Source organism: Mustela erminea, chromosome 1, assembly GCF_009829155.1.
Source record: "Mustela erminea isolate mMusErm1 chromosome 1, mMusErm1.Pri, whole genome shotgun sequence".
Lineage (NCBI taxonomy): Eukaryota > Metazoa > Chordata > Mammalia > Carnivora > Mustelidae > Mustela > Mustela erminea.
In genome coordinates this window covers 90,448,318-90,564,491 of record NC_045614.1, presented here as the reverse complement: position 1 = coordinate 90,564,491, position 116,174 = coordinate 90,448,318, and the positions used below count along the sequence as shown (strand labels likewise).

The 116,174-nt window shown below is 37.2% G+C and overlaps 3 protein-coding genes across 5 annotated transcripts; 1 reads left to right on the top strand and 2 right to left on the bottom strand.

Moving 5' to 3' along the window:
• Nucleotides 1-8,537: 8,537 nt before the first annotated feature.
• UBA5 (ubiquitin like modifier activating enzyme 5) lies at nucleotides 8,538-21,753 on the bottom strand. 2 transcript variants are annotated; one of them, XM_032333250.1, is made up of 12 exons: nucleotides 21,393-21,753; nucleotides 19,870-19,915; nucleotides 19,667-19,756; nucleotides 16,287-16,396; nucleotides 14,984-15,070; nucleotides 14,261-14,345; nucleotides 13,414-13,518; nucleotides 13,107-13,234; nucleotides 11,077-11,212; nucleotides 10,712-10,787; nucleotides 10,478-10,584; nucleotides 8,538-9,812 (listed from the first exon to the last, which is right to left on the bottom strand). In XM_032333250.1, the coding sequence occupies exons 1-12, from the start codon at nucleotides 21,551-21,553 to the stop codon at nucleotides 9,729-9,731; spliced, it is 1,215 nt and encodes a 404-aa protein (XP_032189141.1). In that variant the 5' UTR covers nucleotides 21,554-21,753; the 3' UTR covers nucleotides 8,538-9,728. The 2 variants fall into 2 exon arrangements, with proteins under 2 accessions (XP_032189141.1, XP_032189150.1); XM_032333259.1 differs by lacking the exons at nucleotides 19,870-19,915; nucleotides 21,393-21,753 and having other exon boundaries at nucleotides 19,672-19,752.
• A 241-nt stretch (nucleotides 21,754-21,994) lies between these two features.
• Nucleotides 21,995-114,070, top strand: ACAD11 (acyl-CoA dehydrogenase family member 11). Its single transcript, XM_032333236.1, has 20 exons — nucleotides 21,995-22,509; nucleotides 27,541-27,640; nucleotides 30,134-30,259; nucleotides 30,867-31,028; nucleotides 32,777-32,941; nucleotides 47,687-47,828; nucleotides 48,389-48,510; nucleotides 50,372-50,478; nucleotides 51,496-51,622; nucleotides 63,639-63,716; nucleotides 64,396-64,534; nucleotides 70,216-70,323; nucleotides 71,736-71,834; nucleotides 96,461-96,527; nucleotides 97,808-97,893; nucleotides 99,935-100,006; nucleotides 101,157-101,311; nucleotides 111,853-111,969; nucleotides 112,833-112,942; nucleotides 113,827-114,070. Exons 1-20 carry the CDS (start codon nucleotides 22,361-22,363, stop codon nucleotides 113,939-113,941), a joined length of 2,346 nt encoding a protein of 781 aa, XP_032189127.1. The 5' UTR covers nucleotides 21,995-22,360; the 3' UTR covers nucleotides 113,942-114,070.
• Nucleotides 67,547-77,689, bottom strand: ACKR4 (atypical chemokine receptor 4). Of its 2 annotated transcripts, none has more exons than XM_032333266.1 (3): nucleotides 77,588-77,689; nucleotides 73,470-74,533; nucleotides 67,547-67,652 (listed from the first exon to the last, which is right to left on the bottom strand). In XM_032333266.1, exon 2 carries the CDS (start codon nucleotides 74,522-74,524, stop codon nucleotides 73,472-73,474), a length of 1,053 nt encoding a protein of 350 aa, XP_032189157.1. In that variant the 5' UTR covers nucleotides 74,525-74,533; nucleotides 77,588-77,689; the 3' UTR covers nucleotides 67,547-67,652; nucleotides 73,470-73,471. The 2 variants fall into 2 exon arrangements, with proteins under 2 accessions (XP_032189157.1, XP_032189166.1); XM_032333275.1 differs by lacking the exon at nucleotides 67,547-67,652 and adding an exon at nucleotides 71,856-71,872.
• Nucleotides 114,071-116,174: the final 2,104 nt, after the last annotated feature.

The window sequence follows — 116,174 nt, the reverse complement described above, 5'->3', positions numbered from 1 at the left end:
GTGGCTGCACCAGCTTGCATTCCCACCAACAGTGTAGGAGGGTTCCCCTTTCTCCGCATCCTCGCCAGCATCTGTCATTTCCTGACTTGTTGATTTTAGCCATTCTGACTGGTGTGAGGTGATATCTCATTGTGGTTTTGATTTGTATTTCCCTGATGCCGAGTGATATGGAGCACTTTTTCATGTGTCTGTTGGCCATCTGGATGTCTTCTTTGCAGAAATGTCTGTTCATGTCCTCTGCCCATTTCTTGATTGGATTATTTGTTCTTTGGGTGTTGAGTTTGCTAAGTTCTTTATAGATTCTGGACACTAGTCCTTTATCTGATATGTCATTTGCAAATATCTTCTCCCATTCTGTCAGTTGTCTTTTGATTTTGTTAACTGTTTCCTTTGCTGTGCAAAAGCTTTTGATCTTGATGAAATCCCAATAGTTCATTTTTGCCCTTGCTTCCCTTGCCTTTTGCGTTGTTCCTAGGAAGATGTTGCTGCGGTTGAGGTCAAAGAGGTTGCTGCCTGTGTTCTCCTCAAGGATTTTGATGGATTCCTTTCGCACATTGAGGTCCTTCATCCATTTTGAGTCTATTTTTGTGTGTGGTGTAAGGAAATGGTCCAATTTCATTTTTCTACATGTGGCTGTCCAATTTTCCCAGCACCATTTATTGAAGAGGCTGTCTTTTTGCCATTGGACATTCTTTCCTGCTTTGTCGAAGATTAGTTGACCATAGAGTTGAGGGTCTATTTCTGGGCTCTCTATTCTGTTCCATTGATCTATGTGTCTGTTTTTGTGCCAGTACCATGCTGTCTTGATGACGACAGCTTTGTAATAGAGCTTGAAGTCCGGAATTGTGATGCCACCAACGTTGGCTTTCTTTTTCAATATCCCTTTGGCTATTCGAGGTCTTTTCTGGTTCCATATAAATTTTAGCATTATTTGTTCCATTTCTTTGAAAAAGATGGATGGTACTTTGATAGGAATTGCATTAAATGTGTAGATTGCTTTAGGTAGCATAGACATTTTCACAATATTTATTCTTCCAATCCAGGAGCATGGAACATTTTTCCATTTCTTTGTGTCTTCCTCAATTTCTTTCATGAGTACTTTATAGTTTTCTGAGTATAGATTCTGTGTCTCTTTGGTTAGGTTTATTCCTAGGTATCTTATGGTTTTGGGTGCAATTGTAAATGGGATTGACTCCTTAATTTCTCTTTCTTCTGTCTTGCTGTTGGTGTAGAGAAATGCAACTGATTTCTGTGCATTGATTTTATATCCTGACACTTTACTGAATTCCTGTATAAGTTCTAGCAGTTTTGGAGTAGAGTCTTTTGGGTTTTCCACATATAGTATCATATCATCTGCGAAGAGTGATAATTTGACTTCTTCTTTGCCGATTTGGATGCCTTTAATTTCCTTTTGTTGTCTGATTGCTGAGGCTAGGACCTCTAGTACTATGTTGAATAGCAGTGGTGATAATGGACATCCCTGCCGTGTTCCTGACCTTAGCGGAAAAGCTTTCAGTTTTTCTCCATTGAGAATGATATTTGCGGTGGGTTTTTCATAGATGGCTTTGATGATATTGAGGTATGTGCCCTCTATCCCTACACTTTGAAGAGTTTTGATCAGGAAGGGATGCTGTACTTTGTCAAATGCTTTTTCAGCATCTATTGAGAGTATCATATGGTTCTTGTTCTTTCTTTTATTGATGTGTTGTATCACATTGACTGATTTGCGGATGTTGAACCAACCTTGCAGCCCTGGAATAAATCCCACTTGGTCGTGGTGAATAATCTTTTTAATGTACTGTTGAATCCTATTGGCTAGTATTTTGTTGAGTATTTTCGCATCTGTGTTCATCAAGGATATCGGTCTATAGCTCTCTTTTTTGGTGGGATCCTTGTCTGGTTTTAGGATCAAGGTGATGCTGGCCTCATAAAATGAGTTTGGAAGTTTTCCTTCCATTTCTATTTTTTGGAACAGTTTCAGGAGAATAGGAATTAGTTCTTCTTTAAATGTTTGGTAGAATTCCCCCGGGAAGCCGTCTGGCCCTGGGCTTTTGTTTGTTTGGAGATTTTTAATGACTGTTTCAATCTCCTTACTGGTTATGGGTCTGTTCAGGCTTTCTATTTCTTCCTGGTTCAGTTGTGGTAGTTTATATGTTTCTAGGAATGCATCCATTTCTTCCAGATTGTCAAATTTATTGGCGTAGAGTTGCTCATAGTATGTTCTTATAATAGTTTGTATTTCTTTGGTGTTAGTTGTGATCTCTCCTCTTTCATTCATGATTTTATTTATTTGGGTCCTTTCTCTTTTCTTTTTGATAAGTCGGGCCAGGGGTTTATCAATTTTATTAATTCTTTCAAAGAACCAGCTCCTAGTTTCGTTGATTTGTTCTATTGTTTTTTTGGTTTCTATTTCATTGATTTCTGCTCTGATCTTTATGATTTCTCTTCTCCTGCTGGGCTTAGGGTTTCTTTCTTGTTCTTTCTCCAGCTCCTTTAGGTGTAGGGTTAGGTTGTGTACCTGAGACCTTTCTTGTTTCTTGAGAAAGGCTTGTACCGCTATATATTTTCCTCTCAGGACTGCCTTTGTTGTGTCCCACAGATTTTGAACCGTTGTATTTTCATTATCATTTGTTTCCATGATTTTTTTCAATTCTTCTTTAATTTCCCGGTTGACCCATTCATTCTTTAGAAGGATGCTGTTTAGTCTCCATGTATTTGGGTTCTTTCCAAACTTCCTTTCGTGGTTGAGTTCTAGCTTTAGAGCATTGTGGTCTGAAAATATGCAGGGAATGATCCCAATCTTTTGATACCGGTTGAGTCCTGATTTAGGACCGAGGATGTGATCTATTCTGGAGAATGTTCCATGTGCACTAGAGAAGAATGTGTATTCTGTTGCTTTGGGATGAAATATTCTGAATATATCTGTGATGTCCATCTGGTCCAGTGTATCGTTTAAGGCCTTTATTTCCTTGCTGATCTTTTGCTTGGATGATCTGTCCATTTCAGTGAGGGGAGTGTTAAAGTCCCCTACTATTATTGTATTATTGTTGATGTGTTTCTTTGATTTTGTTATTAATTGGTTTATATAGTTGGCTGCTCCCACGTTGGGGGCATAGATATTTAAAATTGTTAAATCTTCTTGTTGGACAGACCCTTTGAGTATGATATAGTGTCCTTCCTCATCTCTTATTATAGTCTTTGGCTTAAAATCTAATTGATCTGATATAAGGATTGCCACTCCTGCTTTCTTCTGATGTCCATTAGCATGGTAAATTCTTTTCCACCCCCTCACTTTAAATCTGGAGGTGTCTTCGGGCTTAAAATGAGTTTCTTGGAGGCAACATATAGATGGGTTTTGTTTTTTTATCCATTCTGATACCCTGTGTCTTTTGACAGGGGCATTTAGCCCATTAACATTCAGGGTAACTATTGAGAGATGTGAATTTAGTGCCATTGTATTGCCTGTAAGTTGACTGTTACTGTATATGGTCTCTATTCCTTTCTGATCTACCATTTGTAGGCTCTCTCTTTGCTTAGAGGACCCCTTTCAATATTTCCTGTAGAGCTGGTTTGGTATTTGCAAATTCTTTCAGTTTTTGTTTGTCCTGGAAGCTTTTAATCTCTCCTTCTATTTTCAATGATAGCCTAGCTGGATATAGTATTCTTGGCTGCATGTTTTTCTCGTTTAGTGCTCTGAAAATATCATGCCAGCTCTTTCTGGCCTGCCAGGTCTCTGTGGATAAGTCAGCTGCCAATCTAATATTTTTACCATTGTATGTTACAGACCTCTTTTCCCGGGCTGCTTTCAGGATTTTCTCTTTGTCACTGAGACTTGTAAATTTTACTATTAGGTGACGGGGTGTGGGCCTATTCCTATTGATTTTGAGGGGCGTTCTCTGAACCTCCTGAATTTTGATGCTCGTTCCCTTTGCCATATTGGGGAAATTCTCCCCAATAATTCTCTCCAGTATACCTTCTGCTCCCCTCTCTCTTTCTTCTTCTTCTGGAATCCCAATTATTCTAATGTTGTTTCTTCTTATGGTGTCACTTATCTCTCGAATTCTCCCCTCGTGGTCCAGTAGCTGTTTGTCCCTCTTTTGCTCAGCTTCTTTATTCTCTGTCATTTGGTCTTCTATATCACTAATTCTTTCTTCTGCCTCATTTACCCTAGCAGTGAGAGCCTCCATTTTTGATTGCACTTCATTAATAGCTTTTTTTATTTCAACTTGGTTAGATTTTAGTTCTTTTATTTCTCCAGAAAGGGCTTTTATATCTCTCGAGAGGGTTTCTCTGATATCTTCCATGCCTTTTTCGAGCCCGGCTAGAACCTTGAGAATTGTCATTCTGAACTCTAGATCTGACATATAACCAATGTCTGTATTGATTAGGTCCCTAGCCTTTGGTACTGCCTCTTGTTCTTTTTTTTGTGTTGAATTTTTCCGTCTTGTCATTTTGTCCAGATAAGAGTATATGAAGGGGCAAGTAAAATACTAAAAGGGTGGCAACAACCCCAGGAAAAAATGCTTTAACCAAATTAGAAGAGATCCAAAATCGTGAGGGGGGAGAAAGGGGATAAAAAGAGGTTCAAAAAGGAAGAAAGAAAAGAAAAGAAAAAAGAAAAAAAAAAAAAAAAAAGAAAAAAGAAAAGAAAAGAATTAAAAAAAAAAAAAGGAAAACACCTAAGAAAAATGTAAAAAAGAAAAAATATATATATTAGATAAACTAGTAAAAAATCGTTAAAAAAGAAAAAGGTAACAGTTAAAAAAAAAAAAAATTTTACCCGAAGGCGAGAAAGAAAAAAAAAAAACAAAAAATGAAAAAGAAAAAAATTAAATTAACTGCAAGACTAAAAAAAAAATCACAGGGAAAAAGCCATGAGTTCCGTGCTTGACTTTCTCCTCCTCTGGAATTCTGCTGCTCTCCTTGGTATTGAAACCGCACTCCTTGGTAGGTGAACTTGGTCTCGGCTGGATTTCTTGTTGATCTTCTGGGGGAGGGGCCTGTTGTAGTGATTCTCAAGTGTCTTTGCCCCAGGCGGAATTAGACGGCCCTTACCCGGGGCCGGGGTGAGTAATCCGCTCGGGTTTGCTTTCAGGAGCTTTTGTTCCCTGAGCGCTTTCCGTAGAGTTCCGGAGGACGGGAATACAGATGGCGGCCTCCTGGTCTCCGGCCCGGAGAAGCCGAGAGCCCAGGGCCCCACTCCTCAGTGCGCCCTCAGAGAACAGCGCCCAGTTACTCCCGTCTGCCTGACCTCCGGCCGCGCTCCGAGCTCTCCGAGCCTGCGACCAGTTCAAGGTAACACCGAGCTGTGAGCTTACTGTCGGCTCTGTGTAGCCGGCTTTCCCGTTCCAATACCCGCAAGCTCTGCGACACTCAGACACCCCTGATCCTTCTGTGACCCTGCGGGACCTGAGGCCACGCTGACCCCGCGTGGGCTTCGCCCCGGTTTAGCCTCTGGAGCGATGTCCCTCAGCGGAACAGACTTTTAAAAGTCCTGATTTTGTGCGCTGTTGCTCCGCCGCTTGCCGGGAGCCGGCCCCTCCCCCCGGGGTCTATCTTCCCGTCGCTTTGGATTCACTTCTCCGCCGGTCCTACCTTTCAGAAAGTGGTTGTTTTTCTGTTTCCAGAATTGCTGTTCTTCTTCTCTTCGATCTGCCGATGGATTTGCAGGTGTTTGCAATCTTTAGATAAGCTATCTAGCTGATCTCCGGCTAGCTGAAGCAGTCTCAGCCTGCTACTTCTCCACCATCTTGACTCCTCCCCCCGTCTCCTTTCCTTTCTTAAATGCCCTAAATCTCTTCATTTATCTCAAATTCAGATTAGTCTATTTTATATGAAAATGAAATGTTTTACAAATATTGCCACTTTTGGTTTTGCACCCTTTATGTATTTATATGTAATAAAATCTTCAATTCTAATACCTGTAAGATTCCAACATATTAATTATAAATGTGAAAGATAAAATAACCATACCTGGCCATTTTAAAATAAAAGTGCAATTTCAAGGTTTTTCCCCACTTCAGTTTATACAAGAGAGATGTAGTTAGAGAATTAATAAATACTTGAAACACTACAAAAAATACTTGCATGTTGTCCATACTCAGAGTAGTTTGATCAAATTAAGTTTTGGTGACTTTATAGGGTTTTGGTTAATGTTATGTAAGCCTTGGCTACACAGAGGGTGGTCCATGAACCAGAATCATCAGTACCACCTGGGAGCTTATGAAAAATTAAGACTCTAGAGCCTCTCCTCAGACCTACTAAATCAGAATCTGCAATTTGGCTGGATCCCCAGGTGATTCACATGCACCTAAGTTTGAGAAGCAATGGTCTGATTTTAAGGCACTACAGTGGTGACTTAGAAGAAATTTGGCAGGAGCTTATAAAATGAGCGTCGTCTTCCCCTTTTGAGAGAAGTTCAAAAGGAAAAAAGATTAAACATGACCATAGTACATTTTTCTGGGTTTCCCAGCTATGAAAGGCACAAAGTAATTAAGCTCAGAAATTACCATACAATGGTTTCAGAATTAAGCTACTAAAGTTTAAAATTTTATTATCTGGTAGTATAGTAATTTAATACATTATAAGTAGTCTACTAAGTTTAATGCCTTTAGAAACTGCTTTAGGAAATAATCTGAGATTAATATTCTAGAAGAACCCTGAAAAGGGAAAAACCAGCAAAAGAATAACAGGCATTTATTCTTTGTTCCCAAAAATCTGGACTTGAAAAAACGTAAGTGTAAACCTAACTAACAGTATTCAAAGTGATTTATGGTAAAAATTCATTAATTACTGTTGGGACTTGAGGACTCATATATTTCACAAAATTTATACTTTTGATAGCTATATTCTGATCTTACTACTTAATGTACTACCAACTCAAATGTTTTCATGTTAAATGTCTACTTAAAAAGCTAAAAATAGCGGCACCTGGGTGGCTCAGTGGGTTCAAGCCTCTGCCTTCCGCTCAGGTTATTATCTCAGGGTCCTGGGATCCAGCCCCACATCGGGCTCTCTTCTCAGCAGGGAGCCTGCTTCCCCCTCTCTCTCTGCCTACTTGTGATCTCTGTCAAATAAATAAAATCTTTAAAGGAAAAAAAAAAGGCTAAAAATAGGGGCACCTGGATGGCTCAGCTGGTTAAGCATCTGCCTTCAGCTCAGGTCATGATTCTAGAGTCCTGGGATCCAGCCCTGGCTCCCTGCAGTCCACTTCTCCCTCTTCTCCTCACCCGGCTCATGTTCTCTAACAAAATCTTGGAGGAAAAAAAAAAATCTGGGACACACATCTCTTTGTATTTGAGTTCTCAAATAGAAGTATGTTCATATTGATTCACACCTTCGTGATGAAAAAGGAGCTTTCAGACAACTCAGTTACATCTGAATTGGTAGAAACCAAATAATGTTAGTTATGGTTAATTTTCATTAATACCTTACAGAAAGAGAAGTATGGGAAAAAACAATTGGAGGGTTAAAGCTTCCTTAATATTCTTAAATGGTTATTATCTTTTTTTTTTTTTTTGGTTATTATCTGTTGATCAATGTGTTTGTAGGTATTCAAGGAGTGTTTCTATGTGAGAAAACCTAGGATACATTTTTTTCACTACATAAAACATTTAAGTGGTACATAAATTAACTTCCCATTCACAATGGGGAAAGGGTTAAACCTGAACATACTGTTTTACTGTAATTTAGAGCCTTTGTGCTATGGCAATTTGGGGAGTGTGTTTCCTTCTTTCACTTTAGATAGTGTTTAAAAATATGGTCAAGCACTAGAGGTTTATTTAGTAATGTAAAACTTGGTGATAATTAATTTCCCAAAATCGGCCACAGTGTGTGTGTGTGTGTGTGTGTGTGTGTGTGTGTGTGTATACAGTTTATTTTAAGTATATATATATATATATATATATATTATTATTATTTTTTTTTTTTCATGGCATACAGACTGCCAAGAGAGCACTCCAGGTAGCCAAAGATACCTGTTACCAGATTTTTTCCCTGGTAAATCATCCAACTATTTTGTAATGGAAGACATTAGACAAATTAGATAACTAAGGTAAAAATAGTTGGTCCAGTGTTAAGACACCAACAGTGTACAATGCCATGTTGAGCAGAACAAGGGTGAGTTCTGGCTATTATACTTTATCAAACTATACAATCTTTAAATTATAAGCAAAGCATAGTTGTGAGTTGAAGCCCCGTGTTGGGCTCCATGCTAGGTATGGAGCTTACTTAAAAAAAAAAAAAAAAAAAAAATTGTAAGCAAAGCCTGACTGAATCACTATACTAGATGTTCCAAAGGAATGGTATTATTTTTATAAAGACTACATTTCTTTTCTGAAGTTTAAAATATCTCCCGTAACTAGGAAAAAACTGTTTTACAGATGAATTCACTAATTTTTTTAATGGCAAATGACCTATCAAGGCAACATAAGTTTCAAGGCTACCACTCCTAAACTTATTCTAAATAGAAGAATCACTATATGATTCTACAATCTCAAAGCAAATATACTGAACATATTTGATATTTGGGACTTTCCGAAACCAGACTTTAAAAATTTACTTTATTAAGTGGAAATTGCATTTTTCATTTTGTACTAACATTTCTTCCCTAGAGATACAATTTAATCATTCATATCTTCAAGTAAAAAAATCAAAGTAGATTAGCATAGTATGATAACATCCTACTGACAATGGTTACACATGCATATTTTTCATTGGTCTCCAAACCACTGGAAATTTAACTAAGGCTCTCTAAGCTTTCATTATTTGTATTTCATTTAGAGAAAACCAATTTATCAATTTATAATTTAGTGGCCATGATCAGGGTAAATGATACTCTTCCAGTGAATAAATACATGTCAGTCATTATAGAGGTAATTTAGGTCTCTTTTATGCCAATACCGGACAACTATCTAATTATCTAGAGAATCAAATTTAAATGAAGTACTCAGAAGGTAGCCCATATGACAGGTATAATCTAGATAATCTTAAACTACATGTACTCCTTGCTCCTCAATAAAGTGCAGTGACTCCAGATAGATGTTCTACTCATGCAAGGAGTTCTGTTCCTTGGTTAGTGCAGAAACATAATGATTTTTACTCCCTGAAAGTACCATGAAGAAAGCTTGCTTTTATTTGCCTTTGTCTTGTTCTGAATTCACAGATTTACAGACTTTTCTGATGACTACATTTTAGCTTGTATTTAGGTTAACATTTGAGAGGATATTTTTTATTTTATTAATTAACTATTTTAAATTCATTGTTGGTAACAGTGGACAGTTTTCTTATAGAGAGGGATTCTACATAAAATGAGTAGATATCTGCTAGCTCTAATCAACTGATTGTACCTCCTGTCCTTTCCCTGTATTTGAGAACCACCTATTACTTTATTATCCATGGTCTTGGGCAACAGACCACAAAGGATTACTGGAAGGAGAACAAATAGAGTATCATATTGATCCTTTCTTCCCACCCCTCCCAAAAGGGCAAAGCATTTCAGTGGCTGGGTTTTCAAGTTTTAGCTAGATTGAAACATGAGTTTTAGGAGTTACGGATTTAGTTAAAGAGAAAAAGGGACAAACAACATTATTTCAAAAAGTGTAACAATTCTATGAAGATTATATATCAAGTAATATTGCCCTAAGCTTTGTCAGTTTTTAAATTTTTTTTTTTTTAATTGCAAGGGTATAGGCTTAACTCAGGAAATAAAATATAGGTCAGTCCATTATTTACATATTCTTCATCTTGGCCATAAGGTCCTCCAAGCTTTCACCAGAATCTTCCACAGTTACTTCAGCTACAGAATCTTCTTGCTATCAACAAATGAGGTAAACATAGTGAAAAAATAACCATATAAAATTTGTGATGCTTAGGAATACATAATCACTAAGTTTTAACCATGTTCAAGTAGTTTACAAAGTAAACCTTAAGAAAGATGCCTTCTAATTTTTAGGACAGACAAAATCCTTTACATTCCCCACCAATCTTCTGATTTACAAGGCCATAATTTCAATATTCTTGAGATCTCTACTGCAGCGGTATTTTTAAAATGGTATCACAGCTAAAATGCTCAAAATACAAAAATATTATCTTCATTTAATCAAAATCTACTGTATCTGATCCATTCATGAGTCAGGAACACTATTTTAGGTCTGTGTTTCAAACAGTTTAAAAGGCCATGTGCCCGTTGGGCTCACTGCTCAGCACTTCTCCATCTCCCACTCCCCCTGCTGTGTTCCCTCTCTCACTGTGTCTCTCTCTGTCAAATATATAAATAAATACCTTTAAAAAAGGCACTGTGCTTATTTCCACATTAACACATAAACCTTCTCTTACACATCTTAATGCCCATAGTGTAAAATATCTAAAATAGTAAATATTGCATTGGCATTACAAAATAGGATGAGGATGAAAGAAGATAAGTAAAAATTTTCTCTTATGTAACATATACTTATGATAAACCAGATTTTGAGCATACCTTTTTGGGAATTGTGTATGCCACTGTAATTCCTTCAGGTAAGTCAGGAACTGGACCTGAAGAATTTTTCAGTTCCTCTTCTGAAACCTCGGATACCAACTCAATACCTATAGAGTTAAATATGGTAACAGTTTTCAAGCAACTTAAGCAATAATTAAATCTGTGTAATTAAAATTATATCTCCTCCCACAAGAGATTTGACACTGCCATTTCAATTCATGAAAGAATTCCTACCCCATTCATTATCTTCATGTATAATCTCTTCCTCTTCTGGAGCAGCCTCATGTTTGGGCAGTGCTGCTACCTTTTTCTGTAGAAATCAAATAGTATCAAAGTGTTCATACTCTCAGGCCTTTGAAGCATTGAGCAAGAATTCAGACAGGCTTTTTACTTTACCAAAAACAAGAACGAACTTCAGAGAGATTTTTCACTTTTGAAACATAGTGAACTTTTTACTAACATTTCTAACTTAGAGATACAATAAATAAAACCTTCAAAATCCAGAATCCATTTATCTTATATTCCAAATCTAAGTAACTGTTTTCAGTTATTATCCAAATAATATAACCTCTCATATATTCTGATAGATAGATGTATACCTTATATTCTTCCTGCTGCTTCCTGCAATTTCTGTCATCACACTGAGGATTTGGTTTCATGGACATGGTAGGAAAAAAGTCCTGCATTGCATTATATCCAAGGTAAAAACTAACAGTACCAAAATTTAACAGAAACCTAGAAAAACAAATCAAAGCACACTTAAATAAACCATAGAAGTATTAGAAATAACTGAATTTTTAAGAAACAGTATTGAAGTACTTAATGATTTTTGTAACAAAATGGTACTTTTAAGTACTGATGTCAAAGTGAAGAATTCCTGAGATATGGTACTAAATCTAACTACTTTTTAGAAGTTTTTATACACAATTTAAAGTTTACAATCTTAAATGTACAACTCATTGAAATTTTCCAAGTCTTCACCCATGTAATCACTACCAGATCAAAGACAGAACATTTCCAGTGTGCCCTTGTGCTCCCTACTAGTCAAATCTAATTCCTTTTAGAAGCTTATATGAAGGGGGGGGGGGAATCATGTACAAAATAATTACAAAAGGAAAAATATTTGCAATGAATGTTAATATATAACAAGATAAAAAACTGGGCACCTCAGTGGCTCAGACATTAAGCATCTGCCTTTGGCTCAGGTTATGATCTCAGGGTCCTAGGACCGAGCCCCGCATCAGACTCCTCAGTGAGGAGCCTGCTTTTCCCCTCCCATTCCCCTGCTTGTATTCCCTTGTCTCTATCAAATAAATAAAAAAAATTTTAAAAGACAGAAAACTGGCCAAATGATATGAAGCAGACAATTCACAGAAAAATATAAGTGCTTACCCCTTTCCATAAACAACTGAAAATTAAAATGAGATACCCTTTTCACCCATCATATTAAGAAAGATTAAGAAGTCTAATGATACCAAATGTTATCATCTGGTGTGGGTGAACCAGGTATTCCTACACTGTGATAGAAATGTGTATTTTTGAAGGAGAAATTTAATACTGTCAAATACTGCATAAACTCAGAAATTCCACCTCTAAATATATGTATCTATAAAAATCTACTATACAAAAATATATGTAAGATGTTGTTTGCAGCACTGTTAACAGAAGCAAAAAAATCCGTAAATAACTTTCATGTCCATCAATAAGGGACTGACTAAATATGACATATCCTTAAGAGAATAGTTTATAACCGTGATTCCCTCCCCCCCCCCCCCCCCGCTTTTTGTAGCATACTGTAAAACGTTTTTAGATAGGGCCTACTGAAGTTTATACAGTTTGCACAATTGTGAAGTCTACTTCTATGAACTAGTCCTAGACAGCTGCCTGGAGAGTTCTCATGAATGCTTTTTACAATATTTTTGTTGGTAGCTGATGGTTCTGGTATCAGGGTACCTCTCTATATCATGCTGCAATTTGTTCTTATTACACTTGAGGGTTAGGAAACATAAAAAAGCTTTCTAAAGCTGTAAGGTGAGGGAAAAAATGGCCTGAGATAGAGAACCTTTAAAGGGCTTCTGCTTTTTATAAAGTGTGAGTTGGTTCAAAAACCTTTTGAAATTAATTTGAGCTGCAAAGAATCTTTGCCCTCCTTTGTTACTATAGTTTAGATGGTGTGGTTGCTGGGTATCAGTTTTTGGCTAGCAGAGATATTATCCTTATTAATATTTAATCACATTCATATTATTTTTAGTAAGAATTAAGTAAGGAAGTGTGTTTATGCCCTTTGGTCAAAACCACAGAGATTTAAATCATTTGGTTAATACTTCATATATAAATACACCAGTTCCACTGTACCATTTAACATGAACTATTCCAAATACATTGTGACACATGTGTATTAATATGTATGCTTATATTTAAATTAGATATACTAGGATATGTATGTAAATTTAAAGTACATATGTATTATACATATATTTATTCTCCATATATTTAAAAACTTACATATATTTGAAACTAGATTTAAAAAAAAATACTTAGCTGGTAACTCCAATATTTGATGTGCTTTCTGAAATATATTTTTATCAAAAACAAACAAGACTATTCAGAAAAATTAGCCCTCACTCACTTTAACACATTTTGTACTAAGATCCCAGCAACCACTCCCATTGTGGTAGGAAGACTGGCTGCACAAACACCTTCTCGTTTCAGAGTCTTTTCATCAATATTTGCAGCAACTACAAGTGGTGGAGCACACTACATGAAAAAGAATGAAAGAAAATATATTTCAAAACAAAAGGAGAAAAGTGTAACATGCTCAAAATAGTATTCCATCGCATTCAAAGTTTATTTTTTCTCTGAATACATTTTTGAATACCCCTTGGAACTCTAGTACTTAATAGTGAAAAAAATAAGCCAAAATGAATCAAACCTACCGCAAAACAAGCAGATTCTCCAGGAATTATGAGCTGTATATGTCCTGAAACTGCATTTTCACTGACCCCAGACTCCATCCACGTTTGCCCAAGTTCATTACAAGCCTTGGCAGAAACAGATGAAAACATAAGAACATAAAAAGAAGTAATTTACTGTAAGTTTTTTTCATCAAAAATTGGGATTTAATTAAATGGATTACCAAGGGTTTTTTTAATTTTTCAAAAGAGGAAAGTTATAAATATTGGAATTCCTTGGCAAATGCCACTTTATTTAAAAAGTAAAGAGATAGCATTTAAATAAATACCCAATAAATATTTATTTAACTATATACAACTATTAGGCTTATTATCTAACACATCCTTCTTATTAAAGTAAAAAATTCATTTTTCGAAAATAATTTCAGCAACAAAAACTGCAAAATACCTTTTGAAAAACTGAAAACATGGTATTTCAAAGAATTTTACCTCTGAGAAACCAGGTCTGTAGGCAGTTTATACATATTTCTGTCTTTACTTAAAGTAACAAAAGTTAAAACCAATGCTAACATAGAGACATCTTAAGATTGTCATTTATTTTAAAAATTATGTATCAGAAGTATCTACAATTTTATAGCTGCCTCTACTGGCATAAGAGAGAATAGGATACTGAAACAGAAGCCATACCAGCAAGGCTAGACAGATCCCAGAGTTATCCGAATTTCAAAAGTAGGGTAAAAAATAATTAAAAGTTAACAACATATTACATGAAGGCTTAAATGCAGAACTATTCTTAAATGCAGAACTATACCAAAAAAAAAAAAAATGATAAGGCCATGAGTGTAACTTCTTATACAATAGGGATACTTACTGTATTTATTGTCATCCGGGCTTCAAAATTGTCCACACAGCTAAGAACTAGGTCAACAGGTTTTCCCTCTTCTAATCCACCATTACTAGGTCAAGATAATAAATTTTATTTGGAAAAAAAAAAAAATCAGGACACAAAATACACTCTAGTTAGACTATATCTTCAGGCACACACTTATTCTTTCAGTAAATGTTTGAGTATAATTAAGACATAGTATTTAATATTAAAGATCTAGTATGTACTGAATGACTAATATGAGTATCAATGATATTACAGTACTTTGCCTGGCACAAAAAAGTATAAAGTCTATTCACAGAAGTTACAATTGCCTAATCAGCTTTAGGCTTTATTCATGTTTCACTCCAAATGTAAATGTAATAAAAACTGAATATAATTCAGTATCTCAGTAGTGTTAAAACAGTCTGCAGAAAACCACTTTCACAAAGAAATATAATCTAGAACACTGAACTTATAGTTGAAGATCCTTTTTCTATCATTATAACAGGGTTTGGTTTTTTTATTGTTACTACTATTGTTTTTTGGACAATATTTTACTTTTTACCAAGCTCCTAATACATAAAGGTCACACAAAAATAACTATTTTAAAAACAGAAACATGTGTCAAATCTACCAACTCACTGAGTTACACACATCAGTAGATTTTCTAATGATACTTGTTTAACTGAGCTGGACATTGCAAAATACTCATAAATAAAATTTTACCTTATTCTATCCATGAAATGTTGAAAGTTTTCTACTGTGGTTATATTATAGTTGTGTATTTCAAAAAGAACATCAGGATTAATGTTTCTAAGAAGGAAAAAGGAGTAATTATTAAACTACCAGTGGGAATACTAAGTGAAAGCAAGAAAAAGAGCTGAAAAAGATCATTTAACAGAGGTTAGAAAAATGGAATTCAAGCGATTCAAAGAAAACCCATATCCCTCTTCTATTTCCTTTGACCCACTTCAAGGACTACATTCAAAATGTGTCAACTGCAGGATTACAGAAATTACATGTTCCCACCATGTATGTGCTCAGAATTAAGCCTTTAGCACCTCTGTGAGCTACAGCCTACCTAGCCTGACAAAAGAGCTTCTTTGTTCCTTATTTAATTCAGTGCAAGTATGTTTGAGGCCACAAAGAAACTTCTTAGAGTAAGGGTTGCAAAGTATAGCCCTTGGGCAAATCTTACCTACCACCTGTTTTTATGAAGTCCACAAACTACAGATGATTTTTCCTTTTTCACATGGTGGCAGAACAGGACAGTATTTCATAACACGCTAAAATTACATGGAATTTAAAATTCAGAGTCCATGGGGGTGCCTGGGTGGCTCAGAGGGTTAAGCCTCTGCCTTCAGCGCAGGTCATGATCTCAGGGTCCTGGGATCGAGCCCCGCATCGGGCTCTCTGCTTAGTGAGAGCCTGCTTCCTCCTCTCTCTCTCTGCCTGCCTCTCTGCCTACTTGTGATCTCTGTCTGTCAAATAAATAAATAAAATCTTTAAAAAAAATAAAAAAATAAAATAAAATAAAATTCAGAGTCCATAAACAAAGTTTTATTGGAGCATAGCCATGCTCATTCGTATTTCTACTGTCTACAGCTGTTAGTACATTACCACTACATAGCTGGGCAGTTTCACAGTTGGCCCTCAAAGCCTAAAACATTTACTATCTAGACCTATACAGAAAAATAGTGCCAACCCTGTTCCAAGAGGTAAGACAACTTGTAGAAGTAAAACCTGAACTTTTATGGAGAAAAATCTATGCATTAACTTTTTTTTAAGATTTTATTTGAGCAAAAGCGAGAGAGAGCACAAGAGGGGAAAGGCTCAGAGGGAGCAGCAGACTCCCTGCTGAGCAGGGAGCCCAATGTGGGACTTGATTCTGGGATTCCAGTATCATGACCTGAGCCAAAGACAGTCACTAAACCAACTGAGCCACCCAAACATCCCAAATTTATGCATTAACTTATACAAATTCACAAACTAAGACTTCACTATAGTCCTTAACTGTTAATCCATTTACCTCAAAGTATATTCTGCTGCTTGAACTTTACTTAATCCTGCTTGATGAGGCTGGAAGAAAAGTCTATTCATATTGGCCAGTTCCACCTTGTCATAGTCAAAGAGTAGCAACTAAAATGAAAATAGCGGTATTCTGATGAAAAACATACCAAAATATAAACAATAACAAAGTATAAATTAGTGGACTTCACATTTGGTGGGTTTAACAGTTTGACAGTAATAATACAAACTAACTCAAAAACACTAGGTATCCTATATTAATTCATTTAGTGCTCATATAGGTATAAATGAGACAACTATGACACACACCCCAAAGCCATTCAACTAATATACATGACAATGGGATTCAAATTCAGGCATTCTCAACCCAGCATCTGCACCTGAACCATAACACTTACTGTCTGCCTAAATGATACACTGAGAAATTCCATTTCATTTTAACAGTTTACTAAAAGCCAAGAACATAGTAGATAAATGAAATTTTAAAATAACAAATGTCATAACTTAAAATTATAGTATAACATGACTCCTTTTGTGACTAGGACACCATTCTTAGCCCTGGCTAAAATATCACCCCAATATCAGTAAGTTAATTGTTGTTTCCTTCTCTATATATTTAGGCACAACAGCATTTCTCACACTCAACACTCATACATAACACCTTTTAAAGATCCCATTTCTTATCAGTAAGAAATTATGAGGTTGCACTCAAATATTCCCAAGGTCCCTTCCTTCATCTAAAATTCTGTGACTTTTTAACACAATTTTCAGCATTCTAGATTTAAAAAAAAAAGAGGAAAAGGCCAGGCAGGACAAGCACAGAGGCAAAGTCTACAACAGCGGTTAAGGGGGCTGTGGCTTGTGGTGCACTGTCCTGCACACACTAAAATTACAAAAAGGAATAAAAAAGAAGCAGGGGATCTTATTAACAACAGTAACAAAATTAATCCAACCGACAACTCAGGTAACCCTTATTATCTTGCTAGAAAATACATCACCCCTGTCTGCCCTCTATGATAATTTTCTGACTCAACTTAAAACAAAATATAGTTGATTTCAGCTCAGTAGACAGTATTTATTAGGTCAGGCCAAGTATGAAATTTGAGTCTTCAGTCTGATAGTTGGTTTATAAGTTAAGGAAATCTCAAATTTGGGGATAGGAGGTATGAGTTGTAGCTCTGTCACTCACTTTTTAGGCCTGTATCTTCATCTGTAAAATAAAGCAGCTAATCTGGATCTGGTGATCCAGGACACCACAGAAGGGGTAAAAGGTGGGCTCTGAGTCTCCAATCCTCCACTTCCCTATTTAACCATAAATTAGCTTCTTCTTTATCTGTTTTACATAATGAAAAGAGTTCTGAAACTTACCTATGCAGATCCTTAACTTATAAACTTGAATGCACACTGGATCACTAGGAGAGTTTTTAAAAAATACTGATGTCTGGGTCCCATCCACAAAGATTGATTCTATTCCATTCTGGATTATCAAACTTTATTGAACTTCCCAGGTGATTCTAATTACAGCAATATTTAATAACCACCGTTCTACAGCCTTGCTACTCAAAACGTGGCCTGGACTAGCACCATCAGTATCATTGGGAGCTTGTTGGAAATATAGGGGCACTGCCCTAACTTTGATATGCATATGAATCATCTGGAGTTTTGTTAAAATTCTTAATTTGGTATACCTGGGGTAGGGCGTGGGAGTATTTATTTCTAACAAGCTCCCATATAATGCTGATGCTACTACTCTGGGCATCAGACTGAGTGGCAAGGATCCAGCAGTTCTTAAAAAAAACCCCAGAACATCAGAATCACCTGGGGATTTAATACAAATTCAAATTCTTAGGTCCACTCAAAAACTAAAGAATCAAAATCACTGGGGTAGGGTTGGCAATCAGGTTTTAAAAAGCCATCTAAGTGATTCTAAAGCACACTCAACCCTGAGACCCATAATCTTCATGATCTCTGCTATGCCAGGTCAATCAGCCACAGTCCTTATATCAACTATAAGTAATTTTGACTGGCTTTTATAAGCTTCTTGAAAGACTATAAATGTTAATAAACATTTTTAGTTATTTTTGTGTTGCCTTTTCTATATTGAAGGCCAACTTTAAAACCACTACTTTTAAGAATTTGGAGCATGGAGGCACCTGAGGGGCTCAGTTGGTTAAGAGTCCGAATCTTGATTTCAGCTCAGGTCATGATCCCAGGATCCTGGGATCCAGCCCCGCAGCAGCCTCTCTGCTCAGCAGGGAGCCTGCTTCCTCCTCTCTTGTGGGGAAAAATGCTTGCTTTGTCAAAATGACAAATTAAACAGGTGGAAATCAATTGTGGAAAGCTTTGTCATTCAACCATTAGGAATCGAACATCACAGACTTCAGCTTTGTAAATCTGAGACTGGTATAAGGTTATCTGTCCTTCCTACCCATAACCTAATTAATTTTAGAAAAAAGTGAAAAAAAAAAAGTATGGGTTAAAAAAAAATCTAGAGTATTCTCCATTTCAATTTTAAGAGTAAGAAGGGTATTTACTTTCTAACTACAAGTTTTATCTCTTAATCCTCTTCACTTATCTCACCCATCTTCCCACCTACCTCCCCTCTAGCAACCAGTTTTCTGCACTTAACAGTCTGTTTTTTGTTTGTTCATTTATTTTGTTTTTTAGATCCCACATATAAGTGAAATCATGCAGTATTTGTCTTTCTCTTACTTCACTTAGCATAATATCCTCTGGACCATCCATGTTGTCATGAATGGCAAGATTTTCTTCTTTTATAAGGCTGAGCACAGCCTTTTAGGAAATATAGTCAGTAACGCTGTTATAATGTTGTATGGTGACAGGTGGTGACTGTACTTATAAGCACTGAGTAATGCATAGAACTGCTGAAATCACTCACTGTGTTGCAGACTTGAAACTAATACTCTATGTCAGCTACAATAAATTTTTTAAAATACTTCTAAATAAGTTAATAAAGGGCCACCATGAAAAAAAAAAAGGTACATGCTTTCTAGTTCATCTTGTACAAAGCATGTTTAGAAAACATTTGTTAGATGCCTGTGTTTCACACACTATCAATTTAACAGCCTTGTCTCCTAAGCTTCTATATCTAAAATATTTAAGCCCAAACTGTAATATATATCATCCCAAATACAAAATCTCTGAACAAAATTTTGAATATTCCTTGTTTTATCAGCCTTAGTATCAGTTTCCATTTGGGTGGTATTGTGTCTTAATTCCTGTAGGTAGAAAGTATAATATGAAAAAAGACAGCACAAATCAATAAACCATTAGTTAATGAGAAAAATTCCTAATTTATACCTGATTCACTCCAGAAATGAGTAGCTTCCCTATGTGATAGGCAAAGAGAAATGTTTTTACCTTACCAATGCCACATCTTGTCAGCATTTCAGCAGTCACACTACCAACTCCACCAACACCTACTATTGCTACAGCAAAGCTTCGGATTTTCTGTAAAATGCAATATTATATTATTTGTTGGTTAACTTTTCATCCAAAATGTCATCAGAAATTACTTTCATTTACTGAAATCATCTTCAAAAACTTGGAAAGATTTACCATACCTCATAGTCGCTTACAATTCCCATTCGTTTCAATGCCATCAGGCGGCTTAAAACAAAGAAAAAAATGAATGTTTTAAAGTTTACAATCTTTTAATTGTGATATAGGAAAACACACATCATCACAGAAAAACACAAACTCAATCACTACTAATGCTTTAAGAGAAATCTTTCAGCTGGCTTTTACCAGATGAAATTAAGTCATTTGGGCAGCTTTAAAAAAACACTGAATATCCTTCCAGGTGTAGCCTGTGCAACAAGATTTTTTTTTTTTTTTTTAATGCTCCTCAGATACTCTAATGTGCAGCCAAGATGGAAGCAACTGACTTAAATGTTACATGTCCAGATGAGATAAGTCAAAGAGAAATTTCAACATTTTTCTGTGCTTTCTTAGCATATGCAAATAATGTTTAATGTTTAACATCAGCTGTCTCTGCCAGTAATGGATATGGATGATGTCTGCTTTTAGTAAGCATCAACCGCAGCCAAGTACTCTTAAGAGGTACTTTACCTGGTTATTGATATTAGTCTGTTTCATATATATGAACAGAATAATATGTTTCATATATATAAAACAGACTAATATATGTACAGATGATATATATATGTACATGATATATATGTGTACATGATATATATGTACTAATATATATATTATGTATATAATGATATATATGTGAAAGAGACATATATATATGATTAACTCTGTGTACATATATATAAACTTCCCATTCATTTACACTTTAAAGAGTCAAATAGTTCTACCAGGCTTGCTAGGAAATTCTGCAGGCTTCTGATCCCGACTCCCCTATTCCTCTCCTTCCTCATTTTCAACTGTTACTAACAAATTTCTAAATAGCTTGCCAGCGTTGTTACTTCTGGATTTTCAGTTTCAGGTATTACCTGAAGATTTCACTGATACCACTGGTCCCTACTATACACAGAAATATTTTCCATGGCTGCTCAGCTACTAAGGGCTGGGATTTGAATCCGATCGCTCTCGCTCTAGAGTCCTTCCTTTTATAACCACTGCACTCCATTCAGCCCGCTGAAAGGACAGGACCCGACAGGGCTGGTCAAGTCGAACAGCTTTAAAAAAGCTAATCCTGCTCTCCCCACCACGTCCCCAATTGTGAAATACTGAGAAGCCTTTATGAAACTCGAAGTTTACTAGTGAGTGGGTTTTACATTCAATGTCATCTTCTGAAAGTTAATTACTATCAGTTTTATGCAGAATGAGGCAGACGAACAGGGGCATTAGGAAATCGGTCGCGTACCCGTAGCAGGCCCAAGAGCAGCACCATATGGCTGACTGTTTCGGGGGTGGGTGGGTGTGTTTTAAGACGAAGACTACCTTTCCACCACTACTGAGACTTGCCCCTGCGCGTTTGGGAGCAGGACCCAGCGCAAGAAGAAGGAGGTGGAAGGCCGTGTATGCAGGGAAGGGAGGGAGCGCGCCTCGCTCCTGACCACTCGCACACCTTGACCTCACGCCCTCGCCCGCCTCCCACCCGTAACGCAAATACCTGTAGGGGTTGGAGTCCACAACCTCCGGGCTCATCTTCTCGATGCGGACCCGGCCGCCTCCTCCGTCGCCGCCCCCCACGGCCCGCCGACTCCTCTCCTGTGCCAGCTCCCGCTCCAGCTCCTCCACCCGCCGCTGCAGCCGCTCCACGGACTCGGCCATGGCTGGGACCCCGGCCGCCAACGCTCCCAGCCCAGGCCGTCGCCGCCGCCGCCGCCCCACGCTGCCAGGCCCGCTGGTCCCGCCAAGGATGGGTGAGGAGACACGCAGCCGCCGCCTTCCTAGCCCAGAACCCTGGGGAAGTGCTTCCAGCGCCGCACAGGCGACACGTCGCCGCCGCTCCCGCGGGCCTCCCTCGGTACCGCTTCCGGTACGTTGCAGTCATCGCTCCCCCTCAGGAAGAACAAAACAAACCAAAACGCCCCTCTTAGCTTCCTTCTTCGCCTGGTCCTAAGAGACAGGGCCCCAGCAGGGCCGGGGGTCCTTAGCGTCCAAAGCCCACGGCCTGCGATACTGCCTTTCCAGCCCGGCGGCTAGAGGAAACACCGGGATCTTTTATTCCTGGGCTCACGGGCCTGACGGACCCTTTTCAGAGACGGACCCGTAGGTCTTGCGGCTGCCGGTACAGTAAATTTGGGATGGGACAAGGCCTTTCCGTTCCTAATTGCCCTAATTGTTCCTAATTGTGGTGACTAACAGGTGTTTGCCGTCTTGAAGACTGCGGCCTCCGACTGTGAGATAGAATATTTGTTAAATGCGAGAACGCGGAGGTTCTCTGGCACGGCCCAGTAGCGCCTAAGTCACCAGACCGTGGGGCAGTGGGATTGGCTGGAGCGGCTGGGTCATCTCCGCCCGGTCGCCTCCGGGCCTCGCCCCCTGGCCGTGGAGTAGGACTCTACCCCCGAGGGTTCTGAGCGCCCAGAACCTGTGGAATCTTGGTCTCTGCGGCCGGCAGCGACAGCCGCAGCCATGGAACCCGACGCTTCCCCCGAGCCCGACACGGCCGAAGTGTTGCCCCAGCACAAGTTCGACAGCGGGTCCCTAGAGGCGTATCTGAACCAGCACTTGCCAGGCTTTGGGGCCGAGCCCGAGGCTAAGCTGACCGTTACCCAGTACAGGTATCGACGCCGGTCTTCTCCAGCAGAAACCAATCTGTGCATTGGGCTTTCCTTTCTTTGGCCCTGGGTGGGGTCGCAATTTCCCTCATCCCGGCTTCTTTTCCTGCAATGACGCACTCTGCTGGTGGAATGTGCCGTCAGCGGTCCCCTGCATTTCATTTTGGGTATTTCCAGTTCGAGGACAATAATGGAACCACCACAACATTCACGATTCCAACTATGAGAAGGAATCTTTCTTAAAGGATGCAGTTATGGGGCGCCTGGGTGGCTCAGTGGGTTAAGCCTCTGCCTTCGGCTCAGGTCATGATCTCAGGGTCCTGAGATTGAGCCCCGCATCGCATTGGGCTCTCTGCTCAGTGGGGAGCCTGCTTCCCCCTCTCTCTCTGCCTGCCTCTCCGCCTACTTGTGATCTCTGTCTGTCAAATAAATAAATAAAATCTTAAAAAAAAAAAAGGATGCAATTATGTACTTGGAGGATCCACTTGAGGCAATTAAGATTGGAAACTCTGTGGACTATGAAGAGGTCTTCTTTCAACTTTTGTTCAATAACCATTCGATTTTTTTTTTTCCACTGAGAAGCAGATGTAATTCCGTTTAATTGGCCCTATTCTCAGAGGTTGAGTTAATGGCAATAGCTGGGAGAATCTGAATTCTAATCCTAGGTCTTCCACTTAGTAAATCACACCACCACTTTGGGCTTTAGTTCTTTTTGAAGTGAGGGAATGGAACTGAATGACGATCCTGAGAGGACTGTTGCTCACTATGAATCTAGCTCTAGTCTGTTTTATAATAGAAAACAAATTTTAAAGAACTTATTCAAAAAATAGTGTTTTGCTGAATACAGCTATAGAAGCAATCTTGGCTTTCAAGAAATTCTGTCTGTCATTCAATGACTGGGAACTTAAATGTTGCATAAACTCCCTGAGAACTAGTTTCCTAATCTGTAATAAGAACTTGCTCCTTTTGATAATTAATGATGCAGTAATAGGTGAAAGATCTTAAACATTGTTTACAACACAAGGCTTTTAGGTTAGAAACTTAAGCTGTTTTTAATTCTACTTCCTTCAACTTCCACTATCTATTGGGGCAAGGTGCCTTTTTTTTTTTTTTAAGATTTTATTTATTTATCAGAGAGAGAGAGGGGGAGAGAGCGAGCACAGGCAGACAGAATGGCAGGTGGTGCCTTTTAATTCTATACCACAAAACTCTCTGATCAATCTCCTTTACCCCTGTTTTTATTTTCACATAAACCAGTAGTCAAGGAATACAAATGTTGGTGATAAATGCCACTGGCCTATAGTACTTTTACAATGTTTCTTTCTCCAGCTACATTTAGCTATGTGAGTGCAGGTAAAAAGTTGGATTTAAACCAGACTGGAGGAAGCCCCGCAAATAAGAAGAGTGGGCAAGTGTATTAAAGATGCATTCAAGAGGGTAGTTACATAATTGGCCATCAAAATTAAGCGAGTTTGGAAAGGATGTGGTGGGGGAAAGAGAGGCTAAAGGATGATAAACAATAATATGATCAGTGGATGGTAGATCCCTGGACTGAAGGATTGTTGGAATCCATGTACCAGTGGGAGTGGGTGGAAAGATAGATTATGCTTAACAAGGAGGGTTATGTAGTGCTTGGGTTGTTAATATTTAATATGAGTCCTCCAGAGTGAGTGACTGAAGTACTATAGTGGAAACTATCACTGGAGTAGAAGAATTCAAGGGACTGACAGACCTGCGTGTTAGAACAAACATCTGAGTGGATTTTGAAACTATGAGAATAGGAATAGTGTAAATAAGAGCAGTAGGTCAATAGGCAATGAGGGAGAGTGAATACAACACAGAGAATAGTTGACTGCAACAGGAAAGGGTGGAATGGGGTAGTCTCATAACTTGAGATTCAAAGCTGGATGCAGGTTTCAGGCAGGAGGGAAGAATGGGGTAGTCTCATAACTTGAGATTCAAAGCTGGGTGCAGGTTTCAGGCAGGAGGGAAGGCCAAGAGTTCACAAGTGGCAATGAGTATCAGGAGGAACATAGACTCCATCTCCAGGCCCACTAGATGAGTGATGGGGGGTGGGGGAGGAATCTACCATTTTAGAGGCCTACAAGGGAAACATGGTCCTCCGGGAACATTCAAGTTTTAGTTAGAGCAAGGAGATGAAGGGTCCATTCAGAGAAGAGTGAAGATGTATGTGATTATGCTGAAAGACATTAAGTTCCAGGGGACAAAGGAAAGCCATCTCCAGCTCTTTATGTTCATGTAATCTCAGTGATCTGATTCTTCACCAGCCATTTGATGATTTCATTGAACCTGCCAAGAATCTTGTCTGGCATCATCTTTATTTCTGCTTTGACGGGTCTCATCTTCCACCATGGCCTTACTATTGAATACATAGGATCAGAGCATTTTTGTAGGGGATATTTTGCCTCTCTACTTCTCATTTCTAGCTTTATACTTTTAAGCCTCTTGGACCATATACCCAATATTTTCCATGCTCAAATACCATGACATTGCTCTTTCAATCTCTTTTCTTGATCTCTTATCTAGCGCAAATATATCTGAGATGCTGTTATCAGTATCAAAAGTTACTTCAACTTGTACAAATCTAAAGAGTACAGGAGGGATGTCTGTGAGTTCAAACTGGCCAAACTGGTTGTGATCTTTCATCTTTGCTCAGTTTCATAGCGTACATAGCAAAGGTCTAAGTTCATTTGGAATGAACTGTTTATTGCAGTTAACCAGAATAGTCATGACTTCACCAATGTTTTCAGTGCAAGTGGTGATTTCAGTATTACTAGGAAAAGGGATAAAACCAAAGAGCAGTGAATCCTGAATATTTTCAGTTTTATCTCGACTAGGGACAAGATGGCTGCCTACCTAGCTGCGAACATAAGTAACGCCCTTATCAGGATTGAAGCTTTTTTCCAATTTCTTGCTGTTGAAAAGGAGAATCCTGTAGGAATTTCTAAGTTTCTGAAATTTGGAGATGCAGCTAAAACCACCCACCAGGATGACCTCACGGGTCTGAGATGTCTCTAGTAAGATGTGAAGAAAGGGTTAAAAAAACCTTTTCTATGGACAAATCAAGTTAACTTTCTAGCTCAGTTACTCTGATAACTTGGTAAAGGTGGCATGTCAACTGTGTTTCCAGGCAACATTACTTCTGGTCGAAATAATATCTAATTGATAGACTGTATCTGAACTGGAGGGCCTGGAAATAAACTGTAAGTATCTGGTGGGATACTTTAAGCTTCCCTAAGTGTAGCAAGTTCCTGCTCATGTCCGTTGTTAGGATGCTGGGAGCCGTGTCCAGAGGATTGTTACTAGAGGCAGCGGCTCCTTCTAAACCAGGTTGACAGCCATCCTCCCCTATGTGGCCTCATTTCTTAGAACCTGAGCTGTCAATCAAAGGTGCCACCTCTTTGGTTATAGATCAACCTATTTCTTTAAGCACGACCTATCTTGTCTGAGTCCTAAACAATAGTGATAGCTATTGGCTTATTGATGATTCTTACAGTATTGATACCATCTGTGGTTTCTAGACTATATGGTGGCCTGATGCTTACAGTGGTTAAATGTAGCCATTACTATGTGTACACAGTGTTGGTGATAATCTTCCCAAGATGGGCTTCTGCATTTTGGGGGGGTCTTTTGTAGAAACATCATAGATATGTATATAGGGGAAAAGCTTTCAGTTTGGTGAGGTTTTTTTTTTTTTTTTCCCAAGAGAAATACGTATTTTTTAAATTTATTTTTCTATTTAAGTATGGCAACATTGGGATTTTTTTTTAAGTTAAGATTTATCTTACATAAAATTTAAAATTTGAATTATTTTAAAGTGTACAGTTTAGGGGTGCCTGGGTTGCTCAGTTGGTTAAGTGTCTGCCTTTGTCTCTGGTCATGATCCTGGGGCCCTAAGATCAAGCCCCATGGTGGGCTTTCTGCTCAACCTGCTTCTCCCTCTCCTGCTGCTCCCTCAGCCTGCTGCTCCACCTGCTTGTGTGTGCTCTCTCTCAAATGAATAAGTAAAAATCTTTAATAAATAAAAATTTTAAAAAGGTTGCAGTTTAGTGGGTTTTCATATATTCACAATGTTGTGCAACCAGCACCACTATCTAGTGCCAGAACTTTTCTGTCACCCCCCAAAAAACCCTTACTTCCCAATTTTCCCCTCCTCCCATCCCTTAGCAGCCATTAATCTACTTTCTGTCGCTATGGATTTACATTACTCTGAACATTTCATAGAAGTGGAATTATATAATATGTGGCTTTTGTGGCTGGCCTTTTTCACTTAGCATCAGGTTTTCAAAGTCCATCCACATTACAGCACATATCAGGTATTGATTCTTTTCATTATTTAGTTAAATCCTCCTTCTCATGCTGTTGGAGTCTTCAAAAGCTGGGTAATTCTAAACTGGCCATATTGGAAATGAAGGCGTAAGTTGAATAGTTTTGGTATCTGGAGTTTATTTTTAGTTCATGTGAGAATTTCTGCTCACCTGGCAGGGAACGCCGGTGCCCTGGTATGTGTGAGTTACCTGGAGCACTGTTGTACTTCCCTGGCCCAGGTGTCCACCCTGAGGCCTCGCTTGCCACAGTTCCCATTGTGGAGAGCTACACCTGTGTACAACCTTGGTAAAGCATCTGCAGATGAGGGGACATGAACCCTATCCCACCATTCTTTAATTAATTTTAATTAATTTTCTTTCCTAGCCTTTCTTTACTTAGATCTCAGCATTATTCTAGGGATACTTATAAAATTCATGATTTGCAGGCAGGGAGTGAGGTCTTCTCTTCTACCTGTGTGGGTTACAGATTGTCCACCTGCCACTGTGCTGCCATCTGCTTTATATCATCCAAAAGCTAATGTTTTGAGCACTGGTAGCACCCCTCTTGGTTTCCCAGCACTGAAATTGATTTATTTTTATTTTGTGTTTGTTTTGACATTTTGGTAGGATTGGGGGAAGAAGGAATATATATTTAAAAAAAAAAAAAAGGAAAATATCTTTGTAAATGATGTTTACTCTTATCTAGATCAGGACAATCCAATCCAACCTTTTATCTCCGGAAGGGCTTTCGAGCATATGTACTCAGAAAAAAACCACCTGGTTCACTTCTTCCTAAAGCACATAAGGTATGGTATACAAGTACAATAATTCTTTGTTGACAAATAAGTGCTTATTATGTATAGAAAAATAATTTAAATTGCTTTTAAAATTCATCTCATGACTATTAAATAATAGATAATTTATTTTATTTCTTAGATAAAAATTTCACTTGAGTTGTATCCCTTGTTATTTTTAAAAAGGACTTGAGGTTGAAATCTGAGGCTGTTTTTAGGTCATTAATCTTGAGCAATACCCAGTCTTCTTGTGGATTTGATTCCTTCCTCACAATTGGCTAGATATGCAGTCATCTAGTGAATATTTTCAGTGCTGCTCATTTGACATGTTCTTTGGTTACATATTTTAATTATGTTTTAAAAATTATATCTTATAACAATATCTACTCACTGAAGTATCTTAATATATTTGCTCTGACAATTCACTGATCTTTTGCCAAAAAAATTTTTTGAATATCATTTTATAGTATTCTCTAAATATTAGGCTTCATGATAATTTAAAAAGATTTGTTAAAAATTTAATCTGTTTTCAGAAACTAGCTATTATCTGTAGAATTTTATAGTTGAAAACAGGTGAGCACAGAAATCCAAGTCCTAGGAATGCCTGGGTGGCTCACTGGGTTAAGCCTCTGCCTTTGGCTCAGGTCATGATCTCAGGATCCTGGGATTAAGCCCCACATTGGACTCTGCTCAGCGGGGAGCATGCTTTCCCCTCTGTCTCTCTCAGCCTGACTCTCTGCCTACTTGTGATCTCTATCTGAAGTAAATAAAGAAAAGAAAGAAAAGAAAATTCCTAGAGAACATTAAAAGCACTGTGCATATATAGGTTATTATTGTAACCATGTGTAATAGGTATTTCCTAGGCCCAGCTGACTGGGTTAGGAGCATTGGAGGATAGGCTAAAGATTACATTAATGGAAAAATGCATATTCTGGCTTTCTTGGTTCCGTATCCAAGAAATTTGAAGTAACTTGGATGCTTAAGATTATAAAAAAGTTGGGTAACTTTTATTAAGTCTCAACTTGGTAAGGCTGAAGGAAAATCCCTACCTATGCCCAGAAATTTATGCCCCCATAAACAGCTCTCTTTGTCTTTCTTCTTGATAACATTCTACCAGAAGACAGAGAATAACGTAATGCTTTCAGCCCAAAGATCTGACTTAGTTGGCTTCAACTCCCTTTGTTTTTTTCTAAGTCTGCGCTGAAAAAAACAATATTCTCACACTGCCATCCACTTTATGACTCCCTAACCTTTTTGTCTTTATACCCAGCACCAGGGTGATTACAAATATTTCTTTCATAACCTTTGGTTCCACTGACTTCTCTCACCTTGGTCACAGATTAGTCATGGCCTTCCTCTAGTTAATCTTTATTAACTGCTGCTTTATCCCTGCTGTCAAAGTCAGCTTCATGGTTTCTCCTCCTTAGAAGTGATTAGTTACCACGACGCCTGGGTGGTGCGCAGTCAGTTGAGCATTGGACTCATGGTTTCAGCTCAGGTTGTGAGTTCAAGCTCAGAGATGAGTCCCATGTCAGATTCTGCCCTCTGAGCTTAGCAAGGAGTCTGCTTAAGAATCTCCCTCTCCCCCCGCCTATCTAAAATAAATAAATTAAAAAAAAAAAAGAAAGAAAGAAAGGAGGGTGTTAGTCTGGAACAGATGAGTTAGCATCACAGCTCTGCTATGAGCTGTGTCCTCAGGCCCTGAATGATAGGCCCATATATCTCTCCTGGTTGAGGAGGCCCTTCTATCTTATTTGGGTTCCTGCTTCAGTACTAGTTTGCATCCCATTGCCTCCTTTCCCCCGGTTATCCTGAGTTCCATGGTAGCCTTGGGTACCAGGAAGGATTCTCCTCCCACTGCTTTAAAAACAAGTACCTTTCTTGATCTTCAGGAGCTAGCGGTTTTTCCCTTCTACCAGCACTCACTGCCCTCCCATAGCACCCTATAGCTGACTGTGCCAGAGCATCACAATAGAGACTTGCTGAGTCCCCTTGGAAGATGCAAGAAAGAAAGGGAGAGAAAGAGTGAGCAAGAGTAAGCCAATGAGCAAGTAGGGAACTGCTGAAAATGAAGGATTATTTTTATGATACTCTGTGAAATACTGTGATCAGGAACTGTCGCCTTCATATTAACAGAGCCAAGATTAAGCCCCATGCATGTTTCTGTCCTTTAACCTAATTATCAGGGTTTTTTTAACATGCTGGCCTCATTTATAATTGTAATAATTGCACTAAGACTACTTTTAAGGAAATCTTTATTCTCTAGGTCATTTGTTGATACTGTTTAAAACTTGATTTCTAGCCTTAATGTAAGCTTGCGAATAGTTATTATACATCTGTGTTTCTGGGGCATGTGGCCAGCTCAGTTGGAAGAACACACAACTATTGATCTTGGGGTCATGAGTTTGAGCCTCATGGTGGGTATAGAGATTACTAAAAAATAACTAAATTTTTAAAAAACTTAATTTCTGTTTCTGATTTTTAATAACCCATCATCCTGTTTAGATTGATAGAGAATTTAAAGTCCAGAAAGCTTTGTTTTCAGTTGGATTCCCCGTTCCGAAGCCTTTATTATACTGCAGTGATCCTTCTGTCATTGGAACAGAATTTTATGTGATGGACCATGTGCAGGTAAATTAACACTTAATCTTACATTATTTTTACTTTTTTTTTTGATTATGAAATTAGATGTTAATAAATTATAGTTTATTAATTAACATTTAGGTAATTAGTAGTAAGGGCCTAAACGTTTGTTTTGATTTAAACACAGGCAATGTGGGTGGGGTGAAATAGACCAGGAACAAATTTAGTTGCTAGAGTGTGTTAACTTATTCTTTAATTTTCCTCTAGATGGCAATAAAGAGCTATATGTAATGGCAATAACCAAACTCTCCAGATGGTTGGAGGGAAGAAAAGGACAAATAGGAAATCAATCCACTACGAACAATAAATGCAAAGTGTTTAAAAAATTTTTTCTTTGCAAAATGTAACTTGAGAATAGTTTTTGTCCTTTAAGTTCAACTTGGAATGTCCTTGTACTTTTCCTTTGGCAGATATATTCTACTGAACATGTTTCCCAAAGGAATGCTTTTCTAGCATATTCTACAAATAATTGCTTTAGGTTGCAAACTGTTATCCTGATTTTTTTTCATAGGCAATGCGGAATTATGACACAGCAAATAATTGGTAGGAAAAAATTTATTTTGTCTTAAATTATTTGTTGTAATGGTTTCCATAGGGTCGAATCTTTCGTGATTTTACAATTCCTGGAGTTAGCCCAGCAGAACGCTCAGCCATATATGTGGCCATGATAGAAACCTTGGCTCACTTACATTCCTTAAATGTACAGTCATTGCAGCTGGAAGGATATGGTAGAGGTGCTGGATACTGCAAAAGACAGGTAATACATCCATATAAAGTGCTCCTTTTAGGGGCACCTGAGTGGCTCAGATGGCATCTGCTTTTGGCTCAGGTCATGACCCCAGGGTCCTGGGATCCAGTCCCACATGGGGCTCCCTGCTCAGCGCTCTGCTCTCCCTCTGCCTGCTGCTCCCCCTGCTTGTGCTCTTCACTCTCTCTCTCTCTCAAATAAATAAATAAAATATATAAATGTTTATTAAAAAAAGAGCTCCTTCTGTCAAGTTCTTGGAAACAATATTTATTATTAGTCAAAATAAAAACCTATTTTATACTTTCTTGAAACTTGGATGTAACTTCAGCCTTTATATTGGCTTATTGTTAGCAAAAAATAATTTTATATTTTTAGATCACCTTTTTTTCAGCCTAAGCCTCTATAACTAACAAATTTGTACATGAATGCAAATTTGAAGCTTTTCAGCCTCTTCATTTAATTTATCAATATATTTTCCATACAGTTTCCCTTTTAAGTTAAGATATCTATTAAGCACAACCATGTGTTTAATACTTGCTGAGTACCATGTTAAATGTCAAGAAAACAGAAATAAGTTCTTCCCCTAAAGGAACTTTCGGTCATATTTTGAGAGACCTGTACATGAATCTCATTTACATGAAACTTGAAAATAGAATAAAGGAGTATATGATCTAGTAGTAAGTGATTTGGTGCTGATGATAAGAGCTGTTCCATTCAGAGGGTAGATGTCAGTGCATCTTTTCTTAGGTGGAGAAAGCTTTGTGGGAGAGATATCTCTTGCATTTTGTGTATAAGGAGATAGAAAATCTAGAGTGATAGGGGAAAGATGGTGAACATTTAAAACCAAAGGGACAGCTAGACCAGATATGTATAGGACTATTTCCCATTTTTTTATATATGTCTCTTCTGACTGAAGAGAGCCGGAAACCAAGATTTATAGAGTACTCACTGTATGCCAGGTCCCATGGTAGGTGAGTTACTGATCTACTCTTTTTAAATCTTTGTAGCAACCCTAAGACACAAGTATTATAACCCCCATTTTGTAGATGAGGAATCTGAGGCTAATAGATATCAAATAATATATGAATAAGTGGCTTAGACATAATTTATGTCCATGTCTATATGATTCCAGAGATGAAGGTCTTTACTGCACTAAGTTGAATAGAGAATCCTTGGGGAATGTGGAGAGAACTCTTAAGCTGATAAATAATATGGTCTCAGTTGATGGCAGATTTTGAGAATAGTTTGATTTGTTTCCATGTAATTCTAAGAATAATGAAAAGTCTTCACATTCCTTATCCCCAAAATACATTTAGAAGATTCTGTGGGTAATAAGAAAAGGTATTAAAATGAAAAGCAAAAACCTCTATTCTTCTAGCCCCCATATTTCCTTTTTCAGTGATTACTTGTTTCTTGTGACCTTTCCAGAAATCTCCTATGCCTATTTATTTGTGTGTATGTGTTTGTGTGCATTCTTTTTTTCTTCCACAAAATAATTGCAGAATAAAGACTAGAACCCACTTTTTTTGATTCCTATGCCAGTATTTTTTTTCCTGATAAAAATCTAGATTGGTAAAATGAACTAGACAGAAGAAAGATTTAGATGTTCTGGGCTCATGTGAATGTCACTTATAGGCATCTGTCTTGAGCATTTAAGAATAAGACCAAATTTGACAAAATCAAATTTTATTTTAATTTTAGAATTGCTGGATCTTCTACTTTCAGCTCTTTAATTTTTCTTATTTGTATATCTTTAGGTATCAACCTGGACAGAGCAATATCGAGCTGCAGCTCATCAGGACATCCCTGCCATGAACCAACTATCTGATTGGCTAATGAAAAACTTGCCAGATAATGACAATGAAGAAAATTTGATTCATGGAGATTATAAACTAGATAACATAGTTTTTCACCCTACAGAGGTATTGTAAGCCATATTTATAATAAACTAAATAGGTCTTAGCACTTCTGATTTAGGGCACAAGTACTAGGTCGATGTTCCCCTCAGAGCTCTGAAGGAGCCCAAACCAACCTCATGGTTCTCTTACCTTCGGGACTCTTCACCACTCAAAATTTTTAGGAAGAGTCCTGCAGATTTTTGGGCATAGGTAGCTGCCCACCTTTAAGGCCAAGTCTAACCCTCAGGATATCTGATTTACTACTTAAACAGGATTTGGTAATTTACATGTATGTCACTGATTTCTTCAGAGAAGTCTTTCATCTACAAAAAATACTTATCTAGGTTCTTGCTCTTTTGTTTGATTTTCATTCCTTTCCTTATCTCATGAAGAATTTTTAATTTGGTTAATTAATTGTAAGCTCAGAGGGGTGCCTGGGTGTCTTAGTTGGTTAAGCGTCTGCCTTCGGCTCAGATCCTGATCCCAGCCAGGGTCCTAGGATCGAGCCCCACATCAGGCTTCCTGCTCAGCGGGGAGCCTGCATCTCCCTCTCTGCTGCTCCCCCTGCTTGTGTTCCTCTGTCAAATAAATAAGTAAAATCATTAAATATACATGTATATGTATAAGCTCAGAGATGACAGAATTCCAAAAATCTCTTCTGAAGTTTTGAAAGAATTATGAGATTAATGTGACCTTACTCTGTGTAAATGTACACAGTGTAGTTTTTATAAAGGGTACAAACAATTCAAAACTGTAACCCTCCTTCACAGAACACAGACAGTGAGACCTGGGATTGGAGGAGTATGATGGGTTGCCATTGGACAAGATGCTTGGCCCTTAGAATTATGAGATTAATGTGAAAGATTTATAGTTCCTTGAATCCTACTCCTTAAAAGAGGTTTTTCTGGGTTCATTAATTTTCTCAGAATGCTAAGACGTTTTAGGGCAGGAAGAGCTGCTCTGAATTCATGTGCTGAGCTGGGTTTCATGTTCTTTCCCTATAGGAAGAGGACAGGAGAAAAATAGCATTATAAATTACATTGCTGCCATAATTCAAAGTAGTTTTATATCAAATCAAAGTTCAAACATAACATAAAGACAGGAACACATTCACCAGCAAGACAGAAAACTTTTTATAAGGAAGTCAATTTGGGTATTAAAATTATGTATATGTAATTATATATGTATGTGGGTAAACTTTTGTTAATGGTACTGATGAATTCTGAAATAACTTTGTTAAATATGGATTAGGAAGATTAAAGAATGCTAACTAATAAACTGGAAAAATTTTAAAAGCTTATAGTTTAAAACCTAGCAGGATCAGGCCTATATTTGATCTGCATCATTTGAGTCATTAATATTTAGGAGCCTCCCTTTAAGTAAGTAAGAGTTTTCTATGTGTTCTATGTACTTTTCTACTTGTTGATTAAACAAGAAAGGAAAAATTCAGACCTAGATCTCTTGAATTTTGTGTCATCAGGCAAAATGTTTAAATTTAAGATTAGTCATAATATGCTGAAAGTAATTAGAAAACCATTTCTTAGGGTGTCTGGGTGGCTCAGTGGGTTAAGCTTCTGCCTTCGGCTCAGGTCATGGTCCCAGGGTCCTGGGATCAAGCCCTGCATTGGGCTCCCTGCTCAGCAGGGAGCCTGCTTCCTCCTCTCTCTCTCTCTCTCTCTCTCTCTGCCTGCCTCTCTGCCTACTTGTGATCTCTGTCAAATAAATAAATAAATAACCTTAAAAAAAAAAAAAAGAAAAAGAAAACCATTTCTTATAGAAGTAAAGTTGTCAAACAGGTGTCATCTTCCTTTAGAAAAGCAAAATATTCAATAGTTGGAAGAGCCGTTTTTTAAAAAAGAAACTGGTAGAGGCAGATCGTGAAGCTATTTAGCTGTAGTACTAATTTGTGACATACAGCATTATCTTTTAATGTATTAGGGTTATATGGTATCTGGTAAAATGTCTTCTACTTTCTATCCAATAAACCCATAATTGATGGTTAAATTTAATCAATTTCTGCCTCCTATAAATATTGTAGCTAATTTTTATGGAAATAACATATGATTGGCAGAGTACAAGTCAACCAGCATTGATTCATTACCAGCTATTTGCTTTGAAAGATAGGGTTGGAAAGGAACTACAGCTCTTAATGAGCTCAAAATACAAATGGAGAGAAAAAAGTAATTAGCTAACAGCAAAAAAATAATGTATACCTGAGTGCTAAAGTACGTCATACAAAGTAAACTACACGAGCAGTCAGAGGAAAGATACACTGTGGACTGGCATCAAAAGCTGTGAGATGTTAAATTTAGTTTTAGTTAGTAGTTTACCTTTTCTACCTCACTTTTAATTTTTATTTATTTATTTATTTATTTATTTATTTATTTTTTTAAATGCCCCCTTTATTTTCTTAAGTAAACTCTATGTTCAATGTGGGGCTCGAACTCATGACCCCAAGATCAAGAGTTACATGCTCTACCAACTGACCCAACCAGGTGCCTCCCACCTCATTTTTTAGATCTCATAAGTAAATGGGAAATTTAGAGTATGTTTCTTTTTTGTGAAGGCACTCCACAAATTGGAAAATCAGTCCTTGGACTATAGCGAGCTGAATGTGTATATGTATGTGCTCACCTGTTTATATATATTCCTAGAGATAGGATTGGAAGCTTTTAAGCTTTTTATTTTTTCTTTGAGAATAAGGATTATGTTTTTTTTTTTACCTTTGCCTCTAGATTCTGTATAGTAGATGCTTGATAAGTGGAGATCTGCTAGACTATGACTTCCTTTAAAGCAGTGACTGTAGCGTTTACGTAGCAGGTGGTTACATGTTTCTGAATAGAATCTAAGTTGAAAGAATTGATTTTTATTAATCACTATTTCTGCGTCATATATTTGTGCTTAATTTTTATTCTCTAACAGTGTGACCTTAAAGCAGATACTTTAACCTCTGTGCCTCAGTTTTTATTTTAATTTGTTTTTATTGATATGTAATTGACATTGTAACATATTTAGGTGTACAATACAATGATTTGATACCTCCACACATTGTGAAACAATCACCACAATAAGGATTGTTTACCCCTTCGCCCTATGAAGTTACATAATATGCAGTATAATGTTACTGACTCTGGTCACCATGGTGTACATTGTATCCCCATGACTTATTTATTTTATGGTTGGAAGTTTGTACTTCTTGACCCCCTTCTTCCATTTCACTCACATCACATACCCCCTTACCTCTGGCAACCACTAGCGTGCTCTTTTCGTGTATGAGTTTAATCATATTTGTTTTGTTTGTTCTTTTTTGTTTTGTTTTGTTCTTTTCACATATAAGTGAAATCATATGGTATTTGTCTTCCTCTGTCTCACTTAGTACACTTAGCGTTATAGCATCAAGGTCCATTCATGTTGTCACAAATGGCAAGATTTCATTCTTTTATAGGGCCAAATAGTATTCCACTGTATATATGCCACATTTTATCCATTCATCCACCCATCCACCCATCCATGGATGCCTTTTAGCATCTTGGCTATTGTGAACAATACTGTAGTGAACATAGGAGTGCACATATCTTTTCTGATTAATGTTTTAATTTGCTTCACATAAATATGTGGAAGTAGAATTGCTGGATCATATGGTAGTTCTCTTTCTGGTTTCTTGAGGAAACTCCATAGTTTCCTCCATACCCTCATAGTGCCTGCAGTGATCTACATTCCCACCAATAATGCCCAGAAGTTCCCTTTTCTCTGTATCCTCACCAGCACTTGTTCTTTTCTGTCTTCTTGAAAATAGCCATTACGACAGGTTTGAGATGATACCTTATTGTGGTTTTGATTTGTATTTCTCTGATAATAAATGATGTTGATCATTTTTTTCATGTGACTTTTGGCCATCTGTATGTCTTCTTTGGAAAAATTTCTATTTAGAACTTATACCTATTTTTTTATTGACTGTACTTTTGTATTGAGTTATAGGAGTTCTTTATCCATTTTGGCTATTAACTCCTTACTCAATATATGATTTGCAGATACATTGTCCCATTTAGGAGGTTGCCTTTTTATTTTATGGATGGTTTCCTTTGCTGTGCAGAAGGTTTTTAGTTTGATGTAGTCCCTTTTGTTTATATTTGCTTTTGTTCCCATTGCCTTGGGAATCAGTTACCAAAAAAAAAAAAAAAAAAAAAAGTACTGCCAAGAAGAATGTCAATGAGCCTACCACCCATGTTTTCTTCTAGGAATTCTGTGGTTTCTGGTCTTGTATTCAAGTCTTTAATTCAGTTTGAGTTAATTTATGTATGGCATAAGACAATGGTACAGTTTCATTTTTTTTTTGCTTGTGGCTGTCCAGTTTTCCCAATACCATTTATTAAAGAAACCGTCTTTTCCCCATTGTATATTCTTGCTTCCTTTGTCATAAATTAATCAGCCATATACATGTGGGGTTTTTTCCTGGGCTCTTTATTCTGTTCCATTTATCCTTATGTCTGTTTTTGTGCCATTGTTTTGATAATTATAACATTATATAATTTGAAATCAGGAAGTGTGATGCTTCCAACTTTATTCTTTCCCAAGATTGCTTTAGCTCTTTGGGATCTTATGTGGTTCCATAAAATTTTAGGATTCTTTGCTCTATTTCTGTGAAAAATGTCATTGGAATTTTGATAGGAATTCCATTGAATCTATAGATTGCTTTGAATAATATGGATATCTTAACAATATTAATTCTTCAAATCCATGAGCATGGAATATCTTTTCCATTTGTGTGTTCTTCAGTTTAGTTCATTGGTGTCTTACAGCTTTCATACAGTTCTTTTACCTGCTTGGTGAAATTTATTCCTAGGTATTTTATTCTTTTTGGTGCAATCATAAATGTAATTTTCTAAATTTCTCTTTCTGATAGTTTGTTGTTACAGTATTAAAAACATAATATTATATGTTGATTTTGTATCCTGTAACTTTACTGAGTTTGTTTATTCTAATAGGTTTTTTTTTGTAAAGTCTTACAGCATTTTCTATATAAAAAGTCCTGTTGTCCACAAATAATGACACTTTCACTTCTTCCTTTCCAGTTTAGATGCTTTTTAATTTCTTTTTCTTGCCTAATTGCTCTAGACTTCTGATACTGTGTTGAATAAAAGGGGCAAGAGTGGGCATCCTTGTCTTGTTCCTAATTGTTAAAGGAGGTTTTCAGCATTTTACCATTGAGTATGTTTGCTGTGGGCTTGTTACATATAGGCCTTTATTTTGAGGTACATTCACTATAATGACTTTTTTGAGAGTTTTTATTATAAATGGATGTTGAATTTTTTCAAATGTTTTTTCTGCATCTATTTAGATGATTAAATGTTCATTTTCTTGATGTGGCGTATAACATTGGTTTATTTGCAAGTGTCAAACCATCCTTGCATCCCTGGATTAAATCCTCCTCAATCATAATATCTGACCTTTTTAATGTAGTGTTGAATTTAATTTACTAATATTTTGTGGAGGATTTTTGCATCTGTTTTCATCAGGGATATTGGTCTGTAATTTTCCTTTTTGTATGTGTGGTGTCTTTGTCTGTTTTTGGTATTAGAGTAATGCTGGCTTTATAAAATGAGTATGGGGGATACCTACCTGGCTGAGTTGGAAGAGCATGAGATGATCTTGGAATCCTGAGTTTGAGCCCCGCATTGGGTGTACTGATAGCTTTAATTTAAAAAAAATAATAATAAGTAAATAAATAGGATTTGAAAGTATCCCCTCCTCTTCAGTTTTTTTGGAAGAGTTTTGAAGGACAGATATTTAAATCTTATTTGAATGTTTGATAGAATTCACCAGCAAAACTGTCTGGTCCTGGGCTCCTATGTCTGCAATTCTGTTTCCTTCCCTAATTTTTGGTCATTATTTCTTCAAATAAGTTTTCTATCCCTATTTCTCTTTTCTCCTTCTGGGACCACTGTAATACAACTGTCATTCCACTTGATGTTGTTTCGTAGGTCCCTTAAGATATCGTCACTTTTAAAAAACCATTTTTTCTGTTTTGTTTTGGGCTTCTATTTTATTTTGCACTTCACTATCCCATCTTCTAGGTCACTGATCTTTTCTTCTGCTTCATCTAATTTGTTGTTGAACCTGTCTTGTGCATTTTTTCAGTTCATTTATTGCATTCTTCAGCTTTGTGACTTCTGTTCAGTACTTCCTTATATTTTCCCTCTTTGTTGACATTCTTACTGTGTTCACCCATTCTTCTTAGATCAGTGAGCATCTTTAATGGCCATTACTTTGAACTCTTTATCAGGTAAATTAATTAATGGAATTTTATCTTGTTTTCTTACTTGGAACATACTCCTTTTTCATTATTTTCCTTCATTCTCTGTCTTTGTTTCATCTTCTTTTAAAGATTTGTTTATTTACTTGAGAGGGGGGAAGGGAGAGGGAAAGATAGCATCTCAAGCAGGCTCCCTGCTGAGCATGGAGCCCAACACAGGGCTCAGTCTCACAACCCAGAAATCATGACCTAAGCAGAAATCAAGAGTCAGAGGTTTAACTGACTGAGACACTCAGGCACCACTGTCTTTGTTTCTGTGTATTAAGCATAACTTCTATCCCTCCCAGTCTTAAAGGAGTGGTCACAGGAACATGGGATGTGTTTCACTTCGCTGTCTGTGCAGTGTCCTGGGGGCAGTAGCCTAGCCATGACTGCCTCTCTCATTATTTTAGCCCCATGGGGCCGAGAAATGCAAGCCCCCTGGCCACCAGAGCCAACATTCAAAGGGTGTCGCTTGTGTGAACAGCTTTGGCAGGGCCATAAAGGAGGGATGGACCAGGATAATACTATCCACTGGATATACTGGGATGAAGCTTTAAGGGAATACCTTGCTGGATAGCCCACTTGCTGAGTTCAGTGAAGCAGGGCCATGTGGTAGCACAAGGTCAGAGCATGCCTGTCTGCTGGGTTTAGCAATGTAGGGCCACAGGGCAAGCAGCACTAGTAAGGTAGAGGGAGAGGGCAAAAATGGCACCTGCCAGCATCTCCATCCCCAGAGAGTTCAAATAAATCCCAGCCACTCCAGCAGACGCTTTAAGATTGGCCAATGAATTTCCTTCATATAAGGTCTAAGTTCTTTCAACCTGCTGCTTTTGATGGGTCCCAAGATGGGTAAATCTATCCATGAGCCCTTTAAGAGTGGAGTCTGTTTTCTAGATCCTTTTGGTTCTCCTGGATGTGAATCCTTTTGGTTTTCAAAGCCAGACATTTTCGGGGCTCATCTCTCTGGTGCAGATCCCAAGGATGGGAGTACCTGATATGGGGCTTAAACCCCTTGCTTCTCTGGGATATAGTCCATATTTATGTAATTCCCTCCTGCTTGTGGGTTGCCACACTGGAGGGTAGGATTTTTGGTGACACTTCATCTCTACCTCTCTTACCCATCTTGCTGTAACCTGTTTTTGTTTTGTTTTGTTTGTTTTAAGATTTTATTTTATTTTATCTTATTAAGATTTTATTTATTTTGACAGGGAGAGACACAGCGAGAGAGGGAGCACAAGCAGAGGGAGGGGGAAAAGTAGGCTTCACGCTGAGCCAGGAGCCCGATGCAGGGCTTGAACCCAGGCCTTAGGATCATGACCTGAGCCGAAGGCAGGTGCTTAGCGACTAAGCCACCCAGACACCCTTTAAGATTTTATTTTTAAGTAATCTATACACCCAGTGTGGGGCTTGAACTCACAACCCCATGATCAAGAGTTGCATTCTCTGTTGACTGAGCTAGCCAGTTGCCCTTGATATAGCCTTTCTGTCCTTCATTGTGGAGGAGCTGTTCAGGTCCTTTTCAGATCATTTTCAGAGAAAGTTGTTCTATATGGAGCTGAAGATTTGGTGTATCTGTGGAAGTAGATGAGTTCAGTGTCTTCCTGTGCTACCATGTGAACCACTTATTTTAACTTTTTATTTTAAAATAGTTACATACTTGTAAGAAGTTGTTAAAAAAAAAAAAAAAGTACAAAGGGTCTTGTATACCTATCATCCTAATTCCCTAAATGGATCTCACACAACTATAGTACATTATCAAAGCCAGGAAACTGACGTTGTGTGCCTTTTAAGTTGGATAGAGAAATACCAAAATTTCAGGGTTGTGAGGAAGCTAAAATGAAGTAATCAATATGGACCAAGTAGCTGGTACCTGGCATAGCTGTGCTGAACTTGTTTCAGTTTTCTTCTTCTTTTTCTTTATTTTCTCCTCTGTTTTTCTATTTTACTTTTTTTGAAGATTGCCTATCAAGCTCTGTTTTTCATAAAACTATTAAGGTAGAAGTAAATATTTCATAATATGTACTAAGACTTAAACAGTGGTTGTAAGGGATCAAATTATAGGAGACTTTTAAGTTGTACATTTTTGTAACAAGTAAGGTTTGAGGTCTTATTATTTTGTGGGGTTTTTTTTCAAAGAATAGCATGTTTTATTTTTATCATCAGAAAACACAAGAAAGAAGACAAAAACAAACTTAAATGACAAACCTTCCAGGAATGTGTGTGGTAAGCCAGTAAAGGATTACTAAAGGGTATGGCAGAAGGAGAGCACATTACTCAGTTTTGTAATCCGTATTTTCCAGTTACTTGTACATAAAGTATTTGAAGTATGTTTGAGTATTTCCATAATACAACATGCTTACTGCAATGTTTAAAAGAAATCCAGCCTTCCTGAAAAATATTGTTAATTTTCTTTTTTGTTTTCCAAATATTTTGTTTATTTGACAGAGAGAGATCACAAGTAGGAAGAGAGGCAGGCAAAGAGAGAGAGAGAGAGAGAGTGAAGCAGGCTCCCTGCTGAGCAGAGAGTCCGATGTAGGACTCGATCTGAGGACCCTGAGATCACGACTTGAGCCGAAGGCAGCGGTTTAACCCACTGAGCCACCAGGCGCCCCAGTATTGTTAATTTTCTAAACATAAATCTTACCCATCTGGCAGAGAAATGTTTAAAAGTTTAATGTGCATTTCAACTTGAAAAACAAATTTATTTCATTAGAAACAGATAAACCTAGAGATAATTCATCTGCATTCATTAATTAGTAGTCAGATGTATGTAAGATAATAAATACATGTAATCTGGTTATTCTAAAGTCATCTATCTTGCAGCCTTTTATACATTAACTTGTGAAGAAAAAAGATTTGATATGCAAACAAAACTTGTATTTTTAATGGCTCTTCTTTTTTATTTCCCTCATTATCTCTTAAATGTTAGTGTAGGTGGGCAGAAGCATAGTTATGAAATTTAATTTTATTGCTAGGAAAGGTGTAGCAGTTTGGTTTGTTTTTTGTTTTTTTTTTCAGAGACAGAAGGGTAGTGGCAGGGGGAGAAAGTGAGAGAAAATCTTAAGCAGGCTCCACATCCAACAGGGAGCCTGATGTGGGGCTTGAACTCATGGTCCTGAGATCATGACCTGAGCTAAAATCAAGAGTCAGACACTAGACCAACTGAACCGCCCAGGCCTCCCTACATTACAGATATTTTTTAAAATACTTTTTAGTAGAGGCATCTGGATGGCTCAGTCACTTAAGTGTCTGCCTTCAGCTTAGGTCATGATCCCAGGATTCTAGATCTCTGAGTTGGGCTCCCTACTCAGCAGGGAGCCTGCTTCTCCCTGTCCCTTTCCCCTCACTCATGCTTGCTCTCCCTCTCTCTCTTTCAAATAAAATAAGGAGGGAAGGCAAGATGGTGGAAGAGTAGGGGAGCTCGTTTCATTTGGTCCCTTGAATTTAACTAAAGAACTATCAAAAAATTCTGAACACCTGTGAATTCAACCTAAGATGAAAAAAGAAATGCTGGAATTCTACAAATAGAAAAGTGACCACTTTTTGCAAGGTAGGAGGTATGGAGAAGTGAATCTGAGGGGATATATTGGAAGATAAATGGCAGGGGGAGGGAGCCTCTGCAAGCCAGTTATAGGAAAGTGATACAGCCCCTGAGAGCAAAATTAGAACCTTTAGAAATCTGCTCCAGTGAGAGATGTCCCTGCCTGAAAGATGCTCAAGTGGTGAAGTGGGACAGAATCCTAGGTGGGACAGTGTGACCTCAGGATATCTCTGGAGTCACAGAAAGAATGGGGGTGCCCGAGCTGGCAGCGTTCCCAAGCATTGCAGCAGGGAAGCTGGTTAGGGACAGTGAGCTCGTGAGGGGGCTTTCAGCTTGGTTTGCTATAAGCCATGAATGGTGGCACACTTGGGCAACAGCTCTCCATGCAGGAGCCCTGCAAAGGGCAGAAAGGCCGTGACACTCTACCTTTCCCTAGGAAGACCAGAGTGGGTGCATACCACAGGAGTCTGCAGAGTTTGACACACACAGAAGTGAAGACCACTCATCCCTGAGTTTACTGAAGAGAGGTGACTGTGATCTTTCAGCTCCAGGGCTGGTGATCCAGGCATGGCCTTTTTTATTTTCGTCCCCCAGAGAGGCACAGAAAGCCTTCAGGAAACAAAACCCATTTAGAGCAACCAGAAGTGGCTTACGCTGAAACTGGCTCCCTGGCAAAGCGTGGTGCAGCTCTACTCAGGCAAAGACACCTGATAATCAGCACAGGAGGCTCTTCCCCAAGAAGACCAGCTGGAAAAGCAGGCGAACACCAAGTGTATGGAACACACAGGACTGCAAAACTGCAGCACTAGGGGAAAATAGTATCTAGAATTCAAGGTTTTTGGTTTTTTTTTTTCTCATTATAACTTTATCTTTCAGGTTAAAGTTTTCCTTTTCCTTTTCAATAAGTTTCTTATTTTATCAGATCTTTAAGTCTTTTTTTAACTTTCATTTTTTTTTTTTACGTTTAATAGATACATTCTTCATTTTTGGCTTCCTTTTACTGTATTCAATATATATATATATATACACATATATATATATGTATGTATGTATATATATGTATGTATATATATATGTGTATATATATATATATATATATATTTTTTTTTTTTTTTTTTGCTTTCTTTACAATATTGGGATTTAGTATCTTCTAACAAACAGACCAAAATACACCCAGGACCAAGTGGATCACCCTGTTTTGTCTACCTGGGAGAATATAGTCTCTCTGAAAACCCCCCCCTTCTTTTTTTCTTTTCCTCTTTGCCTTCTGACTGCTTCAGATTTGTCTGGTGCATATTTCATTTGGGTCTGGTTGATAATTTTTATTTTATCTCATTCATCCATTCTTCTCTGGGCAAAATGACTAGAAAGAGAAATTCACAAAAAAGAACCAGAGGTAATACTTCATGCCACACATCTAATCAATATGGATATAAGTAAAAAGACACACCTGGAATTCAGGATAATGATACTAAAGTTACTAGGTGGGCTTGAAAAAAGGATGAAAGACACAAGAGAATCTGTTAGTGCAGAAATGAAATCTAGGTATGCTGAAATTTAAAATGCTTTAACTGAGATGTATTCTAAATTGGATGCTGTAACACCTAGGGTAAATGGGGCAGAAGAGGAAGGAAGTGACCTAGAAGATGAGTGGAGGGAAAGGAAGGTAGCTGAGGCAAAGAGAGAAAAACAACTAATGGACTATGAGAGGATGCTTTGAGAAATCAGCGATACCATGAAGCAAAATAATATTAGAATTATTGGCATCCCTGAGGAAAGAGAAAGAAAGAGAGAGGGACATAAGGTATATTTGAACAAATCATAGCTGGGAATGTCCCTAATCTGGGAAAGAAAACAGGCATTCAAGTCCAAGAGATAGAGAGTACCCTTCTCAAAATCAATAAAAATAGATCAACACCCAACATATAATAGTGAAGCTTGCAAATTTCAGAGATAAAGAGAAAATCCTGAAAGGAGCTTGAGACAAGAGGTTCTTAACCAACGGGGGTAGAAACATTAGGCTGGCAGCAGACCAAGCCATAATGACCTGGCAGGCCAGAACGTGCTGGCATGATACATTTAAGGAACTAAATGAGAAAAACATGCAGCCAAGAATACCTTCCAGCAAGGCTGTCATTCAGAATGGAAGGAGACATTAAGAGCTTCCAGGGTAAACAAAAACTAAAAGAATCTGTGACCACTAAACCAGCCCTGCAAAAAATACTAAAGGGGAAACTGTAAGCAGAAAGAGAGCCCCAGTGTAACAGACCAGAAAGGAACAGAGACAGTCTACAGAAAGAGGGACTTTATAAGTAATACAGTGACACTAAATTCATCTCTTTCAGTAGTTCTTCTGAATCTAAATGGGCTAAATGATCCAATCAAAAGACACAGGGTATCAGATTGGCTGGCAAGACACATCCATATGCTGTCTACAGCAGACTCTTCTTAGACCCAAAGACACCTCCAGATTGAAGCTCAGGGCTTGCAAAACCATGTATCATGGTAATGGACATCAAAAGAAAGCTGGGGTAACAATCATTATATCAGAAAAATTAGATTTAAACCAAAGAATGTAGGGGCACCTGGTGGCTCAGTGGGTTAAAGCCTTTGCCTTCGGCTCAGGTCATGATCCCAGCATCTTGGGATGGAGCCCCTCATCAGGCTCTCTGCTCAGCAGGGAGCCTGCTTCCTCTTCTCTCTCTCTGCCTACCTCTCTGCCTACTTGTGATCTCTATCTGTCATATAAATAAATAAGATCTTTAAAAAAAAAAACAAACTAAAGTATGTAATAAGAGATGAGGAAGGATACTATGTCATGCTTAAAGGGCCTATCCAACAAGAAGATCTAATAATTGCAAACATTTTTGCCCCTAAAGTGGAAGCAGCCAATTAGATAAGCCAATTAATAGCAAAATTAAAGAAACACATGGATAATAATACTTTATAGTGGGGGGACTTCAATACTCCACTCACAACAATGGACAGATCATCTAAGCAGAAGATGAACAAGGAAACAAGGACTTCGAATGACACGCTGGACCAGATGGACTTCACAGATACATACAGAACATTCCATCCTAAAGCAACAGATTACATATTCTTCTCAAGTGCACATGGAACATTCTCCAGAGTGGATCACATACTTGGTCACAAATCAGGTCTCAACTGATACCAAAAGATTGGGATCATCCCCTGCATATTTTCAGACCACAATGCTTTGAGACTTGACCTCAATCACAAAAGGAAATCGGGAAGGAACTCAAACACTTGGAGGTTGAAGAGCATCCTACTGAGGAATGAAAGGGTCAGCCAGGAAGTTATAGAAGAATTTTTAAAAATTATGGAAACAAATGAAAATGAAAACACAACTGTTCAAAACCTTTGTGATACAGCAAAGGCAGTCCTAAGAGGGAAGTACATAGCAATACAAGCCTTTCTCAAAAACTTAGAAAAGTCTCAAATACACAAGCTAAAGTTACACTGTAAGGAGCTGGAGAAAGAACAAGAGCTCTTGCCCTGCGAAACGAAGTAGGAGAAGAGAATTAATAAAGATTAGAGCAGAAACCAATGAAGTAGAAACTAAAAGAACAGTAAAACAGATCAATGAAACTGGAAGCTGGTTCTTCAAAAGAGTTAATAAGATCAACAAACCCTTGGCCAGAATTATCAAGAAGAAAATAAATCATAAATTAATTAAATATATAAATAATTTTAAAATCCTGAATGAAAGAGGAGAGATCACAGTCAACACCAAGGAAATACAAATAATCTTGAGAACATATTATGAGCAGAAGCTTTTTATCTTGATGAAGTCCCAGAAATTCATTTTTGCTTTTGTTTCCCTTGCCTTTGGAGATGTGTCTTGAAAGAAGTTGCTGTGGCCAATGTCAAAGAGGTTACTACCTCTGTTCTCCTCTAGAATTTTTTTTTAAAGATTTTATTTATTTATTTGACAGAGAGAGATCACAAGTAGACAGAGAGGCAGGCAGAGAGAGAGAGGGAAGCAGGCTCCCCGCTGAGCAGAGAGCCCGACGCGGGACTCGATCCCAGGACCCTGAGATCATAACCTGAGCCGAAGGCAGCGGCTTAACCCACTGAGCCACCCAGGCGCCCCTCTCCTCTAGAATTTTGATGGATTTCTGTCTCACATTGAGACATTGAGGTCTTCCATTTAGAGTTTATCTTTGTGTATGATATAAGAGAATGGTCAAGTTTCATTCTTCTGTATATAGCTGTCCAATTTTCCCAGTACTGTTTATTGAAGAGACTGTCTTTTTCCCATTGGATATTTTTTCCTACTTTGTTGAAGATTAGTTGACCATAGAGTTGAGGTTCCATATCTGGGCTTTCTGTTTTGTTCCATTGATCTATCTGTCTGTTTTTGTGCCAGTAGCATCCTGTCTTGGTGATCACAGCTTTATAGTATAGCTTGAAATCAGGCAAGTAGTTAGGGCCACTTTGGAAAACAGTGTGGAGATTCCTCAAAAAGTTAAAAATAGAGTTACCCTATGACCCAACAATTGTAGATGCTTAAGCAACTGAGCCACCCAGGTGTTCTGAGAGCAAACTTTAAACTGTGCATGACATGACATAGATGCTTAAATTATAAGTAATTATTAGAATTTCTTCTTTACCACAGTTAACCCTCAGTTGAGCAGTTTCAGCTGCTTTTGTTTCCTCTCATTAGCAGAGATACTAGTGGTATGTAAAGTAAAATGCAGGATAACTGATGGCCAATGATGGAGCCAGCAGACTTGGCTCTACATATTCCAGACTAATTAGTTATTTGGTAAATGAGATGTGCCATTGCAGGTAAAAACTATAAACTATGTAAACTAAGATTTGCTTTTGATAGAGAATAGGATTCCACTTATTTCCCTGTTTTCGTTTTATATTAAATATGTTAAAACCTTTTTATTTTTAATTGCAGTCTCGAGTTATAGCTATACTGGATTGGGAGCTTTCAACTATTGGTCATCCTTTGTCAGACTTAGCTCATCTCTCCCTATTCTACTTTTGGCCAAGGACTGTTCCAATGATAAATCAAAATTCTTACTTTCAAGAAAATATAGGTATGAAATCGTAATGTTGCCTAAATTGCTATTAATATAAAATTATATTTATTCTTCATAATTAAAAGGTAAGATTTATATTGCCATTTTAGATACATAGCTTTTATTTGTTTCTTGAAATGTTTCTTTTTTTTTTTTTAAGACTTTATTTATTTGAGAGAGAGAGAAAGAATGCATGTGCACAAGCAGGGGGAGGGACAGAGGGAGAAGGAGCAACAGGGCTCCTGCTAAGCAAAGAGACCAACTCAGGACTCGATCCCAGGACCCTGGGATCATTACCTGAGCTGAAGGCAGATGGTTAACTGACTGAGCCACCCAGGCACTCCTCTGAAATGTTTCTAATTCATTGTATTCTTGATTTTTCTGAACAACAGATTTTACTTTTTGTAATTATGATAAAATGTAGCCCTTTATATATATATATATCATTCATTTGGAAAACAACATTCAGAACATGTTTGTTATGTGTATCAGTTTTATGTACACATGTAGTATTATTACATTTGAAACATTCACCATGATATCTTTATTAAATTTTATAGTATGTGCTGTTTTTATAGGGATACCATCAATCGAAGAACTGATTTCAATATATTGCCGCTGCAGGGGAATTGATTCTATTCTCCCTAACTGGAATTTCTTTCTTGCCCTTGCATATTTTAAAATGGCTGGAATAGCACAGGTAATTGATTGGTCTCAACTTATGTTTCTCCATTATTTATTAATGTACTATTCATGATATTTTCTGGTCTTCAGGAGTTTTATGTTCTTTTTCCTTAGATCATTTTGCTTTGGATAATGACAAATACCAGGACTGGGTGAATATGAATCCAGACTTTACAGAATAGGAATTTGGCAAAAGCAAAAAATTGAGTAGCAAAATGTGTTATCATTTTTTGGTATGACAAACTTAATAGTGGAAGGAAGAAAGAAATAAAGATAGAAAGAAAAAAGCATATGAAGATTCATTTTTTCCTGAATATCCAATTTAAGAAAGAGCTAAAATCTTTTAATAATGTCTGCTCCAAACTATAAAACCATTTATTAACCAGTACTGATGATGAGGAAAGAAATACTTTTGCATGTCCCAAAGTCTAGCACTGTACCTAGATTATAGTAGCCTCTTAATATATATTTTTGAGAGAATAGATGAGTAAAATTTTCTGTTTTCTAATAATGTTAGAATCACACAAATTACGTGTCTGATTTTAAGAGGAAATTGAGCATAAATTCAGTTTTTTAAAATCTAAAGTGTATTTTTTTTTTTTTAGCAGGGGAGGGGCAGAGGGAGAGGGAGAGAAAGCATCTTAGGCAGGCTCTACTCTCAACACAGAGCCTGCCATAGGGCTCAATCTCACAACCCTAACTAAGATCATGGTGAGCCAAAATCAAAATTCCAGTGCTTAACCATCTGAGCCACCCAGGTGCCCCTAAAGTGTATTCTTCTTTATACTGATTTAGTTTACATGTGCTTTGAACCTCAGGAGTTTATTTAAGAAATTGAGATGCTTCATCATTGACAAAGGGCTAGGGCTTGGAAGAATAAGTCAGTAAGAGATTTTAGAAACAAAAAAGAATGTAAAAAGGATTAAGGTGTTTTTTCCTTGTCTTCTGAGTCCATGCTATCCATGACCAACTGAAATATTTTCTGGATATAGTTGTATTACATCTCATCCTGTATTTTAGAATCACGTTAATCGTGTTGGTTGGATGGGTTCCTCAAAAGAGGGTTCATGGTATGTTTTTTATATTTGTCAGTTTCCACAAATCAGATACCAAATGGGCTTTGAACTTAAAATGGATTTTCATTTCAAACAAAAGTTTTACTTGCATTATGCATTATGTATGTGGTAGACTATATGGTAACAGGGATGATCATAAACATTGCATTCTAACTACAAATATGAAATTGGAATGATGGAAGGAGTGTTAGAGTGTCTTATTGCATAAAGAAGTACACGAAGAAATAAAACTAATGAAATTCAGTGGATTGTGTTAGGGTGAGACAAGCAAGGGAGAGGAGAGTGTTATGTTGAAAGCACAGAACACAAAGAAAGAAAAACTAATTAGCATTCAACTAACCCTGTTCAAGGAGACAGTTAACTAAATTCGGACTCCAAAATAATGAGAGAAAATATTCTTAGAGATCATCTCTGTGTCTTCTCTTCCATTTTATAGTTTTTAATTTTCTTTTGGTTTATTTAGATTTTCCCCCACTAAAACAGGAGAACAGTGATCTTTAAAGGTGGTATAAGGTGATGCCAGTTTGACATCTTTGTTAACTCCTGAGTTCATTTTCAAGTTTGATTTGATTTACAGTTAAAGTTAGGATGAGAGTGTGTTAAGCAAATAATGCATGTCTAACTCTTTAATTTAGGGTGGTATAATTATCCCTATATGTAAATAAATAGAATTGATGGTCTGATTTATATCTTGATACCTTGTGAGGTTAGTTACTCACATAGCTGGGAAACTGGAGAGACTGGATAGCTGAAGAACGGTTTTCAGTCAATCTTAATTGCTCTATGTTAATTTATTTATAGGGAGTATATAGTAGATATCTTCTAGGAAACAATGCATCTGAGAGTAGCTTTCTGTTTGCCAAGATTGTGCAGCCTCTGGCAGAAACTGGATTACAACTTTCGAAAAGGTAAGCAAAATCGATTCCTTGGCTAATTCAAATTAGAGCCTTTATTAGGTATATGAAGGTTGTAAACTTCGGGGGGATAGGGATTGTTTCTGTTGCTTTTACCAGGATTATTGCTGCCAGTCACATCAGTTTTTTGGTAACATCTTATATGCCTGAAAATAAAATAACCTAGATTCATGATTAAAAGTATTTTTTTGCCAACTTGAGCATATAAACTTTCAAGGAAATAGATAAAACTCTCAAATGCTTCTTTCTAACATTTACATTACTTACATATTCCTATTCAAAATTATACCCTATAAAAGATTTATTAACTTTAGAAGTATTGCTCTCTTCCATCATATTTCATGAAATTTTATTCAGTCACTCCATAAATGTCTTTAAAATCCATATCTCAATCAGTGGAGCACTTTTTGAGGCATCTAGTTCTCTTCCCAACTACACACTTTCATCTAAGTGATGTGATATAATAGCACTTACTGAATCCATTGATGATGCTGTCCCTGGAAATTCTGTCCGGGCACAAGTACCCAGGACTTAACGTTAGGACAGTTATGTTTTATAATTCATCTTTTAGGTGATGTTTGTGTTCTCTCAACATAACTACTGACAGTGTTGCTCTTCATAACGATCTTTATAATGACAGCCAGTAGTTTGTTTGTGAGGAATATACTAAGAATAATTACTACATTTGTGTTCAGTTTCTTCACCTTCTTTTTGAGAGATTTTGATAATTGACTTTAATAAAGATTCAAAACTACCATCGATTGAGATTGTGCCAGGCTTATGTTTTACCTACATCGTGCTTTCAGCATTAAAGTTTCCTGTTCAAAGTAAAGTGATTGTACATTTATTGCATAAATGAAAAACTTAAGAAATTCCAAAATATGCCAACTCCTGAGGGATATTTTGAAGGAGTTGGAAAGACCTCACATTATATTCAGAAATATATAATAATGATTTGGGACACCTTTGTAACTCTTTTTTTCCTTTCTTTCTTTTCTTTTTTTAATAAAGAACTTTCAGTACTACATCACCACAGATTGATACTTCCCAACAATTGTTTGTACAGAGTAAGACTGGCCAGGAAGTTCTTGCTAGGGTGAAGCATTTCATGAAACGACACATCCTTCCAGCTGAAAAGGTGAGTACTGTATAAACAAATAGAATGTATTTGTGCTCAAGGACTATTGGTGAATTATGTCTGTTATCTCTCCTTCTAGGAGTATCATGGTATCCTATCTTTGTAGTCAGTCCTTACCCATTCCCCTCCTTACATTAGCACTGAGCTGCTGCAGAAGCTGATGAGCTCCTAAAAGATGCCAAGGGAATGCCACAGATGAATCCTTGAAATTAAAATTCAAAGGGGATTAACTGTTGTAAAGTTGGAGCTGTAAATATATTAGAGTAAAACATTATTTTAGGGCCATTTAAAAAGAAAAGATTTTATTTATTTATTAGAGAGCACATTTATTTGGGGGGAGGAGCAGAGGGAAAGGAGTAAGCAGACTGCGCTGAGTAGGGAGCTCTATGCTGGGCCCAACAGCACAGCCCTGAGGTCATGACCTGAGCCAAAATCAGGAGTCAGATGCCCAGCTGACTGAGCCAGCCAGGTACTCCAGGGCCTTTTCATAAGGCAGTGACTTTTAGCTTTTGTGTGTGTGTGTGGCTCCCTATGAAAATTAAGAAAACTGTAGACTAAACAAAATGGACATAACCAAGAAATGTTGCATATCATTTCAGTCTATTCACAGATACTACTATCTCTCTCCATCCAGGCTACTACTTTAAGGTGTTAAGTTTCTGTAACTTCACTGAGGGTAGTGAAACATGGTGCATTCATTCATTCATTCAGTTAACATGTAGTTATTAGGTACCTAATAATGGGTTAGGCATCTGGAGAGCCATCAAAAGTAAAAGAATAAGACAGAGCTAATGCTTCCACAGAGCCTACACTTTAGCACAAAAGAAAGACATTCAATAAGAGACGATAATGCTGTGAAGAAAAGGTAAAAGCTATTATGAAAATACATAAGGCAGGTGGGGCCAGGTATATGTGTGAGTTGAACACTGGTGTAGAAATTGTAAGGGTTTAATTTTAGTCCATTCCTGTCACAAGTTAGGTGGTTGTGAACAAATAACTCTAACTCTCAGTGCCTTAGTCTTTTCATCTGTGATGTGCATAGGTATGAGTAGATATACAGTAAATTCTCATTTCAATTTTCTGTGATTCTGAGAGCTCTAGAGCTAGACCTACAAAATCAAATAGGAAATTGAAAAAGGCCAAAATTCTTTAAGCAAAAATGTTCAGAGTTGATATGTGTTTATAGGGCAGTTACTGTTGTTGCTTGAACTAGATAAATAATTATCATATTTTTAAAATCTATTTTTATTTTTTAAAAGATCTTATTTATTTATTTGACAGATAGAGATCACAAGTAGGCAGAGAGGCAGGCAGAGAGAGAGGGGGGAAGCAGGTTCCCTGCTAAGCAAAGAGCACGATGTGGGGCTCTAGCCCAGGACTCTGGGATCATGACCTGAGCCAAAGATAGAGACTTTAAACCACTGAGCCACCCAGATGCCCTAATTATCATATTTTTAATAAAGAATTGTCATGAGATGAATTTTGCTGACAGTGGGGTATAGCTTTTTTAGGAAAATACTACTAAAATATTGGGAAATTCGTTCTAAAATAGCCTCCTTTTAACAGGGACATGACTTTTTAAGTAATAGAGTGGCACTAAATTCATTGTAACTCAATAGTTGCTCTGAATCTAAATGGGCTAAATGCCCCAGTCAAAAGACACAAGGTATCATATTGGATTAAAAAGCAAAATGCATCCATGTGCTGTCTGCAGCAAATTCTTCTTAGACTCAAAGACACCTCAGATTAAAAGGGAGGGCATGGAAAACAATGTATCTTGGTAATGGACATCAAAAGAAAACTGGGGTAACAATTACCGTATCAGAAAAATTAGATTTCAACCAAAGAATGTAGGGGCACCTGGTGGCTCAGTGGCTTAAAGCCTCTGCCTTCGGCTCAGGTCATGATCCCAGCATCCTGGGATGGAGCCCCTCATCAGGCTCTCTGCTCAGCAGGGAGCCTGCTTCCTCTTCTCTCTCTCTGCCTGCCTCTCTGCCTACTTGTGATCTCTATCTGTCAGATAAATAAATAAAATCTTAAAAAAAAAAAAAAAAACAAAGAATGTAATAAGAGATGAGGAAGGATACTATGTCATACTTAAAGGGCCTATCCAACAAGAAGATCTAATAATTGCAAACATTTTGCCCCTAAAGTGGAAGCAGCCAATTAGATAAGCCAATTAATAGCAAAATTAAAGAAACACATGGATAATAATACTTTATAGTGGGGGGACTTCAATACCCCACTCACAACAATGGACAGATCATCTAAGCAGAAGATGAACAAGGAAACAAGGACTTCGAATGACACGCTGGACCAGATGGACTTCACAGATACATACAGAACATTCCATCCTAAAGCAACAGATTACATATTCTTCTCAAGTGCACATGGAACATTCTCCAGAGTGGATCACATACTTGGTCACAAATCAGGTCTCAACTGATACCAAAAGATTGGGATCATCCCCTGCATATTTTCAGACCACAATGCTTTGAGACTTGACCTCAATCACAAAAGGAAATCGGGAAGGAACTCAAACACTTGGAGGTTGAAGAGCATCCTACTGAGGAATGAAAGGGTCAGCCAGGAAGTTATAGAAGAATTTTTAAAAATTATGGAAACAAATGAAAATGAAAACACAACAGTTCAAAACCTTTGTGATACGGCAAAGGCAGTCCTAAGAGGGAAGTACATAGCAACACAAGCCTTTCTCAAAAACTTAGAAAAGTCTCAAATACACAAGCTAAAGTTACACTGTAAGGAGCTGGAGAAAGAACAAGAGCTCTTCCCCTGCGAAACGAAGTAGGAGAAGAGAATTAATAAAGATTAGAGCAGAAACCAATGAAGTAGAAACTAAAAGAACAGTAAAACAGATCAGTGAAACTGGAAGCTGGTTCTTCAAAAGAGTTAATAAGATCAATAAATTCCTGGCCAGACTTATCAAAAAGAAAAGAGAAAGGATTCAAACAAAATCATGGATGAAAGAGGAGAGATCACAGTCAATACCAAGGAAATACAAACAATTTTAAGGACATGTTATGAGCAACTCTTTGCCAACAAATTAGGCAATCTGGAAGAAATGTATGCATTCCTGGAAACTTATATACTACCAAAAGTGAAACAGGAAGAAATGGAAAACCTGAACAGACCCATAACCAGCAAAGAAATTGAAGCAGTAATCAAAAATCTCCCAGCAAAAAAGCCAGATGGCTTCCCAGGAGAATTCTACCAAACATTTAAAGAAGTACTAAAACCTATTCTTCTGGGGTGCCTGGGTGGCTCAGTGGATTAAGCCTCTGCCTTCGGCTCAGGTCATGATCTCAGGGTCCTGGGATCAAGCCCTGCATTGGGCTTTCTGCTCAGAGGGGGGCCTGCTTCACCCTCCCCCTCTGCCTGCCTCTCTGCCTACTTGTGATCTCTGTCTGTCAAATAAATAAACAAAATCTTAAAAAAAAAAAAAAAAACCCACCATTCTTCTGAAGCTATTTCACAAAATCGAAATGGAAGGAAAACTCTCTCTATGAGGCCAGGATTACCTTGATCCCCAAACCAGACAAAGACCCCACCAAAAAAGAGAATTGCAGAACACTATCCCTAATGAACATAGATGCCAAAATTCTTACCAAGATACTAGCCAACGGAACCCAATAGTACATTAAAAGGAGTATTCACCACAACCAAGTGGGATTTAGTCCTGGGCTGCAAGGGTGGTTCAACATCTGCAAATCAATCAACATGATATACAGTGTTACTAAGAGAAAGGACAAGAACCATATGATCCTCTCAGTAAATGCAGAAAAAGCAATTTTGACAAAGTACAGCATCCTTTCATGATTAAAACTCTCCACAGTGTAGAGATTGAAGGAGTATACTTCAAGATCATAAAAGCCATCAGTGAAAAGCCCACAGTGAATATCATTCTTAATGGGGAGAAACTGAGAGCATTTCCCCTAAGGTTAGGAACATGGCAGGGATGTCCACTCTGACCACTGTTGTTCAACATATTACTAGAAGTTCTAGACTCAGCAATCAGACAACAAAAAGAAAAGGCATCCGAATTGTCAAAGAAGAAGTCAGACTCTCACTCTTCACAGATGACATGATACTCTATGTGGAAAACCGAAGACTCCACCACAAAGTGACTAGAGTTCATACAGCAATTCAGCACTATGGCAGGATATAAAATCAACACACAGAAATCAATTACATTTCTGTGCACAAACAATGAGACAGAAGAAAGAGAAATTAAGGAATTGATCCCACTTACAACTGCACCAAAACACATAAGATACCTAGGAATAGACTTAACCAAATAAACTTAGCCATTTGTACTCTAAAAACCACAGAACATTCATGAAAGAAATTGAGAAATACACAAAGGAATGGAAAAATGTTCCATGCTCATAGATTGGAAAAACAAAAATTGTTAAAATGTCTGTGCTACCCAAAGCAGTCTACCCATTCAGTGCAATCCATATCAAAACACCATCTACTTTTTTCACAGAGCTGGAACAAATAGTCCTAAATTTTGTATGGAACCAGAAAAGACCCTGAATAGCCAGAGGAATGTTGAAAAAGAAAACCAAAGCTGTGGCATCACAATCCCAGACTTCAAGCCCTATTACAAAGCTGTAATCATCAAGACAATATGGTACTGGCACAAAAACAGACACATAGATCAGTGGAACAGAATAGAGAGCCCAGAAATGGATCCTCAACTCTATGGTCAACTAATTTTTGACAGAGGAGGAAATAATGTCCAATGGAAAAAAGACAGTCTCTTCAACAAATGGTGTTGGGAAAATTGGACAGCCACATGCAGAAGAATGAGACTGGACCATTTTCTTACACCATACACAAAAATAGACTCAAAGTGGATTAAAGACCTCAATGTGAGACTGGAATCCATCAAAATCCTAGAGGAGAACACAGGCAGCAACCTCTGTGACCTTGGCCACAGCAATTTCTTGCTAGACCTGTCTCCTAAGGCAAGGGAAACAAAAGCAAAAATGAATTATTGGGACTTGATCAAGATAAAAAGCTTTTGCGTACTGCAAAGGAAATAATGGACAAAACCAAGACAACTGACAGAATGCGAGAAGATATTTGCAAATGTCTTATCAGATGGAGGGCTAGTATCCAAAATCTATGAAGAACGTATGAAACTCAACCACCAAAGAACAAATAATCCAGTCAAGAAGTGGGCAGAAGAGGTAAACAGACATTTCTCCAAAGAAGACCTAAATGACCAACAGGCACATGTAAAAATGCTCCACATCCCTTGGTAACAGGGAAATACAAATCAATACCACAATGAGATACCCCTTCACACCTGTCAGAATGGCTGACATTATCAAGTGAGGAAACAAGATGTTGGCAGGGATGCAGAGAAGGGGGATCCCTCTTAACTCTGTTGGTGGGACTGCAAGCTGGTGCAACCACTCTGTAAAACAGTATGGAGGTTCCTCAGGAAGTTGAAAATAGAGCTACTGTGTGAGCCAGCAATTGCACTACTAGGTATTTACCTCAAAGATACAAATGTAGTGATCTGAAAGGGCACATGCACCCCAATGTTTATAGTAGTAATGTCCACAATAGCCAAACTGTGGAAGAGCCAAGATGTCCATCAACAGATGAATGGATAAAGAAGATGTTACAGAAGATGTCTTCTATATGTAAGACATGTATATATATGCAATGCAATATTACTTAACCATCAAAAAACTGAAATCTTGCCATTTTCAACTCATGGTCAGAACTGGAGGGAGTGAAATAAGTCAGAGAAAGACAATTATCATATGATCTCACATGTATGTGGAATTTAAGAAACAAAACAGAAAAAAAAAAAAAAAGAGGCTCATAGGGAAGGGAGGGAAAAATAAAATAAGCCAAAATCAGAGAGGGAGACAAACCATGATACTCTCAATCAGAGGAAACAAACTCAGGGGTGCTGGAGTGAGGCGTGTTGGGAGATGTGGTAACTGGGTAATGGACATTATGGAGGGCCAGGATGTAATTAGCACTGACTGTGTAAGACTGATGAATCACTGAACTCTGCCTCTGAAACTAATAACACCCTGTATGTTAATTAATTAAATTTAAATTTATAAAATAGCATAAAAATAGTCTCCTCTTACATGTGTTTAGTATTTAAGGTATCACTTTGGAGACTCTTTTTTTAAATATTTTATTTATTTATTTGTTAGACCGAGATCACAAGTAGGCAGAGAGGCAGGCAGAGAGAGAGGAAGGGAAGCAGGTTCCCCGCTGAGCAGAGAGCCCCACGTGTGGCTGAATCCCAGGACTCCAGGATCATGACCTGAGTCAAAGGTAGAGAGGCTTTAATCCACTGAGCCACCCAGGTCCCCATGGAGACTTTTGATCTATATATACATATAGTACATATAGAATGTTGAGTTTTAAAATTCTAAACTTTGGGGTATTAAAAAGAAAATGCAACACTTGTTTCAGATGGCAGACCGAATTCGGCATTTACCTGCTTTCCCTCAAATAAAATCCTATTAACAATTAAAAAAAACTTTTGAAAAATGAATTAAGTTGCTAAAAGCACAAAAAAAGGAGTGGACACATCAGAAGACTAAGGTTTTGAGAAGAGAATGGGGGATGCCTGAGTGGCTAAGTCAGTTAAGTGTCCACCTTCAGCTCAGGTCCTGGTATCGAATGCTGCATTGGACTCCTTGCTCAGTGGGGGGCCTGCCTCTCCCTCTCCCTGCCCTCCCTTTTCTGAAAAATAAAAAAATAAAATTTTTTTAAAAATTTATTTATTTTATAAACATATAATGTATTTTTATCCTCAGGGGTACAGGTCTATGAATCACCAGGCTTATGCACTTCACAGCACTCACCATAGCACATACCCTCCCCAATGTCCATAAACCCTCCACCCTCTCCCTACCCCCCTCCCCCTGGCAACCCTCAGTTTGTTTTGTGAGATTAAGAGTCTCTTATAGTTTGTCTCCCTCCTAATCCCATCTTGTCTCATTTATTCTTTTCCTGCCCCCCCAAGCTCCCCACATTGCATCTCCACTTCCTCATATCAGGGAGATCATATGATAGTGAGTTGTCTTTCTCTGATTGACTTATTTCACTAAGCATAACATCCTCTAATTCCATCCATGTCATCACAAATGGCAAGATTTCATTTCTTTTGATGGCTGCATAGTATTCCATTTTACATATACACCACATCTTCTTTATCCATTCATCTGTTGATGGTCATCTAGGTTCTTTCCATAGTTTGGCTATTATAGACATTGATGCTATAAACATTTGGGTGCACGTGCCCCTTCAGATCACTACGTTTTTATCTTTAGGGTAAATACCCAGTAGTGCAATTGCTGGGTCATAGAGTAGCTCTATTTTTAACTTTTTGAGGAACCTCCATGCTGTTTTCCAGAGTGGCTGCACCAGCTTGCATTCCCACCAACAGTGTAGGAGGGTTCCCCTTTCTCCGCATCCTCGCCAGCATCTCTCATTTCCTGACTTGTAAATTTTAGCCATTCTGACTGGTGTGAGGCTCAAAATCATTTTGAAATAAGAGAAGGCTATAGCACAGGTGGTAACCATTTTGTTTTGTTTTCTTTTGTTTTACAATGGAGTCCCCTGTCATGGGCTGGTATGGAGAGCAAGAGTGAGAAGGGAAAACAAAATTAAGATGTTTGACTGAAGAATTAACCTGTAGATGGACTGCAGGGGTAGGTCTGTAACACCCCATGCCTAGCTGTAGCATTTGCTTCAGACAGAAGGCTGCAAGAGTCCTCTAAAAAAGCAAATGATTAGACTTATCTTGGTGATCGTATGACTATGTTGTACACTAGAAACAAATAGAATATTGCATGCTAACCACTCCAGTTTGAAAAAAGATAAAATGAAAAACAAAGTGAGGAAATTGAGGCCCAGAGACATTAAGCAGTTTGCCTAAATCAAAGAGAAGGAAGCCAGTGTGGAACACTGTGGAAAACCTGAACTTAGAGCATGTGTTCTAGATTCAGACTTTGCGTAAATTCTACCCTCAGCAAAATACTTCCTTCAGACATTCAGCAAACATTGAGCACCTCTCTGTGCTGGTCAGTGTACTTGATGGTGGGGACATGATGATATTAAGTCTTATTAAGCATGATGATATTATGCCAGGAAGACAAGTTACTCTCTTCACAGTCAAATGGGAGAGAGACAGTGAATCAACACTAGTTATTATATTAAGAATTTACTCCTCTGCCAGATACTATGCCAAGAGCTTGAAGTGTAGTAATTTATGTAATCCTTGTAGCAGGGGTACAATTACTACTCTGGCTTGAAAATGAGTCAGAGAATATTTAAGCTATGAGTAATAAACTTAGAACTCTAAAAAAAAAAAAAAAATTGCCTATTCCAAGAAGCCAGGATTTCACAAGAGGGTTAGTGCTCTAGAGTCCTCTATTTTGGGGGCTTTAAAAAAAAAATAGGGGTTTGGTGTAAACCCCAGCTTGCCTATCAACCTGCCTGATTTCTGCCTGCTCACCCTAAAATGAAACATATTTGTTGACATGCTTGTGCCTGGAACCAGCCGACTATTCAAAGGAGAGGGAAGAATTAGCAGAAGAAACCATGTGGTCTTGCTCTTTCATTTATAAATGTGAATGGGAAATCAAGGGATACATGAAGCAGAGAAAAGAAGTATCACAAGTTGGGTTGTGATGTCTGCTAAACTTAATATTATGCAGCTATTAAAATATTTACAAAGAATTCTCAATCTAGGGATGCCTCAGTTGCTCAGATGATTGAGCATCTGCCTTGGTTCAGGTTATGGTCTCCAGATCCTGGGATCAAGCCCTGAGTAGGGCTCCTGGCTCAGCGGGAGTCTACTTCTGCCTCTTCCCCTGATCATGCTCTCTCCCTGTATTTCTCTGCCTCAAATGAATAAATTTAAAAAGTTTTTCAATGTAAAAGAAAATGCTTTATTATAAGTTTAAAAAAAAAACAATCTATAGCTTTAATAGAAGATTTTCAATATTTCTGTGGCAAGGAAAACCACAGTAATTTTGTCTTTGCAGATAGTTCAAATCTAGAATATATCCATGCCTAATAACATGGGCTTTTTCTTTCATTAAAAATCATAAACCAGGATACCCGGCTGGCAGAGTCATTGGGGCGTGCAAGTCTTGATCTTGGGGTTGTGGGTTTGAGTCCCATATTGGGTATAGAGACTACTTAAAAATAAAATCTTAAAAAATAAAATAAAATATTAAACACAAAAATCTTAAGCCAACATCTGTAAAAATGTTTTATCATGTAGAATGATTTTGAGCAATACTAATCCTTGTCTGTGAACATATACATTTGAAATGATATCTGGAGAAAAGTGATTAACTCTTTCAAAGTAGGAGGGGGAAAGCCTATAAAATCCTATCCAGTATTATAACTAGGTTTATAAAAATTAAAAGTCAGATCTAGAAAACAAAATAATGTCATATAATACACCAGTATTTTAACAGTATACATCTTTAGTAAGACCATTGATGACTTTTTCTCAATACTTTTACAATTTTTCTAATTTTTATAATGGGGAAAAAATAAGCTTTATTTAAACTACTCTAATGACCTTTGATATTCCTTGGATTTCATAAAGTAAGAACATTAAGAACCCAATATCTATGAAAGTGTTAAAAGGCAGTTTTTCCTATTTAAAATGGGTAAGGAGGGGACCTGGGTGGCTTAGTCAATTAAGCACCCAGCTTTTGACTTTAGCTCAGATCATGATCTTAGGGTCATAAGATCAAACCCTGCATTGGGCTCACACTGGGTGTGGAGCCTGCTTAAGATTCTCTCTCTCCCTTTCTGTCCCCCAACCACCACATGTGCATACTCTGTCTATAAAAAAATAAATAAATAAAATGGATAAGAAGTCCTAAAAAATAGAATTTAATACAAGAACTAGCAACATAGTCTTGAGAATACACTTACAATATAAAGATAACATTAGTCATATTTTCCTCTTAAGTGTAATGTACTATTAAAGAGCTATTGCTTTTTTCTAATAGACAACTTAAAGGTGAAAAGCATATTATATTACAAAATTATTTGTAGGCTCAGATTTAAGATTTTGAACTAACATACTGCAAAGCAGTATCTCAGTAAGTTATGAGGAAGTTAGATGTTAAAGGTGCTATTTGGGGGGAATCGATTAGGCATCAAGTGTATTTTCTGCTTTCTCCTTTCACCAATAAACTGTTTTTCATACTCTAAGAACCAAAGAAACCTTCTTTATAATGAGATTTTACATTAATTCTGACTTCTACCACAATACAAACAGATTTTGCAGATCTCTAAATGGATAGACTTTAGAATAGGAAGTATTAAACCACACAAATTTTTAAAATAATTATGTAAACACTGGGTGCTTTAATTTCTCAGAACTGTAGTATCATAAAGAGGTAGTCAGAGATGAGGAATTTGTAAATGTATTGCATAATATATTGTAGCATTGACTATTTCTACTGCAGCACAAGGGTTGGACATAATAAACAACCCTAAACAGGAAATCTCCAATTCAACTGACTTCCTGACAGAAATGATGAATGCTCTTCATCCTGGTGAAAAAGAGCTGTCCTTTGTCTTCTTGTAGTTTTCACTAAATACATCATTTCCCTAGACTAGCCATGCTTAATAAAAAGAACAGTTTTGTGTATTATATGACTATAAAGGAGTGGAACAATTTTAGAAAATAATTTTGTAATGTGGCCTTGTGACTGTAGTCACAGATTATAATTTATAATTCTAGCATAAGTAAAAAAAATTAGGTATAGAGATTCTGTAACAGCAAAATATTGGAAAATGCCTTCCCAATCCATATTTTAGTTCATCTTGATTATTTTAGTTGCACAAATTAGTGATTATTATTACTGTTTGGTGTGGGTAGTTTTTAATTTATATTTACCCATGTATTTACCACTTTATTTACTGTTTCTTCTTGCAACTCAGATATTTCTTTTAGGATCAAGTTCCTTTAATGAGAATCTGCTAGTAACCTTTTCTTTGATTTTTTTTTTTCTTTTTATTTTCCTTTTTTGCTCAAGAGAGGGAAGTAATGATTCTGATTCTGATTCTCTCTGTTTCTTTATATCTAATGCCTTTATTTTGCCCTAATTCTTGAAAGATTGTCTTATTAGACATAGAATTCTAGGTTGACAGTTATTTTCTCTTAGCAACTGAAGACATTAAAACACTGATTTCTGCCTTCATTTGTTGTACTGGGAATTCAGTTCTCAGTTGTTTATAAGAACCACTGCTTGAATTTTTAAATTTAATTAATGTGTTTTTTCTTTTCCTCAAGTTGCTTTTGATTCTTTTACTTTTTTTGTTGTTCTTTTTCAAATTTGGCCAATTTTGATAACCTTTGTCATACTTTTAATTCCTTCCTTTATTCTTTAAATCTATTGGACACAAATACTTTATTCTACATATGACTTTTTTTTTTTTTTTTTTGTCTGTAGTCTTTGGGGAGTGTGATTCAGTTTTGTTACACTGTTAGTTTTGCTAATTTTTGCTAATGGTGGCTTGAAACAAGTACTTTAGTAACACCTGAAGAGTCAAGCTTTTTTATTTCTGACCACTGAGGAATTTCCTTATTGTTCTTCCAGCACAGCTATTCATTACATGTATTTTTTTTTCATTATTTTAAATATTTTCTCTGGCATTCTTAGTTGTGCTACTTTGAGAGGGGTTCCTATGACTACCCAGTGAGCTATATTGCTAAAAAGGGAACACTAAATCTTGGTACAAGATTTTGGAAGTCTGTTATCTAATATCGAGGCAGCATAATTTTGTGAGCAACAAATCTCTAAATTTGTTTATACTCATATATCTCGTTTTGGAAAGAAATATTACTGATTTAATAGCAGTTTGAAAAGCTTCTTCATCTAAATAGGTTTACTTTGGATATTTGCAGTTTGTGGCATTATTTACTTTGTATTAACTTTAGCTAATGAACTTTTTTTCTTATTATTACTTTAAGGAGGTAATTGAGTTCTACATTCAAAGTGAAAATTCAGTGGACAAATGGAAAAAACCTTTAGTGATTGATAAACTTAAGGTAAGAAAAACAAGAAAGCATTTAATGTTGGAAAATGAATATGCAGATGTTTTTTGAAACCTTAGTTTGTCATTGCTGTTGTTGTTATATAGAGAGAGAATAAATATATCAGTAATAACTTTTTAAAAAGAAAGTTAAGAACAGAACCTATAGTATACAAAGTAGGTTACATAGCATTTTGTATGTGGTATGTGATGACGGTAACTTCTTACAGCTATTGAAAGAAAAAATATGATCAACAGCACTCACTACCATCTGTTGCAAAATTACAATAGAAGTCAAGCAGAACATTTGTTCCACATGCGCTTGGTCTAAATTCCATGCTTTTAAATCCTAACCACAACACACATAAGAAATTAAAATATACACAATAGTATGTTTGGCATACTTAGATTCAAATGTGGGAGATTCTGTAATAACTATAATTCAGTAAGAGGTACTCAGGAAAGCAAATTTAGTTTTTCAGCCAAATCTAAGGAAACTTGGAGAAAAGGGCATTTCTTTAACAGGAAATTGTTGATTTCTAATGAGATAGTAACTGGTTTTAGGTAAGGTAAATAAAACAAGTAACTTCGTGTTTTTAAGTTGCAAGAAGCATAAATAGCAATATCTTTTAAAAATAAACTATTTTAGTGCATGGTAAATTATGATCACTCTGGCGTATTCATCACCTTGACAGGAAATGGCCAAAGCAGAAGGCCTCTGGAACTTGTTTTTGCCAGCTGTGAGCGGTCTCAGCCAGGTGGACTATGCCTTGATTGCTGAAGAAACAGGAAAATGCTTTTTTGCTCCAGAAGTCTTTAACTGCCAAGCACCAGGTTACTATATTATTTAAAAACAGAACTTTCTCGGGGTGCCTGGGTGGCTCAGTGGGTTAAGGCCTCTGCTTTCAGCTCAGGTCATGATCCCAGGGTCCTGGGATCAAGCCCCACATTGGGCTCTCTGCTCAGCGGGGACCCTGCTTCCCCTTCTCTTTCTGCCTGCCTCTCTGCCTACTCTCTCTGTCAAATAAATAAATAAAATCTTAAAAAAAAAAATAAAAAACAAAAAAACCCCAGAACTTTCTCAGATATTCTGAGCAGTGTTTGAAATTCCTCTATTTTAAGACAAGAAGTTTTTCTACACAAAGTCATTGGTTTATAAACTTGTCTACAATTTTATTTCTCAGTTACTTTGATTTAAATATTTTTAAAAATGGATCTGATATTCTCACTGGATTATCCTTTTGTTAAACATCATTGCATCATTGCATTCTATTAGTGAATAGAAGCCACCTCCAGAGGTACTGGCAATGTAAAGATTACAACTTCACGATTGGATCTTCGATATTTATATGGCTAATTGGAATGATCGAGAGTTCCAGATCTTGGTTAGCCTCACTGTCTCTCCATTTCTTCACCAGTTTGGTTTTTTTTTAAGTTTTTAAAAATTTATTTAAGTAAACTCTACACTCAACATGGGGCTCTAACTCATAACCCTGAGATCAAAAGTCACACACTCTTATAAGTGAACCATCCAGGTGCTCCTATTCACCAGTTATTTATTGATTACGTACTATGTGCCAAGCAGTACTGTAGATCCTTGGGATGTATCAAAGAATAAAATACACAAAAATTTTTGCCCTCATGGAGCTGATGTTCTAATGGAGGGAGACAGAAATAAATAATAAATATTATAAGTAAGTAAATTATGTAGTCAGTTTGAAGATGAAAGTGCTTTGGGGGGAAAAAACCCCAGCAGGGTAGGGCAACGTTGGAATGCTGAGGAACAAGAAATGCAAATTACAATTTAACATGGAATGATGAGGTTAGGCCTTACTGAGAAAATGATATTAGATAAAGACTTAAAAAAAGCATGAGAGTTAGCTATGTTGTTATCTGGGGAAGGAATTTCCATAGCAGAGGAAACAGAAATTGCATAGACCCTAAGGCAAGAGTATGACTGATGTATTCCAAGAAGAGTCAAGGAACTCTGCATAGTTGGGAGAATAGTAAGAGAAGATATCAGAGAGTAAAGGGCCTTATGGGGCAGGTAAGGGCTTATACCTCCTATGAACGGGGAAGCCATGGGAGATTTGACCAGAGCAGTGAAAAGATGTTATATCAGTTTTAAAAGAATCGCTTTGATGACTGTATTAGGAATTAACAAAAGGAAGGAAGGAAGGAAGCAGGGAGTCTGTTGTAATAATCCTCGTTAGAGATGACGGGGATTTGTTCTAGGGTGGTAGCAGTAGGTGAGAAGTAGAAAGATTCTAAATATATTCTGAAGGAAGAGGAAAGAGGAACCCAAGGATGCCTGCAAAGATTCTGGCATGAAAAATTGGAAGGGTAAAGGAAGGAGGCCAACTTTTCTTGAAAAACGTAATATAGAAGGGCATGCCCGGGTGGCTCAGTCAGTTACGTGTCTGCTGTCGGCTCAGGTCATAATCTCAGGGTCCTGGGATGAAGGCCTGTAGGGCTGTCTACTCAGCAGGAAGTCTGCTTCTCCCTCTCTCTTTGTGTTCTCTCTCTCTCAAATAAATAAATAAAAGTCTAAAAAATTTTTTGTTTAAAAGGTCATATGGAACAGATAAACTGTACTGTGTCTGTAGAAGATGTTTTCGAACATGGATTTGTCAAAGAACTCACTAAGGAACTTTAAAACAAAAACAAAAACAGATTCATAGACTCCATCCCTGTAGATTTGGTTCAGTAGGTCTAGGTTAGACCCAGGGAATATCTTGTCTTTTTTCCTCCTAGTTTCTCTAGTTACTACTCTGTTGCTCCCACTCAAGGACCAACATTTAATTTGTTATAGAAGGATGATGGTATGATATCCTATATTGTCACTGAACAAGTTGGACCTCAGTATTGCCTTTTGTGCTCATTGTACGGCCCTGCTGCTAAAGCTCTCCCAAAAAGAGTTAATGAAGGATGGAACTACCAAAAATAAGTATTTGGATATCTGAGAGAAGACACACTCTGGTTGCATAGTAAAGTGTTTGGACAATGGACTTTGGCTCTCATTTATTTGAAACCATTAAGGTAGCTATAAACTTCTGATGTTGGTTGAATTTATCCCTGGTGGTTTTCCTTCTTCAAATCACCAGTTTATCAAATTACTGCTCTACTACATTTTAATCCAGTAATGAGGCTACTGATAGAAATCTATCAAAGAATTTCTAAAGATTTCGTCTCATTTATGTGAAGCTATTACTGTATAGGTGGCATAATTTTGTGGAAGGAGAACTGGTAGTCTTTTGCTTAAAATTTTTTTTATTGCTACTTATACTAAGAAATACAATTTATATTGTGACCCAGTATGTAGCATATGTAGTTGTACATGTATGTTCATGGATGGATGGATGGATTGACCAAGGGACTTGGGGAATAAGAAATGAGAGGCTTATATATTACTGAAAAAGTGTTTCATGAAATAATAATTTCCTTTATTACATACAGTATATTCAGATATTTTCCAGTGAGTCTAGTCAAATCTAATATGTTCTATTTTGATCTATTTTTTAGAGAATGGTAGCCATATTCCATTAAATTGATTTCATGACATACTAACAGGTCATAATATGGTTAAAATATAACTAATAGTTTACAATATTTTCATAATATAAAAAATAATGCTATAGAAGACTTCCTTTGCATACACAGCTCTGCCACTGTTTTCTCCATTTGACCCATGAACTCCCTTTTCACTAGAAGATCATTTGCCTAGCATTAAAAATTCTAGCATTAAAATTTCATGAGTCTATCAGTTGTACTCTCTAAATGATATCACCAAACTGCTGAAATTTAAAAAGTGGCCAGGAAAATACATTTTCTTTGGCCAGAGTATGATTAACAAACAAGGATGTATAAAACCATAAGTAGAAAACTAGACGTTTTTTCTTTGTAGTGGAGATATCTTCATGAAGGCCTTAGGACATTGTGTATCGGAGCATTTCTGAAACAGAAAAAGAAGGGAATATAACAGATGTTAATTAAATACTTTGGGAGGTTTCTTAAGTATAAAAGATGAATTTCTACTCAAGCTTTCCAAATAGTTCTAAAAGCTTAGGGAAAACATATGCAGTCTTCCAATTTGTCTTTTTTTTTTTTCCCCTTCACAAAGTATACAATATTGTATATCAGAATGTTGAAAATAGCAATTTTAATTTTATAGCTATACTAGAAAATTTGGAGGGCCTATGGGCTGATTTGGGGGAGGGTAATTTTTTGTAGAACTAATTTATCCAGGCTTTTTCCCAACCCATAAATGATAGCTTCGTTTTGCCAACTTCTCAGAACAAACTGACAAATTTTGAAAGATCTTAGTCAATATTTACCTCATTTGAACTATAACAAGAAACAGTGAATTTAAAATAAGCGAAGAAAATAGTGAGCTTCATTAATTATAACTCAAGACTCATTTTTTCTCTCAGCCAAAAAGAATTTTAAACTAATGTTAATCTATTAGGAATTTTGTGCAATTTAATATAACTTTGGCTCTGTTGGTAGTGTCTGGACAGACTGCAAACATTTTGAGAGACTTAACTTGGATTTAACTCCATTTTCATAGGCATATCAGTGACTGTCCTTTAAGTCATGTTTAAAGCTGATCTTGATTCTTGAAAATCTTGTAAATAATTGGGGCACCTAGGTGGTTCATTCTGTTAAGTGTCTGAGTCTTGATTCCAACTGAGGTCATGAACTCAGGGTTGTGGGATCAAGCCCTGTGTTAGGTTCCCTGCTCAGCAAGGAGTCTGATTGAGATTCTCTCTCTCCCTTTCCTTCTATCCCCCCACCACACAGTCCCTCACCCTCTCTCTAAAATAAAATAAATAAATCATTTTCGAAAAATCTTATGATGAGGGGGATGCCTGAGTGGCTCAGTTGGTTGAGCATCTGCCTTCAGCTCAGGTCATGATCCCAGAGGCCTGGGATAGAATCCTGCATTGGACTCCTTGCTCAGCGAGGAGCCTGCTTCTCCCTCTGCCTGATGCTCACCCTGCTTGTGCACTTGCTTTCTCTCGCTCTGATAAATAAATAATAAATAAGTTCTTTAAAAAATAAAAATAAATAAATCTTGCAAGTAATCAGTTTTCAAGGGAAAGGTTTTAAATAGTATTTTTTTTAGAAGTTTGATAGGAACAAATATCGGAGAAAAGCCCCTAGAGTGTTTTGCTCCATGGCAGGTATAAAGCATTCTTTTTTATATGAGAGTGATAGTAGTGTATCAGTTACCGAACAATGCCCTCTGAGGGTTGGAAAGGGTCTTTGAAGTTATCTGCCGTCATTTTCTATCGGGGATTCTGTGTTTATCATTCTTGAGATACCACCTAGTGCTTTCCTAGATGGGAGGGGGTGCACAATAGTAAGAACAATGGTAGAGGTAAGGAGACAATAATTACTGCGTGAGTTCAGAGGAAGGAGGTATTTCTGACTGTGTAGTCAGAGATTCTTCACGGTGGAAGTGGCTCAGAAGCAGAAATTTACTTAGGAATGATGGGTAGAGTTGGACTTGAGAGAAGGTTTGGCACCGGCAAACAGGCGAAAGGTAGAGAGCACAGTGTATGTTCGAGGAACAGGAGTCTCAGCAATGGAGTCTCAGTAGAGCATGGAATGATAATTGTTCTCCAGGAGCATTGCAGTCACTCCTAGCAAAGCATATTTGCAAGAAAGCAGGGAAAGATTAAGACAGTGAATTGTGGGGCACCTGGGTGGCTCAGTGGGTTAAGCCGCTGCCTTTGGCTCAGGTAATGATCTCAGGGTCCTGCTCAGCGGGGAGCCTGCTTCCCTCTCTCTCTCTCTGCCTGCCTCTCTGCCTACTTGTGATCTTTCTCTGTCAAATAAATAAATAAATAATCTTTAAAAAAAAAAAAGACAGTGAATTGTTTTCCTTCGTCCTAAATGAGTCAGACCTCATTAAAGCCATGTTTTATTGGGATGAAGTGGACAAGTGTCGTAATTCAACACAAATTGAATAAATATGCACCAAATGCCATATATTTATAATAATTATTTATGGCATACTTCATTATAAATTATATTCACTATTATGTTTCAAAATATTTTTGTAAGCAAGTGTTTACTTTAAAAAGATACATGTAGGGGCGCCTGGGTGGCCCAGTGGGTTAAAGCCTCTGCCTTTGGCCCAGGTCATGATCTCAGGGTCCTGGGATCAAGCCCCGCATCAGGCTCTCTGCTCAGCAGGGAGCCTGCTTCCCCCTCTCTCTGCCTGCCTCTCTGCCTACTCGTGATCTTTGTCAAATGAATAAGTAAAATCTTAAAAAAAAAAAAGAAAAAAAGGAAAGAAGGAAAGAAAAGAAAGAAAGAAAACAACTTGGGAAAACATAACAATGGAATTAAAGCCAAAAAAATTATTATTTTTTTTAAAGCCAAAAAAATTATTTAAAAAAAAGATACATGTATATAATTCCAACATAAAGTTTGGATTTCATATTGGTAAATTTTTAAACACCAAAGAAATGTTTTGTTTTGTTTTGTTTTGTTTTTATTACATACAGACACAGGGAACATGGAGGTCCTCCACCTATATGGAAGTAAAGAGCAGAAGCAGCAGTGGCTTGAGCCTCTTCTTCAAGGGAACATTGCCTCTTGCTTCTGTATGACAGGTAAAAGCAAATCATGGTTCTCCCCTTGTGCAGTCAGTCATCCTGGAGTTATTGTGGATAAGCTAAAATGAAAGAGTGGCTCTGTGTTTCAGGCAAATTTGCCCATGGACAGAGATGAGCATGTGCTTGTTTTGAGCCCTATTTCAAATTTTGGCATTTTTAAATGTGCAGAATCAAATTGTCCTCCCCTTTGGGAGGATACCCAGTGATGTTTTCTGATAGTCTACTTTAAGCATTTAGCAGCAGAGTAAACCTAACTTCATAATCTTTTGACTTGCATTTCTAAAATTGCCATGTATGTATATTTAATATCTTTTTTGCCCTTATATATGAAATATTTGTCTTTGTAATAATTTTTACTGATAGTTACAAAATACAACTGATAGTTACAAAATAGAAAAATAGACCATTCACCAGGGCTGAACACATAGTTCAAATTATGATCATGTAGGGAAGTAAAATTAGGAGCATGTTAAAAATGGAACATAGGAAACAGCATAGGAAACAGCAGGTAAGAATTTTTCAAAGGAAAAAGTCATTATTATATAGTTGAGCTTAGAATTAAACTAAATGTCATCTGGCCATAATTTTAGCCATACTTAAAAGTCTTCTATAACATTGTATGTATTTGTAATAGGAAAACTGATCTCCATTTAAAGTCAGTGAGAGGAATTTATTGAATATCTGCAGTGACATGTTATCTTCAAACCACTAATTGGAGGTTACAAAATAAGTACACAGCACCCTTTCTAAAGGAACCCCGTGGGTCTCTAGTTTTAGAAATAGAGTGCACAAAATATCTGAAGGACCCATTTAAAAGAGCAGCATATTAGCAAGTGCAGATGACTACAAATGATGACGACAGATGACTAGCCTGCACATTTGGAAATGCCATACTGTAAGGCAGTTATGTAAGGGTGTCCCACGAAAAACTTTCTGAAGAAATTGTGTTGATCAGTCTTTACAGAATGCAGAATAAGTCAGTGAAAGCATTCCTGATGGGATTTGCAAGGCAGGGTTGGAAATTGTCTAAGATAGTAAACTACATGGTGGGGAAATCTGGCTTGCAAATATTTAGTATTTAGTAGATTTCTATAATAAACAACAGTATATTTAATCTACTTTTGATAATTGGAGAAAGGATTGAGTGATTTATCTTGAATCATGCATCAGTGAGGAAGCCAAGAACACAATTCAGATTGCTGATCACCAGTGTTCACAATTCATTCATTCATTCTTCCAGTGCACATTTACTGAGTACCTACTTATGTAGGTTTTAGGAGAACTAGGGTGGAAGGGGTAAGGATAGAACATGCCTCTATCCTCAAAGAGTTCACATTTCCTTATCTAAAATCTCTTTTGTAAACTGATGATGTCTGATGCCTGTAAATTCAATCTTTGCTTATTTATAGAGCCCAATGTAGCTTCGAGTGATGCCACAAATATTCAATGTAGCATCCAACGAGATGGAGATAGCTATGTAATTAATGGCAAGAAATGGTGGAGCAGTGGTGAGTATTCGGATCCATCCTTTGTCCCAGGTGCTGTGCTAGAATAATATGATACATAATTATTAGTTTCATGATCACCCCATTCTTTAAATTCTGGCTTTGAAGGCATATTCAAATTTAGAAATACTTGATTAAAAAAAAGTAATTTTTAAAAAATACTTATTTTGGCAAGAGGGAGAGAGTGCAGGGGTGGAGGGTAGGACAGAGGCACAGGGAGAGGGAGAGAGAAACTCTAAGCAGACTTCATGCTGAGTGCAGAGCCCAACGTAGGTATTGATCTTAACGACCCCAAGATCACTACCTGAGCCAAAACCAAGAGCCAGAGGCTCAACCAACAGTGCCACACAGGTGCCCCCAAAAAAGTAATTTTAAGATAACATATCTTGACTAGGTGAGAATTTATTTTAAGAGCAGAAAACATGTCTTTTTTTTTCCTACAGTTTTACAGTTCACAGTTTTTTTATAGTTTGTGAGAGAGAAAATTCGTATTAGTGTACACTATTGATCACTGTAATTTCTTTCAGAATTAAATTTCAGTAGGGACATATTTTTTTAAAAGATTTTATTTATTTATTTGACAGAGAGATCTCAAGTAGGCAGAGAGGCAGGCAGAGGGGGAGGAGGAAGCAGGCTCCCTGCCAAGCAGAGAGCCCAATGCGGGGCTTGATCCCAGAACCCTGAGATCATGACTTGAGCCAAAGGCAGAGGCTTAACCCACTGAGCCACCCAGGCACCCCTCAGTAGGGCCATATTAAATGAACTATAATTTATAAATAATTATATTTAAAGAGATAAGACATACATGTTATTAAAAATCATCTATTGTGTCACATACTTTTATTGCTTAAAGATGTAAGTGCTTAAGCAAAAAAATAAGAATCCATATGTAAGAAAATGCATTGTTTAGTCAACCCTCAGTAATAGACTCACATAAATGGATAAGCCCTTTAGGAACTCACAAAATTGGAATCTAGGTAAATATGATTATCTAAAGATTGCTTCTAGAGCATACACGAAAATCTAATTGGATAACCAGTTTATTACTAAAGAAAATTAACACCATGGAAGCACATGTTCAGAAATTTACCAGGGATAAAAAGAAAAAAAAAAAAAGTTTACCAGGAATGTATTAAAAGGACCAGTAAAGCTTTTTATGTAATATTTTTATTGTTACACTGTTATTTCTGGGGTCTTAAGAAATCTCTTACAAACTAAGAAACAGTAAAAAAGGATTAAATTTTGTTGTATAGTTATTCAAATACTGAAATTATGCAGTGAAATCATTCTTACATTAAAATTTAGATCTTTTAAAATAACTAGAAATGCCCCTTAATATAAGTAAGCCTTTCTATTAATCTGTTTCAGATGGCCTAATTCATAGCATAGTGTTTTTATTATTTATGCCTATTAATACTATTTTCCTATATTGTTAACTTTAAATTCATGTTTTTCTGCATTTATTATGTCATTTCCTCCTCTTCCTGGTTGCTATATTCTCCCCATCTTCCCCCCACCTCTTGATTGCTATAAGTTGGCACCACGGTGTTTGAGATTTAAGTTTCAGAATAAAGCAGATGTTTTATCTGAGGGAGAAGCATCATTCATGTGTATCGAAGCAAGAGGCAGCAGTCTTACATTTAAATGCTGAAAGTACTGGTTGGCTCTGTAAGATCTTCTGAATCAAAAGGAATCTCCTCCGCGTTTTGTCTTTGTCTTCTCCAGGACCCGTATTTCTTAGCAACTTTCATAATGTAGTTTTTGAAAGAGGCTCCCATGAAAACATACAGGATTGGGTTGAGGCAGCTGTGAAAGAGTGCAATGCTCTCTGTGATTTGGATGGCAACATCCATGCGTTTGCTCATGTCGCAGTCGGTGATCAGAGAGTAGATGATGTCTATGACTTGGCAGAACCGGACAATGTTATAAGGCAGCTGAGTGACAATAAAAACTATAACCACTGTGAGCAGAACTTTGAGGGGACGAGATTTTTTAATGTTGGGCATCCTGATAAGTGTCCTTGCTGTGACAAAGTAGCACACTCCCATAATAAGAAAGGGTATTACAAATCCAATGCAGATTTCCAGCATTTGAATTGATGCTTTCACTGATGTTCCTAGGTGATACGGAAAGATGGGAATGCACCTAGCCTTGTGATTGACTGTATAAAAAACCAGCTGAGGTATACTCAGCAAGATGGCAGCCATCCAGACACAGAAACAGATAAGCCAGCATGGTTTCCCCACTCCTGATTGACGTGGGGCTTTAGTTACAGCCCAGTATCTGTCTATGCTGATACAAGCCAGAAACTGCATTCCAGAGACAAAGTTGACTGTATACAAGGCTGAAGTGACTTTGCACATGATTCTCCCTAAAACCCATCCATGAACTGCATTAACTGCCCAAAAAGGCAGAGTGAATAGAAGGAGCAAATCTGCCACTGCCAAGTTCAGGATGTACACATCTGTTTTGGTTCTCTGCTTCTTGTAATAGGCATAAATTGCCACCACTATGGAATTGCCTGCAATTCCAATGATGAAAGCTATTGTGAAGAAGGCGGGCAAGAAAACTTTTGCAAATTTTCTGACTTCTTCTTTTATACAAATCACTTCATACTGACTGTAGTCATGAGTGCCATTCATTTCATTTTCCTCATAGTAGTAATCTGTTGACTGGTTGTGTTCCAAAGTCATGGCTCCAATCTAAATGTCAAAAAGAATACAAAATATTCGTTTTAATAAAGGAAGCACTTTTTAAAATAGTGTAAGTTTTGTTCTTTTACTAGAGAGTAGATTTTTGCTGTAACATAGGTGAGGCTGAATCTGTCGCTTTTTGAAATTTGAAATTCTTCAGTGGAAGCCACACTGGAGTATAGCCCCAAGATTAGTTGATTAGTTCTTTTTTTTTTTTTTTCCTTAAAGATTTTATTTAATATATTTGACAGAGCCAGTCACGTGAGAGAGAGAGCCCAAGCAGGGGGAGTAGGAGAGGGAGAAATAAGCTTCCCATTGAGCAGGAGCCTGATATGGGGCTTGATCCCAGGACCCTGGGGTCGTGACCTGAGCCAAAGGCAGACAATTGACAACTGAGCCACCCAGACATCCCCAAGATTAGTTCTTCATCTTTTGTTTTTACCAGTCTGTGTGCAGGAGCTGGATTTTACACAAGAAAGATAAAAATAACATGCTGTGGAATTTTCTTAATCATTAAACCCTAAATCAAAATAATGACTTTTATATAGCTTTTAAAATACGAAAATTTAGTCAGATTTCAACAAAAGGAAAAGAAATGTTATATTTTTTACAAACACAACTTTGTGATTCTTATGTAGGATATTGGCAGTGAATTAAATAAGCAAATACTTTATTCAGCTAAAATAAGTATATTTTTATTTATAAACATATTTTAAAATGAATTTATTTTAAAATAAGTTAAATAAATTAACTCAGTGTTTATACTTAATTTCACTGGCTTGCCTTTAAAGAACAAAGTTTCCTCTAGTTAGCTTCCCTTGAAAAGCTGTCACACATGCTGAAAGTACACTACCATTCAGTAGCATTATTCCACCAGTTACCTGAGTCTTAAGCCTACACTGTCCTTGACTTCTGTCACATTCATCCCTAATTTTCAGTCAGCCACTAGTTTCTGATTTTACCTTACAAATAGATTGTGAATCGATCTCTTTTAATTTGCCCTCTTTGACATATCTGCACCATTCAACCGCCATTGTTTCTTACCTGGCCTATTACAGTATCTTCCCAACTGCTATCTCCTATTCTTTTTCCTTCTTACGACCTCTTTGTCAAAATCATTTTTCTTACTGCCACCAGAGTTCTCTATCTCTGCAATGTCAATCTGTCACTCTTCTGCTAAGCTCCTCACCTGAAAGATACATCTCTCCACCTGAAAGGTACAATCCAAGCTAACGATACATACTTAGCATGATGCCCACCGCTCCCTGCATAATGTTAAGCAGATGCTTAACTTGTCCCAGAATTCACAAGTTTTTAAATGTATATAAAAATGACCCATGGTTCCTGCTACATCTCTCTATAATGTGCCCCATGCTGTGCCATATCTCTCTACACCCCAGATAGTCATAGTACTCATCTGCAAGCAGTTTGCTGGGACACACCATGCTGCAGCGCATGTCTGCACCATTACTCATTCTGTTCCTCGTCTGATAGACTATTTCTTGCCCTTCCCTTAAAGAGCCAATTCCTTCCCAGTTAACTTGGATGTCACCTCCCCAGAAGATTTTTCTGATCCAATAGCTATATCTATATGCATACCTACGTTCATTCTCAGAGAACTGACCCCATGATGTGAAAAAATGTGTTTCTTAGTTCCCTAAGAGTATGACCTGTTGGATTTATGTTTGTAATGACTACATGGAGAGTGGCTGGTATACAATAGGTGCTCAGTAAATATTTGTCAAACTAAAGGACTTACAAGCAGATATAAAGCTATTAGTCTAGAATATATAGATGGTATGGCAGGAATCATCTTGCCTCATCATTAGTTATTTTACTATATTGGTTATTAACACCTTATAGGAGTAAAATAAGCTCACAGAAAGTTCACGTTGTTTGTTGTTGTTGTTGTTGCTCTTTGTTTTTTGTTTTTAAGATTTTATTTATTTATTTGACAGAGAGAGCGCACAGGCAGGGGTAGCAGCAGGCAGAGGGAGAAGGAGAGGCAGGCTCCCAGATGAACAAGGAGCCCAATGTGGGGCTGGATCCCAGGACCCTGCTATCATGACCTGAGCTGAAGGCAGATGCTTAACTGTCCGAGCCTCCCAGGTGTCCCCAGAATTCACAAGTTTTAAAATGTATATAAAAATGACATTCGATGTTTTTATTTTACTGCTGAGTTTTATTTTGCCTTTTCCTTAGCCTTTCTGTCTTCCTTTGGTTATTTTTGTCCTTGGGAAAAGCTCTAATATTCTTATAGAATCATTAATGAAAATAGTATTTTTAAAATAGTGTGCCAACTTATGGTACATTTCCAAAAGAATATTCTTATTCTTACTAACCTTGTTTGGATGAGTAAAGCAGAGAAGGCCCTCAAGGAAATACACCACATAGAAGAACTGCTTTCATTATGTAAAAACCAGGTGCCAACAATTTAAAATGACTATTTTTACCCTTAAGTTAATTTGAAAAGTTCCAATCTGGAATACCATTCTGGTCATCATTTTCTTAATGTGTTAATTATTAACACAGTATGAACTTTGTTCTTTCTTTCTCATTCATCACAAATCTTGAATCTGATGATAAGAAATAATATGCACAAATAATATAAGACATTAAGGAAGTATATTTTTAAATAAGAATCTTACTAAAAAATATGAGTAAATAGGACAGGAATGGAAATTATTTGCAGGAATTGATCCTTCTGTCAGACGTACAGGAACACAGTTTAGATGTCCTTATAATTATTACAAGAACAAAAATAGCATTTGTAAAATAAAACAGAAAAAATAGTATAACACAACCTATTTTCTCAATAACAAAGTTTTATAGGCAAGTAATGGTATTAACATAATGCCAGAAATAATATGTTTTCTTCTTGCTATATTCATATTTTTGTTTTAAGATTAAAGTGTATAGCTGTTTTCAAATAGCTCTTTTTGCATATGTTAACATTTAAACTTTTGTGCACAAACACTCCCTTTATATAGGTAAGTATATAAAGTCTTTGGGCTTTAAAAAACAATCTTATCCCAATTAGAATGAGAAAATGAAAAAACCAACCTGTTTCAGCGTGCAGAGAGGAGCAGTCTTGAGTGGAGAGTAAATTCAAATGACCTCTTTAACTCCGGCTACTTTTGTTTTCGTTTTATACCCCGCCTTTGTCTTGCATCCGAGAGAGCTTTCCTGAAATTTAACCTTGTGAGCACTTGATCTTTTATTTTTTGTATAACCATACTGTGAAGTCAAATTCAAGTTCTAAAGTGTCTTAGCATACAAGTTTGAAAGAATTCTATCTCGTTTCAAAAACGACATACCTTTCAAAGTTTCTACTTAGATGAAAGGGAACAAGAAATTGCCGGCAGCTGAGGAACCAATGGCCAAACCAAAAAAATTCACCCCAGAGAGCATCAGGGGCTAATGAGCACTTGTAGGTAGAATCTAGAGAAATACTCGGAGAAGTTACTTTGTTTAGGAAAAAAAAAGAAAAATGACTTTAACTCGAAAAGTTCTTTTAAAAGACTAAATTATCACAGACTAAATTTTGAGTGATGATTAGGCATTTATAGAACAATATTTTTTCTGCCACATCATTTAATATTTTACTTAAACTATGAAACTACTCTCGGCTTAAAAAAAAAAAATTATTTCTTCCCTGTCCTTGACCCCAGAGTATGCCTTTCCCCATGACTGTAAACTCTCTTGCCTCCTTCAAATTTATTTTTTCAAAGACCAGCATACAAACTTTCAAAATCCTTCTGTCTGGGGACATTGTTTTTCTCATGCTTCCAAACAAATGAAAATTGAAGAAGAAATGCATGCAGATTTAGTCCTCCTGTTTAAACAGGACTCTCCAACATTTGCATAGCAATGCCCTTTATTTATTTTCTCATGCAAAGCTAGGCTCAGTCTCCACAGGTAGAAATTACAGGCAGCATATAGATGGGTCTTTTTTTTTTTTTTATCCTTTCTGATACCATATGTTTTTTGACTGGAACATTTAGTCCAGTGACATTCAAAGTAACTATTGATATATATGTATTGATTATAGTTATTTTTTACTTGTTTTGTCATTGTTTTTGCAGTTTTTCTCTGACCTTTCTTCTCTTGCTCTTTCATGGTTTGCTGGTTTTCTTTGGTGATATACTTGGATTCCTTATTTTTCATTTTTTGCATATATATTACTATTTTTTAATTTGTGTTACCATTAGGTTTATATATAACATCTTTTGCTTATAGTAGTCTATATTAAACTGATGGTTGCTTTAATTTTGAACTCATCCTTTACTCCTTTCCCCTCCACCTTTGAGATATTTGGTATCATACTTTACATCCTTTTATTTTGTGCTTCTCTTGACTGATTTTTACAGATACACTTTTTTTAAAATTTGTGCTTCCTGTTTTTTTTGTTTGTTTGTTTTACTCTTACTTATGGTTTTTGTTTTCCATTCACAGAGTCCCCCTTAACATTCTCATAGGAGTGGTTTAGTGGTCATGAATTCTTTTAACTTTTGTTTGTCTCAGAAATTCTTTATCTCCCCTTCTATTCTGAATGATAACCTTGCTAGATAGAGTACTTTTGGCTGCAGATTTTTCCCTTTTAGCACTTTGAATACATCATGCCACTCTCTTCTGGACTGGAAAGTTACTGCTGAATAATGAGCTGCTAGGCTTATAAGGTTTTCTTTGTATTTAACACTCATCTTTCCGCTTGCAAACTGTAACATTCTTTATCACTGTTTTTGTTTTTTGCAGTTTTAATTACTGTATGTCTTGGTATGGACCTCCTTGGGATGAATTTGTTGGGAGAATCTCTGTGCCTCCTGAATCTGGATCTGTGTTTCCCTTCCTAGATTCAGGAAGTCTACAGCTCTTATTTCTTTAAGTACATTTCTGCCTCCCTTTCTCTCTTTTCTGGGATCCCTATAATGTGAATATTATTATGCTTGATGGAGTCACTGAATTCTCTATGTCTATTCTCATTATACAGTATTTGTTTGTCTCTCACCTTTTCAGTTTGATTGCTTTCCATTACTCTGTCCTCCAGGTTACTGATACCTTTCTCTGCTTCCTATAACCTACTATTTATTTCACCTATTATTTTTTTAATTTCTTTATTGAGTTTTTTATTTCTGATATGTTAGTTTTTATCTCTTTGTCAAGGATCTCACTAATGTTCTCCACCTATTTCTGAAGTCCAGTATCTTTGTGATTATTACTTTAAATTCTTTATCAAGCCCATTACTTATTTCTATTTCACTTAGATCTCTTGCTAAGATTTTATCTTATTCTTTCATTTTGGATGTGTTTTTCTGTCTCCTTATTTTTCTACCTCTCTGTCTGTCTCTCTGTGTTAGGGAAGTTAGCTACATCGGCTGCTCTTGAAAGTAGTGGCTTTATGAAGAAGAGGTACTGTAGTGCCCTCAGTGCAGTGTCTGCTGTTTATCAGAATCAGTTATAATACTTCACCTGTGTGTGTCACTTGCATGCTACTATTGTGTCCGAGTCGCTTTTCCTTTCAGTCTAGACATCTACCCTGAATCTCTGCCTGTTGTGGGCTGCACTTGCTCTCTGTGATGTTAGTGAGACCCACGAAGGCTCGTTCTGAGGGCACATGACTGCAGAAGGTCTTAGAGGCAGGACAGCGGGGTTAGCAGGTTTGTTCTGAGCTGCTAGTCCTAGACTGGACCTCCGGAAGCGCGGAGGCATTAACAAAATCTGTGCTGAACCCGGGGCTGAAGCCAGCAGCCTTGGACTGAGCAAGTGTTCCAGGAGAACTTATGGGTGGTTGCGTTGCTAGCAGGTTAGGCAGCAAGTATCTATGTAGCACCATCTCCCACAAACGGCTCTGTGTTTGCAGAGAGGGGAGGAAAATGGCGCCTACCAACTCCTTCATTCCCAGAGAAGTCCTCAACACACACCAAAGTCGTATAAACAGAGCTCCCTCTCATTGTGCAAACTGTTGCTTCTATGTTGCCTCTCCGCCAGCCCTTGTCTCTTTAAGGGTCGGGGGCCCAGCTATCATTCCTCTACCCATTTGCCCAATGCTGAGTCAACTGACTTCTAAAGTTCTAGGCTCCAAGTCTCACTGGTTGTACAAACTCATGGAATTCAGCCCCTCCAGTTTTCAAGGCCAGATATTATGGGGATTCGTTTTCCCCATGTGGGCTCCATGTTCCTTTCTCTTCTCTGCACCCACAATTCCCTCTTTCCTGCAGAGAGCTCCCAACTGCATTTTCTATTCTTCCTAAATTCTTCCATGTGGCTTATTTTCTGCATTTAGTTGTGGAGTTTGTTCTGCCTCTCTTCAGATAGCTCTCAGGTATATTTACTCAGGTGATTGAAATCTAGTTGTAGACATGGGACAATGGTGCCCCTACTCTGCCATTTTTCCCAGCCTCCTCTCTTACCTCTTGTTCTTGATCTTATATATACTAGAGCAGTATGATGTGAACAGGCAACCCTCCCCTAAATTCTCAGACAGGCCTACAAAATCCTGCAAGTTCTGCCTCCATCCCTCATTGCCTCTCTGACCTTTTTTCCTATTACTTTATGCTTTGCTTGTTTGGTCTGCCACACCAACTTTCTTTCTGTCTTGGAATGTACCAGTCACATTCCTTCTTAGGGCTTTTGTATTGGCTTTTCTGCTTGTCTGGAATGTGTTTCCTCTCAATATTTGCAAACCGTACTCCCTCATCTCTCAAGGCTTTGTCCAGTCACCATCACCTCCTCACTGAGGCAATCCCTAATTACTCTATTTAAAATACCCCTCACCCGCCTATACTCCAGTCTAGCTTAACCATTGTACTGATCCTCTGCTGATTTACTATATAATATGTATTATGTTTGCTGTTATCTCTTGCCCTGTATTAGAATATAAGCTTCATCAGGGCAAGGGCTTTTATTTCCTTTCTTCATTGATACATCCGAAGTGCCTAGAATAGTGCCTGGCAAATAGTCAGTATTTTCAATTAATAAATAATCCTACTTTCCCTTGTGATTATTGATCCATTTTACTTCCCCTTGATGCTATGCTTCTTTTATGACTCATCTATAACAGCAGCCTCCATAGTTAACAATCATATAATATGTTCAATTCATCTATATTATATATAGATGCAATACTGACTTGTGAGGCTTTGTTCAGTGCTATTACTCCTATCTAGAATACTCCTCCCCGCCTCCACTTTAGCTACTTCTATTTAGGATTCAGATTCAGGTCTAACCTTAATGTTACTTAATTCAGGAAGCCTTCCTTAACCCTTTTAGATTAGATCAGATGTGTATACTCTTTACTCCTATAGTACTATCTCACTTTGTTATTAGTACTTAGTAAAATTTTTTATCTTCCATAGCAATCATGTGTCCTGCTATATCCTCAACATTTAGCTGTGTGCCTTACTTATGGTACCAGTTTACTGAATAATAATTAAATACATGAATGAATGAGTGAATGATTCAGTCAATCAAAGTTTAACTTATCCTCCACAGACTTACAAGTTTAGCAGTGGAGCTGGAATTTTTTTTTAAGATTTTATTTATTTATTTGATGGAGATAGAGGGCACAAGCAAGCAGAGTGGCAGGCAGAGGGGCAGGCAGAGGGAGAGGGTTCCCACTGAGCAGGGAGGCTGATGCAGGGCTTGACCCCAGGACCCTGGAATCATGACCTGAGCTGAAGGCAGACACTTAATGACTGAGCCACCCAGGCACCCTTTGAATCCTGGTAATTTTAAAGTGTATTTAAAAGTATTCTTTTCCTTTATTTAATACTCCCCAATAATCACATGCTTTCTTGTAAATAGGATTATGATCAGTTATAATGCTATAATCTTTACATCTTTCAAAAATCACACATCATTTTTTGCTAATTCACACACATACCCAGGCATAACAGATAAAAGATCAAACCTCTTTTGGTCGTATATACCACATGCAGTAAGGTGAAACTAGTTTATTGCCTGGCCTTTTCCTGTATTTTCCTTCTCCCAGACAGAACTAGAAGAGGTAGTGTTGATAGGGGAGTCTTGACAAGATAGGAAAGGCAATCATATAGCTTGGAGATTAGGGAAAAGCATCATTTACCCTAAGCAACTTACCAAAGTGCTAAGTTGTTTCTTTCTTGCCCCTCCCCCATTTTTGGTACTTGTCTCCTATTTCTCATATCTCTAAGAACAGAATCTTTATGATTGCAACTAGCTGCTCACCATAAACTCTCTCCATGAAATGCCTTAACATACCAGTATCCCTCATTCCTGAAGAATCTCTCTCTCCACACCCATTTCTTAGCCTTCCTCTTGAAGTACCATTTTGCTCAGTGACAGATGTTTGGGAAAGCAATCTGACTAAACTATATACTGAATTATCATTGAAAATATAATGTTATATTTTCAACATAATTTATATTGAAAATTGATATTGAGATATGCATTGAACATTTAGATAATCTCATGACTTCTCTTTAGTGTGCATATTACATATTAATATTGTATGTGAGTTTTTTACTTAACATTTTCTGTTACTCCAGGTTCACTATAAATGTCATTTTTTTGAAGATTTTATTTATTTATTTGAGAGAGAGAGAGAGTGAGACAGAGCATGAGCAGGTGGGGAGGGGCAGATGGAGAGGGAGAAGCAGACTCCCCACTGGGGAGGGAGCCCGATGTGGGGCTCAATGCCAGGACCCTGAGATCACAGCCTGAGCCAAAGGCAGCCATTTAACCAACTGAGCCATGCATGCATCCCTATAAATATAATTTTTGTAGCTAAATAATATTTTGTTGTATAGATCATAATTTGTCTTCCCACTCAACTATTATAGGACTTGCAGAGTGTTTCTAGTGTTTTGCTATTACAAATGATGTTATAGAAAGCATCTTTGTAGATAATGTGGGAAACTGGACTTAATTTCTTACACAAAAGGTAGTGTTCTTACCATTCACAGTATAGGATAATTGTAGAGTTCTTCCAGGTAAGTGCATAGAAGAGTTCCTTAGTCTTTTTGGTTGGGTTCCATTGTATGGACACAGCACAGTATATTTAAATAGTCTTCTATTGATGGATATTGGTTAATGTCTAATTCTTTGCAAATACAAAAAATACTACTGCAGTGAATAATCCTGTGTACGTGTCTTTGCATTCAGGAACAACTATATCTGTAGGGTAAGTCCCAGAAGTAGGTTTGATGGATCAAAGAGTAATTGAATCTGTAATTTTGATGGATATTGCCAACTTATACTATCTAGGGATATTACTTTGTACACCCATCAGTAATGAAAGTGTCTATCTCCATGGAACTTTGCCAATAGAATGAGTTATTTGACTAGCTTTGCTTTCTAAATGACTTGTAGCAGATTCAGTACTCTTCCCCTCTTCTTCCTGGCCATGTATGAAATATTTTCCCCTGATTGGCTTTTTTTCTTTTTAATGTACAGTAGTTTTATGTAGATGGCACAATTAATGTCTTTCTTTTGATTTCATTTATCATTTTTAAGGTTTAAAATATTTTCCCCATTCAGACAGAGATTTCATAAATACTATTTTTTCTTCTAATTTTTTATGGCTCGATTATTTAAATTTTTAATAATTTCAACTCTGATCTATTTGGAATTGATTTTGATCCAACCGTATTCTGTCACAATGACAGAAGTAGTCCAGCATTTAACACTGATTGCATAATTACTGTGTAAAACGTTTCTGGAGGTAGAATAAGTGAATTTCAAAGGGTGCTTCCCCCCATTAAAAATAACACATATTCCAAGAGAACACACTATATTGGATTTTTTTCCTTTCTTTTTTTTGAAAGATTTTATTTATTCTTTGATACAGCACAAGCAAGGGGATCAGGAGGCAGAGGGAGAGGGAGAAGCAGGCTCCCCAAGAGCCCAGTGTGAAGCTCAATCCCAGGACACTGGGATCATAACCTGAGCCAAAGGCAGATGCTTAACCAAATAAGCCACCCAGGCTTCCCTAATGAAGTTTTTTCTTAACTGTAGGATTGTAGATAAACATTTTTTAAAACAAACTTTATTTATTTATTTATTTGTTAGGGAGAGAGAGAGAACACAAGCAGGGGGAGCAGCAGGCAGAGGGAGAAGCAGTCTCCCCACTGAGCAAGGAGCCCGATGATGCAGGACTCAATCCCAATGGTCATGTTTTTTCCTGACATTTTTCCTTGTGTTAAAGAATGATTTTGTTTGATAACCATATGGTTTGTAAGAGCCTAAAAAATTAAAACTGACCAGCAAATATCAGGGAGATGTGATTTTCAGCCTGACTTAATTTTGGCACTTGAACAGCCTTGAAATATCAGAGTCTAAATTAAAAACAATTATTTTACATGTGCCATCTATTTTCATTCATGGAAGCCTGTGACACAACAGATATATTTAAATGTTTCCTGGCCTATTCGGATTTCCTCTAATATATTTCATCCACAATGTCTGGTATCCTGTTCGTTAACTAAAGTAATAAAAAAGAGGGTCTCCTGGATGGTTCAGTCGGTTAAGCGTCCAAGTCTTATCTCAGCTCAGGTCTTGATCTCAAGGTCCAAGGTCGTAATCATAAAAAAGAGCAAAAGCTCTATTTAGAAGAAGGATGTGTTTCAGCTGCTGCACCTGCCAAATTCTGCTTGTAGCTAAGTTGAGATGATATATTTGTGAGGGGTCTTTCCCATTTTCTGACACATCAAGGTTAAATCAAAGTATCTTAAAATTTACAACCTATCCACTCCCCTTATTTCCTCTACTTAATGACCCCCCAAAGAAGAGCCAGTTTAGAAGTTTTATTTTTTAAAATCTGAATTGTTTTCCATATTAGATTGAATGAGGCAGAATCAAAAAATTATTTGCCTTGTTTCTTGACTTTCTTCAAAATTTACCTGATCTCTGGAATCTATTAAGCACTTACTTAAAACTGTGGCACAATTTTTCATGAAGAACAAGACAGGAAGTGCTATTGGAAAATACTAGAGAAAAATATATTCTGGGTGTTAGAAAAAGAGGGCTTTCAGCTAGGTTTAGGGAATTATAGAAAAGATTTTGCTTTTGAAAGATTTAGCTACTGGTCATCTAAGTTTAAAATCCATAGAATCGGGACGCCTGGGTGGCTCGGTTGGTTAAGCAGCTGCCTTCGGCTCAGGTCATGATCCCCGCGTCCTGGAATCGAGTCCCGCATCGGGCTCCTTGCTCAGCGGGGAGCCTGCTTCTCCCTCTGCCTCTGCCTGCCATTCTGTCTGCCTGTGCTCGCTCTCTCCCCCTCTCTCTCTCTGATAAATAAATAAAATATTAAAATCCACAGAACCTTAAAAGATTTATCAAAAATGTCCTTGATTACCAGGATAGAAAGAAGAGAAAGAAAAGATCTCTAGTGCAAATAAACCCCAAATTGTGTCATTGTGTCCTAATCTGATTTTTGAAGTACTCTCACTATGGAAACAATGTAGATTATATACAGCAAATGACCTGACCCTTTTATTAGCCTGTCGGCCTCAAGGCTTCCTACAACTAAAACTTCAAAAACTCTAACTAGAAAAATACTCACTTGAAAATTTAAAAGGGAGCCTCTCTGGAAAAAATTTTTTTCCTCTAATTTCTAAGAATCGAAGCACAATTGCATATTATCGCACAGCCAGGACCAGTCAAGGATATTAAAAAAAAAAAAAAATTCCCCAGCCCAGCGTTTTCAGATAAGAAATTTCAGTTAAGGGGTGCCTGGGTGTCTCAGTGGGTTAAGCCTCTGCATTCAGCCCAGGTCATGATCTCAGGGTCCTGGGATCAAGCCCTGCATCGGGCTCTCTGCTTGGCAGGGAGCCTGCTTCCTCCTCCCCTTCTGCCTGCCTCTCTGTCTACTTGTGATCTCTCTGTCAAATAAGTAAATAAAATCTTTAAAAAAAAAAAAAAAAGAAGAAGAAGTTGCAGTTAAGATCCATAATTCAGTATGGATAATCTGTTATTTAAATAATCCTAATGTTCTTCAGGTTGATCCTCAGATTAGTGGAATTCAGTTTTTTATATATTAGGACCTATAAAAACCAGGACACACTCTTATAAAACAGTGATACACAATTTGGAAATTCAAATATGATTCAACAAGCAAGGATAGTTAAGTGGATTCACACTGATGGTATAATCTGAGACTTTTTAAAACTTAATTTTGAAATATGTGAATGGTAGGATCTTTTCTCATTAAAATTTGGCAAATGTAGCTCCTGAAACATCCTTATTTTAAAGAGTCCAGTCAGAACTGATTGAAAGTAGATTCCATTAAATTTGAAAGAACCCAAATTGCTTTTGTCGTTTTTTGTTTTTTTAAAGATTTTATTTATCCACTTGACACACAGAGAGAGAGAGAGAGAGAGAGATCACAAGTAGGCAGAGAGGCAGGCAGAGAAAGAGGAGGAAGCAGGCTCCCCGCTGAGCAGAGGGATGCGGGGTCCATGATCCCAGAACCCTGAGATCATCACCTGAGCCGAAGGCAGAGGCTTAATCCACTGAGCCACCCAGGTGCCCCAGAACCCAAATTGTTTTAAAACAATTATATTTTAATCTTAAATACATTTTTACTTTATATGTATAACTCACGATATAGGACAGAAGGGATTCGAATTTTAAACTCTCGGTTTTATTGGTTTTAAAGTTTTAGAGCTAAGATTTCTAATTCTGCTTTTTGTATGATCATGTTTTGAGGTTATCACTGCATTTCTAAAACATTAGCCGAAACTAATGATAGGTGTGTGAATATATAAGAAACTGCCATACTGGTTGTGCAAAAACTTGGTTTTGGCAAAGTTTAAAGGCCAAAACTCTAAGGGGATTTCATTTCTTGTGCAGTGGAGTTACCACCTAAGATCGACCTCATAGATAACAACTAAAAAGCTACAAACAAAACAAAACAAACAACTACTTGATGCTAGGGAGTGACCCAAAGCAGGCTGATTTTGTAGCAGAATCAAAATTTGGAAGATGAGACAGCAAAAGAGAAGTTTTTCATTTTTAGACTTTGGCTTGAGGACACAGTGTGGTTTGAGAAAGCTGAAGCTTCTCTAGAAAACTTGGATCTTTGTGTTCTAAGCAACTAGAAGACAGTGCCTAGAGCCGCCATCACTGCTCAAAAATGAGGTTGTAGTTTGGGTATTCCAGGAAGGTAGAGAACCATAAAAGGAGAGCTCCAGGTTTCACCTGTAAACTTTGCCCAAGTCTCTGCACTCCTGAATCAAAATTATGTAGTCGACTCAAAGCACCTGCAGCTAAATAAAAAGAATAAACTAAAATTTGATCTCTCACCCCACCTAAACTGAGACAGACTCTGCAGTTTGACTCTACCTAAGAGCCTAATAAGACAAAAACATCAACATGCTTTGAAGGGATTATAAAAGAATCTAGAGTCTTCAAAACAAAAGAATCAGTGTTCAGAATGCAATTTAAAATTACTCACCAAATGAAGAGCCAAATATAAAACCAACTAAAATATGGCATCATGGTTCATTTGTATATTTAAAAAATTATTTTCCTGGAATCTCTAGTTACCATTTTTCTTTCACTGCATTATTTACCTGTTTCATATTATATCTCCTCCCCCTTAAACATACACACATGTATGTTTATATTGTACCCGTAATCCTACTGAATTTTCCCTTTTCTGGAGACTTTTCTCATAGAGTCTTTATTCCTATTCCTAGTCCAGTCTGGACTGATTATCTTTTAGGCATATTTCAGTACAGTTATCCTGGAATTTTTACATATTACTTTCCTGGGATTGTTCATCTTTTGCACTCTATGACCTTTTTTTTTTTTTTTTACTTATTTTGCTTGAGTGTATTCTTTTTAAGAAAAAATGCTTAAATAAATAAAATTAAAATAAATAAAATTAAAATTAAATAAATTTATAAATTAAAAATAATAATATATTTATAAATTATAAATAAAATAAAATAAAATTAAAATAAAATCTGAGATCGTATGTGTCTGAATAGGTAGGTATTTATTTTGCCATGACAGAGATTTGTATGTGGATGGGTATAGAATTCTAGATTTTTTTAAACATTTTTTTTTTTTTAAAGATTTTACTTATTTGACAGGCAGAGATCACAAGTAGGCAGAGAGGCAGGCAGAGAGTGAGAGGGGGAAGCAGACTCCTTGCAGAGCACAGAGCCGGATGTGGAGCTCAATCCCAGGATCCTGTGATCATGACCCGAGCTGAAGGCAGAGGCTTTAACCCACTACGCTACCCAGGCTCCCTAGAATTCTAGATTGAACTCTTTTATCTAGCAGCCCTGGTTGCTGATGAGAAATCTGATGCAAGTCTAATCCTCATTCCTTTAGAGGTGGCTTATTATTTGGTTTTTGTTTTTGTTTTTTTCTTTTTGAAACCCTTTAGGATTTTCTCTTTATAGTTGATGTTTTGAAATGCCTAGAGATGGATTCTTCTTGCCAGTCAATGGCCCTTTTAATCTGAAGACGTTTTTTTTGTTTTGTTTTGTTCTAGAGAATTTTCAAGTTTCAGTGATAAGTTCTTCCCTTTATTTTTCTCTTCTTTTTTTGGACTATTTTCTCGTTTTTTAGACCTCTTTTACTGTGATCTTAGATTTTATATTTTTGCTTTAAGTGTCTCTTCTCTTTGCTTTCCTACTTTTGGTCTCTGACTTCTTCCTCTGCCTGTGGGAAATTTTCTTGATTTGATTTTTAGTGCTTCTATTTAACTTTATGCTTTAGCAGTCATGTGTTAAGCTCTAAGAGTTTTATTTTCTTGTTCTTTGGTTGTTCCTGTTTCACAACATCCTTTTCTGGTTTTATGGCTGTAATACATTTGAATGTCTCAAATTATACCAACTAGAACTTCTTTGTTTGGTTTAACTCATTTGTTTTGTTTTGTTTAGATTCTCTCTGTTTCTTGTTTTATTTTGTTCCTCTATGGTCAGTTTTACAGTTTATTTATTTTGGTCAGTTATTTCTCTTTAATGCTGCAGGTTCTCTTCACGTAGTACAGATTCTTGGTTTTCTGAGCATACTTAAGAGAAAAGCAAGGGTAAATGGAGTTTTTCACAGAGCTCTTTCCCAGCCATGTGTCCTTCCTAGGTGGAAATTATATAAAGAAACTTTTGGTGGAGGAGGCCTGGGATTCAGTTTAGAGTCACTGATAGGAAGCTAGTTATCAAGCTATAGACTCCAAGCTTCAAAATAACTTTATTCAGGTTTTTTTCGTTTTGTTTTGTTTTGGTAACATGCTACATACTTTTCTTTTTCAGGCTATGTGTCACATACCTGCCTACGGGAGTGCCACCTGGTACATATGTCCACCTAAAAATCTTGAATTAATTCATCTTTGGTAGCCTTGCTTCTCAGTCATACCTTCTGCCTCTGGGACCAGAACCCTCTCCCTTTGCAGTTTCTTACCTCATTTTCAAGACTCTGACTTCACTGCCCATTTCACTGATCAGCTTGCCTCATCTACTTCCTAGATATTTACTGAAATCTTTCATCTGTTGGTAACCACCAATACCCCCAGTCCTACAGTCCTACATCTCACCTTCTCACTTCCTTTTCTGTAATGGTTATGCCTTCATTATACATTCATTCATTCATTTCCCCATATAATGTATTATTTGTTTCAGGGATACAGATCTGTGATTCATCAGTCTTACACATTTCACAGTACTCACCATAGCACATACCCTCTGCAATGTCCATCACCCAGCCACCCATCCCTTTCACCCTCCTTCCCCCCAGCAACCCTCGGTTTGTTTCCTGAGATTAAGAGTCTCTTGTGGTTTGTCTCCCTCTCTGGTTTCATCTTGTTTCATTTTTCCCCCACTTCCCCTATGATCCTCTATCTTGTTTCTCAAATTCCTCATATCAGTGAGATCACATGATAATGGTCTTTCTCTGATTGACTTATTTCATTTGGCATAATAGCCTGTAGTTCCATTCATGTTGTGGCAAATGGCAAGATTTCATGGTTTTTGATGGCTCCATATATATTATATGTGTGTGTGTGTGTGTGTGTATATACACACATATATATATACATATATATCTTCTTATCCATTCTTTATCCATTCATCTATTGATGGACATCTGGGCTTTTTCCATACTTTGGCTATTGAGGACATTGCTGCTATTAACATTCCGGTGCATGTGCCCCTTCAGATCACTACGTTTGTATCTTTAGGGTAAATACCCAGCAGTGCAATTGCTGGGTCATAGGGTAGCTCTATTTTCAGCTTTTTGGGGAACCTCCATACTGTTTTCCAGAGTGGCTGCACCAGCTCGCGTTCCTCCCAGCAGTGTAGGAGGGTTCCCCTTTCTCCTCATCCTCACCAAAACCTGTCATTTCCTGACTTGTAAATTTTAGCCATTCTGACTGGTGTGAGGTGGTATCTGACTGGGGTTTTGATTTGTATTTCCCTGATGCCGAGTGATGTTGAGCACTTTTTCATGTGTCTGTTGGCCATCTGTATGTCTTTGCAGAAATGTCTGCTCATGTCTTCTGCCCATTTCTTGATTGGATTATTTGCTCTTTGGGTATTGAGTTTGTTAAGTTCTTTATAGATTTTGGATACTAGCCCAAATATCTGATATGTCATTTGCAAATATCTTCTCCCATTCTGTCCATTGTCTTTTGGTTTTGTTGGCTGTTTTCCTTTGCTGTGCAAAAGCTTTTTACCTTGATGAAGTCCCAATAGTTCACTTTTGCCTTTGCTTCGCTTGCCTTTGGTCGATGTTTCTAGGAAGAAGTTGCTGCAGTTGAGGTTGAAGAGGTTGCTGCCTGTGTTCTCGTCAAGGATTTTGATGGATTCCTCTCTCACTTTGAGGTCTTTCATCCATTTTTTGAGCCTGTTTTGTGTGTGGTGTAAGGAAATGGTCCAGTTCCATTCTTCTGCACTTGGCTGTCCAGTTTTCTTAACACCATTTGTTGAAGAGACTGTCTTTTTTCTGTTGGATATTCTTTCCTGCTTTGTCAAAGATTAGTTGCCCATAGAGTTGAGCATCCATTTCTGGGCTCTCTCTTCTGTTCTATCAATCTGTGTTCTGTTTTTGTGCCAGTACCATATTGTCTTGATGGTTACAGAGCTTAAAGTCTATGTGATAGGGACGCCTGGGTGGCTCAGTTGGTTGAGCGGCTGCCTTCGGCTCAGGTCATGATCCCAGCGTCCTGGGATCGAGTCCCACATCGGGCTCCTTGCTTGGCGGGGAGCCTGCTTCTCCCTCTCCCTCTGCCTGCCACTCTGTCTGCCTGTGCTTGCTCTCGCTTCTCTCTCTATGACAAATAAATAAATAAAATCTTTTAAAAAAAAAAAAAGTCTATGTAATAGATCTTGAAGTCTGGAATTGTGATGCCGCCAACTTTGGTTTTCTTTTTTTTTTTTTTAAGATTTTTATTTATTTATTTATTTGACAGACAGATTACAAGTAGGCAGAGAAGCAGGCAGAGAGAGAGGAAGGGAAGCAGGCCCCCTGCTGAGCAGAGAGTCCGATGTGGGACTCGATCCCAGGACCCTGAGATCACGACCCGAGCCGAAGGCAGCGGCTTAACCCACTGAGCCACCCAGGCGCCCTGGTTTTCTTTTTTAATATCTCCCTATCTGGGGTCTTTTCTGGTTCTATATTAATTTTAGGATTATTTGTTCCATTTCTTTGAAAAAAGTTGACGGTATTTTGATAGGGATTGCATTAAATGTGTAGATTGCTTTAGGTAGCATAGGCATTTTCACAATATTTGTTTTTCCAATCCATGAAATGGAACATTTTTCTATTTCTTTGTGTCTTCCTCAGTTTCTTTCATGAGTACTTTATAGTTTTTTGAGTATAGATTCTTTGCATCCTTGGTTATTTTGCCTAGGTATCTTATGGTTTGGGGTGCAATTTGAAATGGGATTGACTCCTTAACTTCTCTGTCTTCTGTCTTATGTTGGTGAATAGAAATGCAACTGATTTCTGTGAATTAATTTTATATCCTAACACTTTACTGAATTCCTGTTTGCGTTCTAGCAGTTTTGGAATAGAGTCTTTTGGATTTTCCACATAAAGTATCATATCATCTGCAAAGAGTGAGAGTTTGACTTCTTTGCCAATTTGGATGCCTTTTATTTCTTTTTGTTGTCCAATTGCTGAGGCTAGGACTTCTGGTACTCTGTTGAACAGCAGTGGTGATAGTGGACATCCCTTGTGTTTTCCTAACTTAGGGAAAGAGCTCTCAGTTTTTCCCCATTGGGAATGATATTCACTGTGTGTTTTTCATAGATGGCTTTTATGATATTGAGATATGGATCCTCTATCCCTTTCCCTTCAAAACCCTCTCCCTTCAAAACACTTTGAAGAGTTTTGATCAAGAAAGGATATTGTAATTTGTTAGATGCTTTTTCAGCATCTATTGAGAGAATCATATGGTTCTTATTCTTTCTTTTACTAATGTATTATACCACATTGATTTGTGGATGTTGAACCAACCTTGCAGCTCTGGAATAAATCACACTTGGTCGTGTTGTATAATCCTCTTAATGTACTGTTGGATACTATTGGCTAGTATTTTGGTGAGAATTTTTGCATCTGTGTTCATCAGGGATATTGGTCTGTAATTCTTCTTTCTGATGGGGTCTTTGTCTGCTTTTGGGATCAAGATAATGCTGGCCTCATAAAATGAGTTTGGAAGTTTTCCTTCCATTTCAATTTTTTGGAACAGTATAGGAGAATAGGTGTTAATTCTTCTTTAAATGTTTGGTAGAATTCCCCTGAGAAGCCGTCTGGCCCTGGGCTCTTGTTTGTTGGGAGATTTTTGTTGACTGCATCAGTCTCCTTACTGGTTATAGAGAGAGCCTAAAAGTAACAGACCAGAAAGGAACTGAGACAATATACAGAAATAGTTACCTTACAGGCAATACAATGGCGCTAAATATTTATGTAAATGGGCTAAATGCCAATCAGAAGACCCAGGATATCAGAATGGATAAAAAAATAAGACCCATCGATATGCTGTCTGCAAGAAACTCATTTTAGACCCAAAGACACCTCCAGATTTAACATGAGGGGGTGGAAAACAATTTACCATGCTAATGGACATCAAAAGAAAGCTGGAGTGGCAATCCTTTGACAAATTAGATTTTAAGCAAATATTAAATAAGAGATGAAAAAGGACACTATATCATACTTAAAGGGTCTGTCCAATAAGAAGATCTAACAATTGTAAATATCTATGCCCCTAATATGGGAACAGCCAATTATATAAACCAATTAATAACAAAATCAATGAAACACATCAACAATAATAGAATAATAGTAAGGGACTTTCACACCTCCCTCACTGAAATGGACAGATCATCTAAGCAAAAGATCAACAAGGAAAGGCTTTAAATGACACACTGGACCAGAAGGACATCACGGATATATTCAGAACATTACATCCCAGAGCAACAGAGTACACATTCTTCTGTAGTGCACATGGTACATTCTCCAGAATAGATCACATCCTGGGTCACATTTCAGGTCTCAGCCGGTACCAAAAGATTGGGATCACTCCCTGCATATTTTCAGATGACAATGCTTTAGAACTCAGCCACAAGAGGAAAGTTGGAAAGAACTCAAATACATGGAGGCTAAAGAGCATCCTACTAAGGAATGAATAAGGCAATCAGAAAATTAAAGAAGAATTTTTAAAAATTCATGGAAACAAATGACAATGAAAACACAATTGTTCAAAATCTTTGGGATATAACAGAGGCGGTCCTGAGAGGAAAGTATATAGCAATACAAGCCTTTCTCAAGAAACAAGAAAGGTCTCAAGTATACAACCTAACCCTACACCTTTGGAGCTGGAGAAAGAACAGAAAATAAAGCCTAAACCCAGCAGAAGAGAAATAATAAAGATCAGAGCAGAAATCAATGAAATAGGAACCAAAAGAACAGTAGAACAGATCAACGAAACTAGGAGCTGGTTCTTTGAAACAATTAATAAGATTGATAAAGCCCCTGGCCAGACTTATCAAAAAGAAAAGAAAAAGGACCCAGATTAATAACATCATGAATAAAAGAGGAGAGGTCACAACAAACACCAAAGAAATACAAACAATTATAAGAACATACTATGAGTAACTAATACGCCAGCAAATTTGACAATCTGGAAGAAATGGATGCATTCCTAGAGACATATAAACTACCAAAACTGAACCAAGAAGAAATAGAAAACCTGAACAGACCTATATATTTATTTTAATGGAATCTCAGGAGTAATGGGGGACAAACAAATTTCTGCATTCGTGAATCTCTCCAAGTTGGTTTTAGAAAAGCTATCAAGAGGAGCATGGGTTGTTCAGTTGGTTGAATGTCCAACTCTTGATTTCGGCTCAGGTCATGATCTAAGGGTTGTGGGATCAAGCTTCAAGTAGGGCTCCTCACTCAATGTGATGCCTGCTTGGAATTTTTTTCACTCTCCCTCTTCCTCTGCCCCTCCCCCTTGTCACGTGTGTGCTAAATAAATAAAAAAGCTACCAATTTGGTTTCCATTCTGAGCTCTAGCAAATTCTAAATTAATTTCTACTGTATAGTTTTCTGTTTATTTAGTTTAGTATCTCCTCAGATACACCAAAAACTCAATAAGAGTACAGATATGACTGTAATTCTGTTTCATTTGCTTCTTCTATAGAGCCAGAGATTCAACTATAAGGAATTTTAAAATTTCATTTGTGAGTCCTGGGGTTTAAAGTAAACCCCTTCTCTCTACCTTTACTCTTGACTTTTATCCTCCGTTTCTTTATCTCTGTTTGCCATGGTCTCTGTTTCTTGCCTAATCAGCAACATTCACAACCTTTTATTACAGTATACTTTATAATTGTTCTATTTTATTAGTTGTTGTTAATCTCTTACTATGTCTAAGTTAAAAATTAAACTTTATCACATATGTGTATGTATGGGGAAAAAAGCAGTATACATAGGATTTGGTCCAATTGCAATCTCAGGCATCCATTGGTGATCTTAGAACATATATCCCTTGTGGATAAGAGGCATTGCTGTATTTGAAATAATTCCCAGTATTTCTCATTGAATGGTCAAATGATTTCAAATCTCTTAAAACCATTTTTTATAAAAAGTTAAAAAAAGGAATCTGATAATTTGTTTAAAGATTTTATACAGATGTGTTTAACTTAGTCTGATCCTGTGGTGTGTAGCCTTGTAATTAGAAAATCAATTAAATGGTAGTTTCCCTGAGGGACAGGGCTTAGACTTAACTGGTGAAAAAGAAATGTAGTTTTTATAAGAAGGCCCCTTTGGGAAATTGCCATAGAGCTGTGAACTGTGATAAAATAAAAGTTTGCATTAAAATGGAAAGAACTTTAGATTTCAAATTCCTGACCTTTAATAAATAAAAAAATGAGAACCTAGGCTTATTGATGGTAGAGTCAGAGCCTTATATATATAGACAACTCCAAGTAAATCATCCTCAGCCGCTCCTTAGTATGTCTTGACCAAATAGTATAGTCAGGATAGGTACTGAGATCCTCAGACCAACTCACCTTCACCCAACTCCATGGTAAGGGAAATGAGGTCTTTCTCAGCCACTGGCTGGATAGTTAATACCATATGAGATTTAATACTTTGTTGGTCATATGTCAGAAAATAGGAGATCTAAACAGGAGGAAATACGCTAGAAGAATTTCACAACCTTTCTAACATGCCGAAATAGTATGAATGAGAGAGCCGTCATTTTGTCTTAAGGGTTGCAGCTGTTTCATGGCTTCAGTTTCTGGTTATTTTTGCAGCTCTTATTGATGGTGTCCACTCTTGGCTTTGCCTGGGCAGTTTTGCACATAAGCATTTTTAAATGAATTAAGGGTTTTCTTCCTATTTTTTTGCAAGATAAACTTGGAGGGATTAGAACTTTAAGGGTGAAATGTCAGACTAAAAATTTCTTTTTGTGTTGTATTCTGCTTATTTTCCCCCTGGCTTTAGGAGCTGGAAATCCAAAGTGCACAATTGCAATTGTTTTGGGAAGAACAAAAAATGCCTCTGCAACCAGGTAATAAAATAATTGTGATTGAGAGATCTATTTGGGAATAAGAATTGCGCTTTCTATCCACATAATTTACTTAAAATTTGCCATTTGGGGGGGCGCCTGGGTGGCTCAGTGGGTTAAGCCGCTGCCTTCGGCTCAGGTCATGATCTCAGGGTCCTGGGATCGAGTCCCGCATCGGGCTCTCTGCTCAGGAGGGAGCCTGCTTCCCTCTCTCTCTCTGTCTGCCTGCCTCTCCAACTACTTGTGATTTCTCTCTGTCAAATAAAGAAATAAAATCTTAAAAAAATATATTGCCATTTGGTCAGGGCACCTGGATGGCTCAGTTAAGTTTCCAACTCTTGGTTTCCACTGAGGTCATGATCTCAAGGTTGTGAGACTGAGCCCTGTATCAGGCTCTGCACTGGGCATGGAGCCTGCTTAAGATTCTCTCCTTCAGCCCCTCCTACCTCTGTCTCTCCCACCGACTCTAAAATATATATATTTTTAAATACACCATTTGGACTTACAAATCATAATATAAAATGTGAGATTAATGTCACATTTGTGTTTCACAGTTATTTCACTGTAAGATAATATTTAAGAAGCATTTCAGGAAGTGTTTCTGTATGTTCTTCACTGTGCAATTTCCTGCATTAAAAAGTGTTGCTGAGGGGCGCCTGGGTGGCTCAATGGGTTAAAGCCTCTGCTTTCGGCTCGGGTCATGATCTCAGAGTCCTGGGATTGAGCCCCGCATCGGCTCTCTGCTTTGTGGGGAGCCTGCTTCCTCCCCTCTCTCTCTGCCTGCCTCTCTGCCTACCTGTGATCTCTGTCTGTTAAATAAATAAATAAAAATCTTTAAAAAATATAAATAAATAAATAAATAAATAAATAAATAAATAAATAAATAAAAATAAATTGTTGCTGAATCCTCAGAACTGTTTGGATCAGATTATAAAATACATTAAAATTTTCAGAACTGTCTATAAGTAATTAAGTGATTAGATATGTAGATCAAAGTTGATAGTCTTGCAAAATTTGATATTGTGTATCAGTTCCCAGTTTCCATTGCTGAGCAACGAGAATCCTCAAATAACTAACTTATTTTCAAATCATTGTTACTGTTCCAGATCACAGCCAACATCCAACTCTGCTTGATGTATGTCTTTTACACAATTCCCATTCCAGACATCATTGCTTACATGATTACATAATAACAACAAAAATGACAATTGCAACTCCACCTAGGATCTGTTTTATTTTTCCACTTAGCACACTTTTCCTAACATCTGTTTTTCTTTAACTAGATACAAACAACACAGCATGGTTCTTGTCCCTCTCAACACACCTGGAGTAGAAATAATAAGGCCTTTGTCAGTGTTTGGCTACATGGGTAAGTACTCAACCAATATGAGCATGCATTAGCAAGCAGGACAACTGAAATATGCAGTAACACTTAAGGGAACAGATAGCATTATAATGTAGGAGATGTATTCTTAGAAGTCCTTTAGTGCTGATGACTATCTTCATATAAATGCTGGTGGAACTCAGAATAAAGCAAGGAGAGAGAAGTGGTGCAACACTGGACTTCATTTTGTTTCCTTTTTGGAAAGGGTAGATTGTATTCAAGGAACAGCAACTAAGACTGATGCTTCTGTCATCCTGGAGAATGCTATAATGAAACAGACTTAGATAAATTAAATCTAAGTAATCCATAATAAAATTCACTTTTTTTTTTGGGAGAGAGAGAGCAAGAATGGGGGTGAGAGACAAATGGAGAGGGAGAGTCTTAAATAGGCTCCAGGCCCAGTGCATAACCCAGTGCGGGGCTTGAGATCATGACCCTGAGACCATGACCCCAGCCAAAATCAAGAGATGGATGCTTAACCAACTGAGTCACCCAGGCACCCCAATAAAATTCACTTTTGTCTTCAAGTTTAGCTTTTTTAACCAATCAAACTACAAAAACTATTACTAAGCAATGAATTTTGACTGATTTGAATGCAAAACTTTCCTTCCTTCTGTTCTTTGGGTGGAATTTCTAAAAAGCAAGGATACTTTTGTTTCCTGCTACCTACCTCAGGCTCATTGTTCATTGTTCCCTTGCTGCTCAGGTCATTCACTCAGCAAGTACTTATTGAGGGCTGACCATTGTTCTAGGTGCTTGGAATACATCAGCGAACACAATAGGCTAGGATCTGTGCCCTCATGGAGTTTACATGCTAGGGGAAGGAGAGAGTAGCAATAACTACAAACACATAAATAACTAAATTACAGCAAATCAGCAGGTAAATGCTATGGAAAAGTTTATTGAACCTGATCCATATGATCTGTGGTGACCCTGGCTTTGTCTTTGTAGTTGAATATGGCTAATAAAAATGTTCAATACCAGATGTAAGACTTGGAGTTTTGGAGAACATTTGACATCACCTCCCACAGGATGCAGCTATAGAATATACCCGCAGACTAAGCATAATTTTCAAGACGGTGATGAACAAGCTCACTAGAGGAAATTGTGCATGGGGATTTGTTGGGTTGCAGAGCAATGGCCTGAAGACCCCCAAAATGGATTTTAGTTTAAATTGCCTGGAAATCACCTCTATTGCAGAACCTATATTTGAATTTTCAGTGAGACAGATTCACCAGCACCTCTCCAACTCCCATGCCCAAGGCCAAAAGAAACAATTGTGGAGAAGATCAATTATTAATGTCTATTCTGACAGGAAAAGGGTGTGGAATTTGCATGAGATTATCTCCAGAACTTGATGAAGGGTGGGTGGGGAGCAGGAGGAGGGGTAGGCGGTATGATGTAAAGACAGAAATGTTCCCAGTCTCCATCAAATGCCAGCATTTCCAAGAGGCAAACATAGGGAACAAGCCTGGACTGGGAGTAAACATACCTTAAAGTCCAGTCACTGCTTTGTTTTTGAATACTGAGCCTGCTCTGTCCCTTGCAGGAGGCTCTTTGCCTCTTCAGGCATTGATTTACACAATGATAAAATAAGAAACTTGAATTACATTACTCACTTTTAATTTTTGAACCATTGGAACCTTTTTCTCTTTCCAAGCAAAATTTTCTATGGAACCCCATATATTAGAAGTCTCAAAGAAAAAGCAGTAATAAAATAATAGTAAGATAATCTGATTGGGTCTGTGAAGCCACCTTCCATTTTAGTAACTCTGCAACTTCAGAAAATGAATTTGAAAATCTAGATCAAATGATTTCTAAAATCTCTTCTAAGTGGAACAGTTGATGAGTTTTCTAGGGTATGGAGTGCTAAGGGTTCAGAGCTTGAGGTCTACCTAGGACTGTCTGACATATAAGGCTCTTAAGTCCTACTTCTGAGTAATTTCTTTGAGTAATTATTAATTATATATGAAATTTTTTTGGTCAACTCATTTTGCTCTTTAAAATTATATTTTCTATTTTATAGATCATCTCCATGGAGGACATTTTGAGATTCATTTTAATCAAGTAAGAGTTCCTGCCACCAATTTAATACTAGGTGAGATAAGTTGGAGAAATGATTCTCCAGTATTGTGTACTAAAGTATTTTCAGGTCTGAATCTGGAAAAGATAAGAAATATACTTTGATTTAGATACTTTTCCCTCCTACTCCATTTATAAGGCAACATTTTTCATGGTGGATTTTTTTTTTACATGGAATAATATTTAAGTGTTTGATTTGGGGATGTGAGGGCGATCTGGCTGCGACATCTGTCACCCCATTGATCGCCAGGGTTGATTCGGCTGATCTGGCTGGCTAGGCGGGTGTCCCCTTCCTCCCTCACCGCTCCATGTGCGTCCCTCCCGAAGCTGCGCGCTCGGTCGAAGAGGACAACCTTCCTCGATAGAGGAGAGCACCGTTCTTCGGTCAAGGGTACACGAGTAGCTGCGCTCCCCTGCTAGAACCTCCAAACAAGCTCTCAAGTGTTTGATTTGGTTTTATATATCACATCAATTGAAAACATAGCTAAGTACAAAAAATGTACAATTCAGAGCAACATACTTTTTCCTAAAACATGACTTTCAGGTCTCCACTTGTTCTAAGAAAACCTCAATGTTCTTTCTGAATTCAAGTCTTATATATAAACCCATTAGAAGTATAAATAACTTTGCATATTGAATGGCTGGAATGACCTCATCCTCTTGCTTACTAAAATCCTACCCAACCTTCAGAGAACATCTCAAATGGCACTTCTTTCAGAATGGTTTTGTGTTCTTCACCCCATCCACTCAACAAGCCCCTGCTGCCTGCCAGGCCCTCAGGAGACAATCTCTCTCTCCTTTGCCTTTCTTTGTTCTCCTCCATATCCCTTATTCCTAGCATCCTTGCCCCTACTTCTGGATTCTGAACTCCTAGTGTAGGGACTGTGTCTTACCTTTGTAACCACTGCGGCACTTAAAAAATACATGGATAGTTGGTTCTCAAGAGACAGTTCCTGAATTGGATTAAAATGTTTAACAGTGGTAGTTTAAAAAACATGGAAATCAAAAGTTCCATAAATAATGAACACTATTACAGAGCTGACTTTTTTCCTACCAGAATACCACAATTCCCATTGAGGGGGCAGTTCATCGTTTTCTCAAGATTTGTGTAAATAACAAAATAAGTGGGCTGTGGCCACTTTCATGTTCTCCTTTCTTCCTTACAGGTGAAGGTAGGGGATTTGAAATTGCCCAAGGCCGCCTTGGACCAGGCAGAATCCATCACTGTATGAGAACAGTAGGGGTGGCAGAACGAGCTTTGCAGATTATGTGTGAACGAGCAACACAGAGGGTGGCCTTTAAGAAGAAACTGTTTTCACATGTAAGTGTGATTATTTATTTGAATTTACTATAGCCCCATGCACTCACTGACCTTGTAACAAAACAGCATTATTGATCTTAGGGAGATTTCCTCTACGTAAATAAGATGCTTTTTTTCCACAAAGTATATTTTTCTGTACTTAATATAGTCTAATGAGAGATCTTTAACTTTGTGAAAGATTAAATAATTCCCAACGTGCTTCAGCACAGCTCAAAGAGTATGGACAGTTCCTTCAACTTTCTCATACTCTTGTTCTCTAGAGAACCTGGTACATTAGCATTCTCTGTGGATCTGAGAGGGCTGGCATAAAGAAGAAGGATTTGCCTTGTTCTTTGGCTTTCTGAAGGGAATTAGTAATAAGTGAGGAAATATAGGAAAATAACCTACAACTCAGTGAGAGGAGAGAGATCTAAAAAATGGAAGGCCTGCTTCTGTAGGAAGTGAGTTCCCTGTTACTAGAGAAATGTAAGTAGAAATGGGACCAATAATTTGGTGGGATGTTCATGATTTTTTGAATTCCCATTTATAAGTTATGTACTATGGAGTCTGTTCTTTACAAAGCACAATAAACAATAAAGTTACATGTGCCCACTATAATCAAAATTAGAGAATATTTATCAAGAGGGAAAAGAAGCAGTCATTCTGACTTCCTTGGGAAACTATAAGTGGGATATTCAAATCATCTCCCAAAAGCCCTCCTTTTAAGAAGGCAAGAAAAATTATTCTTAAATATTCAGTATTTAGGATTGCTAACATTTTAGTGTTAGGTCAAATGTAGGCTGATAAAATTGTATTGTGTTTGCTGGACATGTACATTTTAGTACATTGGTCCCCTTGTATATTTGTGAGCATCTTTTAAAATTTCACAGTATATTTTTTCCCTTAAATTCCTATAGACTGTGTTTTCTTTTTGTGAAATATTATTCAGCATATCTGTGATTTAGTTATAACACTGTTCTTATGGAAAAAATACAGCCTATTTTTGGCGCACACCTAGGGATAATTTGTGGGGAACCCCTTTAGTATATGGCAAGGGCAAGGAGTTCAGCTGTTGGATGGACACTGTGGGAGGACGTAAAAGAAGGTATCAATTTTGGGGACCATGGATACAACTCCATGCTGCTCTGAGTAGGAGCTAAAGAGTTGCTCATGGCATCAATTTCTTCCTATACTTCTCTCTTTTCAAGATTGCCACCCAAACCCTGGAGCAGGATGCAGGGAGGACAGGGAGAGATGCAGAGACATCTTGAACACATAAAAGCACTCTCCTTAAGTTTCATGAGAGATATTTTTAACACTATACCAGAGGGAAATTTCCCTCCTGCTTTTTGTAAGTTAATGTATCAGGCAGAACAAGCCTGAGCTTTTCAAAAACATGCCTCCCTTCACTGGAAACTTCTTGCATTTGGCACAAAGAAAATGATCTGGCAGAAGCAAAGGAGATGTTGAGGCATGTCGTAAACAAAAATATGAGCCAGATTTTTTTTTTTTCAGTTTATGTATGTAACATTCCATTTCCCTGAATTTGGAGACTCTTTTCCAGCTGCCTTCTAAATTATTTCAGGCACGAAAGTAGAAAGTTCTGTATCAAAATAATGTCTTAGTAAATTAATCTGGCACCTTCTTAGAGCACTCAGTTTCTGCCCACTGAATGCTTTTCAGCAAATCAAAGGTCAGTAGAGACCCAACTGAGAATACTTTCTTTTATTCAAAAGCTAAAAAATAAATGTATTTGTGATCTGTTCATGAAGTTATAATCACCCAGCTTTATAGTTATCAAAAAGATACTTACTGCTGGGGCTTATTTGAAGTTGTTAATTTAGAGCCTTGGTTCAACCTCTAGAGTCATCCAATAGAAATATGTTCTAGTAACTGAACGTTTAAAAAAAAAAAAAAGCTTTAGTTAAATAAAAAAAAAATTTTAATAGCTATATTTTTTAAAAGTAAAAAGAATGATGAAATTGATTTTTATAATCTATCTTATTTAACCCAGTATATTTAAAATGTTATCACTTCAAAATGAAATAAATATAAAAAGATTAAGGTATTTTACATTCTTTTTAAAAAACTACTGATTTTGGGCGCCTGGGTGGCTCAGTGGGTTAAGCCGCTGCCTTCGGCTCAGGTCATGATCTCAGGGTCCTGGGATCGAGTCCCGCATCAGGCTCTCTGCTCAGCAGGGAGCCTGCTTCCTCCTCTCTCTCTCTCTGCCTGCCTCTCTGCCTTCTTGTGATCTCTCTCTGTCAAATAAATAAATAAAAATCTTTAATTAAAAAAAAAAAAAAAACTACTGATTTTACTAAATTGGGTGTATAGTTCACATTTACGATACATCTTCATTCAGACTAGGCATATTTCAGATGCTCAGTAGCCACAAGTAGTTATTAGCAGCTATTATGTTGAACATCAGTGTTATAGGAAAACTGATCAAATACCACCGTTTAAGAAAGGTACTGCAGCAAATATAACCAAGCATAAAAGTGACTATGGAAGGTTAATGTGGATCAAATAATAGCACTGTAATTGGCTGCTGATCAAACTTAACAAATTATTCTCCACTGTAAATATCAGTTCTATGATGAGGAATGGAAACAACAACAACAAAAAACTCATTATGGCCAACCAGAAGTATCTGTTATTATCTGTTGAGTTTCACTGCTGAATCAATCCTGAATGTTCAGTTGCTTGTAGGATTTTATGATAAGGTTTGGTTTCTATATTCTTTAGTGATATATCTCCTGTTTCATTCTTGACATTAGTAATTTGTGCCTACTTTTTCCTTTGTCAGTCTTGCTAGAGGTCTGTTGCTTTTACTGATCTTTTCAAAGAATATAAAATATATTATTTTTTTTTAAAGATTATTTATTTATTTATTTATTTGACAGAGAGAGATCACAAGCAGGCAGAGAGGCAGGCAGAGAGAGAGAGAGGAGGAAGCAGGCTCCCTGCTGAGCAAAGAGCTGATGTGGGGCTTGATCCCAGGACCCTGAGATCATGACCTGAGCCGAAGGCAGTGGCTTAACCCACTGAGCCACCCAGGCGCCCCTAAAATATATTAATTATTAACATACAAAACTATAAAATGTGGTTGTTATATTAGGGCTTAATATTAACAAGATATGTGTTTCATTGATTTTCTCTATTTTATTGATTTCTGCTCTTTATTATATACTTCCTTTTGCTTATTTGTGTTTGTTTTGCTTTTTGGATTTATTTTGGTTCTTGAAGTGATAGCATCCATTATTGATTTGAGACTTTTCCTCCTTTTTAATGTATGTTTTTTAGTGCTATAAATTTCCCTCTCAGTACTGCTTTACCTGTGTCCCACAAATTGTGATATATTGTGTTTTCATGTTAATTCAGCTCAATTTATTTTTCAATTTTCTTTGAGCCTCTTCTTTGACATATGAATTATTTAAGAACTGTGTTATTTAGTTTCCAAGTGTTTGGAGATTTTCCTGTTACTCTGTCCTTATTTCTAGTTTGATTCCATTGTGGTTACAGAACAAACTGTATTGTTTAATTTCTTACAAATTTGTTGAGATTTGTTTTGTGGCTTAGGATATTGTTTCTCTTACTGTTTGAGAACGTTGGGAAAGAATGTGTATTCTCCTGTTTTGGGGTGGAATGTTCTATAAATGTCTCTTAGATCCTGTTGCTTGTTGGTGTTGTTGAATTCCTCTGTATTCTGGCTGACTTTCTGTCTAGTTGTTCTATCAGTAGTTGGGAGAGGGGTGTTAAAGCTTCAGCTAGGATTGTGGATTAGTTTACTGCTCCTTTCATTTCTGTCAGCTTTTTCTTACATAGTCAGCAGCTCCATTGTTTGCTGCATACACATTTAAGATTTCTACTTCTTCTTGATGGATTTACCCTTTTATCATTATATAATGACCCTCTCTGTCTTTGGTAATTTTCTTTGTTTTGCTTCATCTGATAGTAATATAGCTGGTCCTGCTTTCATGTGATTAATGTTTGCATATTACATATTTTTTATTTTTTTGTTTTGTTTTTAGCTTGCTTATATCATTATATTTGAAGTGAATTTCTTCTAGTTGGCACTTAGGTGGTTCTTGTTTTTAATCCACTCCGTAGTCTTTGCCTTTGTAATAATTCATGTTATGACTTAAGTGTGCCATTTAATTTATTGTTTTATGTTCTCTGTTTTTCATTCCTTTAGGTTAATTTAACATTTTTAGAATTCCAGTTTGATTCATCTATAGTGTTTCTGGGTATACCTTTTTGTATAGCTCTTTTATTTTTTTTTTTTTTTAAAGATTTTATTTATTTATTTATTTATTTGACAGAGACACAGCAAGAGAGAGAACACAGGCAGGGGGAGTGGGAGAGGGTGAAGCAGACTTCCCACTGCCAAGCAGGAAACCCAATGTGGGGCCTGATCCCAGGACCCTGGGATCATGACCTGAGCCAAAGGCAAACACTTAATGACTAAACCACCCAGGCACCCCTAGCTCTTTTAGTGACTGGTCTAGGTATTACATTATATAAATATATACATATTTGTATAAATGCATGTATTTTACCAGTGTCCTCATTTTATCCATTTGAATGAAGTATAGAAACTTTATCTCCCTTAATTTAAGTCGCTTTAACTCCTTCATTTATAATTGTCTTCAATAATTCTTCTACATAAATTTAGAATGACATCACAGTGTTAAAATTTTTACTTCAACTGTTAAACATAATTTAGAAAATTCAAGAAGCAAAGAAAAGTCAATTGTATTTAACTATATATTTTCTTACTATGTTCATTCTTTTTTCCTGATTTCTTAAGGTTCCTCTTTCTGTTTAGGGAAATTTCTTTAGCCATTCTTTTAAGAGTCTATAGGTGACATTTTTGTTTGTTTGTATGTCCCCACTATACCCATATTGTTGAGAGTTATTATCATGAACAGAAGTTGAATTGTGTCAAATGCTATTTCTGCATCTGTTGAGATAATCATATTATTTTTATCCTTCATTTTGTTAATGTGGTATACCCATTGATTGATTTTACAGATATTGAACCATCCTAGTGTCCCCAAAATAAAGCCCACTTGATTGTGGTTGATGACCCTTTATTGTACTGTTGAATGTGGTGTTGAGGATTTTTGCCATCTATGTTCATCAGGGATATTGGCCTGCAGTTTTCTTGTTTTGTACTGTCTATCTCATTTTAATTGGTGTTGTAGGAAGAATTTGAAAGCTTTCCTTCCTTTTTTATTCTTGGGAATCGTTAATAACTCTTCTTTAAATGATTGGTAGAATTAAGAAGCCATCTAGTTCTAGACTCTTGTTTGTTGAGAATTTTTTATTATTATTGAGTCATTTCATTACCAGTAATCATTCTTCCTGACTCATTTTTGGAAGATTGTATGTTTCCAGGAATTTATCTGCTTCTTATAGGATGCCCATTTTGTTGGCATATAACTGTTCATAGTAATCTCTTCTAATTAATTGTAGTTAATCAATTTCTGTGGTGTCAACTGTTACTTCTCTTTCGTTTCTGATTTTATTTATGTCTTCTCTGTTTTTCTCTTGATGAGGCTAGCTAATGGTTTATCGATTTTATTTCTGCCCTGATCTTTATTATCTCCTAACTTCCACTAACTTAGGTCTTCATTTGTTCCTTTCCTAGTTAATTTAGGTGTAAGATTAGATTGTTTGAGATTTTTTCTTTTTTTTTTTTTTTTAAGATTTTATTTATTTATTTGACAGACAGAGATCATAAGTAGGCAGAGAGGCAGGCAGAGAGAGAGGAGGAAGCAGGCTCCCTGCAGAGCAGAGAGCCTGATGTGGGGCTTGATCCCAGGACCCTGAGATCATGACCTGAGCTGAAGGCAGAGGCTTTAACCCACTGAGCCAGCCAGGTGCCCCAGATTGTTTGAGACTTTTCTTGTTTCTAGATCTGTATTACTATAAACTTTCTTCTTACAACTGCTTTTACTGCACTTCATAGACTGAATCATTGTGTTTTCATTTTGTCTCCATGTATTTTTTAATTTCCTCCTTGATATCTTTGTTAATTTATTGGTTATTTAATAGCTTGTTGTTTAGCCTCCACATGTTTGTGTTTTTCCTTTTTTTTTTTTTTCTTTTTTGGTTGTAATTGATTTCTAGTTTTATACCATTGTGGTTGGAAAAGATGCTTGATAGGATTACAGTTTTCCTAAATCTGTTGAGGCTTATTTTGTGACCTAATATGATCTATCCTGGAGAATGTTCCATTTGCACTTGAAAAGAATGTATATTCTTTGTTTTGGGGTGGAATGTTCCCTGTATATGTTAAGTCCATTTAATCTAATGTGCCATTCAAAGACACTGTTTCTTTGTTGACTTTCTGCCCCAGTGATCTATCCATTGATGTAAGTGGATTGCTATAAAAAAAATATATATATATATTTATATAATGCCCTTCTTTATCTCTTGGTGTGGTTTGTTGTTGTTTTTAAGTAGGCTCCTGTTTTTAAGCAGGGCTTGAATTCATGACCCAGAGAGTTACATGCTCAAACAACTGAGCCAGCTAGGTGTCCCAACAGATTTTGCTCTATTTTTTAATATTTCTATTTTTTAAAAGATTTTATTTATTTGATAGAACATGAGAAAGAGAGCACGAGTCTGGGGTCAGGGGCAGAGGGAGAGGGAAAAGCACACTCTGCTGAGTGAGAGCCCAACCCATATTTTTACGAGTCAATTTCTGGAGTCTCTTCTGTTCCAAAGACCTATCATCTCTCCCTTTGCTAATACCACACAGTCTTCAGATCAGGTAGTGATCTGATTCCTCTAACTTTCTTCTGTTTCAAATTGTTTTTGTTATTTTAGTTTCTTTGCATTTCACATAATTTTTAGGACAGGTATATATTTATATTTATATATTAGGACAGGTATATTTATATCCACAAAAATGTCCTGCTGGAATTCAGATTGGAATTACACTAAATCTGTAGAAGAATTTGAAGACAGCTGACATCTGTACTATTAGTCTAGCAGTCCATAAACACAGTATTCCTCTATATTTAGGCTTCCTTTTTTTTTAATCAATATTATAATTTTTTAGCATTTGGATACTACACATTTTGTTAGATTTGTGCCTTTTAAAAATTCTCTTGTAAGTAGCATTTTTAAAATTTCAGTTTCCAACTGTTTAATGCTAGCATATAGACAAAAAATTGATGCTATGTGTTGATCTTGTATCCCATGATTTTCCTAAACTCTGTTAGTTCTAGGAAGGTTGCTTTGTTTGGTAGAATCCTAAGGATTTTCTAACAATCACATTGTCTGTGAGTATGGATCGTTTTACCTCTTTTTTTTCCCCCAAACTGTATGCAGTTTCTTTCTCTTGACTCACTACATTGGGTAGGACTTCCCTCAATGATGATAAATAGGAGTGGTTAGAATAAACATCCTTGCTTTGTTCCCAGTGTTGGGGGGAAAGCACTTAGTCTTTTATCATTAAGCATGTTAACTGTAGAATTTTTTAGATGCTCTACATTGGGTTGAATAAGTTCCTTTCTAGTCCTAGTTTGCTGAGAGTTTTTATTATGAATACATGCTGAATCTTGTCAAGTGCTATTCTGGATTAACTGACATGATCATGTACTTTCTCTTTTTCAGGCTAATATGGCATATTACAATAATTATTTTTCTTAGTAACTGATTTTTTAATATGAATGAACCTTACATTCCTGAGATAAATCTTACTTGGTTGTGGTGTACATTCTTTTTATATATTGCTGGACTTTATTTCCTCATAGGTTTTTGCATCTATATTGGTCTTGTTTATTCTTATCTGGTTTTCGATTAGGGCAATTCTGGCCTCATAAAATGAGTTGGCAAGTGTTTCCTCCATTTCTACTTTGTAGAAGAGATCGCACAGAATTGGTGTTATTTCTTCTTTAATTATTTAGTAACATTTACCAGTAATACTATCTGGACCTGATCATTCTTATTTCAGGAGCTTTTAAACTGTGAATTCAACTTCTTTATTATTGTAGAATACTCTATTTCACCTGCAGTGAGTTTTGGTAGTTTATGAATCTTGACAAATTGGTCCACTTCATTTAAGTTGTTAAATTTTGTGCTCTGCACACATGCCTGAATGTGTGGGTTCCAAGGCCCAGATCTGGAGTCAGGGAGCCTCCACTTCAGCTTCAGCTCCAGCCCACATTCCCCAATCCAGCTATTCCCAGAGAGTTCTGCATTGCAGTTTATAGGTGCCTATATAGATTAATAATGTCATTTCCAGTGACTTCTACTTCCAGAAAGATGAAACAGATGCACTTTCCCCCATTCCTTTTGCTGAATACAACTAAAAACCTGGGTATTAGCTATAAAACAAACACTGGAAGACTCTGATAGGTGAAGAGGAGGTGGGAGACTGGCTAAGCTAAAAGAACAACATGGTAGTGAGTTCCCTGAGTTGGGTTGTTTGTTTGTTTGTTTGTTTGCCTATACATTCCAGACTTGGAGCTGAAAAAGTTAACAAACTGAAAATGCCTGTGAGCACAGACAAAAATTTTTGAAAAATACTTCCAACAGAAGTCTACCCTATTTAGCTGAAGGTTTGGGTAGGGGCAGCCTAGCGAAACAGAAAACTTTTAAAAGTCACGAATCACAAGGAAAGAGACCAAGAGAGGAAGGAAGGAGCAAAGAACTACAAAAACAATGAGAAAACAATGAGCAAAATGGCAATAAGAACATATCTATCAGTAACTATTTTAAATGTAAATGCGCTATTTAATCACATCGTAGAGTGATGGAATGGATGAAAAAACCAAAACCAAAACAAAACCAATTAAAGACCGTTCAATGGGAAAAGGTTAGTCTCTATAGTAAATGGTGGTGGAACAGTTGGACATTCATAGGCAAAAAAAAAATGAAACTTGTCCTAAACCTTACACCTCACACAAAATTTAACTCCAAGTAAACCATAGATCTAAATGTAAAAGGTAAAACTATATAACTTTTAGGAAAAAAAATAGGAATGAGTCTTTGTGACAAGATTAAGCAAAATGTTCTTAAGACAAGCACCAGAAGCACAACTGATAAGAGAAAAAATTGACAAATTGGACATCATTAAATTTAATCACATTTGTACTTTGAAAGTTACTCTTAAGAGAATGAAAATGAAACATACTTGGAGAAGATATTTGGAAATTGCCCATGTGACAGTTGACTTGTATCTTTAATAAAGAGCTCTTTAAACAGCAGTAGGAGAACAATCCAATTTAAAAAGTGGGGATATGACGTGAACAGACATGTCACCAAAGAGAATATATAGACAGAAAATAAGCCCATCAAGAGGTGATCAGCATCATTAGTCATAGGAAAATGCAAATTTAAACTACCATGAAATAGCTCTGCACTGTTAAAATGACTAATAAAATGACTCATCTCCTATCTTTTTTATGTTTCTGGCTTATATTTAAAAAAAAAAAAAAATAGAATACCAAGTGCTAATGTTTCCCAGAGCAGCTGAAACTATTATATACTACTAGTGGGAATACAAAATGGTACAGTTGGTCTGGAAAATGTTTGACAGTTTCTTATAAGCATTTACCAGATTATCTAGTAGTTCTGTTCCCTGCATTTGCTTTAAAAAATGAAAAGTATAGTCCTACAGAAACCTGTGTGCACATGATTACAGAAGCTCTGTTAATAATCACCAAAAACTAGAAACAACCCAAATATCCTTCAGTGGGTGAATGGATAAACAAACTGGTACATCCTTACAGTGGGATACTACTCAACAATAAAAAGGAATGGACAGTTGTTGGTACACAGAACAACTTGGTCCATGACAATCAAAAGCATTATGCTGAGTGAAAGAAGCCAGTCTCTAAAGAAATACATACTACATGATTCCATTTACATGACATTCTGAGAAAGGCAAAATGATAGTAGCTGATAACTTACCATCAGTAGTTGTGAGAGTTTAGAGGTTGGGGAGGGTATAACTAAAAAGGGGCAGCAGCTAGCTCTAAAGAGGAGATGGAACTGCTCTGTACCTTGATTGTGGTTACAGCAATCTACACATGTGGTACGGTTCATACAACTGTTCATCAAAGGCAAAGGTCATTGTTACTAAATAACACAACAAAGAACTGCTGCACCTTCCCCACACTGACATTGTCCTGGGGATCATCTCAATTGTCTATAAACAAGTCCACCATCATATATATTTATCCGAGTTTCAATGAGACTATAAGATTAGCACTCAGGAGGGCCAGGGAGGAATGTTTCAGCAATAAGATGGTTGCTCAGTTCAGCCGTCTTGACTTTAGACATCAAGATACCCAAAATAAATTATCTTTCTCAGCAAAGAAAATGTCTAGCGTTGTTAACTGAAGTCTGGCAGTGTTAACTTTCGCATTGCTCAAGTACGTGGTTGGCTGGTACGTATCAAATAAAGGAACTCCGTCATTAAACAACAAAGTAAGGCTTGGAAACGGTCGTTGGCCTAGAGTGTTTCACCAAGCTACAAGGTCGTGTTAGATGTGGACCTCATGCCAGCTTATCCAGTCCTCCTTTTTGCTGCCCTGCAGGAGGTTGTGGCTCACTGGATTGCTGAAAGCCGCATTGCCATTGAGAAGATACGTCTGTTGACCCTGAAAGCTGCCCACAGCATTGACACTCTGGGCAGCGCTGGCGCTAAGAAAGAGGTAAAGCCCCTTGGGCCACTGTGTGCCAAACCTTCTTCGGTTTCTTTCACCCACTGGGCTTTTCAGGTTTTGAGGTGCCTTGATGGTACTAAGAATATTGGAAACAACTTCTGTGATTTTGGTTTCAAGATTATAAATATATGTCACTTGCTAGTTTTCCTTTCACTTGCCTGTTTTAGGGAATGATTTTCAGGATGTAGAATATCTTCAGCATTCTTGAGATGCAGCACCAGGGAGTAGGGAAATCCAAGACTAAACAGACTTGGAATTATACCCAGAATGTCACTTTCTGGCAGGTGGTCTTGGGCAAAGTATCTGACCTTGTTGCCTGTGGCCTAGGGTTCTACTGAAGAGTGACCAAGGTGATAGAGTGCACAGCACTTTGCTACCACATAGTATATATATATATACATGTATATACATGCATCTTCGTAAAAGATACATCTCATCTGCTATCTTTTTATGTTTCTGGCTGATATGGAGTAAGAATGTAATTGTTTAATTCTAAAAACCAAGAGAAAACTGATTAATAAAGGCTCTTGAATTATTTTAATGATCCCTAAGGTGATAAATGTGATTTATCAGCTGCCTTAAATCCTTTTGGAAACAAGGCAAGTCATAAGTAATAAAATATGATTTGGAAGAGATATCTCTTTTCAGAATGTCTGTATTGATGGAATTATGGCCATTAGCCTCATTACAATGAATCTCTTTGTTGGCTTCTATCAAAGATCCTGTTTCAGTGATGAATTCATGTGGGAAATTTCCCTTGTCTCATTTCACAAAGAAAATACAGACTATATCAAATTCTGTCACATTGTGTACTAAGAAAGGAACATTCCTTTTTTATCTTGCTTATGTAGATAGCAATGATTAAAGTGGCTGCCCCTCGGACTGTCTGCAAAATTATTGACCGGGCGATCCAAGTGTGTGGAGGTGCGGGTGTTTCCCAGGATTACCCTCTGGCTAACATGTAAGTAGGTGTCACTTAGTAATCATCTACATTTGACAGGCTTGGAATGGAATGGAATTAAAAATCTATAGCTGCCTTGACCCTTATTGTTTCAGAAGAAAACAAAGATACTAAAAGTATAATTCAAGGCTAAATGAGGTAATATAGGTACCCAGTACCAATAAATAGTTGCTCTTATGATTACAGTTATCATTTTGCTCAGTGATGTCAACTTTTCCCACGTTGGGGTTCATGCACTAGTGAGGAAATGACACTGGGGCTTCATCCCGAAACCAGAATGATGTGACAGAAGCACAGATGGCACAGGGCACCCAGACCCAGGCCTGGGTATGTCCTTAGGACTGTTTGCCCCCTCCACAGGGATGGCTCAGGCCAGTGACCATCTAATGTCCAGATTCTGGTTGCTGGGAGTCAAGGAACACTCCAGTGCCTCACTACAAGGTCCCCATGCCACCTTCTCTCCCACACTGGAGACAAGAGTCTCGTGCCCCACCAGTTTTTTCCATCCATTTTTAACCATAAGAACTAAATATATAGTACTACTTATTTACAGTATGTAAGTATTACATATTTATACTTCACTCCATGTGGCTTATCTAAGATATCTCTTAGTTCTAGCAACTTCTAGAACCCTAAAGCAAACTAAGACTGAGATTAAGCCCACGGCACTGGGCCATTTAAGATTCCTCTCCCCAAAGTGAGAACTTTCTATGGCATTTCATACACTCTTAGGCTTACTTTCCTTGGTTCTCTTTGTGCTCTTTTTATTGTCTTGGCGAGAGTTCAAAAATGAATAGTCTTGGCTTAGAGTCAGTGACTGACGTTGAAGTATGATGTTCCTGGTCAATAACTCCTGCCATTCCTGCTCCTTTTGTTTGTTCCAGGTATGCCCTAATGCGAACCCTGCGCTTAGCAGACGGGCCCGATGAAGTCCACCTCTCAGCAATCGCAGCGATGGAGCTGCGGGACCAAGCTGGAGGCATTAGGTCCAAGGTGTAGCAGGTGGCGGTGTCTCGCCTTCACACACACTTCACGGGCTCTGGCATTTGTACCTCGTTCTTGTCTCATGCCAGTTTGCACACAGGATTAATTACTCGTTTTCAGTAAAGATTAAAGCATCTGTTTTGATCATTGGATTTTATAATTTCAAGGGTCACAAAGGTTTAAGTTAAATAAGAAATTCTATAGCTGCTGTCGTTCAGTCTATTACCTATGTGGTTAGCCTTTATTTTTAAAACATTCGACTTGTAAAGAAATAAGTAAACTGGAGAGCTGAAACATAGGCATAAAAATATTTTGACTTTTTGAGTCCCAGGAACTGTTCCATTTAAGTAAATGTTCAAGGAATCATTGCTCTGTAAAAAATACGATGGGATTTTTTTTTAACACTGGTTTTAGAGGGTGGTTTAACACTTTGTAGTACCACAGTGTTTGCACTGGGGTAGGGACCGACTGAGTCATTTTAGAATTTATATAAGCCTCTTCATAATTTAACAGAAAGCGTGTATGCATAAAATCTGAACGCAGCTTAAAGTTTGATAGAAAACATGGCATATTATGAGAAAACATAATTAAGAAAGTTTTAAGTTATGTATAATGTGTTGACAAGAACAGTGGGTAGTTTAAACCATAAGAAAGTTATTTGGTTTTGAGAAGAGATTACCAGCCATCTGTTCTGAATGCCATCCCGTTAATATCAACACCCTAAACAAACATCCTGTGGCTCTTTAAATCAGTGCTGCCAGTACAGTGGCCACTGGCCACATGTGATTCTTGAGCACTTTAATTGTGCTGAGTGCAACTGAGGAACTTTGATTGTTTAAAATTTTAATTAAATATCAATTCTTAACTCAGTTACTGGAAAACTTTTAAGTATGCTAGCAATAATTTGGGTATGTGAATTGACCCTTTCAAATGTAAATTTCATGAAATCTAAATATAGAGCAAGTGTTTTGGCTGAAAATTTAACATCCAAATTAAGACACAATGTAAGTGTAAAATATGTACCAAATTTGGAACACTTAGTGTGAGAAAAAGGTAAAATAGCTCATTAATACTTTTTAAGTAGTGATTTTATATCTAAAATGCAGATATAAGGCATACCTTGTTTTATTGTGCTTCACTTTTTGTACTTCTTCCAAATCAAACGTTTGCAGCAACTCTGCGTCGGGCAGGTCAGCACCATTTTTCCAACAGCATTTGCTCACTTTGTCTGTCTGTCAAATTTTGGTAATTCTTGCAATATTTCAAACTTGTTCATTATTATTATATTTGAACTGCTGCAATCTCATGATGAAACTTAAACAGATGAGGAGGTGCTTCTTATAGATGAGCACAGAAAGTCTTGCTTGAGGTAGAATCAACTCCTGGGGAAGATGCTGTGAAGACTATTGAAGTGACAAAGACTTAGAATATGACATAAACTTAGTTGATAAAGCAGTGGCAGGATTTCAGAGGTTTGACTCCAGTTTTGAAAGAAATTCTACTGTGGGTAAAATGCTATCAAATAGCATCACATGCTACAGAGAAAAAGTTAATGAGGAAAAGAGTCAATTCATATAGGAAATTTCATTGTCTTGTTTTTAAAAATTGCCCCAGCCATGCCAGGCTTCAGCAACCACCACCTTGGTGATTGAGCAGCCATCAACATCGAGGCAAGACCCTCTACCAGCAAAAAGATTAACTCACTGAAAGTGCAGGTGATGGTTAACATATTTTCTTAGCAATAAAGTATTTTTTAAAGATTTTATTTTTAGGGGTGCCTGGGTGGCTCGGTCAGCTAAGCATCTGCCTTTAGCTCAGGACATAATCTCAGCATCCTAGTATTGAGCCCCTTGTCAGGCTCCCTGCTAATTGGAGAGTCTGCTTCTCCTTCTCACTCTCCTTCTGTGCTCACTCTCTCTCAAATAAATAAAATCCTTTCTAAATTTAGAATTATAATTTATAATTCTAAATTAAAAAAGGATTTTATTTTTAAGTAATCGCTACACCCAACATGGGGCTCAAACTCTCAACCCTGAGATAAAGAGTCACATACTCTATTGATTAAGCCAGCCAGGCGCCCCTAAAATATTGTTAATTAAGGTGTGTACACTGCTTTTTTTTTTTTTTAGACAATACTATTGCACACTTAGTAGAGTGTAGTGTAAATACTACTTTTATATGTACTGGGAAACCAGGAAGTTCATTTGACTTGCTTTATTGCCACATTTGCTTTATTGTGGTGGTCTGG

Bases quoted from the DNA above. Each gene is read 5' to 3' on its own strand.
- UBA5 (XM_032333250.1), bottom strand. From the start codon at position 21,553: ATGGCCGAGTCCGTGGAGCGGCTGCAGCGGCGGGTGGAGGAGCTGGAG. The intron at 13,235-13,413 runs GTAGGTTTGATT...TTTTTCATGTAG, and splicing joins GAGAATCTGCTTGTTTTGCG to TGTGCTCCACCACTTGTAGT. The intron at 10,788-11,076 runs GTATACATCTAT...TGATTTCTACAG, and splicing joins AGCAGCAGGAAGAATATAAG to AAAAAGGTAGCAGCACTGCC.
- ACAD11 (XM_032333236.1), top strand. From the start codon at position 22,361: ATGGAACCCGACGCTTCCCCCGAGCCCGACACGGCCGAAGTGTTGCCC. The intron at 47,829-48,388 runs GTATGAAATCGT...CTGTTTTTATAG, and splicing joins TTACTTTCAAGAAAATATAG to GGATACCATCAATCGAAGAA. The intron at 112,943-113,826 runs GTAAGTAGGTGT...TGTTTGTTCCAG, and splicing joins GATTACCCTCTGGCTAACAT to GTATGCCCTAATGCGAACCC.
- ACKR4 (XM_032333266.1), bottom strand. From the start codon at position 74,524: ATGACTTTGGAACACAACCAGTCAACAGATTACTACTATGAGGAAAAT.